Source organism: Bidens hawaiensis, unplaced genomic scaffold (genome assembly GCF_021521415.1).
Source record: "Bidens hawaiensis isolate Kalapana, Puna unplaced genomic scaffold, B.hawaiensis_p1.1 tig00011192_1, whole genome shotgun sequence".
Taxonomy (NCBI): Eukaryota; Viridiplantae; Streptophyta; class Magnoliopsida; order Asterales; family Asteraceae; genus Bidens; species Bidens hawaiensis.
In genome coordinates this window covers 225090-369268 of record NW_027491870.1, presented here as the reverse complement: position 1 = coordinate 369268, position 144179 = coordinate 225090, and the positions used below count along the sequence as shown (strand labels likewise).

The 144179-nt window shown below is 36.1% G+C and overlaps 7 protein-coding genes, 2 non-coding genes and 2 pseudogenes across 12 annotated transcripts; 3 read left to right on the top strand and 8 right to left on the bottom strand.

The window, feature by feature from the left end:
• Positions 1–7046: 7046 nt before the first annotated feature.
• Positions 7047–9272, bottom strand: LOC143537499 (U-box domain-containing protein 9-like). Its single transcript, XM_077031257.1, has 2 exons — positions 8848–9272; positions 7047–8312 (listed from the first exon to the last, which is right to left on the bottom strand). Exons 1-2 carry the CDS (start codon positions 9184–9186, stop codon positions 7227–7229), a joined length of 1425 nt encoding a protein of 474 aa, XP_076887372.1. The 5' UTR covers positions 9187–9272; the 3' UTR covers positions 7047–7226.
• Positions 9273–64899: 55627 nt separating this feature from the next.
• On the top strand, positions 64900–67639 carry LOC143537476 (transcription factor bHLH62-like; annotated as a pseudogene). The gene is made up of 7 exons (XR_013136060.1): positions 64900–65932; positions 66135–66299; positions 66394–66459; positions 66702–66770; positions 66860–66931; positions 67036–67179; positions 67310–67639. The product of XR_013136060.1 is annotated as a transcription factor bHLH62-like (transcript).
• Positions 67640–84154: 16515 nt separating this feature from the next.
• LOC143537507 (small nucleolar RNA U3) lies at positions 84155–84366 on the bottom strand. The gene has a single exon (XR_013136065.1). It is a non-coding gene; the product is annotated as a small nucleolar RNA U3 (small nucleolar RNA).
• Positions 84367–85420: 1054 nt separating this feature from the next.
• On the bottom strand, positions 85421–85632 carry LOC143537508 (small nucleolar RNA U3). Its single transcript, XR_013136066.1, has one exon. It is a non-coding gene; the product is annotated as a small nucleolar RNA U3 (small nucleolar RNA).
• A 1940-nt stretch (positions 85633–87572) lies between these two features.
• Positions 87573–91844, bottom strand: LOC143537498 (peptidyl-prolyl cis-trans isomerase FKBP62-like). Its single transcript, XM_077031256.1, has 12 exons — positions 91616–91844; positions 91259–91345; positions 89740–90000; positions 89499–89654; positions 89229–89411; positions 89046–89135; positions 88776–88951; positions 88559–88684; positions 88307–88453; positions 88099–88226; positions 87892–88003; positions 87573–87813 (listed from the first exon to the last, which is right to left on the bottom strand). Exons 1-12 carry the CDS (start codon positions 91800–91802, stop codon positions 87769–87771), a joined length of 1698 nt encoding a protein of 565 aa, XP_076887371.1. The 5' UTR covers positions 91803–91844; the 3' UTR covers positions 87573–87768.
• A 5308-nt stretch (positions 91845–97152) lies between these two features.
• Positions 97153–97665, bottom strand: LOC143537452 (uncharacterized). Its single transcript, XM_077031225.1, has one exon. The coding sequence runs from the start codon at positions 97663–97665 to the stop codon at positions 97153–97155; it is 513 nt and encodes a 170-aa protein (XP_076887340.1).
• Positions 97666–98192: 527 nt separating this feature from the next.
• On the bottom strand, positions 98193–99191 carry LOC143537451 (protein FAR-RED IMPAIRED RESPONSE 1-like). Its single transcript, XM_077031224.1, has 2 exons — positions 98786–99191; positions 98193–98704 (listed from the first exon to the last, which is right to left on the bottom strand). Exons 1-2 carry the CDS (start codon positions 99189–99191, stop codon positions 98193–98195), a joined length of 918 nt encoding a protein of 305 aa, XP_076887339.1.
• A 7176-nt stretch (positions 99192–106367) lies between these two features.
• Positions 106368–108245, bottom strand: LOC143537475 (FK506-binding protein 2-like). The gene is made up of 6 exons (XM_077031238.1): positions 108179–108245; positions 108010–108059; positions 107232–107294; positions 106881–106971; positions 106672–106776; positions 106368–106582 (listed from the first exon to the last, which is right to left on the bottom strand). Exons 1-6 carry the CDS (start codon positions 108243–108245, stop codon positions 106494–106496), a joined length of 465 nt encoding a protein of 154 aa, XP_076887353.1. The 3' UTR covers positions 106368–106493.
• Positions 108246–112310: 4065 nt separating this feature from the next.
• LOC143537474 (uncharacterized) lies at positions 112311–115008 on the top strand (annotated as a pseudogene).
• A 1022-nt stretch (positions 115009–116030) lies between these two features.
• Positions 116031–124040, top strand: LOC143537497 (NEDD8-activating enzyme E1 regulatory subunit AXR1-like). Of its 3 annotated transcripts, none has more exons than XM_077031253.1 (15): positions 116031–116194; positions 116260–116432; positions 117264–117427; positions 117556–117666; positions 118094–118173; positions 118263–118413; positions 118487–118580; positions 119012–119100; positions 119195–119268; positions 119876–120038; positions 120143–120228; positions 121410–121493; positions 121572–121752; positions 122331–122415; positions 123855–124040. In XM_077031253.1, exons 1-14 carry the CDS (start codon positions 116154–116156, stop codon positions 122412–122414), a joined length of 1575 nt encoding a protein of 524 aa, XP_076887368.1. In that variant the 5' UTR covers positions 116031–116153; the 3' UTR covers position 122415; positions 123855–124040. The 3 variants fall into 3 exon arrangements, with proteins under 3 accessions (XP_076887368.1, XP_076887370.1, XP_076887369.1); XM_077031255.1 differs by having other exon boundaries at positions 119012–119103; positions 119198–119268; XM_077031254.1 differs by lacking the exon at positions 123855–124040 and having other exon boundaries at positions 122331–122557.
• Positions 124041–134735: 10695 nt separating this feature from the next.
• LOC143537450 (uncharacterized) lies at positions 134736–135518 on the bottom strand. Its single transcript, XM_077031223.1, has one exon. The coding sequence runs from the start codon at positions 135516–135518 to the stop codon at positions 134736–134738; it is 783 nt and encodes a 260-aa protein (XP_076887338.1).
• Between the last annotated feature and the right edge of the window lie 8661 nt (positions 135519–144179).

Below are 144179 nucleotides of genomic sequence, written 5' to 3'. Positions count from 1 at the left end.
CCCTGGATGCACCTCCAAGAATAGAAGGTCATCAACCGGTCAACATGGGGCTCCACGCCCAGAACGAGGCACACCCACTCAAAGTGGCGGATCTTTGCGATCGCCATCGGGTGTACCTCCGTCAGATGCACCCCGTGCCTCTCCAAGACACGGTATACAAACTTCGTCAATGGGAACCTGAGATTCCCATAAACGAAGAATGCAGCGTACACCCCTATCTTGCCCTTGGGGGCATCGTACACCGTCTGGTGTGGCTCCGGAAACTCAGGCTCGAACGGCTCGAGCATGAACTTCCGGACGATGTACTGAAAAAGCTCGGCAGGAAGAGCGCACTAGCACTCGCCAGCAGTGCTCTTGTCGTCCTTATCAGAAGTGGACGACGGATTCTCGACGAACACGTCAGACTCCTCGGCAAAAGAAGACATGTTTGGATGTACAGAAAAACGATTTCAGAAGAATGCTCGACGGAATAGTGAGTATTCGCCGGAAATCGTTTAGAAGATGAAGAGAAGTGAAAGTGTGGATTGCAAAGGACCCTCTCCCCTTTATATACTCATCGCAATTAATGCGATGAATTTAATGCGGAAGAGAGAGAAATCGCAGGTGCAATGAAACTATGACACGTGGCAATGAGCAAGCTGGCAACAGCTGTTGAAAGGACGCGTGCCATTAATTTCGCGGCCACGCGCCCGAAAAATCGCGCCCACGCGCCTGAAAAAGCGCCTGGAATGACCATATACTGTCACGTCGCCATAACTTCCTGCACGTCCTGACACTGTCAGAAGAAACCGTCGGACGACGTTTCAACAGTTTGGACTGTTCTTATCCTTTCACCAACTCTTCGAATTTCAAAATTTCAAAAAGATTAAAAAGTAAGCGGGAAAATACCCCTTACCTTGGCAACCAAGTAACTATAAGACAGGTGCGAGTACAGTGTTAAGGCAAAACCCTTCACATACTTAGCACCTGCAGGGAATTGAAGCCAAGAATACCTCGGCGACCAAGTAACTATAAGACGGGTGCGGGTACAGTGTTAAGGCAAAACCCTTCACATACTTAGCACCCGCAGGGAATTGACGCCAGGAATACCTTGGAAGTAAAGTAACCGTAAGACGAGTGCGGGTACAGTGTCAAGGCAAAACCCTTCACATACCTAGCGCCCCGCAGGAAATTGAAACCAAGAAGGATCTTCTGGGCCATGCTTACGGAAACGGGAATAACATCCCCGCATAGCGGGAACGTCGAGAACTATATTGTTTGAAACTCCAAAATGGAATTGGTGGTTTTAACATAATTGATCACTATATTCAAAACTACCAAAACCTCATGGAGAATCCACACAAGTGGGACTCAACGCTCCCGACTTGCGAGGAGGTTACAGACCTACCCGCATCATACCCAAATATCAAGCAGGAAAGTCGGGAATTTCTGCAAGTGACATTAGGACTTCCGCGGGAAGAATCCCCATGGAAAACCTTAAAACTAAACCCTTTTCAAAAACCCTTTGCTTAAGTCCAAAAGTTCACCTCACTTATTAAACATTCATGAGAAGAACATTGGACTGGGGGGACTTGAAGAGGTAGGTCCCAGCAGAGCCCAATTGGACCCGCATGACTCACCTTGAAGAGAGACGTCTGCGCAGAAACCAACTGGATCCGCAGGACCCACCATGCTCAGAGACGTGACGTCCTTACGCGCAGTACGCAAGCTGTTCCCGCAGGAAATGCCTCCCAATGGCGAAGTACTCCGCCTGTTTCCGCAGCTGCGGATACAAGCCATCAGGGAAGGCCACCCGCGCAGCAAGGCTACATGCACAAGGCACTTAGCTCTCAAAATAATTCAGTAGTCACCTGAAGGAATGAGCAAAGTCGGGAACAATCCCGCACAAAGGCGGGAGGGGGAATACTCCCGCCCAAATGAGCCAGTCCGTACTATACTGGAGGATCTTTTGTACTGTACCTGACGAGGTATGGGCAAAAGATCTGACCAGAGATACGACAGCTCATTGACAACAGTATGGCGAGCAGCATGCTCTTGTACTGTATGTCACTATTAGCCGCTGCCTATTCACCAACTCCTGTCATACCACGTGCATAGCCTGCAGTTGGTGGAAAAGGAATAGTACACAGCAGGCCTGGTCACTGTCAGCCGCTGCCTACCCACCAACTACCAGCATGGCACGTGCGTAGGCCACAGTTGGTAGAACAGGAATACTATTCAGCCGGCTATACCCTCTTGGAAACCTACCTTCGGCTATAAATACCCCAAATGGTATGATCATCTCATCTTATCTTGTATCTTACATCTTATACCTGATATCTGCTCTAGCAATCTCTTAATATACACTTATATTCAAGAGCAATCTAGTCTGATTCTCACGCCGGAGAGTGGTCACAAGGAGGTACCCCCCCCCCCTTCTCAGTGACGAGCTCACGGTGTCTGTTTTGCAGGTTATCAGAAGAACCATCTTTGCCGGATCTAACCCCTCGTGGGAAACATCTATTTAACCCCTAGATTATCCGTAATCTGCCCGGGGTCCATTAGTGTTTCTTCAACATCTAACTTGAAATGTGTAGCTCAATGTAAACAAGTCAAAAGAGTCGATGGTTGTAATAAATGGGTTAAACATGTAAGCTCTATAACATATATTCTTTTATCTTTTGTTTTAAATAAAAAACTAAAAAGTTGTGTGATATGTTTTATTATATTATACTAATGTACAAATACTTGATTATCTTATTTTCTTGATATTTATCTATTTTTCAATCTAACTTTATTTTACTAAAAAGTAATGTTTATATCGATACAGAAGACAAACATGCAAGAATATGCACCGTTAGCCCCCATTTTATATAGCAAACTAAGTTACTTAAAAATAACATTTACAAAACGTGAGATCATAGCATTACTGTTTATGATCTATTGAACCGTCTAAACAAAATACGAATAATTTATTACAAGGGTAAGAGAAAATAACCAAAAGTGGAACTACACCCTAGTTATGTGTAAATAGACCAAATTATCATGTAAGTTGTATCGGTTCTAAAAAATAAGATAAGTTGTAAATATTTGACTTACAAGGATAATGCACTAACAAAGAGGATGAGATTAAGATATATTGGTTAAAGTACAAAGTGGACGGATTATTTAAGTTATTTTACCGGTCAGGAGTTTGGTTTAAATAATGACAACTCTCCTCCAATGGAGATAAATCCACCCACAAATATCCAACTAGAATCTTCACCTTTGAGATATAGCCTCGCCATCAAATCAAAACAAATATTAAACTTCTATGAGATTATATTTTAACATAAACCACCATTCAACATTTTAAATGCCTAATATAAGTTAATAATAGACGGTAATTATTATAATTGTTTTAACTTAGTAAGATAATGACAATGCTAGTGATTGTCGTTGAGTAAAGAGTATTAGGCTATGTCGTATACACCACTAGTGATGTAGATGTGGCTAGTGACCAATCACAAAAACACCGCGATGCCCATCAAATGGTCATGGGTGATGCGACGCGTCTAGGTTAGACCACACGGTTCATGGAGGAAATGGACCAATCTTTATTTTTTTGTTTTTTTTTCTTTTTGATTTTTTGGAGAGCAAATGGTCTCAAAAGGTGAAGGGTGGATATAACATAGGTTGAATGTGCATGGTTGAAGGGTGAAGTAAAAACTGAGGTGACGCTGATACACCAAATTGTTCATCATGACGGACAGTGAAGTATAACACATAGCCTTGCCTCCTAGATGACTAACAAATCCTTGTCATCTCTAGTGTTTTTTATAAAAGAATCAATAGCATGCATTATTTGGTTTTTTTATATGGAATAGTGGATGGTGTAGAAAAGAGAGGGCATGATGGCGTTTTTTTTTTTTTTTTGCAAAACGCCTAAATACATGTTTGTTGAGTGAAGGGAGGAGAAAGAAAGTAAGTTTTTAAGGCATTTTTAAATTGGTATTTTTATGGGTCCTACTATGGACATCCATAACCCCCCCCCCTCTCCCCCAATCCCATACGCCTCGTATAGTGTTATACGGGACGTATTGGGTCCCCGTATATACATGGGTTTTATAGCAAAAAAAAGGATTGTGTCCTTTGAAAACCCTATTTTTTTTCACCATAAGAATGAAAACCCAACAGATTGTTCATAACTTCATATACATTAAAGGATTTTAAAATCTTCTATTTGGATGGTTTAATAATTAATAGTATAACAAACATAACACAAACCATAAATTTTATTATATATTTCAACTAAAAATATGAATAATTAATTGGTAAAAGGTAAAAGGAGTTGGACCAATAAATATGGGTGTTATGCTTTAAGTAAGCAAAAACTTTTTCTTTGGTTAAAAGCTTATTTCATAATTTGGTCCGTCAATTATGATTCATTAGATTTTGGACCACAATATTTTAATTTCTAAAAGATTCCCTTCTACTTCTATTTTCATTCTTTTAACTTATACTGTATCCACATATTTTGTTGTCTTTTATGCACATTCAAGCTAAGAATTGCTATTTTCCAGTGTCCAAATCAAGCAAAACCTCTTCTTCTTTGATCATGATGGTGGGGATGTCAAAATAGTGACAAAATTACATAGTACCTACATGGAATATCGTCCTTTAAAATGCTATGACATGTCTAATATCGTCCTTTAAAAATACAATGAAATGTCAATGTTATCCTGCGGTAATCATCAACTCCTATAGCCAATATAGTAATTTCACCGGCTTTTTATCTGAAAATTTTAAGTACGTCTGCATGGGACATGACTGTACAACATAAAAATATTTAAGTATTTGGGTTGTTAACATGACTCATTTGTTAAACTGGTTTACCTTAAAACATGTTAGCTTGTTTTGTAAAAATCTTTATTTGTTAACATTTAAATGTTAATATTTTAATTTTTAATTTTCAGTATGACTATAAATTCCAAACGTCAAATTAAATCTCTCTTAAATTACCACTTGGGCTAGCTCAAGTGGCCAGTCAAATGATGGGTAAGAACTTGATGGCGACACGAGTTTTCTATTAGAGTGTCCCTTCCCAGAGAGCTTGCTCTTGTGGGCGGACAACTCCTGTCAAGTGGCAGGGGGCTCGAAATTTTCTCGTGGAACGCCTAGCCAAACTCGGATGCCAAGCGTGGGCCCGGTTAAGACAACATAGTCTTGGCCCGAGTGGGGCGGTTGGGACTCTCTCCGAAAGCTGTGGCTGATTATTCAACCACTATGAAAGTCACCGTTCAAAAAAAAATCTCTCTTAAATCTTTTACAATTATTCATTTTCAAAAATTTTATTTAATACTCCCAACTACTCATTCTTCTTTTCCCATGCTCCAATAATTTTCATTTAGTTCCTCGAATTAAGTTAAAGTATTTTAAGTAAACTCAGTTTCTCAAATGAACATTTAACACAATTTTGAATGTGTTTAAGTTAATTTTACGTCTTTAATACGAATGAATATATGAACAATGTTCAAGTTCACTTATTTAGTGCATGTTTGGGATTGTTTCTTAAAAATGTTTTTTGTTTTTTGGAGAGACAAAATGTTCAAAATGCCCTGCCAGCCGACACCCCTAAAGAATTATTTTTTATAACTTTCAACATCTAGTTATTCTCCTAAAAAAGCGCTTATAATAATCACCAAACATAAAAAAAAGTGAGAGAAAAGGATATTAGAGAGAAATAAATACCAATACATGTCATTATCTTCATCTTGTTAGAACAAAAAGATGAATTAGACATAATAACTAAAGAACATATAAAATCAATTTCAAAAAAAATAATAAAAAAATAAAATAACTAAAACATATCAGGAAAGTAATTACAAGAGCTCTTGACCAAATATGAAGTTAATTAAAAATATAAATAATGAATGCATAATATACCCAAAAACAAGAACAAGGTAATGTGATGGTGGCAGAATAAAGGGTCATGGGGTTCCCAACTGTTTTCAAATAAGACTTTACATAAAAAGAAATGGGTGGCATCTTAGATTGATGGATAGACATTGCCCCCATTGATTATTGGCATATACTCTTCCTATTATTATTCTCATCCATTCACTTCACTTTTACCCATCAATAATTCTTCAAGAATTATATTCCATGTAGTTGTGACCAACAAGTTTGGGTTGGCTTCTTATTCCATGGACCCAAACATAATCCAAAGTAATTCCCATCTTGTGTGGAGGGGTGTAAACATGCGGATTACTCGATTAGGCCCTCGTAAGCTACTCGAGATTGCTAGCTAAAAGGTCGAATTAAGTCGAGTTTAAACAAGTTTGGGCCCGAGCCTAAAAATAGCATCGCTTAAAAACAAGCCCAAGCTTCATACACCGAGTCCATAAACAATAAATTTTTGAATAAATTACAGCATTCGTTCCTTACGTGTGTGTATATAATATATACACACACACACACAAACTTGTAGCTCTACATTGATATTTATTAATTACACTGAACATCCTTAAATAAAAAATTTATAACAATTTACATCCATTTGATGAATGGCCGCTAGATTTGTCCGTTAAGTCAATGGTAATTTGGTCCTTTAACCCTAGAAGAAAATACACTTATGTAACTTAATTGACAATAAAACAAAAATAACAAAATCATATATTAAAGTGTGCCAGACTTAGCCAAACTCGAGCTTTAAATAAACCAATTGAAACGAGCTAAGCTCAAGCTCAAATCCGCCATGTTAAATGAGCCGTCTAGTTACACCATTTAAACTTTAAAATTTATCAAATCTTTATCAATTGGGTGCTTAAAATAAAAAATATAAAAAAAAACATTTTTTTGAAATTAGACAGAGCATGTGATTCCTCAAGTGAAGGTCAAGTAATCTAACACTCAACCATGTGCATACTTAGTGGACAAAAAACTAATACAGCAAATATGAACTTGGTTTGACTTGATTGTTAGTGAATTAATTAAAACCACAGACAATCCATTTCATATCATCTTGTGCATCATTTCATAGTATAAGATAAGATAAGATAATCATATAAATAGATATATTATATATATAACAATATGGTAATTATTCGCAATGGCTACAATAAGCTCAAACTTAGGGACAAGAATTTACAAAATTGAGTTTGAAAAAGAAACCAAACAAACCTATAACTATAACTCAAACCTGAAATGAGATAAAAAGATGATGAATTTACAATCCTTTTCAACCTTTTTCGACAGCCCGTTTAAGATCACGCGGTGTGAGTCAAATTGATGGCTCGATTAAGTCTATCGAGTATCCCATTAGCTTTCCTTTTGGCTCTTGAAGTACCATTTTGCGCAACTTGAGACAAAGTTCCGTACTGGCTCTCGTCTTCCCTCATTTCCTTCCACTTTGTTCTGTCATAATAACAAATGGTGTACAAAACCGTGATACAATTCTCCTTATTTCGTGCACAGTTCGTTTCCTTTATTAACGAAAGTAAACAAGAAACCGCACCAAGATCTCCCATTTCCTCAACCGCCTTTTGGTTACTAGAAAGCATCGCAAGAGTTGCTAAAAACTCATCAACATGAACTCGGTTTTTAATCTTGTTCAGAAGAGCTCCCACTGCACCGTCTCTAACAGCTCGAGCTTTATTCTCGTGTTCGATGCATAAGTTAAAGATTGCAGAAGCAACGTCTTTCATCGCCAACGGATGCCCTTCTTCCAAAAGATCAATCAACGGTTTTAACGCACCCGATTTCCCGATTAACAATTTATTCGAATCAAGAGCTGATAAAGTGAAAAGAGTTGCAGCTGCATTCGCTTTAGTTGCAATGGTCCCGAATCTTAACGCGTCCAGCAACAACGGGATCACCATCGGTGTTTCCGCAACGAGTTTCTTATTATTATCATGAATCGAAAGATTCAACAGGGTCGTGATCAAATCTTCTTGAAGATCCGGATGAATCTCAGTTTGCGACTTGGTTTGACACAATGGCGTCAACAACTGAGGTATAGATTCCAAAGATTCACCAAACAACGCACGAAACGAAGGCATTCGTTTGGTTAACGATCTCAAAGTTCTCGCAGCTTCTTTTTGCTCAGACTGTGTAGACTGCATTTTCTTGAGAAGCGATAAGAACAGATCACGGTCAGCTTCCGTCAGCCCGTCTTGGTCTGTGTACTGAACCGGACCGGGAAACTGGACCCCACGAGCCTTGCACCATTGTGTTATCATGTCTCTAACCAAGTTGTTTGGTGTTAAAATGGTGTGTGATAGAACTTGTTGAGTTTTCGGACATATTCGGTTTCCGGCTTTTAACCATTTCTGGATAAATGGTCTATCATAAGTCTGCAAAATTAATAATCATCATTAAATAAACAAAAAAAACAGTAAATCATTGTAGTAAACATCAATCCATATGCAAATCTTAATATTCTAAAATCTAAACTAACTTATTGAATTAGATTAATCTAAACTAATTATAGGAGTGTGCAAACCGGTCAGACCCGACCCGGACCCGTTTAGTAGTCTTCTCAAGACCCGCAACCCGATTTTCTGACCAATTCAAGTCTCGCGAGTCTTACCCAGTTTATATAAATAAAAAACGGTCAGACCCACAAGACCCGGGAACCAACCCGATTATAAACAACCGTCTGATCCGGGTCGGGTCTCACCGGTTTGGTTTAAATTAAACAAACCCTTAACTAAATTTTAATTCTTTCCACAATAGATCACAAAACTCCCATCAAATTAATTGCAATTAATATTATAATCACCGTAAATAAACATCAATTAAAAATTTAACAAACACAAATTAATAATAACAATAATAATAATAATAATAATAATAATAATAAAATTAATACAAATTAATAAAAATTACCTGACCAGTAGCGAGAATAACTGGATCTCTCATAAGCTCTTTCGAAATCGGACACCTAAATTCTTGAGGACACGTTGCCCAAATCGAAGTCGAACTATTATTATTATTATCAATCAATTGTTGTTTCTTATTATTAGAAGATGAAATTGATCGTTGATTTCTTGCTTTTAAATCCTTTAAAGCTTGAAGAGTGTGAATACTTTTATCAATCAATTCAATTTCATCATCTGGGTCTTGGGTAATTGACTTGACGAGTCTCTGTAACTCCTTCTTCAACTCCATGGCAGCTTTTGCGGCGGTTAGTGAGGGATCGGGTTCGAATACGCCGGTTTTGGCCATGGGGTTAGATGGGCATTAGATGGATAGGTTGGTTACACACAGTGTTTGTGTGTGTGGGTTTGTGAAGCGTATGAGTGTAGAGAGAGAAAGTGAGGAGAGAGAGAGAGAGAGAGAAGAATGATGATGGAGGAGTGTAAGAGATGTTGGAGTTTACAGGTTTATAGAATAAGATGTCTAAGATTTACAAATTGCAAATATGCACCCTATGTTTTACATATTGCAAACTTTGATTTTTCGAGTTTTTTTTAATGAACGAGGACAACGTAAAAAACATTTTTGTTTTTTTTATATTTTGTATATTATTTATATTTTAAGCTTTAATTTTTTATTGTTTTTTATTAATTTTTTTCAGAGGTTTTTATTTTAATATGTGACTTGTTCTCTTAACCCAACCCAACCCATTTGTCACTCTTAATAGAAACTAATGGAAAATTTACTCATGTGTTTAAGAAAGCAGGGTTCTCGACAACGAGTTTGTTGTTAGACAGACCATGTTAAATGCATAATCAGGGAAACAAGCTTGTGTGGACGAAGTGTTCTTCATTGCCGGGCTCAGGGGCAACGGATTTATTGCTAGGAGGGTTGTATTGAATGCATAATCGAGGAAAGTTGGTAAGCATGAGAAAATTTGTGCTAAGTATCATATCATGTTTTCATTCTCTTTGCTTTTAATACATTTGGGTCATTTGTCACCGAAGATGTGGCGTTTCTTAAAAGAGTTTGCTGGGTTATGAACGGTAACTTATCGACTTCGAAGAATCATAGTTATGTTTTTTTATAGTAGATCCGGTTTTGTCATTTATTATGGGATTGTGGCGCAACTTGTTGTTCGCTTACCTGTATCATGTTGTAATTTGATCATTTATGAAATTGTATTTAAGAATTGGTGTATTAATTAAAAAAAATCTAATTAATACATATGTTTCTTTTAAACTTTAACAACCTAAAAACTTGATTTGAGGTATGGGTGAGAGCTTGAGTTTGAGCTTGACTTATTTCGAACTGTGTTTCTAAATCTATGCTCGTGAGCCGTTTTCTTAAGCTCGGGCTCGACTAGATTTTATACGTTTTTAGTTATTTTGAGAAATACTTTAAACAAGTCTTTGCTCAGTTGTGTCGTGTATACATAGAAGTTCTCAAAGTATAAACGAGTTAAAATCTAAAAATACACAAGGAACATTAACACTCAACAATCGAACGAGCTTTATTGAAAGCTCAGGCTCAAATTAACTTGTTTCGAGCTTTTAATATATTCGATCCCAAGTAGCTCGTGAATAGGTATGCTTATTTGCACCTCTTAACTTTAAGTTAGTGAAAGTTAGGTTTTGATATATCGAAATACTTTTTTAGTTGTATATAATTGATCTTTAAAAATATATAGTGTTATTGAACACCAACTCTCAATCCTAGCTCGATTGCAAGCCACTATATTGCTTGGTGTCGGTTAGTTAACTCGTCAAAACTTTGATTCGATGCTGACACGAGACTGTAAGGCTTAACAAACCTTATGCATTGAATAATGTATCATAAACACTCCAATAGGGTTCATTTTGAAATTATATAGTATATTGTCACATTGACAATTATGATTTATGTGGTAGCTACTAGCATGTCAAATATATAAAAATAGTTGGTTATTTAAATTTTAATAGCTCGGTCTATGTAACAAAACAACTTAATTAAAAAATTATATATATGGGTTGAGTTATAATAAGAAGATTAGTTTTATAGAAATGATAGGAAATAATCTTGTCCATTCATTTGAGAATTGAATGGTTGAGATTAGATTAGAGAGATCATCAAGTGTAAAACAAGGGTAAGGGCATAATAGGGATAACACATTTGTTGACTTTTTCTCTCCACATGCAAGACACATGTCAAATTCCCCCATCATTTTAAAACGTCCATAGCTTTTTTATACGACATTTTTTTTTCAAAACAATTTCACCATAAAAACGAGTGTTTTTTTATCTTTTATATGAGTACCATATTGCTTTATAAAAATAAAAAAAATTCATGGGTTTTTACAAGGTGTGTTTTATCATAATTGTGTTTTACAAAATTGTGTTATATAAGTGTGTTTTATTTTTTCATAGTGTTTTTTTGCATTGTATTTTTTATATTGTTACTTAATTGTGTTTTTATTTTCATCGTGTTTTTTCCATTGTGTTTTTTACATTGTGTCTTTTTCATTGTGTTTTTCATAGTGTTTTATTTTCCGGCGAAATTTCCGAAGACTTTTCCGGCAAGGTGGTGGTGGTGGGCGGTGATAGTTGTAGGAGATGAGTGAAAATTTAAGTGGGTTTTAGTTAAGTGGGTTTTAACTAAGTGAGTTTTTGAAATTAAATTAAGTTGGTTTCAATATTAAGGTAGTAGACTAAAATACCCTCCTTCCTAGCCTTATTAGGAAAACCAAACTTCTTATTTGATTCTTTCTTTTACATATATTATTAATATAAAAGAATTTTTATTCACTACACATAACTATACTACATGTCAAATTACTATATTTTTAAACCCTGCCTAACAATTCATTTTCATTTGAACCTTTTCTTATCATTTTTTAGTTTATTAAAGTTATAAAAAGACAAGTTTCTATTAAATAAAAAACTACAAATGCAAATATTTTTACATTAAAGTGTTCTATAAATATCCATCAACTAGTCAACATTTGGTAGTGAGATTCTTCAATTCATGAGGGGTGAAAACTAAAGTTTAGTAAATATATGTGGGCCAGTATATGCATGTGGGGCCAAAAGGCTGGCCCACTGTACACAAGATCAAATCCATGACCTTACAGCTGGCATGTGGTTACGCGGACTGAACGTGCTTGCGTCACCCTCACTTCTAATATGCCATTTTAGATTCTTTTTTTATTTTTTTTAAAAGAATGTGATATCGATATATTTTCGTGTCAATATTTTACACGTAAATTAAAATAAAAATATAAAAAATAGAATTTTAGTCCTTGAGAGACAAGTTTAATTCAAAAGCTACTCATACAGTACTTTTGTATGAACTAGGTGTGGCTTAATGGTAGAGCATTCACTTTACTAGTGAGAGATACGGGGTTCAAATTTTACTATCACCAATTTATATGGGAGATACGAGGGATGACCCTGGCTTGCTAGGGTTCGAGTCCTGATCTCACCCGGTTTTTTCGGCTCCTCGCCGTCGTGCCATTTGGCGGGCGTGAGGGTCGGGTTTTATCCGGTGAATCCCTCAATAGGTGGACCGCTAGGGGCTCCGCCCGTCCGGACTAGTTGCCGGCTCAGGCTACCTTTAACCAATGGGCCGCGTACAGAATACACGGTGGTACTTGGTTGGCCGTTCAAAAAAAAAATAGTACTTTTCTACTTTCTTTCCTATGGTTCCTCCAAACAAACAACCTTTTTTGCATTGAGTGGTAGGCAAAATGTTGAATGTACTATCTTTGATGTATTTTTCAGTTTTCATATTTACAAATTTATGAAAACGACTTTGAGTAAGAGGTTGTGAAATGTAGTTAAAAGTATATTAATTTATACATAACTATAAGTGGATCAAACTGGACAAGACCTTGTCTGTGTTTGTTCGTTAAGTTTTGTCGGACAAACAGAGGTTCACGAACACCCTATATAATGAAAATTTGTGTCTTTGTCCATTTGATTAAGGAATTGAGTTTGTCCGCGTCCATTTATGTTCGTTCGTTAGTATTGTAAACGGACGATAGCGAACATTAACGAACACTAATGGATAAACAAAAATAAACATATCAAAATACTTAACATAAACACTAAAAACATTACATCACATGATATCAATATATACTTAACATTTAACAAAGTAACCAAACACATTATCATATCAAAATAATGTTTTGGTGTTCAAAATCCACAAACTTGTAATGTTTCACGAGAAATAAGCTTCAAATTCTTTATTATTCGAGGAATTTCAACATGCACAAACTATTAAACGAACGTTACCGGACGGACGTTACCAGGCGTTCATGAACACTGTTGAATGAATGCGCCTTTGTTCGTGCCAGCCTATTAAGTTTACCGAACAATTTTTTTTTGTCTGTGTCCGGTTCGTTTATTTTACGGACGAACATAAACGAACTCCAAATCAAACGAACAACCAAGCTGATTATTTAATCTTATAAAAAACTGTTCAATAAGAATAATAAAGGTTTGCTACAAGCTCTAATATTCATGTTTTATTAATTTAAGGTTATATAATAGACTTCCAAACGACAACCTCTTGTAGGTATAATGGGTTGAGGGAGTAGTTTCATATATTTTCTAAAAACATGTATTAATATCATACTTACTTAATCTTAAATACTTAAAATTTCATTATGTAAGTTAGATAAAAGTTTTAACGTAAAGTTTGAACCCATTAGATTGACTGATCGAGTGAATAATGTATTTAACTATTTATATCATAGTTTGCTATAAAAGTAAGACCACTCTTCAATTCAAAGAAATTGTGTGGGTTATCTCAAAAGAAATAGATTTAAGGGTGTAGAGTGTCATATTTATAAATTTTAGAGGAGCCAAATCGGCCTATGGGAAAAATCAAAGTGGGTGGTTGTAACATAAGATGACATGTGCGTTAATTGAAAACGAGACACCTGTAACGGTGGTTGCCAAATTCAATCCATGTTGTCTTTTATTATTATGAGTTATGACCTGCCTTTAACAATAAAAATAATAAATAATATAGAGATTATTATTAATTGGTATATTATGTACGCATTCTAGTTTCTTCGTCCAGAAGAACAACATTCTTTTAGTTAATTTCTCTTTTATATTTACCTCCAACATAATTTACTATAATTTTGCAATTTCATAAAAACAAGTACTCTTATCTACGTATTGTGACAGAGTGAGTTAATGCATTTTAAAATTTACAGCGTGTTGCAGACTTGCATCGTAAATTTGATTGGTATATGTTTGATTTCTGATGGTAAAAGCTTTTTAACAAACGTTTTATTACTAAAGTTAAAAGACCATAAATTATATATGAAACTTTTATGGCAAAAATATAATAACTAAAAGTATGTAAATAAAGTTGAGCGACTAAAAGTAAATACTCTAAAGTTGTGTGAAAATTTAAAGAAAGACAATTTATAACTAATTATTTATCTATTGCTTGTTACAAAAGATCTATTTGTGGGCCAAGATTATACATAATTTTTTTCATCAGGGTCAAAGTTTTCGGTAGTATATATATATATATATATATATATATATATATATATATATATATATAAAGAACTATTTTCGACTACGGTCATCAAAAATTTTTCTCAGGTTGAATCATGTTATGAGATTGTACAACATTGAAGATATTTGATTTAAGATGATGGGTCAAATAATGGAAGAACTAGCTTATGTGGGATGTCCAAAAATGTATTAGTATTGAATGAAATATAACTGAAATATCATATGATTTAGAGTAAAGTGACATTTCCGTCCTTGTGGTTTGGCCACTAATGCGAATTTAGTTCAAAAAGTTTATTTTTTGCATATGGACCCTCCACGTTTTCCAGTTCCTGTCAATTACGTCCAAATCACTAACCCCGTTAATTTTTTCGTTAAGTCAGGGGTAGACATGAATTTTCACTCTTTATTTATTATAATATTTATCTAAGTGAACTGCGGTTTTTGTCCCTCTAGTTTGTCCAAATCTGCAGTTTTAGTCCAGTAGTTTCAAATTTGCAATTTTCTTTCCTACGGTTTTATTTCACTTGCAATTAAACCCGAATGTATTAATCTCGTTAAGTCTGGTCGTTAAACAATTTGTGTGCCCCTCATGTGATGATCAGTTTTGTCGTTTTTCTCCCAAAATAAACCTTAGTCCTAATTCGCAACCCCCCTCACGTAAGGGGCTGGGGTGTGTTTGGGGAAAAAGGAAAAAAATAAGGAACAAAACTGCCCCCCACATGAAGGGCACGCTGATAAGTTTAACGATCAGACTTAACGAGATTAGAGAATTCATGTTTAATTGCAAGTGAAATGAAACCATAGGGAAAAAATTGCAAATTTGAAACTACTGGACTAAAACTGCAGATTTGGACAAACCATAGGGACGAAAGTCGCAGTTCACTTAGATAAGTATTATAATAAAGAAATAGTGAAAAGACATGCTTACCCATGACTTGACGATAAAATTTAACGGGGTTAGTGATTTGGATGTAATTGACAGAAACAGGGAAACGTGGAAGGTCCATATGCAAAAAATAAACTTTTTGGACCAAATTCGCATTACTGGCCTTACCACAAGAACGAAAATGACACTTTACTCTATAATTTACGACTTTTTTTGTCTTTTTTATTACACCATAAAAATTAAAATATTAATATTCCATTTGCCACTTTTACAACATTTTAAAAGTTTGTATACATTTTTTTTTATCATTTTATTGCGTCAACAGTTAATTACATGTCATATGCTCAAATATTACCCGTATTTCCAGATAGTTGTGCCGATTGTAACTACAATCATTTTTAAAAGGATTTACACCACAAATTTTAATCATTATTAGACCATCCTATATGGTGAGGTAGGGGTGAGCAACTTAACCATTGTAACCGTTAAACCGAACCATAACCGACCTAATCGAACCGATTTTATCCGATAACCGACATAACCGGTGGGTCGGTTTAATGAATTTTTAAAAACCGCCAAACACGGGTCGGTTTTGGTTAAAGATAAATCCAAAACCGCTATAACCGAACCGACCCATTTATTTAACCAACAATATGTTTAATATGTTTGGGATTAACTTCCACCAAACATGTTGTTGGATTATATCATTTTGATGTTTTTGGTTTAACGTTTGTTATCAAATTCAGTTGAATTTCAATGTTGGATTATATAATGTCATTCTTTTTTAAATATTTGGTATTAATATTAGGAATTATATAATTTATTAGATTATGTCATGCCATTTTTTGTAATAATTGGTACCAAATTTTTGGGCCCAATTACATTGTTTTGGTTACGGTTAACTGACCCATAACCGACTCACTATAACTTACAAAACCGATTAACCAAAACCGCCATAATGGGTCGGTTATGGTTATGATTATCCATTAACCGCCATATCGGTTATGGTTATGGGTTCGACTCAAAACCGCCCCAAACCGCCCCATGCACACCCCTATGGTGAGGGGCTTCAAAGCCCCTCCACCGTGACACGTCAGTGCCATGTAAGCACCGGGGGTATCAAAGCCCCAACCAAAGGCGCTCCGCTATTGTTTAATGCCCTAAAGGCGCCCCTATATATATATATATATATATATATATAATATGCATATGTATGTATGTAAATGTGTGTGAGAGGAGGGCTTCAACCGCCCGTCGTCCGTTTGCGCCCCACGGCGGTGTTCGTCGCCCACGTCGTCCAAAAAGCCCCCAAGGGCGCCCATAGCACATGGTCTTAAGTAAATTAAATAAAAAAATTGGATTTTGGCTGAAGGGCCCCCACCCCTGCTAAGTAATCACTAATCACGAGAATTAAGAAATTATATACAAATATCTGAATTATGTTTGGTAGGATTTCATAATTAAGGTATAAGTTTATCTTTTGTCATTATGAGCCAAGTTGACTTATTTAAAGCCAAACTTTTAAGGGATAGGTGAGCTCCACGATAATAACGCGTAAACCATATAATTTGAGGTTTTCTAGTCATAATATTATTTTTGTACTCACTATCAAATAGTGGTGCAATTGTACAATCTCAAGTGATGTTCACACAAGTTAATTTGGAAAGCATGCAACGGTATTTTTGACAACATAGTCACTTTTGGTATAACCTTGCTTTGTAAGTTGTAGAAGGTTGTTTCGGGTGTTTATTTATGTTTTACGAGTCTCTGTATGTTTCTGTTTCTAGCATCTTGATAGTTTGTTCTCTTTTGTATGTATAATATTGTTCAATGTTTGAAGAAAAACATGCAATCAAGTTATATTTATTTAATTATTTTATATTTTTATTATAATTGACAAATATTGTTAGTTTCACACTTTCACACATTTGATTAACTGTTTATTGCTCATTGCTATGTATATGAGAAGTGATAAGGTTATACGCATTACTTATAAAAAAACTCGTTTTGATTTATTCCTTTTAGCATTAGGATCGAAAGAGTAATTAATTCAACTTGTATGAGAAATACTGATATGACTCTAGAAGCAAAGAGCAAGGGATATGAAAACTTAGAAACTCTCATATGTTTTATTATTGACAAAAGAATACAACATTGCATATGTATGGGAAAATGAAGCAGTGTCAACATAAAAAAGTGACAATTAATTAATTATAAATAAGACACTCGTTTATCAATTATCATCACATAATAGGTTGAGAACATAACATACAAATCATCACACTTATAAGACACGTAGAAGGAGTTAACATGCTTATATTCGCTAAATTACAACATGTATACAAACTTTAACTATGCCTCACAGGCTAACTGGCTTGGGTTGACGCAAATACTTGGCCAGGAGAGCAACGAGTTGATCTGTTAGAGTTAATTGGATCGAGCAACTCGATGAATATCGATATGTTTGTGGTAACTAAGCACAACTAATTTTAAATGTTATTAAGAACAAAAACCACATGACCCTACTCTTCTATTTATATTGACCTTAACTTGTCTCAAACTTCAACTTTAATTAATAAGAATACTTGGATGTGCAATCTATCTTTATCTCTTCTCTTTTTTGATATCTTGATCACCCACTTTTAATCCTTAACCTTTCACTTTGTTAATTCACTATTCTAGCCCCATAATCAAGATTAACTCTAAAAACATAACAACGCAAAGAATTTGTGATAAGCAATGTAGTACATAAATGGAACATTAATATCAGGGTGTTTCAACGTTGTTGCAAAATATGTGATCCAAGTATTGTCACACCATAAGTAGGTGGATACTGGATACGGTGTTTGTATTTGCAACTTTTGTTAAAACGACAATATAAGGGATCTCTCCTACAATGCAGCTAAAGCTCCCCGCACAACCTCAGAACTTGTACGCTTGCTATAAACCTAGAAATTGTACGCTTGCTATAACTACAACTAATAAAGTCGGGTCCAAGAAAATTACAACATCGAGTTGTAAAGCAACGATCATCTATGTTGCCAACCGGCCAAGTCAACGTCTAACGTTTTAGTAAGCTTAGCTCGCAACGTCATTTGACTTTCTAGTCTATAAATCACATGAAACCATGCCGCGAAGATATATATATAGCATTGTATTTGTCTAACAACAAACATGTGGTTGTGTGTATGTGTTTATTGAAACTGGAACACATTACTGATAACATATTAACATGTGTTATCTATCTCTGAACGTGTCAAGACCAAATATTGCAAGGCTTAGACAATACTTTTAACAAGCAAAAAGATACGCATTTTAAATTTTGATGCGATAATAACAGTGAATAGAAGATATCATGAAGTAGGCATGAGTATTGAGTTGTGCAATGCAAGTGGGTCATTGGTACACGTGTATTATGTAGTGGGCTTGAATTGTATGCTGAACCCGGGAACATGGCAAACCTTGTCGGCTTTCATCTAGTCATAAATCAAGTTAACTAGAAAACTCTAAAATAATACACCAATCATTTCAGTTTAAATTAAGCTGACTCAGATGGCCACATATGTCAAAAGTGTTTTATATATATATATATATATATATATATATATATATATATATATATATATATGGGAGGGTTATCCTAAAAACAAATAGTTTCCTATGAATAAATCGTATCCATTGGATCATGTTAATCAATGGTTAAGATTTAAAATTTTCAATAACCGACATAGTTTCCTAGAATTACTTTTTCACCATTATAACCGACAAAGTTTCCTAAAATTGTTCTTTCACCATAATTTGTATTGCCAAATGTCAAAAATCTATTGGTTCTTACCATTCTTAAGAAACTCCTTATTCTTATTTGAACCATTTTCTATCTATCATATATATATATATATATATATATATATATATATATATATGGGTGAGATCAAGAGAGAACTCCCACTAATGAGAGAACTAGAGAACTCACTTAAAACCATTGATTTTAGATGATTAATGACTAAAAATAAAAGAAAAGGAAAAAAACAAAAGGGGATGGGATTTATAACAAGGAAGGGTAACATTGGAAGTGCAGAAAAGTATAATCAATCGTTATCTTTCACACCCAACCATACCTCTCTCTGACTTTAATCTAGGGTTTTCAAATCTTCGGTTCGATCATCTAATTTCAAATCGACTACAAAATCAGGTTATAATCCAAAGAAAACCAGCAGGTAAGCAATCGTATCGTTAATTTCGCATATTGACAGTGCCGATTGGGTGTATTAAACAACAATCGAGCACAAACAGAGGTTGTACAGTTTAATATGCTATGTTTTTTGCTATTTATTTAATTGAATAACAATATACAATTGCTGAACATTAATTTGTACACCGATTACAATGAAGGTTTTGAAGGACACACATTCAGATTAGTTCATGTAATTTACGTGATTTGCCAAGGTATTACATATATGTATTACTGATGTACTATGTGTAGAAGTTATTATCACGCATCAGGTAATCGTTTGTAGAAGTTATTATCACGCATTTCATTTTAATATTGTTCGTATTATAATGAATCGACCAAAATAGTAGTCGATTATCTATTTTTTGTGTTTTATATTTGTAATTTGAGTAACAATATGACGATGTCATCCCGTATTTGTTTGATTGTACATATGTAGTACACGATTCATAGGTGTATTATAGATAATCAGCTCAATATACAGTGTTATTGTTTATTTTGTTTGTAAATCGAATATTATTGCGTTTATATCAGTTCACATATGCAATATGCTCTGTTTTTGTGTGTTTTTTTAAATCCAATAATAATGTGTTGATATAAGTTGATATTTTTTTGAACGCATATACGTAGTGCACGATTCATGTGTTTGATTGAATATTTTTTAGACATGTTTGTTAAAACACAACAATGTTACCTTATACGAGCATATCTGTATACAATGCATAGGTATATTACATTATAATCTGGTTATCTTGATGCAAAAAATATGTTTTGTGTTTATTGCGGTATGTAGTGCTTGTTTGTTTTTAATTGAATAATAATACAATGATATCAGATCGCATTTCGAATGTCCAGTTAAACATCGCACATGCGTAGTACACGAATCACATGTTCAAATATATATTTCCATTTTAGGTTTCTCGAACATATAATTGTTTATGTTATGGAGCATATCTCATCGATTAGGAGTACATAATCGAGCAAACAGAGGCTAGCACGATAGACTCTGTTTCTGTCTAATCGAATAAGAATACAAGGTCGATTAACATTAATTTGTACAAAATAAAATATATAAAGGATGATCTGTTCTTGTAATTTACATGATTTTCCAAGGGTCAAATACATGCAGTGATGTCGTAATACATTTTTATGTAGCGTTGTTAAATTGCATGTATGTGATACTGCATATTTTTAGTTATATTGCATATATGTAGTGTTAATCATGGTAATGTTAATGAAAGTTTATATGTTTAGCTATAATGCATACGCGTAAATGAACTTGTTTTAATTATTTTGCATAGTTGATTGTTCAGCTTTAGTGCTTAATTGATCAATATAGGCTTTAATTAGCGTTTGATTCGTTATGCCCTCCAACTGTTTGATGAAATGTCCAAAAGAACTCATTTTGGTAATTACATGCTTACTCGATTATTGTTGCAAAATAATTAAGATACTTATAATTCATGGTAAAAACATCTTGAATAAATATGACTATTGTTATATTTGTACATTTCATTTGTTGGTATTTAAATCATAACCCACTGCCATGTTAATTTTTGTTCGTGATTGTTACAACTACGTTATGTTAAATCTTTGTATATTGTTTTATATTATGACATTTCATATATGATATAGACACAAAAACAAGGGGGCAAAAAAGAAGCAAAGGTGAAACAGGGGATGTTATTGAACAATGAAAACGAGGTGAACAGTGAAAATAACAGTTTTAATGGTATGATTTAAATATATTTTTACAACTAATGCATATAGTATTGTGATTATATATGTTTGTATCCATGGCTTTACATATATTTCACATACACGAATATCATGAGCAGGTCAAAAAGGTCACGAAAAAGCAAAACAAAGGACACTGGTGAATGAGGAATGCATGCATGAGGAACTTGAGGAGGAAAATGACTTATTTTATTACAATGCCCATGTATTACATATACACTGCACATATATGCGGGCTGATTTATTACAATTAATGTAGTACATAAAAGACATATTTTAATGTATAGTTTAGTTATATTGTGTATATGTAGCGCCGAAAGTAGTAATATTAGTGGATATATGTAGTGTATCTTAAAGTTGTTATGATAGTGTATTTTTAGTGCATTTGTGTCTGTTTAAATCACTTTCAGTTGTTTCTATTGACATGTATTTATTAGTAATGCGTATATGTATTGTATTTGGAAGTTCTGATGATGATGTTAATGTGACATTTGTATAGGTATATGTATGTATATAATATTTCCACTATATATTTTAAAAAACACTATTATATGTTTGTACTAATTGTATTATGTATATGTGGTACTATTGTTTTACATATATGCAGCACTATTGTATTACATATATGTAGTACTATAGTATTTCATATATGCATCACATTCATATTACATGAAAACACGATTGTTTTACTTTATTTTATAAACAAGTTATGAAGATTTGAATATAAGAGGGATGGTGGCTTTTTCTTACTCAAATCATAGCCTCAATTCAACCTTATATATATGTTCAAAACTGAATACGTTAAGAATACCATAAGGACGAACGCGTTCATAACCCAATGTACTTTTCTAATACAAATACTTAAAAAGAAAAATAGTCATCATCAACAATCAAACACGTCTATTTCTTGTTTTTTTCATCATGTTAATATGTTTTCATTAACACCTGGTTTATGTGTACGTTCGTTACTCGATGGTGTAGAGTTTGCACCATTGTGTAGTAGTTCACCTAAAGGGATGATGGTAATGATTAGTTTGTGTATCCGAGGACAAATTGATACCGGTATAAAGCTCAAACAACAACCGGCATACCACATATCGATAGTATTAAATGTCATCTCCAAAACTGCACAATATAATGTTAGAATAGTCAACAAACTGCATACCGGTATTGCCTTTTAGTATTACATATACGTATTAGTAACAACATTACAAAATTTTAATATTCGGTATTACACATATTATTTCATTTTATTATTACAAATATGTAATACCAGCACTATTACGTATATGTAATGCTGTAAACATATATGTAATGCTGAAATATTACACATGTGCCATACTCAGTATTAGTTCGACAAATCTTGTCCATGTAACTAATCCACTTATCTAATACGAGTATTAATGCACATATGTAATAAATGTATTACACATACGTAATACATGTATTGTATGTTGTAAAACCCAAATCCAATTATTAGGTCAAACTGAACACTTTGCCTTCCTTATTTCCATACTAACTTATAATTAACAGTGGATTGTCTCCTAATAATGCCATAACATACAATTAATCAATCAAACAATTCAATCATTACAAGAAACAAACAGATTATCAATCAATTTGTTGATTAAAACACAAAAAAAAACAGAGAATGCAGATCTGAATTGAAATACACCTTATAAAACTTGCAATTTAGAGAATTAGAAGTAGAAAGAGGAACTCTAATGCTTATTGCGTATTGTTAGGAAGGATCAATCTTCGATTTTCATTCTATTTCAAGGGAATCGATCTTCAGAATCATCGTCTTTTTTTCTTGCAGGTGTATCTATGGCAGCAAACATGAATCGATCTTCAATATACTTAACAATTAGGGTTCTAAATCATTGATACGTCTCGATTTGTAAGTGTTGTTTTGATAATTAGGGTTCATAAACCAACACAGTGGCTTATGGTGATTCAATTGCAGAATGGGAAAGCGTGGGTACGTTTGAGACATATTGGGTAGCAGTTTTACAATTATATCCCTCTACTTAAGAGTTTTCTAGTTCTCTCCCTAACAATGAGTTCTCTCTTGATCCTTCCCCTATATATATATATATATAGAGTGCAGTTACTGTACGCTAATGCTTAACGTACGCGAGACCTCAAAGGCAAAAACCTAAAACGCTCAGCCAAACGCTCAAAAAACGGTATTCGTGAAAAAAGTGAAAAGTTGATCAATTAACCATCCAAAACTGTTTTTTTTAGAACAAATGATTGATTGGATATGTATTGACGATTCCGAGATATTTGAATGTGATTTCATGGAGCAATTCGTGAAAAAATGGATTCGTGTACGTTAATGATTAGTTTATTGGATCTTTTCACTATATATATATATATATATGATCAAGATCATGTGATAACTATTTGAAAATTAAGAAACATGAGAACCATTTTGAAAAAAAAAAAAAGAAAAGTCATAATACAAAAAAAAAAAAAACAATTTGTATGCTAAAGTTAATTCTTGTAATTATTGGTTTAAAATGCATTCCTATGATCCTATCAAAGTTAATTGTTTTACGTTAAAGCTTTTATTAAATATGGTAGCTATAAAGGTAGCACTTATGGTAAGAGGTATTTATGTGGGGATAATAGATGTGTGTTGTGCGAAGGGGTATCGGAATTCTCTATGCATTTGATGATTCGGTGTAGGGTGGTTATATGTTCGTAAGGGATATAATATCTAAGCTCAAGAGGAACAAGATGGAATGCGAGGTGATTTAAGCTATTGTGTCGGTAAATGTTGGATGATTTGGTCAATGAGTAACGATAGTCTCGATGATGAAAGTAATAAATAACATTAAGGTCATATCTTATTATATCTGGGCGTGTAATCGAAGTAAGAGCCTGGATATAGTACTGGAGTAATGGTATCGTTTTAATTTTGTGAATTTTCTGTTATAGCTTGATTCATGGTAGATCATTGTGTTTGTTGTTGTTCTTGTATTTTTGAGTTCCCTTCTGTATTCCTTTATGTTTTCTTATATAAATTGGTTTAAAAAAAACACTAAATTTTTTATATTGAATAATAATAATAATAATAATAATAATAATAATAATAATAATAATAATAATAATAATAATAATAATGAGAGAAATGACAGATGTGGAATGGGTGTGCTGTGTATCACACATTATTAAGACACTTCCTTTTCTATCCATGCTGGCCATCCATGTCGGTAGGAGTCCCACGTGGAACCACATCTCCCTATGACGTGGCTTTCTTTAAATAGGCGTGCTATGTAACTATTAAACTATCAACCCTACTCCCTTTTGTCTTCTTCAAACACGTACAAACTCTCGCCAACCGTTCTAATAATACCTAGACTAGACTAGCTCGTTCTCACGTTGGGTGTACGTACAGTAAAAACAAATTATCAGTTTGCTTCAAATGTAACAATAAAAAACATGGGTTTTTTTTCCTTAAATAAACAATGTTACTTTGGTTCTTTGTTGACTTCTTTATTATTCATTGAAGTTTTTGTAAAATATCTATATTTATATCTTAGGTTGATAGATAGTGTAACCGTTAGTTATAACTTATGTAAGTGAGTGGGGATGTTAAAAAAATTAAACAGATATAACTGAACGGTAGTACGGTACCAATAACTGATGAGTCGGTTTATTGATTTTTTAAAAATGCAATTGTGGGTCGGTTATAGTTAACAAGGATTCCGTATCCACCAAACCGAACTATATAAATGTGTAACAACAATTTTTTCCATTGCTAAAAAAAATTCAACCCAGATTTTCAGGTTTGAATAATGGCCGGTTATATTTTTTGAGTAAATTTTAGCTAGACCGAAATTCATATTTTGCCGACCCATAACTTACCGTATATCATTCAAAACTGATTAACCGAAACGGTCATAACAGATCTGGTTAAGGTTATGGTTATCCATTAACTAAAATCGACCTACTCGATTGTTGGATCGGTGTTCGTGGTGACATCAATAGTTATTCTGTTTTGATTTCATATCAACGTAATTTATTACATCCATAGGCAAGGTCACATAGTAAAATGTTGAACTATAGATTACAATCAAATAATTAGGTTAATAATTAATATTGTTGAGTGTGCGTGTGGGATTAATATTGTTAATGATCAAATAAAGCCTAATTTTAAGCTTAATGCAACATAATGATCGTTACTTTTATGTTTGTTAAATGCAATAATTGTGTACGTTAAAGCATCATTTTAACCGTTAAGTTTATCATACCAATTTCTACTTTACGATTTGATGAAAAGATATCTTAAAAACATTCACTTGGGTAAAGACTGTTATGGGCCTACTAGCTACTGATATAATATATATGGGCCTTTTGATATTTGGCCCAGTACTAGCATATGATTAATCCTTAGTTCAATTTTAACGAAGCAAAAATTTATTTGCATATTTTGTAATTAGCTCAAAACTTATATGAAGGTTGATTTTTTTATTTTTATTTCTCTTTATTGACTTTAAAGGCATTACCAAATTGAGAAAAACAAATAGTGGTTACTTCTATATTATCAAATATAGAAGGTAAACGGGCTACAAGTTGCGCTGCAACCCAGTTTTAATTTGCAAAACTCAACCTTTTAAAAACTATATTGGCTGATCTTGGAGTCATAACATAAATATGCATGACTCGTTGAACTCGGCTAAGTAACTCAAAAGTTTCAAGCGCGAGGAAACCAAAAGTGTCAAAAGAAAAGGGCATAAATACATGTTGGTTGTTAAGACACGCCTTCTTATATTCTGTCAACTTGCATGAAGCAGCTTGACCGACTGTGAAACCAATAGTCCCTAAGCCTATCAAATAAATTTGATTTTTAAACATAAATGCTATTATATTTAGAGTATTCTCGGCTGCTCCTCTATAATTATGTGATGGGATTTTCTAATTTTTTTAGACAATGTTAAGTGTTTGTGAGTGCAGTACAAAGAAAATGTAAATAGATGATTAAATTTTTGAGTAAATTTAAAAGAACACTGTTCATCCGTTATTTATTTTTTAATATATTTGGAAGTGATTGTGAGTGCAAAAGAGAGAAAAGATAATGATAAAGTTATAAAAAATATTATTTAATTGTATATGTGAGAAAAAATATTATTATTTTAATTTAATAATAGTAATAGATGCCGTGAATGCTTTTATAGCCAAATTGCAATACTTATATGATTGTAAAACTTGAAATAAAAGTTTAAAAAAATGTGAAAATAAAGAATTTTTTATAGTAGTAAAGGGGTCGTTTTGGTTATTTTGAAAATTGTTTTGTTTTTTAGCTATTGAAATTTAGAAAAGGAAACATAAAATAAAGTGGCAAAAGTTTGGCTAAAAAGTCTCCACAACGCACCACTTAATTTGCCGGCACTCAACCAATAAACCATTTTATATACTTTTAACATTCGAAAAGGCCATTTCTTTTAGTTATTATTTAACACAAGGGATACAACAAGTAAAGACAAAAATTAGTAAAACTTGCCCCCTTTTAAACCAACATATAGGGATATAACACCTATTAGCTGCTTTTTAACTTGGATGGCCATTAAGCTAAATGAATAGACTCTAATTAAATTTTGTTTGTATATTTGTTTATTTTTTTTAAACGGCAAACAAAAGCCATTATATTAAGCATCAACAACCAAACAACATACACCCAAGCTGGCACAGTAAGGTTGTGTTTGTTTTTGCTTATAAGGTCTTCAAGGAGCATATAAGCTCTTGAAGACTGTTTGTTTTTAAATTAAAAAAAGATCTGAAAACTACTTTTATGGTATTAAAAAATAAGTTTTTTTCACCATCTTCACACATCTTCACACTTCTTAACATCATACCAAGTACCAACACCCAATGTCCAACACCACCACCATCCACCGTCCGCCGCCGCCGCCACCGTCCGCCGCCACCACCACCACCACCCACCGTCTGCCGCCACCACCACCACCACCCAACACCACTGTCAACCACTTACCACCACCACCGTTAACCACCCACCATCACCACCGTCCATCACCACCACCACCCCCGTCGGCCACAGCCACCGTCCACTACACCACCACCCACCGTCCGTCGCCACCACCACCCGCCACTGCCACCACCCACCGTTCGCCGCCACCACCACCTGCCACAACCATCCACCACCCACCACCACCGTTCATCACCACCACCACCACCCATTGTCGGCCACCATCGCGTTCCACCACCCACCACCACTACCGTCCATCACCACCACCCACCGTTCACCGCCTACCACAATTGTCTACCACCACCCACTTCCATAGTTCGTACACCACTACCAATTATTTTAGCAGTCTACAAACATTAAATAACTTTTATCTACTGTAATATATATGATATCTAACTACTTTTCAGCTTATGCAGACGATATCTAGTTTATAAAACAAACAGTATTATATTTTCAGATTGCAGATCTTCATACCACATCTTCAATTGCAAACATTAAATCAGATGAAATCACATTGCAGACATTTTTTGTCTTCAAAAACAAACAACACCTAAGTCACTGGTCCTAGCCCAAAATACACCAACAGGGAATCACCCCAACCCGTTACAATACAAAACATTCCCAGTCCTCCCACGATAAATACGACCCTCCCGACCTGGTTTTAACCCAAAGAAAACTTAAAGTTTTTACATTCTCCACTACGCTCCCACTAGTCACCACTGCACCGGTATGCACCATGTCATTTCTGACCCTCCATAAACACCATAGCGTGATGAGACAAATTGCGTGAAATGCTTTCGCCTTTCTGTTGGTGAATTTTGTGAACTTTATATTGAGAACATCCCGAACACAGAATGCGAACCAAGGAGGTGCCTTACACCAAGTGGATATGGCATGCCAAACCAACTGGGCTAGTTCGCACGAAAAGAAAACATGCTCGGTCGTCTCATCTAACAAACCACACGCCAGACATACCAATGATTCAACCCCAATGTTCCTTTTCGCCAACAAGGTTAAGACCGGGACTCTATCCAACTCCGCTCTCCAAGCCTAAATTCCGACTTTGCCGGGGACCCAATTGTTCCACTCAATTTATAGTCAACCGGGGTCAAAGTTAACTCATTTATTTTTTCTTTAATACTTGAAACGGAGAACATTCCGGCCGACCCCAAGCCCCGTTCAACATTATCATCTTCAACCCCAAGTGGCACATTCTGACAAAGAGATAACAGAGACCTGAGTTCCTCCATTTCCTGCACCGACGCCGGCTGTCTCCGCCAATCCCATGTACTGCAAATATCCCCATTAATCATTACCAGCCTATTCATCACAAGACAACCCTTGTTTCTATCCAGGTCAAATAATCGGGGAAATTTGACCCGCAAAATGTCATCCCCAATCCAAAAATCTAGCCAAAAAAGTGTCTTATTCCCACTTTTCACCACCTGCTTCACCAAGTCCACTCTAAGTGTAAGGCCCCATTACCGGTGCCTCACATTTGGACGTTGGATTTACTCATAAACACAGTTCATAATATCAGAGTTAATAAAAACATTCACGGAATCTTAAAACATTCAACCCATCATATTACAAAACCATACTTTGTTGTCTTAACGGGCATTCAAATCATTTAAAACATAAAACATTGTCTTTAGAATAACATAACATTTCTTGAGATGTCAGCTTCTTCAAGTCCATGTCATGTGCTTCCTCTTATGCAAGCTGCCTCAATCTACTCACCTGCGTGCATACTAAAAGTAGCTACGCTGAGTGAGTTCTAGTTAATCATACAACATACAATCTGTTCTCATACTTGCACACGTGCCCGAAGGGGTGTACATTATTCATACTTACTTTTCATACATAACTATCCGTCTTATTTAAAGAGCCTTCCGCTCTATAACCTCACAGATATTATAAGGGTCTGGTCCCTAACATCACAGATATTATAAAAGGTCTAGTCCCCAACATCACAGATATTATTAAGGTCTGGTCTCTACCATCACAGATATTATTAGGGTCTGGTCCCTACCATCACATATATTATTAGGGTCTGGTCCCTACCATCACAGATATTATTAGGGTCTGGTCCCTACCATCACAGATATTATTAGGGTTTGGTCCCTTTGTTTCATGCTACTGTACCATACCTGCTCTTACATAATTTCCTTGACAATACGTGCACTACCATCTAAAGACCTTAGCTTTATTATTCTACTCTTACATACTATCTGAGCTTCAAACTCAGACAACCAATCCATTCCCAAGACTACATCGAACCCTCCTAAGGTCATAACATACAAAGTAACAGGGAACTCATGTCCCTCTAACTCTATCTTACAATCCTTAACCATTTTTGTTATTTTAACCGAAGTGTCACTGGCGGTTTCTACTATAAAAGTTTCAGACACTCGGCAGCCTTTCATTTTAGCTAGTTTACTAAATGTCGTAGCTACAAAGCTTCTATTCGCACCAGAATCAAATAATACGGAAGCAGAAATGCCGTTTACTAAGAACGTACCGGTCACAACATCAGGAATCTGTCTAGCTTGTTCCTGGGTCAGCATATAGGCTTTAGTCCTCGGCCTTGCTTGATCAGAATCTTTCTTCCCACTACCTCCAGCCTCACCTTCAGTGCACTCTCTTGCCATATGGCCTGTCTTGCTACATTTGTAACATGCTGGCTTCGCACTGCACTCATTGGCATAATGCCCTACCTTCCCGCACTTATAACAGGCATTCGACCCCATTCTGCATTCTCCACCATGAGTCTTTCCACATTTGAGGCAAACATCAGAACTTCTACCCCACTTGCACTCACCACCATGCATCTTTCCGCGGGTTTTACACGACCTCTTTTCCCAAACTCTGGGTTGCTTGTTCTTGGGGTTCCATAACTGAGTACCAGGTCGCTTGGCAGGAGCGATCCACTTCTTCTCTTTCTTCTCTTCCATAACCGCTTCATCTATCAAGTCCTCAGAAACCGTTTCTGCGAGTCCCACAGCAGAGTCAAAGGTGCCCGGTCTACCAGTCTTGACCAAGACGCGAACATTCTGCGGCAGTCCCCTAAGGTAACATTTGATCCGCTTGGCCTCGGTGTCCACCATATCTGGCACCAACCTTGACAGGCGGTTGAATTCAGTGAGGTATTCGCGGTGTGTCATCTTACCCGCCTTCAGACTCAAGAACTTCATTTCAACCTTCTCTACCTCAGCATCAGCACAAAATCGTTACATCACTAACTCTTTCAGATCGTCCCACCTCAAGGCCTTGATCTCTTCTCGACTCTTCCTCTGCTCAACTGACTCCCCAATACATTGCCTCCTCACCGAATGATTGGGTGGCATATCCCACAGCTTGGTCGGGACGGCATTCGCTAATTCGGATAATTTTATCCATGGCTGTTATCCATTGGAGAGTAGCGATTGCGTCTCCCAAGCCAGTTAGCTGTGGTGGATCACAACCTTTGAAAGACTTATAGTTGCATCCACCTCGGGCCCTTTTTCTACCATCCACCTTCACCGATTTCACAACGCTCGATTCTACCCTCTCCCCTTCATCATCCTTCCTACATTCGCCTTCTGCCCTAACGGCGGTTCCTTCTGGGCCTCCAGCAGGCTTATCGGGATTCATGTTCTTCATAGCAGTTGCTATCGCTTGGGCAATAACAGCATGTACAGCGGGATCCAGCTGAACTCCCTCGTTGTTACTCGGGTTTCCTCCAGCGGCACTCCCTTCTCCCTCAGCATTGGTAACTGGTGCTACCGACGGCTCTCTGACAACGCGTGGCCTGCCACGGCGTCCCGTGCGTCCTTTCTTTCAAGCAACTTTCTTAACTCCAGCCATCGTATTCTATAAGGAAACACAAACGTCATCACTTAAGGAACCATTTAGTACAAGGATAGTAAGGCTAACAGGTAATAATAGTGGCCAATTGTGATTAGCTGATCACGTTACTTTCCGTGTCCTATACACTTCCCTTATGAGTCTATTTGTGCTGGTTATATCCTAAACAGTTAATCAATCAAGTAATCCTATCCCTAACATTCACATATCCTTTCTTTAGCAATCAAGCTAACATTAACACACATATTTAATCATACACTTTACCATTACTGAGCTTGCTTGAGTGACACATGGCATTCTTGAACTGGCATCTTCTTTCTTTTCTTACTTTAATCCCATTATCTGTTCGAGTCTAAGCATATAAGATGCTTAAATCTCTCGAACTTTGCTCTGATACCAACTTGTAAGGCCCCGTTACCGGTGCCTCACATTTGGACGTTGGATTTACTCATAAACACAGTTCATAATATCAGAGTTAATAAAAACATTCGCGGAATCTTAAAACATTCAAACCATCATATTACAAAACCATACTTTGTTGTCTTAACGGGCATTCAAATCATTTAAAACATAAAACATTGTCTTTAGAATAACATAACATTTATTGAGATGTCAGCTTCTTCAAGTCCATGCCATGTGCTTCCTCTTATGCAAGCTGCCTCAATCTACTCACCTGCGTGCATACTAAAAGTCAGCTACGCTGAGTGAGTTCTAGTTAATCATACAACATACAATCTGTTCTCATACCTGCACACGTGCCCGAAAGGGTGTACATTATTCATACTTACTTTTCATACATAACTATCCGTCTTATTTAAAGAGCCTTCCGCTTTATAACCTTACAAATATTATAAGGGTCTGGTCCCTAACATCACAGATATTATAAAGGGTCTGGTCCCCAACATCACATATATTATTAGGGTCTGGTCCCTACCATCACAGATATTATTAGGGTCTGGTCCCTACAATCACATATATTATTAGGGTCTGGTCCCTACCATCACAGATATTATTAGGGTCTGGTCCCTACCATCACAGATATTATTAGGGTCTGGTCCCTTTGTTTCGTGTAACTGTACCGTACCTGTTCATACATATTTTCCTTGACAATACGTGCAATCTCCGAAGAGCATTCACGTACCATCATCATAACATACATACATTATGCATACATCATATATTCATACATACATCAGATCTTTCATCATACTTATCAATCATATCTTAACTACAACCTGACGGTACATGCAATATCCGAAGATCATTCACGCACCGTCAAACAATCATCATACATAAATCATACAGGGCATACACTTACCACTTAAGATAAGTGTATTAACTATCACATCGAGTATGCATACAGCCCCGAAAACATAACAAGGAAGTGGGGCTAGAAACTCACCTCAAGGCGGTTGCGTTCACCGTTTATAGTTAATCATTTCCTGAGCTGAGCACGACTAACTGTATAATCATACATATATTAAATACGGCTCTAACTCTTCCTATCGTATACTTAATTAATCTTACGTATCTAAGCCGGTTTTACTTCATTGGATTATTACCGGTTAGTTAATCGCTACACTTTAACCCTTGAAGGCATCTTTCATAAATCATCAAAGTCCAAGGGTCACTTTGTAATTATATCATTCTTTTCTAAGTCCAGGGACTGTTCTGTCATTCTTTCAAAGTTCTAATTCGTCACTCAGTTATTAACGAATGGGAATTCATAACGAATTAGCCATTATAGCGAATTTGCCTTTGTAACGAATCAGGCATTTTAACGAACTGGTCCTTATAGCGAATTGGACCTTAACGAACTGATCGGGTCAACGAATGAACCCTATAACGAAGGGGGTTCATTCGTCCCTCTCTTAGCGAATGGCTTTAGCGAATGGGCTAGTTCGCCCTTATTTCCTTAACGAATAACATGCTAGTTCGCTAATCTTTCCTTAGCGAATCGGCTGGCGAATCACACCTACTTCGCTAGTTACCCTTAGCGAATTAGGGTTAGGTCAAGGAATGTCAGAACATTCCCTGACATCGCTAACCTCGTACCAACCTTTAAAGGCGGCGCCGCCTTTCCGGCGCCACCGCCGGAAAACCGCGGATTCGCCGGAAAAACGTGTTTTAACTCGTTTTTCACCGTTTTTCGTCCCGTTCGATCTAGATCTGAGCTAGGGTGACCCCTAAGCTCATCATAGGTTCGGTTTATACCCGAATCCACCCGGATCTCCTGACTTAAACGGTTTAACGGTGTCGGCTCCTCGTTTCGTGTTCATAACTAACGGTTTTAAGCTCAAACAATAAAATACTATAATTACCTCGGGTCGGTTCTCGGTTTCCTTCTTGATATCGGTTTAGAGAGAACTAGAGAGAGAATCTTAAGTGTGTGTTTTGGATGGTGTAAGGGATATGTGTAAATGAATTAAAAGGAGGATTAAGGGTATATATATTTTTGATCATGGGCTTAAGCCCATGGTCTTTTCTTCATTCCTCCATAACCCAAGTCCATAACCCATATCCATTTACCCAACACAAGTCCATCTCGTATTCTATTCAACTAAACCGATAACGACCCGCTATAAAATATACGAACTTTATTTTATTAATATAACCGAAAGTAGGATGTTACACTAAGCCCCCAATAAATTAAGTTCGTTCGAAATACGACTGACTTGTTTCCATGGGCCCGGTACCGAAATCTTTGCGGGGATACTATGCCAATCCCTCGACGAGTGATGGATAGCCCAAATTATCCTTCTCCATAATCTATCTTGTTCCCCTTTAAAATGCCACCACCATTTTGCTAACAAAGCCCGATTCATATCACGCAAAGACCCCAGCCCGAGGCCGCCGTATTCTTTCGGAGCCGTGACCCGATGCCATGAAACCCAATTAACTTTTGCCTTATCATATGAACTACCCCAGAAAAATGCCTTTCGCAACCTGTTCAGCTTATCCAATACCCCATCGGGAGCCCGATATAGAGAAAAGAAATAAGTCGGGAGGGCGTTTAACACCGATTTAATCACCGTAACCTGACCCCCAAATGACAAGGTCTTCGCTTTCCATCTTGACAATCTCTTTTCAAACAACTCTACCACTGGGTCCCATGCTTTAATGAGGTTCATGTTAGCCCCGACTTGGAGGCCAAGGTGCTTAAACGGGAAGTCCCCCGCTCGACATCCTAGACAGTTCGCCAACTGTTGTTTTTCACTATGGGTCACACACACTCCGAACAATCTGCACTTGGCAAGATTCACCCTAAGCCCCGACACCATGTAAAATTATCCGAGAATCCTCCGCAAATTCAACACATTTTGTCTCCCCCATTCACCGATATAAATCACGTCATCGGCGTAAATAAGATGTGATAATAAAGGTCCGTTGTTACCACAATTCAGCCCTCGAAAGAGACCCCTTTCAATCGCACGCTTCATAGAACCCGACAACGCCTCCATAGCTATAATGAATAAAAAAGGTGATAACGGGTCCCCTTGTCTAAGACCCCGGTAACATGTAAATTCCCGAGTAGGAGATCCGTTAACTAGCACCGACGCCCGACCCCCTTTCAAAATTGCTGACACCCAGTTTCTCCAACGAACTGGAAAATTCATTTGACTAAGTACCGAGTCAAGGAAACCCCAACTCAAAGAATCGTATGCCTTTTCAATGTCTACCTTAAAAAACATTCCGCGTTTTTTCGATTTTAGAAGCCAGGCCTCTAACCCGTTTAAAATTAGAGGCCCATCCAATATGCTTCTGTTTGAAAGAAAAGCTGACTGGTGCTCCGAAATCAACTCCCCAATTACCCCTTTGAGCCTATTCACCAACACTTTAGAAACAATTTTGTTAATACACCCAATGAGACTAATCGGCCGAAAATCCCCAAGGCTCGAGGGATCCTTAACCTTTGGGATAAGAGCGATAAACGAAGACAGACAACCACTACTAAACGATCCCGCCTCATAAAACTCAAGACAAAGCTTCACAATGTCTCCTTCAAAACAACCCCAGAACCGCTTTAAAAAAGTGAAGTTAAACCCATCCGGTCCCGGCGAACGATCCCCATCACAATCCCAAACAACCTTTTTTACCTCAAGACGGGTGAACGGAACAACCAAAGTTTCCACCTCAGCCTCTTGCAAAGCCCGCAAATCAGGACATACGAAGTTAGGCCTTGACGACTCAGGCTCCTTAAACCGTTCAGCAAAAAAGTCAAAAACCATATCTTTAAGACCCATGGGTTTATCAACCCAAGTCTCACCCACGAAAAGCCCATGAAGTCTATTATTAGACAAGTTCGCGTTTAGCATCCCATGGAAATAACCCGAATTTTCATCCTCATCCTTAGCCCACCTAACTCTAGATTTTTGTTGTAAATCTTTACGCTTTTGGAGTTCTACCTCTTCCACAAATAATTTGCACTTAATTCTTTCATCAACTTCCCATTGGTCTAGATTACGAGACTCTGATAACCTTTCAATTTCATCAATTTTCTTTTTCTTTAATTCCAACTCCCCATCTCGAGCGCTACTAAATTCCTTCAGCCAACCTTTGATTCTTGACTTAATCCATCGGAGTTTTGTTATTAAAGCTAAATCAGACGGACCCTGGAATACGAACTTACCACACTCAGACACAACAAAATCCTCAAAGCCGGGGAGTCAAAGCCAAGAGTTAAAGAACCGGAAAGGTATATGACCAAAATTAGTTGGAACCGCCGAAAGTAACACCGGCCGATGATCCGAACAGTCCTTTGCAAGGACCGTTAAGGACGCTGTCGGCCAGCCATTCATGAAATCTCGACACAACCAAAATGCGGTCTAATTTACTTAACTTATCCCCCCGATCAGAGACGTAAGTGAATAGACCTCTCCCCATTTGATATTCCACCAAATCGACATCTTCAATGAATCTGTTAAACGCAGCCGCATTCGAAGCAACAAACTTCGAATTCCGTCGTTCCGACGGCACTCGAACCTCGTTAAAATCTCCCGCAACCATCCACAGACCCGGAAGAACCCCGATAACACTCCTGAGGGTATTCCAAAGTGCCCTTCGTTCCAATGGATCATTCGGAGCATAAACATTTACTACATTCAAAACCTCCCCCAATGCACGAATTTCGCCACTCACCACCAAAAACCTTCTGTTCTTGATCACCCCTACCCGAGCAAAAAAAGATGGCTCCCAAATACTCAGTAAACCACCTGATCTACCCACCGCATCAACCGACTCAAACTCAAAAATAGACCTGCCCCAAAAGTGACTCACCCTAGCCCTCTGGACTGATCCAAATTTGGTTTCTTGCAATGCAATAAAGTGAACTCCATTGCTAGTTTTCAATCCCCGAACCCACCTTTCTTTCCTCGACTCCCCAGCCCCCCTACAATTTAACGATAACACATTCATTGTAAAACTACTTTTTCGCCCTCACCCATTACTACCTTGCAAAGATGGTCTTGATGATTCCGAAGATCCACACCAATTTCCAAACCGACTTTGGTCGTTTCTGCCATTTCAACCGTGTCCGGAATAACCTCCTGAATTCGGTCAACCGATGTACTTCCAGAATTATTACACTCCTGTTGGTTCTCAACGCCACCCACCGGATCAAGCGTCGCCACCGGTATTACTGTTTCGCTGCCCCTCACCACCTCCCCCAAACCGTCACTAGTTGCGGCTCCCAACGACTCCAGCAAGTCAGTGTGTTCACCCATCTGTGGCTCTCCTTCACTCACTGATATATTTAGATCAGGGAAACGATAATTGAAGCCATCTGGATATTTGTCAGCTCCTCTTTTAATATTTACTTGATCCCCAGATCGTGGGCTACAAAACTTCCTTGGCCTCTTTCTTGACCTTGGCCCAAGTAAATTTTGACGGCCACAGAAGTTTCCCATACATTTCTGGCCATAACTGGGACCCCCACTACCTTTACTGCCGCGACCCGATCTACACTTGGATCTTGGCCATCCCAAACTGTGATCGAATTAAACAATGGTTTCCAAAGCGATGAGCCACTGTTTTGTGTTTGAAGCAAATTAAAACTGACATACCACCCACATAAGAAATAGACGCGTTTTCCAGACCGGCCTCCTTCAACATTACTCTAGTATTGCATAACGCTTGCATGTCTTTCGCCACTGCAAGACCTGCCCTTTTCCGGCAATGATTAACAAATGCCACCTTTGGGTCTTCCACCACCGCCCTATACGATCGATCCATCGTACAAGCTTAGCAATCTTGGCATTCAACACCTTTATCTTGTTAAGCTTTTCCACGAGACTTTTAACATCCTCAACCCGTTTGAACCTTACAAAGCCGAACCAGTTTCCCCATCTATCCTTCTTCCTTGCGATATACACGTCCGACACCATCCCCAATGTTCGACATTCTTGTCGAAGGTCTGAACTCGTTATACCTTCCGGCAAGTTTGTCACAAAGAACGTTGTCTCCAAAGGCTTGCGCCGCCTCACCTCTCGATATTCTTCACCTTCACCCATCGAAACGTATTAAAAATAAAAGTAGTGTTGATATATTTGTTTGTTTTTAAGTAGAGACTATAATAGTTATTTTACCAGTAACAAACTATTTGGATCAAAGTTGTCATTTAAAAGAACTGAGGAGCAACAATACGTTATAAGTAAACCTTTGGAAGCATCCGTGTAATTAACTTATAATAACTATCACCACTAATTAAAACTAGAAAAGCCAAGATGATGGTCATGATACAATTTCTCTTCTTCATCCTGCTTTACTGTTGTAATCTACATATAGGCAATCAAGAAGACAATAACCATATATGAAATTCTCATATTAAAAAAAAATAACATATGAGGGAATTGAAACCGGTTTTAATTCTACAACTGAAACCGGCTTGAGTAAGACCAATTCAGACACACCAAGTTGTTCGGTTGTAGTCGGTTTTAGAACTCCTATTTTGCAATCGGTTTGGAACCGAACCGATCATTTTTCCCTTAAAAACCAGTTTCAGCCAAAAATCGATGTTGGCGGTTTTTGACCGAGCCCGAATGGGTATGAGCTCAGAACCCAACACCTATGATAGAGAGATCTATGAGGATTGTATAGGCTCTAGTATCTATAGTTCTATACATGGGCTTCATGGTTTGGGCCTTGTTTATAATTTTATATGGACTTGCAATAACAATCATTTCACATTTAAGTTTGTGGGCTTGCGCCGCTTTTATGGATGCAAAAGGTTTTTAAAATTTTTCAGTATATACAAACTTTTAAATTTCATAAATCCAATGAAATAGTAACCGAGTTTCAAAAATGTTTCAATCAGGTTGCTCATATAGTTTTTTCTTCAAATCGAGACACTAATCTTCGAATCGAGCATCATCGGATATTTTGTGCGTCTAGAAAAAAACAATGGAGAACATGCGAGGGTCGAGATTTGCAATATATGTAGTTATATATTATAAAAAAATTAAAATATTTATAAAAAAATTAAAATATATGTAGTTTTTGAAGACAAAGCACATTCGGTTTCAAAGTTGTTGGAGGACATCAAATCCTTGTCATTTTTATGGATTAAAAATAGATCATCGTTCCGTAGCTTAAATTGGAGTGAATGGTGTAATTTTTCTTTTTAATTTTTGTGTTGTTCTTTGCCTCTAGCTTCTTGCTTGGGTTCTTTTAATGAAAGTTGCCGTTCGAAAAAAAAATTAAAAATGTTAATTATATTAAAATAAAAAATAAATAACAAAATCCACGTTACCACTCGATATCAACATAAAAAATTAGATAAAAAAAATTCATCATTGAAAATAAAACAAACATGATAAAAAAAACATATTAAAACCTTTAATTTAATAAAATATAAAAACTGAGTGACTTAATTAGAACACTTTTTAGACTTGAGTGAGTTAACTGAAACACCTTTTAAACTTGTTTACTATTTTACAAAGTCACCCCTAAACCAAAAAAATCTATAAAGTTCTTAGATTAAATAGGGTTTTTTTAAACAATAAGAATTGTATTTAAAATAAAACTGCTAGTAAGAAACTAGAGAGGACGAAACAAGACTCGTTACAGGAGACACACAAAAGCAGGAACAGAACCACAAGTTAGTAAACACACGAAATTGAATCGGTTCGTAAAGTTATTCGGATATCCAAACAAAAACCACTAAATATGATCTAAATATCCAAATTTCTGAACACAAAAAATATTGGTTGGGCAAAATTTGTGATTAGTCAACATAGTCATATAAGAGATATTCTCACAGCATAACGCAACTAAACCAACATATGGTGTTTTCAAAATTAGACCTAAAACTGATTGAACTAAAGCTGTATATATATAACTGCAGGGCCGGCTTAGACCCCATCCTGGGCTCGGCGACCGTTTAGGGCACAGTTTTAGTAGAGAGCACAAAGTTTTTAAAAGGTTTTATATATGTATATCCATATATAAGTCTTTTTAAACATTAACAAGTGAAAGTGTCAATGAAAAAAGGAGAAAGAAGAAGGATATAACAAAGATAAAAGATAAAGAAATATTGCCGGAAATTTTTTCGACATGTATAAGTTATAGCGAGAAGTGGCTTTTGTTGGTTTGGGAAATTGAAGGAGATGATAAAAGAAATTAATATTTTATTATGTGTTTTATACTTTTTTTCTGTCCACTTTTTCAATGTGCTTGTTGACTTTTCTTTTTTCTTTTCTTTTTTGATAAGTAATACAAACTTTTGTAGGTGATAACATGCAAGTAATCAAAGTGGGTTTATATTTCCATAAGCAATTTAGCAATCAACCCATTTATAACTGTGTTAAGGTCCATTTTTTATATTTGTCTCGGGCACTCGAATCTCGGAGACGGCCCTGTATAACTGGTCCGTTTAACTATTTTTTAATAGCCTTTACTTAGCTTTGGTTTATATAGTATCGACCAGTTGAACTAGCGAATCAGACTTATAAAGATTTTAAAACCTTATTTACGGAAAAATTATAGTGTGTTGCATACTTATAATTTACTAAAGTTGAAAAGTTATACAAAAAGAAACAAAAAATTGTATTTTCTTTTAAACTTTGTGTTTCCCATGCAATCAGCCGTATATTACAAAATAAAAATGATATGTACATTTGTACTAAGTTTAGTTACACAAAATATGCCGCCATAAAACCAAATTATAAAGCCCAAAATATAAATAACGATAGGTACGCGTGTTTTACACATATTTTAACCAATAATGTCAAGTTGGCGTTTAAAAAATTATTAAGCTATATATTTAATAATTTATTTATAAAGTTATATCTCTTTGAAAACCATATTGAAAAGTGGAACTATATCCAAAAATCAATTTATTATGATGATTGAGGTGTATAAATAATATAAAATGTTTTATAAATCACCAAATGGGCCCTTATAATAAGCTTAACGAAAGGCTGTGAGTCTCTAGGCTTAAAAAAAAACCCAATTTGTGATTGTGTGATCATCAAAAATGATTACATTCTGAATCATTCTCCATATACGAGTATACTACCATGCATGCAGCCCACTGATTTCTACATGCATGCATGATGCATCTTTTCAAACCTGTCAAAATCCACATTAAAATAACTCCATTAAACTACCACCATCTTCTTCTTGTTTAATTACCAATAAATGTCCCTCGCTTAACGGAACACAACTAGCGGTATTAATGTGTTGGATTAAACTCGCTATAAAATGTAACCAGAGTGTACCCAACGGGAAAAATGAAATTGAACGAAAATGATCAAGACACACTACGAAAATAAAAAAACTACTAAAAGTTATTTATTATCCATAGGAGCATCACTAAATATGGGGAGTTACGTCCGATCAAAATCAGTCAACTCCACATAAGTATCACATCACATCACATCACATAGTTTACCCCATTTCACTCCACTTCACCCTTAACAACCCCCCCCCCCCCAACCCCCCAATTTAACTATTGCCAATTTAACTTTAAACCCTGTGGGTTAGAGTATACTCTAGGCCTTATAAAAGATTTTAAAAGAAATTTTCTTAATTATTTATTCAAAACCAGTTACAAGATTCAAGTCTAGTTTAATTACTTTCCATAATTAACTATTGATGTGTGAGCCATGACTCATTCCGTCATTCGACTTTACAATTGGGCTAAGTATGTGGCCGTTTGCCATTAACTCACAAAAACTGTTGAAAATCAGACAAAGAACATGAACATAAAATTTGATTTCAACTTAGGTCGACTCTTATATTTATTAAAATTTTTGGCATACACACAAAAAATATATATATTTAACCATCTACTTATACTAAATAACTTTCTAAACATATTGACTCAAACTCCTAAAGTTTAGATTAGATAAACTTGCAAATAAATCAAATAAACTAAAGAGAAAAATCTAAATGTATTAACTTTTAACTAAAACACTTTCACCTAGCCTTTTCAACTTTCTTTTTTAGTTAATTTCATGATTAACTTTCTAACAAGATACAATGAGTAAATCCAATTTGATAATCCTTTTTTCTTTCGAAAGACTTATTTTGGCACGATTTCATTTTGGTTAGAACATGTTTTACTCGGACACAACTAACGCTTTCCAAATGTTTCGTTTTAACCCGAACATAATTTGATCATAACGTAAACGAACACAAATTTACGCAATCCCGTTACAACGTCGATGTGTGGTATGACTGTAAACGACAAAAGTGGACATCAACTTCATGATGCATCAACAGTTTTTAACATTTGGTAGTTATCATTTTCTTGTATAATAAATAGTTGATATTCTGATTCTGAAAATCTTTTCATCTTTCTTTCTTAATTTAGCAACTGGCCTATCTTTTCTTATCTTGTCTTTATATTCCACGTCACCACCAACTTGTTACAGTGATAGTAGGTTGCAGACGATTAATTTATTTTATTTAAATAATCATTACTCTTAAAAGTTATTCCACGTCACCACCAATTTGCTAATATTCGATTTTTTTAATTCTCATAATAATTACTTAAAATTTATTTAACTTTATGTCATGTTTATTCATGATTATATAAGAGCATAAGAAAATAATAGTAGACCAGGGTAGAGGTGCACAAAAAACCTGTACCCGGAACCGGACCCGAAAAAATTCCCGGAACCGATTTTTTTTATACCCGGGTATTCTATACCCGAAACCGGAACCGACCCTACCCGTAGGGTATGGATAGGGTATGCATTTTGAGGTCAATACCCGTACCCGGAACCGTACCCAATTTATACATGTAAAAACCCGGACTCGGCCATACCCTATACCCGATACCCAGTTATACCCGATACCAATTTTCTAATACCCGAATTAATGCATTGAGTTTTTATAGTAAATTTTTATGTTTACTTCAAAACTTTTATGTTTAAGTTTTGGTAAAATACATATAACTAAGTAAATAATTTGTAATTAAGTGGATTTATTGTTTTTGTAATATAGTTTAATTATTTTTACAAATTACAAAGCAAATTTAAATTTTAAACAAATTAAAAAATGTATAAAAAAGTTACAAATTCAAAAACGGGTATTAATACCCGGTCGTACCCGGTTTCAATACCCGAACCCGATCATATCCTACCCGGATACATAGGGTTGAGTTTTTCTCCTCAATACCCTACCCGAACCCTACCCGATTTCTCTCAATACCCGATCATACCCGAAACCGGTTCCATACCCGAATCCGGGTATTAGAAAAAACCCGATTTGTGCACCTCTAGACCAGGGTGTGTGTGGTGCAGTTTTGGCTAAAACCAATACTTCGGTTTTTGGTGTTTTTTCAGTTTCAGTTTTTTGATTTTAATTAGGTTTCGGTTCGGTTTTACTATTTGAGCTTGAATTAGGCTGAAAAAGAAATTGGCAAAAAATAATAATTTATGTATAAATAGTCTTGTTAATTGTAAAATAATAGATTGTTATACATTTGATCAAAAATGTTGAAGTTACATAATTATTAAATTCTTATAAATTACTTAATATAAAATATAAAAAAATAAAAATTTAGGAATTCGGTTCGGTTAGTTTTCTTTACATGTAAAACCAAAATCAAACCGTTAGCGCTGTTTTTACAAAAACATAAAACCAAACCGTCGGTTTTGTTTCGGTTCGGTTTTTCGGTTTGGATTTTTCGATTTTTTTTGTTTCGGATCGGTTTTTTCGGTTACTTACACACCCCCTAATGTAGACATAACCTGTTTAAATACACAGGTTATGCAGTCAAATATGTTTTTGTTTGTTTATATTCAATTAAGTTTGCTTGTGCTCGTTTAACAAACTTAACGAACAATATTCAATTTTTAAACAACAAACACAAAAACAAAATGTTGTTTGGTTATATGTTCTTGAACCAATTGTTTGTCCAATAAAAGTTTAACGAACAAACACAAACAATGTCTCACTCTAGTTTGCGCGAGTTCTTTTATGGCCCTAGATGGGCCTCACCTAACCTATAAAAATCTTTAAAACAAATCTCTCGTCAGAATAACAAGATCGGTTCTTTACACATTCCTAGCTGTTTGGGAGATAAAATACTAATTATTTGTAAGCCACCAACCACTCATGAATCATGATAGTTATTAAAAACAACTACAATTATTATTATATTAATCATAACTCTAAAAACTTTCGTTAAGGCTGAGGGGTGTGGGGGCTCTAATGGGGGCGCGAGTGGGGGCTCCAGCCAATAATATTGTGACGTGTGGCATAGAGAGAAACTGGATAAGGGGGGTGTTGGAGCCCCCGTTGGAGCCCCTGGCCCTCGTGTGGAAGGGCTCCAGCAGAGGCTCCAACGGATTTTTTTTTTATTTTTTTATAAATATATTCAAAAAACGTATTATTAAAAAAACTCATAAATTATTAAAAAAAACACACATTAAAAAAAACAAACATGTTGGATGGTTGAAAGCCGGATGATTGTTGCGGCTCCGAATAAAACATCGGTTGGTCCGGTGACGACCATAAATCGTCGTCAATATAATCTGAATCTATGTTTGGGTACCAATTTACAGCCATGTTTTTAAAAAAAAGTTTGGAAGATGGGTTGATTTTGGGTTTTTTTTTTGAAGTTGTGATAATTGTTTTAGATGAAATGGGTTATATATAGGAAGAAAAAACTTTTTTTTTTATTAAATAAGAGCCCAACGGCTCATTTTTAAACTCCAACGGCTCTTTCACGTTTTCCCATGCCCCTTTACGCCATATTCGTCCCGCGAAGGTGCTTGCGCCTGCTTTGTTTTTCGTGCTCGCGCCCCTCTCGCGCCCCGGGGGTGTGGTGCTAGCGCCTGGGGGCGCAAGCGGAGGGGCTCTAGCGCCCCCGTTGAAGCCCCACACCCCTCAGCCTAAGAAAAGTTTGTGTAATAATCATTACAACAATTATAATAATTACAAACAGTTTTTCTCCAATGTTAATTATCTATTTTTAATATATATTACTAATGGTTTATTGGACCAAATCTTTGTGAAATTGATCACCCGGGTCCTGGAGCACCGATGATATTTGTAAGGATGCGGATATTATTATATACATGCCATGATTCATGAAGAGGTTGAATCAATGGGTAGATTAATTCAGTATACTCTTGCAAATTGGACCAAGAAAAACATGGCACTATCTCACATTCCAACATTATAATGTTTTCTTTCTAGACAATTTGGTAAAGTGTAATTAATATATACTTTCTTATTATTGATTATTTATAGAATTTATAACAATTGGTTATATTTCAATTTTAATTAATTTTTGTTGAAAGAGAAGTGTTTATTTTTGTCTTTAAACAATTAATTAGTAAATTGAAACTCTTTTTGATCTACCTTACCTTGTGTATTGCTAGCTTAGAAACTTGTGAATTACATAGTTAGCTAAGTAAAATACTAAATTAAGGAATTTTATAATTTTGCAAGTTACAAACTTACATATTACAAAATAGGTGAATGGTAACTAGAAAACCGATAAAAACATGGTTGCGCTTAGGGATGAAATCGACCGGTACGGGATCGAAAATCAGAAAACTTTGGTACCGATACAAGTATCGAAGTGTTCGGTTCGGTACCTTTACGGTACCGATATTTCATGCAAAATTTGGAAAATTAATACTGGTACCGAAAACTCAAAACTTGATACCGATTCAAGGGTACCAAATTCGATACTCGAACCAACAACGCTCATAGCTAGTTGAGCTTACATAATTTGTTCATTAATTGTCATTTGTTGTTAATCATTGTTTTATTAGGTCTAAGAAACTATTATTGATGCTATAACAAGATCAAGAAATAGTAGTAAATAAAGTAATTGCTAATGATTAAAAAAAAATGTCATATCAAGACCGCAAATAATGTTTGATAGTTTGGGTGAATGTTAAACATACTCGCCTTAAGTTCACTTGGTGAATTTATCTTTTTACAACATACAACAATTACAAATTTATACTGAAGTTGACTCCTCTCACTCAAGAATATTTTAAAAGTGGTCATGGTTTTTACTTTTTATTTTTTATGTCGGCAAAAGGTAAATTCACGTGTTGAAATATATATGATACAAAATTGAGAGAATATATAAAATACATCAAGACCGCTATTGTCAATCCCACAGTTGTATCATACTATCATTGAAGAAACACTAAGTGACCCCGGGCAGATTATGGGTAATCTGGGGGCTAAGTAATGTTTCCCACGAAGGTTAGGTCCAGCAGAGTAAGTTGTACTTCAAGGAACCTGCAAAACAGACACCGTAAGCTCGTCACTGAGAAGGGGGGGGGGGGTTCCTCCTTGTGACCACCCTCCGGCGTGAGAATCAGTCTATATTGCTCTTTAAATATAAAAGTATATGAATACTATTAGAGCAATTATCAAGTAAGTTATACGAGATAGTAGATGATGAAATGATAATACCATTTGCTGTCTTTTATAGCCGAAGGTGGGTTTCCAAGGGGTTTAGCCGGCCCAACACGCTACCAACTGTAACCTATGCACGTGCCCTACCTGTGAGTGGTGGATAGGTAGCGGCTGACACAGAGCAGGCGTGCCGTGCACTCTTCGTCTTCTACCAACTGCAGGCTAGGCACGTGGTCTGGCAGGAGTTGGTGGGCAGGCGGCGGCTATTGGTCACAGTGCTGTGGCGTGCTGTCTGCCACGCTGCTGTCAGTGAGCTGTCGCATTCTTGGTCAGATCTTTTGTCTTTACCTCGTCAGGTATCACGCAAAAGATCCTCCATCATACAGACTGGCCCATTTTGGCGGGAGTTTTCCCCCTCCCGCCTCTGCTCATTCTTTCAGGTGACACTGAATATTTGTAAGTGTTAAGCCTTATGCGTGTAGCTATGCTGTGCGGGTAGCCTTCCCTGATGGCTTGTATCCGCAACTGCGGGAACAGGCGGGTTACTTTACCATTGGGAGGCTTTTCCCTGCGTATGCAGCTTGCATACTGCGCGTAGGCTTCTCTGAGCATGGTGGGTCCTGCGGGAGTAGATGGTCTTTGCGCAGACATCCCTGTTCAAGGTGAGTCATGCGGGACCAACTGAGCCCTGCTGGGACCTACCTCTTCAAGTCCCCCCAGTCCAATGTTCTTTTCACGAATGTCTAATAAAGTGAGGTGAACTTTTGGACTTAAGCAAAGGGTTTTGAAAAGGGGTTTTTGTAAGGTTTTCCATGGGTGTTCTTCCCGCGGAAGTCCTTGTCACTTGCAGAAATTCCCGAGTTTCCTGCTTGGTCTTTGGGTATGATGCGGGTAGGTCTGTAACCTCCTCGCAAGTCAGGAGCATTGAGTCTTAGTTGTGCGGATTCTCCCTGTGGTTCTGGTAGTTTTTTGAACATAGTGATCAATTATGTTTAAACCACCAATTCCATCTTGGAGCCTCAAACAACGTAGTACTCGATGTTCCCGCTATGCGGGGATATTATTTCCGTTTTCACAAGCATTGCCCAGAAGATCCTTCCTGGTTTCAATTCTCAGCGGGTGCTAGGTATGTGAAGGGTTTTGCCTTTACACTGTACCTGCATCCGTCTTATGGTTACTTTACTTCCAAGGTATTCCTGGCGTCCATTCCCTGCGGGTGCTAGGTATGTGAAGGGTTTTGCCTTTACACTGTACCCGCACCCGTCTTATGGTTACTTGGTTGCCAAATATTTTGGCTTCAATTCCCTGCGGGTGTTAGGTATGTGAAGGGTTTTGCCTTTACACTGTACCCACACCCGGCTTATGGTTACTTGTTTGCCAAGGTAAGGGGTATTTTCCCGCTTACTTTTTTGAACCTTAGTCTTCAAATTTTTTAAATTTTGAAATTTGAAGAGTTGGTGGATGGATAACAACCCAATACCTCAAACGTCGTGCGACGGTTTCTTCTGACTGTGTCAGGACGTGCCAGAAGTTATGGCGACATGACATTATGTGGTCATTCCAGTTGCTTTTTCAGGCGCGTGGGCACGGGATTCCGGGCGCGTAGCCGCGAAATCTCTGGCACACGTCCTTTTGACAGCTGTTGCCAGCTTGCCTTTGCCACGTGTCATAGTTTCATTGCACCTTTGACTTCTCTCTCTTCCGTATTAATTTCATCGCATTAATTGCGATTACTATATAAAGGGGGAGAGGGTTATTTGCAATTCACACTTTCCACTTTCATCTCTTCTTCTCCAGTAATTTCCGGCGAATTTCTCTTTTCAGTAAAGCATTACTCTGAAATCTCTTCTTTCTTCCACCATGTCTTCTCACGATGCTGATGATCAGAAGACTGCTGGCGAATGCCAGTGTTCTCTTCCTGTCGAGCTGTACCAGTATATCGTCAGGAAGTTCATGCTCGAGTCTCTCGAGCCTGAGTTTCCTGAGCCCCACCATACTGTGTATGATGCCCCTAGTGGCAAGATCGGGGTTTATGCTGCATTCTTTGTCTACGGGAACCTTAGGTTTCCGTTGACAAAGTTTGTGTACCGTGTCCTAGAGAGGCACGGTGTGCACCTGACAGAGGTGCACCCCATGGCCATTGCCAAGGTCCGGCACTTTGAGTGGGTGTGCCGGATACTGGGCCTTGAGCCCCTCGTTGACCGCCTGATGACCTTCTATACATGGAGGTGCATCCAAGGGTGGTACACTCTTACAACCCGTATCAAGGGTTTAAAGATTTGTACCACCGAGCGGAGTCTTCGCTCATGGAGGAGAGAGTTCTTCTTCATATCCGCTCGCGCCATCCCCATCGCTATGAAGTTCAAGAATGGCCAGGCGCTTCCGAACCTTCCCGCCCTCAATTATGAGGAGGCGGAATGGTTCTCGAAGATATCCCGGGTCCAGTCCCCGGTTTTCCGTTTTCCGGAGTCGGCGATGGTGATGCTGGGGATGAGCCGGGTGTGGAAGGCGGCGAATGCGGATAAGGTTCCGATCGTCCTCGAATATGGTTCGAACTCTGTCCCTTATGGTATGTCTTGTTTCTTTTTGCTGACTATGATTTTTTCTAACTTTCTTGTTGATTTCAGAGGGTAACGATCTTCAGTCGCTCCTGAATCCGCGGGAGGAAGATGGTCCTGCGCGGATGGGTACTCGTGCTCTGGACGAGAACGAGTTGCCCATCTTAGAGCAGACCGCGGGTCGGTTCGTGGAGGTTTACCCGCCAGGCCAAGAGATCCTGAGCCACCGACGGCCAGGTAAGCCTATCTTCTATCCTGAACCTCTCAATGCTGTGCCTGCTGCTGGAGTTGACATTTCTTCTTCTGAGGAATCCGCAGAAGGTCCTCCACTGGTGCGGAAGAAAAAGGCTGCCGTCGGGAAAGGCAAGGAGAAGGTGGCCTCTACGGCCGACCCGGTAGTCCTATCTGACTCGGAGTCAGATAATGCAGAGGTGGCGGGGAAGCCCGGTGGTGAGGAGACCACCGCTCCGGAGGCTGTAGGTGATACCTCCGGGGAGGCAGCGACGACGACGGTTACCGGTGTCAAGAGGCCGGCTCCATCGGGTTCGCCCCCACTCGTTCGTATGTTCAAGCTCAAGAAACCCCGTAAGTACCCCCATAATTCTTGTCTAGATTTGTTGTTTCAAATAAATTCAACACATTTGCTTGTGCAGGTGCGGATGTTGACGCATTCCAGGGTGGAGTTGGGGCAAGTATTCCCCCGCCAATGACGGTAGGCTCGGTCAGCCTTCCCGAGGCGTCGACCCAGGCGTCTGCGCCTGCCTCCGCTGGTTCCAGCCTTCCTGAGGCTGTTCCAGCTGAGAAGGTGTCTCCGCCGGCCGTGAGTGCAATTTTTACAGCATCTTTCACGGAGCCGGCGGTTACTGTTGCTGAGGAGGTGGCGCCAACGATGGCTACCACAGCGGCTGCCACTATACCTGCGCCACCGGCACCGACGGCCGGACCATCAGGTACGCGCCGGGCTTCCCGCCGATCTATGCCACCTTCCCGTCTGCCTGACCTGTTGGATGGATTTCCTTTAGGTTCAGGTGATGGGTTTGGCGGCTATCGGCCTGTTATTGACCCTACAGGTACGTAGGGTTCTTTTTCCTTTGTATATTTTTGTCATCTTTCCCTAACTGTCTTTGTTTCTTTTGCAGTATCGGATTCCAATGAAGTGTATGTTCCAAGATGGAACATACGCCGAGGAACAACCCTTCGCACCCCTGTGGAGTGCGTGGATTGGGCTCGCCATGCTGCTCCTCATGGTGCGTTGGGGGAAGCCATGGCTAGCTACCAGGAGGGTAGGCTAACCAATGAGCTTCGGGTTCTCCAAGCCCGGATGCAGCCCCGCGTCGAGCTGCTTTGTCGTGAAAACGACAAGTTAAAAGCAGCTCGCGCCAAAGAAATATCTGAGACGCGGGCTCTGCGGGAGGAGAACCGGCAGTTGGCCGCTGCTGCCGCCGAGAAGGAGAGAGCATTCAAGGCCCTCGAGGTTGAAGTCCAGGCGCGACTCGAGGCCCGCTCCAAGGCTGCCCAAGCTGTGAATGAACAGCTTCGGCTGGCTAAGGAGACTGCGCGAAACTCAACTGAGAGGGCTGCCAAGGCTGAAGCTGTTGCTGAGCCGCTTCGCGAAGAGAATGAGCAGCTTAAATGCAAATTAAAGGCTCTTCAGCATGCTCATGACGCCTTGGCAATGGAAGATGCCAAGAAGCTGCAGGAGATCCTTGACCAGAGGGGGGTGCTTGACCGTACTGAAAGGAAACTTAAAAGCGTCGAAGAGGCTGCCGCCAAGGAAGTTCAACTTGCCAACCTTGATAAAAGCGGAGCCGAACGTGCTTACAAAGAAAGTCAAGCTACCCTCCAATGGCTGCTTCGAGAAGCGTTGCCTCAGGTATCTTTATCTTTTTCTTTACGCTTTCCGCTCGTAATTAGAAAATGTTCTAATTTGTATTCTTTTGTAGGTTGTGCGTCGGGTCCTTTCAGAGACCTCTTATGACGATGCGATGAGCACAGCCCTCAACGCTTCTCATGAGGATGGGGAGAAGACTGGCTTCCTGCTTGGTCTAGGGTTTGCTGAGAGAGGCTTTCCGCCCTCCAACTTCCCTTTATTCAATGTTAATACTGAAGCTGCTTATGACCAAGCTGTGAACCAGTACGCTTCCTTCCCGCATCCAGTGGTGGAGAAGGTGAATGAAGCTGCTGCTGCTGATGATGGGCTAAACATCCTTAAGGCTTTCCTTGGGCAGCCGCGCTCTGACGGTGCTGGTTCAAGCGGAGGTGGCCCTGAAGCCTGATCCTGAAGATCTTTTCCCACTGCTAGGATAGACTTGGCTTTGTATAGATTTCTTTTAGGCGGGTAGTTACCCAGCCATTCTTGTAATAGATTGTGAAATATTAATCTTTTTGCGTATAAGATTGTTATTTCCTTCCTTGGGTTCCTTGCTTTATAAACTTATGACTTGCATACTTAGTTTGAATTAGCAATTTTCCAAGTGTTTAGAATAAGGACCTTTGAACGTGGTTGATGATGGGTTAAAGTTTCGCCTCCTCCTTCGTGATTGTGCGGGTAAAACCGTCACTTGCACTTGGTAGGATGGCTAATCTTTACCCTCTATCTGACCTGCGTGTAGGTTTTCCTTTTCGAAATTTCTAAGGCATTAAGTTAAACCTTTGAACGTGGTTGATAATGGACTAAAGTTTTCGCTTCCTCTTTCGTGATTGTGCGGGTGCAACCGTCACTTGCACTTAGTAGGATGGCTTTAACTTTAGACCTATATCTGACCTGCGTGTAGGTTTTTCTTATCCTTTTTTAAGTGTTCATAAGTTAACCTTTTAACGTGGTAGATGGTAAGTTAAGTTTGGCTTCCTTGTTTGTGATTGTGCGGGTAAGACCGTCACTTGCACTTACAAGGATGGCTAAACTTTACCTACATCTGACCTGCGTGTAGGTTTTCCTTAGAACTTTTTAACATTTTGGCGTTGTGTTTATGCGGGTATTGCCGCCTTCCACACGCAACTACTTCTTCCCGTAAGGGAAGTTCATAGGTTACAAGCTATCAATACATCATGAAAGGAGAATCATTTCCATTAGAAGTGGCTCTAGGCCTTTTCTTTACAAGTTGGAATTGATCTACATATAACATTTGCGTAATTGAGCTCCATTCCATGTTCTAGGGATGGGAGTGCCATCGAGCCTTTCGAGCCGGTATGCGCCCTTTCCCAGAACTTCTTTGATAACGTATGGCCCTTCCCAAATCGGGGCCAACTTTCCTGGGCGTTGTTGGTTCGAAGCCTCGTTGTTACGCAGTATGTAGTCTCCTTCATTGAAATTGCAGAGTTTTACCCGCGTGTTGTAGTATTTTTGCATTTGTCGTTTGTAGTTTTCTTCACGCACGGCGGCTAAGTCTCTGCGCTCTTCGGTTAGCATAAGGTCTAACCGTCTTTCCGCATCATTGTCTCCTGGTTGGATTAAGACCCTTGGTGAGGGTAAACCGATTTCGACTGGGATCATGGCTTCAGTGCCATAAGTGAGACTGAACGGGGTTTCTCCCGTACTGGTCTTCTTCAGCGTTCTGTTTGCCCAAAGGACGTGTGGAAGCTCGTCCACCCAACCGGATCTATGTTCCAAGAGTCTTCTCTTTATGCCTTCGACGATGCTCTTATTTGCTCTTTCCACCTCACCGTTACCTTGCGGGTGTGCCACTGAGGTAAAGGTGTGGGTGATTTGAAGTTCTTTCAGCCACTGCTGTAGCTTCTTGTCAGCAAAGTTGGTGCCATTATCGCTTACCAAATTCTGTGGAAGTCCAAAACGACAAATAATAAATTTCCAAATAAATTTTTTGATATGCTTTGCGGTTGTTTGGGCTAAAGGTTTCGCTTCTATCCATTTGGTGAAGTAGTCAATGGCTACCACTAGGAACTGAACATTCCCAGCTGCTGTAGGAAATGGGCCTGTCACGTCAATGGCCCACTTCTGAAATGGCCACGAGGAAGTGACAGGAACAAGTTCATTTTTCGGGCGATGCGTGTTGGGTGCGTAAAGCTGGCAAGATCTGCATTTTCTGATGTATGCCAACGCGTCCATATGCATCCCCGGCCAGAAGTATCCCGCGTTGTTTAGCTTGGCTACCACAGCGCGGGGGCCTGCGTGTACTCCACAGATGCCTTCGTGAACCTCCCTTAGGAGGTAGTCGGCATCTTGGTTGTCCACGCATCTTAACAATGGGCCAAGAAAGTTACGTCTGTAAAGGATGTCATTGACCAGCTGATAATTCAGTGCTTTACAGCGTAGTTTTCTTGCCTGTGACTTCGACTCTGGTAACGTTCCTGCTTCAAGGTATTTTATTATTGGGGTCATCCATGTTTCTGTACCGGTTTGGATGACACAAATTTCCTTGTGCGGGACTGATGGTGTTTCGAGGAGTTCCACGCGGATGTCCTTTCCCAAGTGGGTGAAGGCCAGTGACGCAAGCTTGCTTAACGCATCCGCAGATTTGTTTTCGCTGCGCTTGACGTGTATCACTTTACAATCATTAAAATCGCGCATGATGGCTTTGGCCTGGGCAAGGTACAGGGCCATTGTGTCGTTCACAGCCGTGTACGTCCCGTTTATTTGGTTTGCCACTAGCATGGAATCTACATGGGCTTCCAAATTTTTTACACCCATTTTACGCGCAATCCTCAATCCGGCCAGGAATGCTTCATATTCAGCCTCGTTATTCGTACTTGGAAAATCCAGCCGAATAGCATAAGTATATTCCTGGCCTGCTGGATTTGTTAATTTTAACCCTGCGCCTGAACCCTCGTTACTAGCTGCTCCATCAGTGTAGAGTCGCCAGACCTCATTGATTTCGTGTGCTGGGGAGGGTTGAACCTCCTCCTGGCACTCTTTCTCCCGTGAAGCGGGGACTTCTGCAATAAAATCAGCCAGGACCTGGCCTTTAATGGCTGGTCTCGGCTTGTATTGAATCGCATATTCTCCCAATTCAATTGCCCACTTGGCTAGACGTCCCGATAACTCGGGTTTGCTTAGAACATTTGAGAGTTTGAAGTTGGTGAGAATAGTGATTGGGTGACCCTGGAAATATCGTCTCAACCTGCGTGAAGCGTGAATAAGTGCCAAGACCAGTTTTTCCAGGGTAGAGTACCGGGTTTCCGCGTCTGCCAGCACGCGGCTAACATAATAGATTGGCATCTGGATGCCTTTTTCGTTCTACAAGCAGGACTGCCCCGGTTGCTCTATCTGTTGCGGAGAGGTATAGGATTAACTCCTCCCCCGCTTGTGGTGCTGTGAGCGTTGGGAGTTCGATCAGGCGTGATCGAATCTCCTGAAAAGCTGCTTCCGCTTCTGGTGTCCAGCGGAAGTGCGTTTTCTTTAAACAATTTCTTAGCGTTGACACAAATGGGAACGACCTATCCGCATGGTTTGCCAAAAAGCGGTTAAGCGCGACTAGTCGCCCATTCAGTGTTTGAGCCTGTTTTATGGTGGTAGGTGATTCCATTTTGACAATGGCTTCGACTTTTTCAGGGTTCGCTCTGAAGCCATCTTTAGTAATAATGACTCCCAAGAACTTCCCTTCTTCCACCCCAAATGAACACTTGCTCGGGTTGAGCTTCATGTTTATCTTTCTGAGTGTGTTGAAAGTTTCCTCAATGTCTTTCAACATCGCCTCTGGCTCGGGGCTTTTGATGACCAAATCATCCATATAGACTTCCAAGTTTCTCCCAATTTGGGCGTGAAACTCTTTGTCCATTAGTCGTTGGTACGTGGATCCCGCGTTCTTAAGTCCGAATGGCATCATTTTATAACAAAATGTGCCATCGGGCGTCCGAAAGGCGGTTTTGTCCTGGTCATCTACAGCCATGTGGATTTGATGGTACCCCTTATACGCATCCAAGAAGCATTTAAGGCGAAATGGTGCCACCGAATCCACCTTGAGATCAATTTCTGGCAACGGATAACAATCTTTGGGGCATGCTTTATTCAAATCTTTGAAATCTATGCACATGCGCCATTGTTTGTTATTCTTCGGTACCATTACGGGATTTGCAACCCACGTTTGATATTTGCTAACGCGCACGATGCCCGCATCAAGGAGTTCCTTGACTTGGGTTCTGCACGCGTTGGTTTGCTCGGGCCCCATTACTCTGCGCTTTTGTACGATCGGCGTAACGGCCGGATCGCATTTGAGCTTGTGCTCTGCCTTACCCCGGGGTACACCAGTCATGTCGGCTGGTGTCCACGCGAAGATGTCTGCGTTTCGCTGCAGTAAGCGCTTGAGTAAGGTGCGTGTTGGATCAACAATTGTCGGGCCAATGGTAACGGCCTGATCGGGATATTTTCCATTGAATGCCCACTGTTCAGGTTCAGTGATGGTTTGTTTGGCCATCTTCGGTTTGGGTTTAGAGGAGACAGATGCGATGCATACCTGGGGAATGCCCGTGATCATCGCTACGCCTTCAGTTGTTGGCCATCCCATCATGCCGTGGACTGAGGATACCACGGCGTTGAATCTTGCCATCCCGTCTCTCCCGAATAGGATGTCATACGTATGATGTGGTTTTTTCATTACAACAAAATCCACATCCTCCGTGCGTGAATAATTCCCATCGGTGAGAGTGACGGGGAAAGATAGGATGCCTAAGGGAGTGTTCATGCTGCCGTCAAACCCTTCCATTGAAGCGTAGACCGTCTCCAGGCGTTCCTTGTCTTCATCGTCGAGCTTGTCGAAGAACTGCCTGTACATCACTGTCGACGATGCGCCATTGTCAACGAGGGTGCGGGAGGTGATGTAGTGCCCCAGCTGGCTTTTAATGACAATGGGGCCTTCTTTGTTTGGGCCTCCCGGCACTCGCGGGAAGCGCACTTCTGCTTCCTTCCATGCGCATGGTTCGGTTATCGGTCTCTTTCTTCCTCTGACCTTACCATGGACCATGTTGATGCTAATGTCGACGGGCTTTCGTCCGTTACCCCTGTACCTGTTGTCGTTCCTTCCTCCCTTCTTGATAGATGCCACGAGGTGTGCGAGCCTCCCATCCTTGACGAATGTCTCGACTATGTCCCTCAAGGATGTGCACTCCTCAGTGCTATGGCCCTTTGTCCCATGGAAGTCACAAGACTTGCTTTGATCCGCATTGGGTTTCTGTCGGATCGCTGGGGCTTTTGGCCATGGCAGTTTTTCCGTGGCAAATATCTCCGTGACGCTCTTGGTGAGTGGCGTCCAACGGTTTTTCCGGTTCGAAGGGTGCGTGTTGTCCCTTCCGCCAACCAGAGGGCGAGAGCTTGAGGGGGTGTCAAAGTTTATCCTTGACTGCCAAATACCTTGCCGCCTCTTTTTGTTTAGCCGGGCGATTCTCACATTGTTCTCCCTTGTCCTCTGCGTGTAGAGGTTTGTATTCTGGGGGAGATCTCTTCCCAGCTGTTTCTCCGTTTCGGCAAAGCGCTTGGCTGCCGTCATTATGGCATCCCACGTGGATGGCATGCCGTCTTTACCCGTCAGAGTGCGGATGAGTTCTGGGTATTCAGCGCCCTGAATGAAAGCGGCGCGAACGAGGTCTTCACTGATGTTGCCCAGACTCAGCTTCTTGGAGTTGAAGCGGGTGATGAAGTCCAGTAAGGATTCATCCTCTTCTCTCACACAGTTGAGGATCGTCCACTGCTCCTCAGTGTGCTTCCTCTGTTGACTAAACTGTTGACTGAACTTGTTCTGGAAGTCTGCCCAGTCATAAATGTGGTGGACCGGTAAACGGTCGAACCATGCTCTGGCTGCTCCTACCAGAGTCATCTGGAACATGTAGCACCACGTGGGTTCCGTCCAGTTACTGACGGTTGCCCCCGCAATGAACCTGTTCAGATGGTCATCTGGGTCGGATATACCATCGTATGTGCCAATGTTGGACATTTGTTTGGCACTCCTCGGGGCGATTGCTTCTGCAATGCCCCTTGCAAATTTTGACCTTCCTGCGTTTGTGGCAGTAGGTCTAAAGGCCTTGGAGAAGTCACGCGAGCTTTTTTCCGTGACTGGTTGGAATGCTTCCCCAAAATTCCTTTTTGGCTGGGGATCCGTTTCCTTACGCTTCCCTTTTGCCCTATGGCGAGGGTTCGCGTCGGTGTCGGAGTCTTCCCTCTCGGCGTCTGAGTACTCGTACTCACTACTCATGTTGAGGTGCTGGCGAGTACTACCGAATTCCTCAGCTTGTTGGACTGAACGCAAGCGTTCGTCCAACTCAGCCTGAAATTCTCTTTGACGTGCCTCGGCCCATGCCTTCACTTGATCAAGTGTTTGGCGAGGGGCTCGAGTTCGTTTTTCCAGCTGGGCATCAGTGAATCCCAGTGGAATATTTACTCCACTTGCCCCTACATGAGTGACTGGGGTAGTGTTCGTAAAATGTACTTCACTTGCCCCAGCTTGGGTGGCTGGGGTAGTGTTTGTAAACATTGTGTTGCCGGTGTTTACCCCAGTGGCTGGGGTTGTGGTTACCGGAATTTCTCTAGTCATCTTGGAAGTTTTGAAAAACTGGAGAAAGATGTAGTTCTAGCTTTATGCACGGATGGCGCCAATGAAGAAACACTAAGTGACCCCGGGCAGATTATGGGTAATCTGGGGGCTAAGTAATGTTTCCCACGAAGGTTAGGTCCAGCAGAGTAAGTTGTACTTCAAGGAACCTGCAAAACAGACACCGTAAGCTCGTCACTGAGAAGGGGGGGGGGGTTCCTCCTTGTGACCACCCTCCGGCGTGAGAATCAGTCTATATTGCTCTTTAAATATAAAAGTATATGAATACTATTAGAGCAATTATCAAGTAAGTTATACGAGATAGTAGATGATGAAATGATAATACCATTTGCTGTCTTTTATAGCCGAAGGTGGGTTTCCAAGGGGTTTAGCCGGCCCAACACGCTACCAACTGTAACCTATGCACGTGCCCTACCTGTGAGTGGTGGATAGGTAGCGGCTGACACAGAGCAGGCGTGCCGTGCACTCTTCGTCTTCTACCAACTGCAGGCTAGGCACGTGGTCTGGCAGGAGTTGGTGGGCAGGCGGCGGCTATTGGTCACAGTGCTGTGGCGTGCTGTCTGCCACGCTGCTGTCAGTGAGCTGTCGCATTCTTGGTCAGATCTTTTGTCTTTACCTCGTCAGGTATCACGCAAAAGATCCTCCATCATACAGACTGGCCCATTTTGGCGGGAGTTTTCCCCCTCCCGCCTCTGCTCATTCTTTCAGGTGACACTGAATATTTGTAAGTGTTAAGCCTTATGCGTGTAGCTATGCTGTGCGGGTAGCCTTCCCTGATGGCTTGTATCCGCAACTGCGGGAACAGGCGGGTTACTTTACCATTGGGAGGCTTTTCCCTGCGTATGCAGCTTGCATACTGCGCGTAGGCTTCTCTGAGCATGGTGGGTCCTGCGGGAGTAGATGGTCTTTGCGCAGACATCCCTGTTCAAGGTGAGTCATGCGGGACCAACTGAGCCCTGCTGGGACCTACCTCTTCAATCATGTATCGTCCTAGGCTCCTAGCTAGTAGGTCAATATAATATTTCTCTTTATATTATATCAGCTATGATATGGATGTGAATATATTCTTCTTACATGCAAGCTACCTTCAATTGGAACTCAACTTGGAAGTTTATACAAGTCAACTAACTAAAGTTGCATTCAAACGATTTTTACCTAGCTAAACTCGAACTAGTTGCAAGTGACAAGCTTAAAGTATGCAAAAATATTTTTCATTAATCATCTATTTATAGGGAAGCAAATACGCTGAATTAAACTAAACTGAACCGAGCCTAAGCTCGTCTAAGCTTGAGCTTGCGTTTTAGTCGGCTCAATTTATTATTTATTAGTTAGTTTTAATGCATTTACAGTTATTTTTATAGATATTTATATCTATGATTTTTATAAATTACAGAATATATGTTGTTAAGTTATTTTTTATAATAACTTTATATACATGTATCTATTAATTATGTAAGTAGTAGACTTGTTTAGGTTTGAAACAAGTTATAGTTCGGTATATAATACATTACATCAAAAAGTCTTCGGCCTAAATGGCGGGTGTTCAAACCCGACAAATATTAGAAAAAAATGCATTTAGCCAGAAAAACAAAAAAATACCTCTCAAATGGACATCATTTTTTTAACAGCGTTTGGAAATATCCCCAATGATCGAGTAAACATTTTTAAAACGATATGTCAACCATTTATACTGATTTTGATACCTAATGTCCAACTCATCCACTTACCCTTAAAAAATAACTCACCTTTGTGAATAAAACCCTACCTCTCAAGTCTCAAGTCAGCATCTTCTTGAATTAAATCTATTTTTGTCATTTTACCTTTTTTTTTGTCTTTATTTTTTCTCTCCCATCAGTTTGTCCTTTATTACACTATCTCAGGCGGCCCATTGTTTGCTTCCAAAGCCCATGAATTACCCATCACCACATTCATATTAACCCGTTTATTGATAGGCTAATCGGGTACAAACCGTAATTGGTCGCAGGCTGAAATGAACTTGACCCACTTTGATGCCTCGAAAAACTAATATTTTCAAAATATTCTTTTTTTTAACCACCAACTAGGTAACGCCGGGTACTCCGTATGCGGCCCCATTGGCAAAAGGTAGCCCGAGCCGGCCACTAGTCTGGACAGACGGAGCCCCTAGCGGTCCATCTACTGAAGGGATTCACCAGATAAAACCCGGCCCCCACGCTCGCCAAATGGCACGACAACGAGGAGCCGGTAAAACCGGGTGAGATCATGACTCGAACCCTGGCAGGGTCATCCCTCATATCTCTCATATAAATTGATGACAGTGAGATTTTCTTAACTAGGCACCTTATAAACACCTTTTTTTTTACAGTTATATCAAAACCAAAAACAAAACACTGCACATAAGCTAGAAACACGGGAACAATAAGAAAGAAGATATTTTTTTTTTTAAAAAAAGTGATTAATAAAAAACACATAATAAAACAACAAATACGAAAAATTAAACAAAAATAAAATCACATCAACTCTCACAATCCATATCCGACATTTTGCTTCTATGCTTCACCTAAAGGTAGGAAATAGCCTTTATATCACTAACTATTTTTGTAATCAAGCTTTGCTTGTTATTAAAAATCTTACCATTCCTCGAGCTCCTTATCATCCAACATGTTACAGTCGTGACTGATTGAGTTGCTTCACTCATTTCGTTGGTTGTTAAACGTGTAATCTAAAAATCCGTTGATTAGTTCGATCAGATCAGTTGATAATACGAGATTACGGGATAACTGTTAGTATACTTCACATATATTGAACAAATTTATAATTAAAAAAATGAACATTTTTTAAATTGTATTTACGAGATTAACGAAGCATAACTACGAAATATCAAATGCGATTTTTAAATTTATTATTTTTTAAAAATTTGGTCCACTCACTGTAGTCTAGTTCTTCGGTTCACATGGTTATACTAGATTACGATTCAAAAATCAGGAGTACCTAACCAAACCCGTTGAATGAACACTTTCCGGTCTGCTGGCCCAATTCTTTATTCGCTATACAAAACCCTAAAAAAGAACTTAAAAACTTGTTATGTGGATTATAATTGATAGTTTTAATCACTTAAATTAACCCCTTTTATTTGAAAAAAAAATAAATTGTTAATAACGTAGAATGCATGTTTTGAAATTACTCCTTTTCTTGTTGGAGGTTTATGGTCAAAGATTGAAAATATTTAATTCTAGTCAACTTGGGAAGATGTGGTTTTCTATGTGAGTACGACCGGTCCCGGTTTAGCCGCAATGATTCCGAGTTTAGTGCAATGATTGACCCGGCCTTAACACGTTAATCTGTAATCTATAATCTATATTATTTATTATCACTTCAGTTTTCAGTTGAGCAAATTTTAGGGATTTTGATTTATTTGCACCATATTAATATTTAACTTGCCAAAGAGTGGTTTGGAAAAATACACATGTATACAATATGTTTAATCATTTATATACATTCTTGTAACATACGTAACATATGAAATTCTGTTGAAAAGAGTTTGAATAGATGGACAAAGAAGAAATTCAGGAGATGTGGGTTCTACATGTAAACAAATAAGCTATGATTATTTAGTTTTCATTGTGTCAATTTCATTACCCGTCTTGTGTTTTAGCGAGTACTCTAAGATTTCTTGGACTGAGTTAAAACAACTCATACTCAGTATGTTTACACATGTAAAAATAATAGATTTAAGTAACTTCGTGTAGCAGCAAATTACTAAGAGATGTGCGGTCGTGTCAATAAAATTTATGCATAACCTGCATTTGATACCAGCCACATTCATGTTTCTCAATGCTAGTACACTATGTGTAGAAATTCGATCCAATAAGTCCTTCTAATTTCCAAATAAAACAATTTACCATAACATATAATTTTTTTAGATATAGAATAATAGTTTTTGGTTGTCTTGCTAAAATTAAAGTGATCCATTTTCGTTAAAAATAAATAGATATTTAGCTCCTTTATATAATTTATGTAAAATATAAAAATAAGATATATTTTTCTTAAAAGACTAAACAATAAATGTATCAATATTATTAGGGTTATACCATAAAATACTATCATAGTGGAATAGCTTCACCTGTAATGCAATTTGACAATTCGACTTATTACTTTGTGTTACGTTATGTTCATATTAAACGTGTTGGGGTTGAATTGAAATTTAAATATCACATTTTGAGTTTTAAAATGTTTTCTTAACGGCTACAAACCACCTCATCTATTAATATCCCAACGTCTAAACTACTCAAAGAGATAACCTAATTTCAAATAGTTGCATTGGTTACTAGATTTTAGGTAGACTAATTGGTATGTGGGCCTCGACTAGTTGCATCAACTTCGATGTATAATTGACATGAATATAAATGTATGTAAAAGTTCTTAAAGATGATTCAAAATAAAATCTAAAAGAAAACAATGAAATTTAAATGAAATCTTAACATCAAATGATAAAATGGTTATTGTGTTGTGGAGGCGGCATGGGAGGCGCCAACCTTCACATCACCAATTCAACGTTCGTAATACCACAACACCCAAACTATGTTGATGGAGCCATAGCTTCTTCACCCCCCCCCCCTCCATTTATCTTGATGCCTTAAAAGGTGGGGTCCAATCACACTAACAACCAATCATTTTTTTAATCGAGTCACGTAGTTAGCCCACAACGCATTTATTAAAGCTCATTATCTATGCAGCAGTGACATGGGATTGATGTTGACGCTTTAGCTAGACTTTGCTAGTTAAATCATAGCACACAACCTTATAAGTTTCGCTATAGAAAAATGTTGCATGATAACAAAGAAAAATAGTAGCAACATTGTAGGTAGACTGCTATGGGGCTATATAGCTACTTTGAAAGTCACAAACCTAGGATTTTGAGTGCTTCTTAAAAGAGAAATGGTCCATACGTCCATACTTGATATCTCACCAAAAAGCTTATAGTCTGGTTGTACCAATATGTGTACATAGTGGTATACATCTTCATTATATTGAGGTTTCAAATTTTGCAATAAACAATGGTGTAGACTTAGAATTATAAGAGTTAGCCATAAAAAACTACACCTTATATCTTGATTTTAAGATTCTAGTCCACACACCTAAAATCCTGCCCTGGTTTACCTACAAAAAGCTCCATGACTGAGTGGGTGTTTAGATGAGCTTCTAAAACTTGCTTGTTTGCTATTTGTTTGTTGAAAAACAAAAAATGTTCGGTAAAGCAACTCCTAAAGCTTCAAAATGGAGATTTTTAAAAGTTTATTTTGCTTTTCAAAAAGTAAATAAGCAAAAAAAAACAATTTTAAAAGTTCCTCAAAACACCCCTTGAATAAACGGCTTGTGAACCAAAATTATATTTTGATTGTTTTCTATATTCATTGATTTGATTGCATTTTTCTAGACATGTTACATTGAATGTTGAATTGTTATTGATTTGAATGGCATCTCATCATCCATTCTTTGTGTTGTATAATTATCAAATTCAAGTATTATTATTATTATTATTATTATTATTATTATTATCATTGTGAATTTCCTTATTGTACCGAATCCACCCTTCTATTGTAGGGTATAACCTGGCCCAATTTTTGATTAATTTAAAAAAAACACTAAAAGTTGCATATTAAACATGGGCCCGAATTGTATTTGGATATTAATCTAGTTTACGGAGCATTATCAACTTCACTAAAACTTATCTTAAAATAAGAATGAAACAAAATACTATAAGACAAATTCATTATCAACAACTTCAAGTTTACCAAAAGTGCTTGTATATATTAAATTAAATTGAAAATGAATAAAAGAAACCTTTTTTTCCGTTTTATAACAGAACAAAATAATGAAAATATAGTTGTTAGCACGAAGTAAGTGTATTTATGACTTGGTTTGAAACCACGCCGTCAAAACTGGTTTAAATTTGCTTTTACAATCCATTTTTTAAAACTTCTCGGTCAATCGATCTAGAAACTTTGAAGTTGAAGTTGTATTAAATGGTTTGATTACAGTTTATATTCGAAATTGGTTGAAAAAAATCAAATAGGGTAATCGGATTTTAAGTTAAGTAACTTGCTACTCGTATATTTTAGTAGGATATTTAATTATTTTAAGTTAAATTGCATATATGATTAAGTTTTGCTTAACAATACTATAGAGGGAGTTGGTCTTTTTAAGTTTTTATTGTTTAAATCTTATTGCTACGTTAAACACGTTTGCTATACGGTAAAACCCATATTTTTTATCTCAAAAACTTGTAGTGTATACTTAAGACCCCAAATTGGTAAATGAAACAACCATATCCCTTCAATAAAACTTCAATTCTTTTCTAAAGTTGTGAAATTGCATATTTATTCGAAACACAAGTTTTCAATTAATAGTTTAAAATGCTTTTTATAGAGTATTTAAGAAAATGTTTAGTTCTGTATGTTTAATAAAGTATAAATTAATTACATTAAAATTTATTTAAAAAAGTACTGCAAAAGGTCAAAACTACCAACATGACCCATAAAATAGAATTATATAATTAATAACCGAGTTAAAAAATTACAACATTCTTTTAGAACATTTATTTTTACTATACAAATTGTGAAGCTATATATGAAAATAGTGTACTTTAGTATTAAATTTTATTTTGGGAAGCAAACAAATGTTTTTACCCTAAAGAAAATAAAACCTTTTAAAAAGTTTTAGACTGGGCAATCATATAGGTGCTTTCAATGTCATATCAACACCGTACAATAAAGAAAAATCAATATGGTGAAAATTATGGACATATCAAGAAATCCTCAATTTAGTCGTATAATCGTTTAAAGGCTTTGAACTTTGAAGGTTCGTAAAAGTATTTTAAATATTTCTAAAAGAAATTATTATAATATTTAAAAAGCCATGTTTCATCACTTTCATATAATGAATAAGGATTAAGGATGAGCAATATTACCCTTTTTTAAGGTAAATAACACTAATGAATATGTCATAGAATAATAATCAAGTTTTAAAAGTGTTTTAATTAGGTTAGTCATACATATTTTTTTCAAATCAAGTCACTAAAATTTTAATCGAGTCTTATTGATTTTTTGTTTGCGTCAATATAGAAATGGAGAATAAGATGTGGGGCCGTAATTTCCAATATCTGTAGTTAAATTATAAAATAAACAATAAAATTCACATAACCACTTAACGTAAACATAAAAAAAACAAGATAAAAAGATTTTCCAATGTGAAACAATAAAAAAAGGCTAAAAAAACATATCAAACTTTTAATTTAATAAAATATAAAAGTTAAGTGACTTAATTTGAATACTTTTTAAAGTAGAATGACTTAATTGAAACATTTTTAATACTTTGTTACTATTCTATTAAACTACCCCTTTCTAAACTCAACCTGACCAGTTATAAAAACATTGTATTTGATAAGTTACTCTACTTTAAAACGTGTATGTGACATCCCACATCGGTTAAAGAGAGAACAAAACATTCTTTATAAGGACGGAATATCTTTCCAATCATAACGCGTTTCAGACGCTTAATTGTAGTGGGTGAGATGTTGAGTCTCTTTTGGAAAGTCTCCACCTGGAAAAGCAAAAGCAGATCCATGAGGCGATAATGATATGCTCCGGCTAAAGCAGACAATATTATTGTGTGACGGTAGCTGAACTGTTACACAACGCATGTATCAATCCAAAAACGAAGAAGTTCGGCTCAATCGTCTCCGACCGATCAAACCGATCCGGTTTCCAAAATCACTACCCAAAAAAAGATTAGACTAAAACAAGTCCCTTCTTTTTCTTTATTTTTTTTTAATTTTAATTATATTTGTATATCACTAAAACTTTATTAAAAACAAAAACAAAAACAAAAACAAATATGATACTTTTATAATTTAAAAAGTTCAATTGGTGTTTATGCTATATAACTTCATCACCTTCCCACTTTCTCTCTCTCATCTCTTTCCTTTTTCTGCACTTCATCCTCACAAGTCTCATCACCTCCCAATTACCTTAATCCCATTATCCTATGTTCTTCACCTCAAACCATCAATCCAACTAAAACCCAATCATTTCCACACAATCCAATGCTGTATTAACAATCTTTTCCATCTGGGTATCCTTAATTTCCTCGAGAAAATTCATAAAGCTTCAATCTTTACACTTCCCCTGTTTTCACCATGAACAGAGACTTCTTTATTAACCAGTTTGAACCCACCTGGAAGCTGACGTCACCTGTACCAGAGATGAATTACTCTCCAGAACAATCACATGTTGGCAGATTCAACACTTTTGAACCCAATTTGACCTCAATTGTCACATCCCCTGTTTCAATTGCAACTTCCCCTGTTTCAATTTCAAATAGTAATTATGCAATTCGTGAATTAATTGGAAAATTGGGGAGTAATGTCACCACTGATGCTTCTCTGGCGACTTTATCTCCGGTGGGTCCGGTGAATTGGTCACCCAATTTGCGTAATTCGGTCAATTCGGTCCCGTTGGGACCGAATTTGTCGAACTTGCCGTCCTTGGCGGCGGATCCTGGATTTGCCGAACGGGCGGCAAAGTTTTCGTGTTTCGGTAGCCGGAGTTTCAATGGTAGAATTAGTCAATTGGGTTTGAATTCAAACAGTTCAAACAATTCAAATTCAAATAACCCGGATTTGCAATTTAGATCTAGTGTTTCAACATTAATGGGAAAGTCAAAAATGCCGCGTGTTTCGAGTAGTCCTTTGCTTAAGATTGATGGATCTGTAATGGGTATTCAAGAAAACAATAATTCGGTTAAGACCCATATGGCAAACGGGTTGGGTGAGGCGGGTTTTGATCGAAAAACCGATTCGAATGACGAGTCTTCTGTTTCGGAGCACAAGGAAGTTGGGTCGGGTTGGAGAAAGCGAAAAACGGCTTCTTTAAAAGGAAAAGCTAAAGAAGTTGCATCAGCAGTTGTAAAGGTAAAAATAATAATAATAATAATAATAATAACAGTTAATAACTTACATCAGAAATTGCTCGTTTACCTTCTGTCTTGATATAAACATTATATTTTATGTCTAGTTTACTAAACTTACTGTCAAAAAAATAGTAATAGTGACTTGCTTTATTTATTATGTTATAAGTTAACAAGATTTTAATAATTTATTATTGTTGGATCAGGAAGAAGGAATTGATGATTTGGATGCAAAAAAGGTAAAGAAAACAGAAGAGGGTACAAATGGTGAAACAGAAAAGAAAGCAAAGGTTGTTGAACCACCAAAAGATTATATTCATGTTAGAGCAAGAAGGGGTCAAGCTACTGATAGTCATAGTCTAGCTGAAAGAGTGAGTTTCTAATAATAATAATAATAATGACATTTTTATACTTTGAATCAAATTCAAGATCTTGAATTTTACTATGATCATGTCATATTTTCAGGTTAGGAGAGAGAAAATAAGTGAAAGAATGAAACTTCTTCAAGATCTTGTTCCGGGTTGCAATAAGGTACCATCATCTAAATTTGAAACAAAAATTTGATAAAAGTTATGTTAATTGTTCGGTTTTTAGTAAATGTATTCCTGCTAAATTTGCCGCTCCGACTGTCTACTTATACTAATAAGGGTTGCGTTAACCGTATATGAAAGGAGTTGCGTAAAAGTAACCCTGTATGCTAAACTAATCGTATCCCTTAAATATTGCGGAAATGTGTAATTCAGGTGATGACTAAAATGTGTGATTTTTTTTAGGTTACAGGAAAAGCACTTATGCTTGATGAAATAATCAATTATGTTCAATCATTGCAGCATCAAGTTGAGGTAAAACTATTAAAAACATGTAAAAGTAAAAAAATCCAAAATTTTATAAAAATAATGGATTAATTTGGTAATTTCTTCTTGTTTTTCAGTTTCTTTCTATGAAATTAGCAACGGTAAATCCACATCAAGATCTGGATATGAACAGTCACATCTCCAAAGCTGTAAGTCAACCCCTCTCTCTAAAACACTCTAATTATTAAATATTTAAATACCTAGGAATAATAATATTTCATTGACCTTTTTGGATACGTTATCAATGTTACAGATAAATCAGCCCAATACGAATATGTCACAACAGTTATATCCAATTGATTCATGTACGTCAGATTATTATCAGCAAAACCCACAAGTACTATTTCCAGTGGACCCATTGCCTCCTGTTCATGGATTCACCGAAGCTTTTTCACATGTAAATAATTAATTAATTTACGAAAAAAACTTATATTATTATAGTATTTAGGTTTTACTAGTATAGACTCTCGCGGGTCTGGTTTTTCTCTATACGTTGTAATAATCTATGATCGAATTTATTATTTCAGTTTGTCGGATTTGAAGGGGATGATCTTAATAGTATTGTGAAGATGGGTTTTGGGGAAATCGAGATCAGACGGCGGACATGAAAATTGAGCTTTGATTCGACGGTAGATTAATGCTGTAAATATAAATATAGAGTAATTTTAATTAATATTTGGGTAATTATGAAGTATTATTTTGCTAATTCATCCACTTGTAGGTCTAATTCTTTTTGTCATTTGGTTAATTTCTTGTAATATGTGTTGTATTATAGGGAGATTGTGTGCTGTGGAAGGTTGAAATTTAATAATATTAGATTTGTATTATATATGTTTTTAAATACAGAGGAATTAAATGCCGAAATTTCTTTTCATTTGTTTATGTATATGTATTTACGAAAAGATATCATAAAATATAATATATATTTAATAATTTAAATCACTACAAGAAATGTTTATTTGTGGTTTAAATAAACATAAAACTGATTTCTTTCATGGTGTTAACTTTTCTTATCCACTTTTACAATCTTTTGTGAGTAAACAGAGTAAAAGTGTATCATTTAATTCAATAAAAATATATGTGAGGTATTTTTTAGAAGTAAACAATATTTATGGTTAAAGTTGATTTTAGTTAAATAATACGAATAAAAATCAAGACAGAGATGTTATGTTAGCCTTTACTCAGAGTATTTTGGTATCCTTATATAGAAAGTAACTTTTTTTTAACAACTAATTTTTATCTCCACCTTTTACATTACGTGAGTCTTGAACCGTCGTCTTTACTATGTAATACCAACACCTTATGTTTAGAAATGTATCCATTTATAGTGTCTATAAATATTGTATGTTGTGTTAATAGGAATCTCATGATTTTTTTTTATTTGTATGAGATTTCTCAATGATCATGTCACTTTATATTTCTTTTATCGAGGGAACGTTAACTATTGAGTTCTCTTTTCATCCCGAGATAAAGTGACTAAATCATGTTGGTTGGATTTGTAGTGGATGTCAAACCATCCTTGTAACTCGACATCTCTCATATCCATAATTGATGTAAGTGACTACTCATTAGGGATTTCTCAACCCCCGATGAGGTTTACCACACTCTCTAAAATTGAATTTGAGTGCCTTTCGTACCATTTGTTCATCTCACATCTTATTCCAACCAATTCTATCTGCTTTTCTTAGCTAAAGTTTATGACTTTATTTTTGGTACTAGAGTAAAGACTCCCCACGATGTCACATTTTCTAACGTTTCTCCGTCAAAGTATACTTGGTTTTGGTATTTGAGGTCAAAAAACATTTCAATATTTTCACAGTTTACTATAATATCAATTAACCATTTTCTTCATATTGTACAGAATACAAGAGGTTTTCTTTGAACGTTTATCTCAGTATGAGGTCTTAAAGTGGTCGGAAGTATGAAACCGATCCTTTTGCCAACCCTACAATTCTAGCAATGAAAAATGTAACATCAAGTCACTAATACTAATCACTATTGTTCACTTGTAAAATTCATTTAACAATGGATGTCCTATTAACCACGACCAATGCATCCAAATATAGATATTTGAGGCAAAGTATATATTTATTGTGAACCAAGATTTCTTTGGGATTTGCTTAGAGTGTCACAATCACTCGTTTTATGGGTTTTTCATCTAGATAAGATATGGCTCCACCATCATAATCAATGATGTAGGATTCACCTAAGTTATCCTGTAAAGGCAACAATTGTTGGATGTAATTTCAGACTCCTAGTCATAAGTTGGTGACCTTGAGGGATCAATACTGACAAGTAGATCATAGTTGGTAATGCTTCAAAATTGTATTGTAATTATATTTGATAATGTCTTGGCTAGCAAGTTATGTTAGTCTATATAAACCAAGTCATGGTCAGGCATTATAGAATGTGTGAAATGCAACCGAGTTAACGTCATCATGAACACATAAGATGCAACTGAGTTATGGTTCATCGAGAGTAAAACCGAGTCAGGGTTTGAGATTGATTGTAATTAGTTTTTGAGTTAGATTTCTGATTAATATAAATGAGTATTATTCGTATAGTTCATGTTTGATATCGATCGGGGGCTTGACGAATGTCTCATTATCCTCAATTAGATTTGTCTCACAATTGACCCTCCTACCGATCATTTATGTCATTTTGTTGACGAGAACCACATGCATTAGTTTTGTTTATCTGGTGGTAGATTTATCACGCTGTCACTTATCATAAGAATTTCTCTAATCATCTCTTACTATCACTAGTCGTCTCATACTAAGAACTCTTCCGGACTATTCTTTGCATTCACGCTTAACACCAATTAAGCCTACAATATAACAAATTCCAGTTATAGATATCATAAAGAAGTTATACGCCTATATTCGTTACACTGAAAAAAAAAGGCAATTTGGAAATAAACAATCTCACATTTTGTGTATTGCCCGATAATAATATCACCTTTAAAGATCATTACCAACGGTCCGACCTTTTAACTATTTTTGTCTCAATAAACATCCGTTAAAAAACACTTAACGTCGTTAATTTTTTTTTCGAGTTTCAAACTGATATTTTATGGCTTTTGATCGGAAGAAAGATACCAGTCGACTGATGCAAAACTTATCTCGAAACGGTGATCCAAACGACGAAACAATGTTTCAATTCGGGTGTTTAAATTTCCAATAAACAAAAATTACGTCATTCGAATCACCGTTCGAGATAAGTTTTACATTAGTCGACTCGTATCTTTTCTTCCTATCAAAAACCCTAAACCATCGGTTTGAAACTCGGAAAAACACTTAACGACGTTAAGTGTTTATTAACGGAGGTCCATTGAGACAAACATAGTTGGACCGTTAGTAGTTATTTTTAAATATGAGATCATTATCAGCTCAAAGCCTAATACACAAAATGCAAGATTATTATCGATCAATACATGAAAGATGAGATTAGTTATTTCCAATTACCAAAAGTAAAAAAAAAAAGTACAATAATTTTAGAGAATAGAAAACATTACTAGATCCGGTGCTAACAATGAGCATATCTACTTTTATGTACATTGATATTATAAACATCTAGATAAAGAAAGCTTATTATCAAAATTAATGATTATATCAACGCAACTAAATGATTATGTACTTTGAAAGTAATTAACTAAAAAGGAAAAATGAATAAGTTTGGAGTTAATATTTAATTGGAAAATTAAGAATCCCAGGTTGGCATCGGTGGATTATTATTCGAACCACTCCATACAAGAATACGACTAAAAAATATGGATGTGATTAGAGAAAAGACGACTCAATAGTAGTGGATTTACAGGTATGAAAAAGATTCCCTTCATATTCGATCATTCTTTTATTAAGTACAATTAGTTTTTTTTGTACCTAGAGTGTTTATATCTTCTTTAAATTATAATACAGGTAAATTCACATAATATATCTACATAAACTACATTCTAAAATGGAATTTTATTAGAATTTGTCATCTTTACATTATCCCCAAAAAAATAACCTAGTTTAGAAATTTATTTGGATTTCTATTCAATTTCATACGGGGAGGGAAAATTCAAACTATTACAATGCCACATCACCACATGTATGCACCGGGGGTTTCGAAATCTATAACGTTCCGCATTAGTTTAAAACCCTTTTACTTCTCCATTATACATATACATGTTTATGTATGTGTGTGTATGAGAGGTTCCCCTCCTTTACCGACCCTAAACCGCCCTGGACCAGGCCCATAGCGTGCAATCTTAGGGTGTGTGATAACCATAGTCCAATTGGTCCAATGGTTGCCCAATGATTTTTCATGTAGGAGGTCGTGAGTTCGAGTCTCGTTAGTGACAAAATTTCATGCATGAGCCAGGTTTTTTTTTTATAGTAGGCCTTCATGCGATATCCCTTAGAATGATGGTGGGTCAGGTCACCAACGTTCTTTGCGCTTGCCGCGTGGGTGGCCTTTTACCAATAATATACTCGAGTGACCATGGATATCCCATCACCCACCATTATGCTAGAGGTACCTGTATCACATGACCGTGACCTTCGAATTTGACATACATATTTTAGTGTAGCGTGTACTAAAAATAACATCATGCGCGTTAAATCAATCCCCACTATCCTATCAAGTTGTTGAGGGTTATGTGTCTACTCTCAATTTATAGTGAAAGAGACACAATACATGAATGCTACAATGTTGCAAAGAATTTATCCTGAGTAAGTTACACTAGTAAAAGCATTTATGTATTAACAAAACCTGAAGATGGTGGAATTTAAGTATCGTCCTAAGTACCCAAGTGAGGAAGCCTATAGAGTATTCGGTATCCATGAAGCTTAATGTAGAATTGTATGAAGTTTAACAAAAGTTTGAGTATGAAAATAAAACAATGTAGTGAATGCATCAATTACATCGTATAATACGAGTGTATATGATGAATACCATGACAATTCATTAGCCTGATGATGATGAGCTGGCTACCAATTTACGCAATTGGAGTCAGACATGTATAGTGATAATCCCCTTATAGGCATCATGCTCATCCCCATAACTCCTATGGGGGGCAGTGTTGGGACTTGGAAGCGTTATAAAGTGTATTATAGCGCCTCATGAAACATGTCCTCAAAACAAATCTCATTAGACTGAAAAAGGTTCAAAAGTTTATGTGATAAGAAAGCTCACTAGATTGAAACTTCAAAATGATTTGTGGAACATATTTGGTCTCTTAAACAATAATTATATTGATGTTTTGTAATAATTAAATTTATGTTAATTTTCATTATGCTTGTTATTTAGGTAATGCTTTCTTCATGTTATTTTTTATTTTAATTTAAAATATATTATATTATTTTAAATTATATGAAGTTAAAAGTATTAGTTATGTAATATAAAAATCAAAAGTTATGATAGTGTACAATTATAAAGAATTTTTGAAAATACTAGAATTTTGGAAAAAAAAATTAGAATTTTAAAGGATGAGTTTTCAATTATGGTAACTGAGTGTCACACTTTAAACATTTTTTAGACTATTGTTGATGATGTTATAGTCTATAACTTGGGATCTAAACCAAAACTACACAAACTAGTATTTGATTTTAACAAAATTTCAAATAAAATTTATTTTATGCGGCAAAACGTTTCACATGTCTCTTACACTTCATACATAACATGAAAGTTAAATTCAAGTTTGACAAGTAATACTTAATGCTTATCATTATGTCAACTCTAGAAGACATACGTTGACCAGCTTGTATAGCTTAGACTAGATCTAGATCTTAATTAGGATATAAATCTAAAATAAAATTTCACTAGCTACAACCATACGTCTAAAAGAAATTTTATATAACATATAACGGTGTGCACAACCATATTTAAATTAATAAACCCGTCATCAAATTAAAATACACAACACATTTTGGATACTTTGGACGACATGCTAAAATTACTATTGTGCATTAAGCGATCTATATGGGCATATATGTGTACATATATGTATAAATGTTTTTTTTAATTAAAAAGACAAAGTTTCCATTTTGTAGGCCGGATTCAGTGCATGAAAATTAAAAGAATGAATAATTTTGAAAAGGTCTTAATATTTATTTGGGTGATAGGCAATAGTCACATGGTAAGTGACAAGCATTTGGCCTTTAATATAAGAATAATAATTATCAACAATAACATGATACGTGCCAACAAGTATTTGACATTAACGCTACGTTCTTTCGGTTTTTTATTATGTGGAAAACTAATATATATAAAAATCAAAGAATTAAAATAAAGTCTTGTTTACATTAACTTCTTTTAATAGTGATATTTGGGGTGTTCACCATTTGACTTTCCTCGCATACTTAGACTAAGAAATGAAAACTAATAAATTATAATAAAATAACTTTGTTACTTTATCTTAAAAATATATAAACGAAACCTTCCTATATATTATCAAGTCACCATATTACTTTATTTGTAAATGAAGACTTCTCACAAATTTGACCTGAATTCATGGGTATGAGTCTCACCAAACCCATATACTTTTAAACGGGTTATAACATCTCATTAAATTAAAAATTAATCTCACCAAATATTTGATATAAAAATCCATTGAACGGTAGTACCGATGAGTACCTCTACCCGTCTAATAATCAAACATATGATTTGTTTCCATTCATTTGCATATTTGCCTATTTGTGTCGGGTTGATTTCTAACTTGACTTTTTGGGACTTTTTTGGTTAAGATTTTAGTAGTTCACATCACATCTACCTACATTCCCAAACTCCTAATTAATTTTTTAATAGTCATTAAATGAAATTAAAAGCAGGCATTAAGCATATTTATTAGCCTTTTAAACCCTCTTCATGTTTTTATGGTCACATTTTAACTATATATTTGGACTACAAACTACGAAGGTGGGTTTGCATATAAATCCATATAAATTTCGAAAGAAGTTTACAAATTGGAAGAAAAAAAATACTTTGCTTAACAAACGGAGGTGTTTGTTAGTTGTTTTGAATGTTAAAATGTTAATAAAAAGCATTACATAATAAATATACCGAAAATCTCAAAAATGAAATGAACTTGGTATCAATAACAAAAATACCAATACTGAATTAAAAGTGTATAATACTAAAAGGCCTACATTTAAAATTTTAAAATAAATTGAAAAAGTTTTTGTTTGAATCCATGTGGTTTGTTGGTTTGATCTATTTGTATCCAATTCTCAAACCTTTAACGATTTAACACTTTGAATCCTTTTAGTTTCCAGTTTTAAATATATACATACAATTGACTAACACCATCAATTTATTCTGTTAACCTTTTGTGAAAATGGAAGGTGTTTAACCTTTTGTCAAAATGGAAGGTCTTAGTCAATTATATACAAAAAGCTAAAATTGCAGGGACTCATATAGTTAAAGGTTTGTAAATTATATACAAATAGATCGAGCCACCAAACCACAAGGATTCAAACAAAATTTGTTTTCAAATAAATTTGTTAATTATTTTTTCTTTCTAATAGGTAATTAAGGTATAACAAATTAATCTATACATACTTGTAGGTGTAGATAAGTTATATATTTATACATATTTCTACAGCTAAAAGCAAAGAACTTATCTTATTTTATATTTTTAGGTAGTTGTACGTAAATGCAATATTTGACATAGACATAAAAGACATGAACACGTAGGTTTAAACAGTTGGGATGTGCAATGAGGGTATTCATTTCAATGCTAATTATGGTATGAATAGAAGCAACAATAACTAAGGTGGTTGGTTTCAAGTAGCTTACATTTCACTTGTTCAAATAAATTGAAGCTAGCTCATTCACAAAAAAAAAAAAAAGACTTAGATAAATAGCTGAAAATCATGCTTGACTCGGATTCTGAGTTCTAGCCGGACCTTACCTGTACTTGATTCGACCTAAACACCACTATGTTGATCAAATTATTTACAATTTAATAAATAGTTATTTTAAATTTTATTAAGAAAAAGAGTACCATTTTTCACTTTTAATGTGACTTTTGGGTGAGGGTTTGGTGAGTGTTTTTTCATTGCTTGGTACTAATAGTAAAGGACAATTATTTGTTTCAACTAACCCAAAAGTTACTCACTTTTGTGGTGTCCAACTGGAAGTGTGTTTCTTGTAAATCCAAGTTGGTAGGTTTTTTGTTTGGGAAGCAACTTTGCATAATGTTTTTATCCTTTTTAGCAAAAAATAAAATATAGTTGAATTAATAATCAACCTTTTGTCTCTGGAATGTGGGTTAGCATGTTCCATTCTTTGGGGGTGGGGGGCATGGAAGAAGGGGCATTAATATATAAGGTGAAATGTCCTTTTTGTTCTATTTTGTGACGTATGAAACAAAAATACACACTAGTTTTTTCAAACAAAGAGGTTTTCTAAATACGGAAAATTTTTTTGTTAAAGTGAGAATGATGTTTCAAGAAGGAGGTTGTTCAGTACAAAATAAGAATACATTTATACCATTACAATTTCAACTAAACTTGGTATCATGGTTTTATACTTTTTAGAGCTAGAGTGGTAGTCTCTTTATGTATTATTATTTGGCTAGCATATAATTCTCCCAAGTTTTGTAATCATGTATGTTTAAACCTTAAACTTTTGTAACAATTGTATAATTCAAGATATGTTCTTAGACAACCTACATATACGTAAAAACCTTAATATTTTGTAACAGAGTTTGTGACTCTACACCTGAACTGACTTTTTATTGCATTTCCAAAACATTCAAAAAGACCCCTCCCCCCTCAAAGCAACGCGAGGGGTGAAAATGCTAGTGTTTATATAATTATAAATCAAAATAGCAAGATTACTAACTCAATGTTAAATTTATTTTTCCACCCCCTTTTTTAAAATAATTTTAACAATTTTATTTTATCAACCTATCATTCCGCTTTAAGCATCGACCGATGGTTAAAATAAAATTTCTATAAACATCAACAGTATGTCATACATTAATGTCATAATTGTATCTTATTCCATCCATCTACATGATATTATCTTCAGTTTAATTAGTTACAAATGTTCTTTTTTTATATTAAGCACAAACACTCACGAAACGATGGTTTCTGTTATATTAACCTCCTCGTTGTAAGTGAAAATCCTTATCGTATAGCATGTGAAATTCAAGTTGGGTCAAGTACAACTATAATTGTGTGTGGATGGATTTCTATCAATTGTTAAAAATGTTCTTAGGTCTCGGTAATTTTATTAGCCGGTACAACTTTTTTGGTGTTGATGGAAGTATATTTTGTCATCATAATTTCTAACAATAATAAGTGATAATTGCTTTATCAATCAATCAATCAATCATACCCAGTGAAGTCTTACCAATAGCAAAGCTATAAGTAGGGTCTGGGAAGGGTGGGATGTAAGCACACCGTACCTCTATCCAATGAGATAGAGATGTGACTTTCAGAGAGACCCTTAGCTCTTGGCTACATGTATATGCGGCAATATAAAAGGAAATCAAAGTTTAGCTATAGTATCATTGATAGCTTTATGTATAACTAAAATTATATTATGTATGATAACGTTTAGGAGGCTTCTCTTTTAAGGGGATCTACGTACAAATTGAGTTATGGACATTGAAAACGGGTCTTGATTTCAAAGCTTCTTAACAATATATGGTATTTTTAATCTAATTACACGTGTGTAAAAATTATCAACAAAATTAGTATTATTTACAAAATTTTTTATAGTAAAAACTAATCAACATATAGTGTTATGTAATAGTCTTAAACCTAACAAGATGACAACAAATGAATTGACATGCAAACATCTTTTATGGGTACTGTTTGATACGCAAAAATGATATGTGAAAAGAAATTAGCTATGGTGAGAGAATGAAAGAAGAATGTGTTTTGTTAGTCAACGGAATGTGATCACCGATTATATAAGGAATCTCATTCTCTAAACGCATTAAAATCATTTCTGCCATATGTTTTTTTCCATTCAATCCCTTTTTCGCCATATTTTCTCAACACCATCACCGCCTCTACCATCATTATTGTTGTAACTTGACCACCACCACACCTCCGTTGATGCCACCACCGCCACAATAGCCACCATCCCTAACACTGCTGCTATCGTCGCCACCATCGCACAACCACCACTACCACTTGACCATCACTGCCGCCGCCATTACCATTTTTTTGTATTGATATATTACAAATTTTCTTTATATTGAGAACGGTATTTTTGTTATATGTACTTCATTAATGCCTCTTTTTATTTCTACCGGACATAATAAAATAAGATTCATTTTATTTATTTTATTTCCTTATATTAACCAAACATAATAATATAATGATAACTATATTTTATTTCTTCATCCATTATATTCTTTTGTTAAATTTATTTCATTAAGGCCGTTCTATTATCCAATACTTCTCATGTAACATGACAAAGTACGTTATCTTTAAATGATTACCACCAATTATAACTTGGAAAAAATGTTGATTTTCCTTTTTGAGATAAATCTCCTAGAGATCACATTGAAAAGCATAAATCCTACCAACACGAATTTAAATAATTATTATCAAATCTCTAACCAACTTTTAAATTTCATCGTTATTCCTAATTATTTGACACCCACGACTAAAGTACACATACTGCCATAAATATATATGTTTAATTGTGAACTACAAAATTCATATTTAATTTAATTTATGACAATTAAATAAGTTATCTCTGACTTTATGATTCATAAAACTTATTAATCTACTCTCACCTAAAAATTTACGAGTGCATTAAATCATACAAGTATTTAAAGTATTAAGATGAAATGAATATTGGTTAAACTTCAATAAGAAATTGGAAGTCTTTTATAAATTTTGAACGTCGATGTGATTTATAACCATAAATGGAAGCTTATAATAATTTATTAAAGTGTAAATGGATTTAACTTCTCTTTTTTCTTTTTTACAAAAGTTTATAATACACTCACATGTATGTATATAATTTAAGTGATATGACCCATTTGAATGTTTCATCAAAGCATTAATTTAAGTGTGTATAACATGTATATGCCTAACATATGAAGTACTATAGAAAATCAATTCACAATTTTAAGCATGAAACGTATAAAACTAGTTTGCGTTTCTAAACGTGTTATATATTAATTTTATTCATACTTTTTATTGTAACTACATATAAAATTTTCCCATGTAGCATCCCTACTTTTATTAACATAGATATTATGTAACTTTATTGATATCCTTAAGTTTAAGAAGTTTATTGGATGATGGGTTATCTGCTACAAACGAACGAACAAAACAAAAATCACAGAGAGAGAGGAATCTAATTGCACAATGTCGACATGGACAAGCCCGACCTTTCCAGCTAGAGACGTTCTAAGAAACTTCATGTACAAATTCCGGCACTTGTATACATTGAAATGATATCGAGTTATACACATGTAGTTAAAGACTTCTCATGTGTTAGATCAGATGTTAATGATCAATATCAAATTTTGTTATTTGTTTTTTGGTGTTTAATCACTCATCCGTTTGTTTCACAACCCATACTGACTTGGGCCTGGTTTGTTGGGCTTTGTCCAATTATGGGTTTATTATGAATATGATGAATTATTACTATTATTTTTCTCATTGTGATAATCTTTTAATGTACACTCAAAGCTTTGTAATTTGTAAGATGCATGATATAACATCATTCATGTGTGACCACGGTCAACCCATTTCGAAACAACTTAATCAGTCGCGGAGCGGTTTCACTCACCCCAAGTAGAAGTGTAGAATAAACATCTGGCCATGAGTCTAAACCCTAAATATCGGTTAAACATCAATAAGAAATTAGAAGGCGTTTATAAATTTCTTTTACAATTTACAAGGATTGTATATTTGTATTTCAATGTGTTCCAATTCTAAACTTGATTTTAGGTTAGATACTATATTGTTTCTCACATAGGGGTTGCATTTCATTTGTTTCTGACATGTTATTATGTATTGCAGCTCCATCTCAAACCCAAAACACGCTTAATCCGGTTCACACAACTAGATATGTGTAACATCCCGAAATTTCAAAGGTAATATTAATTACATTACTTATTAATAGATGGGAAGTTTACTCGGGTTATCAGGGAATAAATAAAAGAATAGGAGTTGGTATGGGTCGGGCTAATGTCGGGTAATGGAAGTGGGTTATGGACTTGGGTTAATTGAGATAGGTTAAATGAGAATGGGATTTCAGGGATATAAATACCCCCAAAATCCCAAAATATCTCATTTTCTCACCAAACTCCCTAACACACACTCCTTACACCCTCAAAACACACACATTCTAACCGATCAAGATTCGGAGCCGAGACCCGAGGTTTTGTTGATAGATTTGCGTTGGTAAGGTAAGAACATATCCTCCAAAGCTAATATTACTGAAAATGGTTAGGATTGGATGGGTTAACCGGACCCGAAACCCAAACTGCCCAAATCGGACCCCTAAAACGTCGATTTTAGGCCGATTTGATGGTTGGGATTTGTAGGCGCCGACCATACGATTCCGTGGGTACCAAAATCGAGTTATTTGGCTAAGAAACGAAGGAGTTATGGGCAAACAGATCTGCAGCGCGACAACTTCGCCTTCATCTGGGCAACTTCGCCTTCAAGCGATGAACTTCGCCTGCAAGCTAAGTTCGCCTGATGAACTTCGCCTGCAAGCCAAGTTCGCCTGATAAGTTCGCCTGAAGCCAAGTTCGCCTGATGGCAACTTCGCCTAAATGGTAACTTCGCCTAAAAGCCAAGTTCGCCTAAGGTTTAACTTCGCCTGAAGCCAAGTTCGCCTAAGGTTTAACTTCGCCTGAAGCCAAGTTCGCCTGAGGTTTAACTTCGCCTAAAAGCCAAGTTCGCCTGAGGTTTAACTTCGCCTGAAGCCAAGTTCGCCTAAGGTTTAACTTCGCCTGAAGCCAAGTTCGCCTAAGGTTTAACTTCGCCTGAAGCTAAGTTCGCCCGAAGGGTTAACTTCGCCTAAAGCCAAGTTTGATTAGAAAATAAATTATAAAGCGATTAGTTAAAGTAAGCTAATACTAGGCCACCAGATTAGGTCAGGCGAGTATTGATACGTGTAACTTGTACAGTTAGCCGAGCTCAGTTAAAGAAGGGATTTACAGCTACCAGAGAAAGAAGCAGAATTCAGGTGAGTTTCTAGCCCCATTCCTTGTTATGTTTTCGGGGCTGTGTGCATACTCGATGTGTTGTTAATACATTTATCCTAAGTGATAAGTGTATGTCATATGTGAAATGTGTGATAGATATGAATGATTGTTTGTCGGTACGCGAACGATCTTCGGATAATGCGCGTACTGTCAGGTTAAAAATAAAGGTACGAATATTATATATCGTAGATGTATGAATGTTCAAATGAATACTTGTCGGGGCGTGAACGATCTTCGGATATTGCACGTAACGACAAGGGGTATGGTTGTTAATGAATGAGGTAAAGAATGCCTAGAGTGTTCTTATGTTATAATGTAAGTATGTGTGTATAGGTACACGAATGGTATGTGATATGTGTGATATGTATGAATGATTGCTTGATGGTACGTGAACGATCTTCGGATATTGTACGTACTGTCAGGTTGTAACGTTATAAATATGGTAAGTATGATATGTATGTTTATGTATATGAACGTAATAAAGTTAATAAAAGAAGGAAATGACGGTTGTATGGTTGTATGGTTACGAAAAGGGTACCGAGCCCTAATAATACTCGAGGTAGGATGTATGGTTGTATGGTAATGAAGAGGGAATCGAACCCTACTAATATTCGAAAACCAAGGGACCAGACCCTTATAATATCTGTGATGTTAAGGACCAGACCCTTATAATATCTGTGATGTTAGGGACCAGACCCTTATAATATCTGTGATGTTAGGGACCAGACCCTTATAATATCTGTGATGTTAGGGACCAGACCCTTATAATATCTGTGATGTTAGGGACCAGACCCTTATAATATCTGTGATGATAGGGACCAGACCCTTATAATATCTGTGATGTTAGGGACCAGACCCTTATAATATCTGTGATGATAGGGACCAGACCCTTATAATATCTGTGATGTTAGGGAATCGAACCCTTCTAATATTCGAAAACTAGGGACCAGACCCTTATAATATCTGTGAGGTTATAGGGCGAAAGGCTCTTTAAAACGTATGATTATGAATGTAAAGAAAGTATGTAAGTAAGAAAGAAAGTATGTAAGTAAGAATGATGGTATGAGTACTTATGTGTGTATGAAAGAAAGTTATGAGGTTAAGTACGTATGTATGTAAGAAGGTATTGCATGATATTGTATGATTAACTAGAACTCACTCAGCGTAGCTGACTTTTAGTATGCACGCAGGTGAGCTGTTTATAGAGTTAGCATGAGGATGACACACGGCATGGATTGAACGGCTGGCATCTGAAGAAAGAAGTAAAGATGTTTTAAATATAAAGTTTTGTGTTATGGTATCAAAGAAAAGATTTAATGTTTGGTAACAAATGATTGATGTTTTATATTCCGCGAAAAGTTTTAATAAACTCTGATTTGAAGAACTGTGTTTATGAGTAAATCCGACGCTAAAGTAGGGTCACCGGGTTCGGGGCCTTACAATATGAGCTCACTACAACGCGATGCTCCTTGGACGACCCCAGCCAGGGTCGTTGCTCTTTGGACCCAACTAGAGACGAGCTCACTACAATGTGATGCCTTCTTCGTACCCCATAACTATTTAGTGTTAGATATTGTAATGTAATTAGATTGACTTCTCGACCAGTGTGAATCATAATATACATTAAACAAGTCACGGGGTACGGACTGCGGAGTGCACACTTATTTGAGTTTATTTACATCTAGCCCCTAGCAGGGTCCAAGAGGAAGAACTTGTGGAGTTGTGGATTGGGTCAAGCTACCAGGTCAGCTTAGAATTTTTTTGTTTATACAATTATTGTTGTATTAAAAGTTCATAATAAATGAATTTTCGGATTTTGTCACACATTAAATCCTAATTCCTAAGTCAAATTAAACGTATTTTAATGAATAATTACTCTAGTTGTTTGTACGATTCTCACGTTAAAAGTCGTTTGTATTTTATTGAAAAAACAAAAACAAAAAGCTAACTACTAGAAATAATACTATTTAAATTTAAAAAGAAACATATAAAAACATCCCGCGTTTGAATAATATATGGCTTTATTCATTGAACCTAAAGTGTTCAAACAGAATCTGTTACCTGCTCGAAGCTTCATAGAACATGTCACACGACAATAATCCCGCGGGAATCTCTTTAGTTATTTTTTAAATACATTCTTATGAAAATGTATTCGATATTAACCAATATATTTATACTTAAGTACATCATTTGTTCCTCAAAAATCAAAATTCATACACAACATTTGAATATTTTGCCCGATTGGTTCAGGTAACACTTGCTTCTTTTAATTTGATATGAATAAGTTGTTAATATTGTAATTTTTGTAACATGTATTTATGAAATTTGTTATATGTTATTTGAGAAAATGAAACTATGTGTAACAATTAATTAACATGATGTGATCATATGTTCATGTAGAAATTAGAGAATTGGGTGATTGTTACAAGATTTGAAGATTTTTAGATAATATTAGAAGTTTAATAACATGATGAAAGACAGCGAACCCGTTGTAGACATCGAGAGTAACCGAAATGAATGCGAGCAGGTGACATGTGGCAAAAGAGTCAAGAACATGCTTAGATCACTAGGTTTAACTTTGAGTTTCCAAGGATTGGATGGTGGTGAAAACATCGATGATGCTAAAGCGAATCGTGACATTGAATCGTTGATTAAGGATAAATTTGAAGGCGAAAAGAGGGAACATAATAATAATAATAGCATGCCAGTTACAGGGAAAACAAATTCAAAAGAGAAACAAAAGGGTAAAAACTCAAAGAAGGCTTGCAAACCACCGCGGCCTCGTAGAGGACCGACATTGAGTTCAAGTGATATGCGGTTGGTTAAGGAGATTTCCGAGCTGGTTATGAAGAAACGTGCAAGGATTGAACGATTGAAGTCTTTGAAGAAGTTGAGATCGGCTCGACAAAGATCATCATCAGCAGAAGTTGCATCATCAAGCATTAGTGTTTGTGCTATGATAATTACTGTTCTTTTTCTCTTTGTGATAATTTTTCAAGCTACAATTAGAGGTTTGTAAGATTAATGTTATTAAACTATGAACAATGTACAACTTTTGAGCATTATGGTTAATGAAAAAAGCATAAAAATGATAGTGTGATAAAACAAAAAAATGTGGTGTCTGTGGTTCATCAACAAGACACGGGTTTCTATCTTCTTAGGAATCAAGTAAACAGTGGTACAAGCCTATAAAACAGATCCTGTTCAAATAAGGTCATGCTACTACATAGCCCGGTGCTGGATATATAATGCCTGCAGTTTTCATTGGCAACCGATGTGGGACAAAACCGTTTGTAGACTTGGTCAACAATACAAGTACAAGTCTTAGGTGGCAAATCATCCACCCGTTCGCTTGGTGAACCCGTTCGCTTGGCAAATCATCCACACTGGGATGACCTGGCAAAGTATCTTTCTAAATATAATGGTAAAGGAAAGATAGTATACTTGACCGCAGCTCCCTAGTGTCCATTGCCATGCATATATTGAAACCGCGCTTAAAACAGGTTTGTTTGACTATGTTTGGGTTCAGTGTTATAACATCCCGCCGTGTCAGTACTCTGGAGGTATCATAAGCCTTTAAGATGTTTGGAAGCAGTGGACTATGCAGATACCGCCTTCTTCCTCCTTAGCGCCCCATAGCGAGTCATCTAAGAGAATCACCAAGTTACTTTAGTAACCATCAAGTTTTAAAAGTTAAAATTTTAAGATAATTATAAAGATACAATGCCATTATTTTTATTGTTCGTGGTTCACGTCTTTTCCAACCGTGGTGCACGGGCCACGATGCACCAATGTCCCAGGCACGATAGGTTCACGGACCTAAATGAGCAAGCTCACAAGAGATCCAACATTAAACAGGTTCATTGCAGTTCTAGAAAGTTATTTAAAGCCTTCAATAGATTCAGTAGTTGTTTTTTCCGTTTTACTGAGCCATCGTTTACTTTGAGATCCCGCAAATAGAACTTATAATCATTAGTTGGAAAAACACTCATGTATTAAAATCACCCTTTATATTAAACATAGTAATGATCATATCGATTCTGTATGTGATACATAATCTGATCACATGCTCAAGAAATAATAAAAGGTAAATACCAACTTGATCATCTAGTGCAGCCTTGCAGGACTGCAGGCATATGGTCGAACCGGTGGTCTGCGTTTTTGCAAAATGAAAAGAAACAAAAATTAGTGTTGTCTGTCAGGCAACCATGTAACCATGCCAAGACTCAAGATATGAGCTGACAACGATCCTCTACTGAGCCATGGTCGAGACCATGAGTTCCGTTAATCACGCTCTGGTTAAATGGTCTCGGTTCATCAACCAGACATGGGTTTCTGTCTTCTTAGAAATCAAGAATACAGAGGTACGAGCCTATAGAACAGATCCTGTTCAAGTAAGGTCGTGCTTCTCAACCACCCGGTGCTGCTTATATCATGCCTTCTATTTTCATACACTACCGATGTGGGACAAAACCGTTTGTCGATTTGGTCAGCTATCCCAGATTATCACATTTGGCCTTCAAAAGACTTCCCGTGTGCTGTTTTTTAACCATGTTTTTTTGTCTTTGATCTTTGAAGATCGGTATGCATATGCATACATGTCTAACTGGTTTTGGATTGAAACGCGTTTCAGTTAGCTAACCAATTTGTAATTGGACTGACACTTGCTTCCATAGAGTGACTCATGTCCTCATCGCATAACTTATACTTCAAACCAAAACTTCATACATGTGTATTCTTTTGACAATTTAACTTGTAGTTTAAACCAAAACTTCATACACTCATTCTAAGTTATCGGATTCATATCAACCCATGATTTTCGGTTTTGTAAGTTTTTATATTAGTATCCCTAGTTTAGATATTGTTTAGAGGATTCTTGGATCTTCATTGAACAAACTTATTTTTACTGCCAATAATCATCAATTTTAAATGTTCTAATTTTAAGATAACTATAAAGATACAGCGCCATTCTTTGATTGTTTTGGACTCATGTCTTTTTCAATCGGGGTGCACGGGCCACTATGCACCACTGTCCCTAGACTCCGTAGCTTGACGGATCTAAATGGAGCAACTAGAGGATTGTCTAGAGCAAGCTCACAAGAGATTCAATATTCAACAGTAGCTTTATTCTAGACGAGGCGACGAGTTACTATGAGAAGTGTCGTGTTGGGTTGACCGTTGACCAACTCTGTCTTTTTTTCTCTATTTATAATAATTAAAATATTATTGCAATTAGCAAATATGAAAATTGTTGGAAAAACACACTTATGTTTCAAAATCACATTTTATATTACAACATAGCAATGATCATATCGATTCTGTATGTGATACATAGTCTGATAACATGCTCAAGAAATAAAAGGAAAATACAAAATTGATCATCTAGTGCAGCCGTGCAGGACTGCAGGCATATGGTTGAACTGGTTTGCGCCTGCGAGGCAAAATAAAAATATTCTGTTGTCTGTCAGACAACCATGTAACCATGCCAGGACTCAAGGTATGAGCTGACAACGATCATCTACTGAGCCATGGTCAAGACCATAAGCTCTGTTAATCACGCTCTAGTTACACGGTCTTGGCTCATCAACCAGACACGAGTTTCTGTCTTCTTAAGAATCAAGAATACAGAGGTACGAGCCTATAGAACAGATCCAGTTCAAGTAAGGTCGTGCTTTATCAACTCCGGTGCTGGTTATATGATGCCTACTATTTTCATACATAACCGATGTGGGACAAGACAGAGAACCATTTGCATACTTGTTCAACATTAAAAATGACCAAAGAGATTAGAAATATTAATAAATATGAGAAATTATTATTGGTGAAACAAGAAAATAGCACATTTATGTTAAGATCTTGTTTTTTCTCATGAATCATTATTAAACCTTCACATTTGTAGGCGCAGAAAGATCTAGCTCATATTATAAGCAGTGTACGGAAACTGTCACTCGAGAGCTTGCTAGTTTATTATTTTAGCTAAAAGAATTTCAACTAGACAAAAATCTGTTAATGTGTATGCTTTGAGAAATGGGTGAAAATCTGAGTTCATCGATGTGCTTTCGAGTTTTGACCTTTTACTTGTATGGTTCGGTCCTCAAAAGACATCCCACGTGTTGTTTTTGACCTTGTTTTTTTTAGTTATTGATCATTAGGATGAAACGTAAACGCATTCAGCTAACTGGGTTGTAATCGGATTGACACATCCTTTCATAGACTGATCCGTGGTGTTATTAACTCGTAACTTAAACAGACTTATACTTTAAACAAAAACTTGAGGGACCTAAATGAGCAACAAGAGCAAGCTCACAAGACATTCAGTATTCAATAGTATCTTTTTTTCTAGACGAGGTGACGAGTTATGTTGGTTTGACCGTTGACCAACTTTGTCGTTGTTTCTCTATTTTAAAAAATATTGCAATTTGCAATATTGAACATATGGTTATATGTGAATACTGAGCTTAAGCTGCCCCTCACTTAAAGTCGCCAGAAATGACCACTGTCTTCATGTCGTAGTATGAATACGTGATTGGTAACCACCATTGCCGCCATACCAAGGCTGCAAATAGAACTTATAATTAATTGTCGGAAATACACATTTGTGTATTAAAATCCCTGTTTATATTAAAACATAGTAATGATCATATTGATTGTCTGTATGTGATACATAATCTGATAACATGCTCAAGAAATAAAAGGAAAATACCAACTTGATCATCTAGTGCAACCGTACAGGACTGCAGGCATATGGTCGAACTGGTATGCGCCTGCGAGGCAAAATAAAAAGTAACAAAAAATTTGTGATGTCAGTCAGACAACCATGTATCAATGCCAACATGGGTTTCTGTCCTCTTAGGAAAAGAGAATACGAGCCTATAGAACAGATCCTATTCACGTAAGGTCATTTTTTCCATCACCCTGTGCTTCTTATATGATGCCTTCTGTTTTCAATGCCAACCGATGTGGGACAAGAAAATAGCACAACTCATTCTTCACCTAATGCTACTGTTGTTTATAGAACAGATCCAGTTCAAGTAAGGTCTTGTTTTTTGTCATGAATCATTGTTTTGAACCTTCACATTTGTAGGCGAAGCAGTGCACAATCGTTACAGCATATGGGTACAATCGTACAAGTTATAGTAACGTTATTGCCTTTGTAAGCTTGTTACAGAAACCTTGACCAGAGAGCTTGCTAGCTTTGTTATATCAGCTATAGGAATTTCAACAACTGAGCCATCGTCTTTTATGTTTTGTTTTGGTCCACAAAAGACTTGCCGCATGCTATTTTAACCCTGCTTTTCATTAGCCTTTGATCGTTGAAGATCATCAGTATTCTTATGCATACAAGCCGCTGGATTTGGATTGAAACACAACACATATAACTAACTGGGTTGTAACCAGATTGACCCTTGCTTTACTCACGCTTGTTCCTATCACGAACCTAGACTGATTTTTAAACCAGAACTTCATACACTCGTTTTGGGTGTTCGATTTCTATATTTGAGTACAACTCAACTGGTAAGTGACATGATTTCAGTTCCAGTGTATCAATGACAATTGCAAGATCGAAGCACGCGCATGTATAATAAAACACATTGCAAGAACAGCGAAAATGAAAACAAAGTAAAAGGCCTCAACACAATCTTTTGCATCTTGATTATGGTTGCACCAAATACAATTCAGTTAACAGTATCACTTCTAACATAAACGAAAAAAAAAAATCACCATCGTCAACACACACCACAACTTGATAAGAGAATACCAGACCATAAAAATCCCAGAAAACTCTTATGCACTACAATCACACTCTTATGCCTTGCTGTCAATGCTCATTGGCTCTGCTTCCTTTGCTTTCTGCACAAAACAAACAAAATATATATCAATAATCACACCTTTAAAAATACAAATATTGAATTTAATAAGAAGACTTACATTGGAAGATGACTTAGTCATCTTGGCAAACATATTTCCATAAAACTTGGCATCTTTTTTATTATATTCCTTTATCTTCTCCTTCAGCACTTTGTATTCAAGTTTCACATCCCTAATTGTCCAATAACAAACACCAAAACAAATTAATAACTTCCATATTCAACAAATTGATTAAAAATAATCAAGACTATATATAAAGGTTCCTACTTGTTATTCGGGTCGATCTCGAGAGCTTTCTTGATATCAACCTCTGCAAGATCCAAATCAGCCACGTTTATGTACGCTTGAGCCCTCCGGTACAAGGCCTTCACATTCGTAATCTCAAGTTCCAGTACCTGTGTAAATTACATGACTTCGTTAGTACACATTAATATAATTAATTAAAAAAAAAAAGAACATATCTATCTAATCTAACCTTGGTGCAAAGCTTTTCAGCCTGTTTGTACTCCTTAAGTTTCAGCTGGCAGGCCGCATTATTAAGATTGCAAGTAATCTTCAACGCTTTTGCTTGTTTCTTCTCATCTTCTTCAAAATTGGTATCGTACTCAATGTACTTAGCAGCCTGAGATTCAAAAGATAGAAAGTTAAATTAGCATTATTTAACCGACATACACGCAGCATTAATAATTAAAAAGTTTGTCTTAAAAGTTATAACACTGAATATTACCTTCTCGTACCGCTTTATTGCTTTCTTATATTTACCGGCTTTAAAGAACGCATTTCCTTCTTCCTTCTTTTTGCCAGCTGCCTCGATCTTCTCTTGGGTTGTGTTCATGTCCCAAGATTCCTTGTCCTGAAAAATAAAGAATGTTGAGATAAGATACAAACAATAAAAACCAAATTTAAAATATATGAATGTGGATTTAGCCAGAATGTAAACATACCTTAACAAAGGAAACAAGCTCAACTTCATAAACAACAGTAGCATTAGGTGGGACCACTGCTAATTCTTGCTCAGAACCGGTAGAACCGAAGGCATATTCTGGTGCGACTGTCACAAGAGCTAATTCACCTTTCTTCATTGTCATCACAGCTCGGTCCAACCCATCAATCACTTGCTCTGTTTATGCGAACACCAATATAATCATTTTTGAACTATTTGAAAACAAACATGCTAAATAAACAAACTTTAGAAGATGTATATACATGCATACCTTCATCTGTCTTGAACTCCAAAGGCTCCGAATCAACGTGGCCTTTTTTGATGAATACGGTTGCATCTTCTAGCTTACCAATCAGCTTAACTGTTCATCATAACCAATTTTAGACATAATATGCAAAATAGATAGTGCAGCAAAACGGTAAAAAAACATAAAAAAATATTAAATTTTGCTTACCCAGCACAACGGCTCCTTCATTCGGGCGTTCATATCCCTCTCCATCTTTCAAGATTTTCTTGATAACTTTCTTGTCATCTGTAACAGTTGACACCACTTTCCATGATAGAAGTTCCAGTGTGATCAGTAGTGTAGCATTTGCTGGAATTGAAGCCTCAGGTTTCCCCTTCTCCCCAAATCCATCTGCAACCCATGAAATCACAAATGTATCATCCTTCTTTTGCCACTCAATTCAAGATTTTTTTATAAAATACATAACGAAAAACTTACATTCTGGTTTGACTGTAAGGATGACCTTTTCCCCTTTCTTCATTGTCTTTAGAGCCTTAGACAGAGCAGGGCAAAAATGACCATCTTGTACCGTAAACTCAACTCCATCTGATTTAGCAACTTGAGTCCCATCCTCAAGTTGAACCTCATAATTCACTGCATTTATAAAGCTTTGATATGTAAATAACATGAACATGATGTCAAGAACCAGAAGTATGAAAAGTGGATACGAGAAAAGTACCTAAAACCTCATCAAGGTCCTTAGGGTTCTCCCACTTCTCTCCTTCCTTAACAATCTTCTTGAAGATACCACCATCCTTGCAGATGTCTTTAACACTAACCCAAGAAATCAATTCTACATCAAACTGGAGGGTGGCTTTAGAAGGGATTTTTGGGGGTGAACCGGCTTCACCGTATGCTAGGTCAGCAGGTATGGTGAAGAGTGCATTTTCACCCTTCTTCATGGTCTTTATACCCAAATCCCATCCCTTGATCACTTGTCCTGAGTCGTCAAAGAAAAAAAAAATTCATATTAATCAGCATCTCAAAGTAAAGGTGTAAATGAGTCAGTTCAATTCGATTTTGATATCCCAGGAGGCTCTACTTGAGTTACCAGAACCAAATCCATGAGTTCTTGCAGCAAAGCAAACAATATTGGTTGGTAGTTCGAACAGGCCGGATAATGCATATAAGTTGTGAATGATTGTCATTCTTATATTCCATTAATAAGTTGTTTCTAAGATGAACATGATAGCTTTAGTGTTGTCGTTGATCTTTCTTTCAATTATATACAAATCGCAGTAGCAACTGATAGCGGTTTGCCAAAAAAGCAATAATCTCGATTATCTGGAATGCAATGGATGCAAGCATAAAGCAAAACCGTGTCCAACTTAAGTAAGCCAAACAATTAATCTCTGGTCTGGTTAAGTGATAACCGACATAAACAAGTTCGGTTAATTCAGTTATGCCACACAGTAAAAACCATAACCAAACCACAAATTTTGATCATTCAGTTACGACTTAACCAAACCAAAAATTTTGATAATTCGGTTACCACTTAACCAAATCAAAACCATCGATTAAATAATGTTTGGTTACATTAATTTAGTTCCAGTTTAGCTACATGCTAACCCTTATCAAGATAATCAAAAGCATTAGTTAGTTTATCAACAGACCACTTAACAATTGCTTTAACAGTTTGTGTATCGCATAAAGCAGCATCGTCAACAACACTAGAGCTATATTTCGTTCAATCTTACAAACAAGACATCAATAAAAACACGAATGCATACGATCATTCATAGCTATGCATATATATAGCAAACATGGCATCCTGCCTCACATATAAACTAGCTTACCTTATCGGTACCGATAATATCGACGATATTGACCAATATTTGGCCGATATTGGACTAATATTTGACCGATATATCACTGATATTCCCGATATCAGTGTTTTAAGTCTTAATTATCAACTTTTAGTGTTCAATGTTAGTGTTTTAAGTCTTAATCAATTCTTAATTGCTACGATTGTTAGTGTTTTTCAATTTGCAACAGATTAATTTGTTAATGGTAGGAGACTATACTGAATTATTAGTATAATTGCTATATATATGAATTTTACATGATATTCAAATTTACCAATATCCCACCGATATCTCACTATCTCAGACATCGGTCCTTGACCGTTATCGATATTTTTCCGCATTAACTGCTTAGATTAATAATCAGAAGCAGCAATAAACAGAAAGTAGACTCACCTTGACCTAGAGTGAACTTAAACGTTTCTCCTCTATCCCGACTCGAATCAAACTGCGTTCCATCAAGCAACGTTCCAGTATAATGAACTGCCAAAACAATAATTATATATTTAAACAATATATATTTAGTGTATGAATCATATACAAATGAAGAGTGAGAATTGTACAATAACACTAGCTTAATTATTATTACTCTAATGGAGCATTACACATTTTGATATTTTATAACATAATTACTCTAGTTCAAAACTGTACCCTAGTTATAACTAGTTAATTTTATTTGTACAGGATCCGCAGGCTGTATATTTAAACCTAGATCGTAAAAACCGTAGAAATATATAAACCTAATTATACTACCTTCAACTTCATCACCAGCTTCAGGTGTATCCCAGCCTTGACCTTCCTTAAGTAGCTTCTTCTTCAAGCCTTGATTACCGATCTCCTTCTCTTCTCCGACCTTCAACGTCACCGGAGCATCATCAACTTCATCCATAAACTCATCGTTCATCTCATCGGCTGCTGGAATATCGAAGTCCTCATCCATTGTAGCTTGAATTGGATTATTATTAGATTAAGCTTGAACTAATCGTTGCTGATTAATGGTGGATGTGAGTGGAGTGGTGATGAATGAGGGGTTTTATATGTGTGAGTGCGCAGGTAGATGAGAGTTGGAGATGTGTTCGGAAGGGTTTGAAGAATAATAATAATAATAATAATGAAGGGTCAGGATTGTTCGAGAGAGAGAGGTCACGTTGACGTTAGTCTCGAGATTTCGTGAGGGTGCGTCGTGATTTGATGATCTGACGGTCACTGATTGTTGACGGGATGGGTTTTTGGAACGGGTGTTTTGTAAATTTTAGGATAAAAGTTTTATATAAATATGATTTTTGTAGGGGTCAGAAAACCGCACCAAATGCCACGGTAAGTGTTAACCGTGGCGGTGAGTGCTCAATCAATCAAATCATGGTCAATATCATCTCACCACATCAAATCATCTTATTATTATCATTAATATTAATATTACTAAGTATAAGATTTTGATATAAATATGTATTTGTTTTAATTAAGGGATTTTGATTTTTATGATAAAAAATGATATATATTTTAATAAATATTTATTTTAATTATAAGATTTTGATTTTTATGTTTTTGTTAATTATTATAATATATTTATATTTCTGTCGAAAAAATATGTGTATGAATTATTAAGTTTTTTGAGAAATTTTGTAGTTCTTACTTTTTTATAGGTTGTAATGTGATTTTAGTTTATAATATGAGGTGTTGGCTATTTGTTTAAAAAAATATTAAATGAAATATACATCTTCATATTGGTTTGATTTATGGTGTTTTGGAATCCAAGCTCTCGTTGTTTTCTTTTGGTTTGGAAAATACATCTTTTTCATAAGTTTATTATGTAGTTAAACTAATATTATGATCTTGTTTATGTTACTAGTTGGTTGGATTTTAATAATTGTAACCTTACAACATTAAAAAGCATAAAACCATGTAATACAAAATATAAAAGTTCATAAGTAGTTCATAACATACATCATATAAAAGTTCAAAACAAGTTCATAATATAACAAAGTAGTGTAAATCAATATTTACACTACCGTGTCCCCGTCTTCGTCCCCGTCGGTTGAGGCGCCGGCCCTTTATGTGCTAGCCTCGTGATCAAAGCGTGGGGGAGGTAATGTGTAATCCTCACCGCGTTGTCGGCTAGCCTCCTTCTCCATCATCCAATCCATTTGGCGTTGCATCCGTAGCACCGCGTCCTCTACTCTCCGTAAGCGTGCATCCGTGGCATGGTCTAAACGCACAGCGCGATAGGTGCGCGGTGCGTGCTGCGGCACCTGTGGCTGACATTAAAATGAGAATTAAACGTTAATATTTAGACATAAACAAATAAATGTAAACGAGTTATAAAAGTAACCTGAACCTGCTCCGTTCCATCCGCCGCCTCATCCTCCCCCTCCCCTCCGTCTCGTCCCCCGATTGCTCTTCGTGGTTGTCGTCGACGTGCACCTCCGGGGCAATCAATGATGGAGGCTCGACTAATGGCACCGGTATGTACGGTGGCATACCGAAGTCCGTGACGAGACGGTCAAATCTTCTCCCGTCGGGGTCCTTAAACTTGAGAACAATACGCATGCCTTGGGCGCTACCACGGGCGAGCTCGCGGGGGGATACTGTCGGGATCGTAAGGGTAGCTAGCTGTGTTTCAAGTCCCAAATAATGCGCGATGCGCGTCACGTAGAGGCCACCGAGCAACGATCCTCTTCCCTGCGTGTGTGGGTATGTGGCGATGTAGTAGGCGAAGCCATGGGCGAGGTTGCAATCGATCCCCGTCAGAAGGCACCGCAAAAAAAACAAGTCTGAGAGTTTGCAGTGGTCTAATGTAATCGTTTAGAAATTTATAACAAATGTTTTTGCCGACCCCGTTCTATTCAATATTGGAGTAACCATTATACGTCGCGTTAATTCCATACCGTTGCCCATAACACGCTCCTGCTGCAGCCTTTTCAGACTTTGTCGCTTTCGAGTTACCCTCATACGTCCCGTCAAAGCCTGAACGTGGCGGATAAGGGACTCAGAGACCAGCTATATAACAACCGATAATCTAGGGCTCAATACCACAATAAATCGTTAGTCCTCAACACCACTCCACCCATTCAACAATATATTACCCTGCAAAATAATAACAATGTAGCCCGAAAAGAGCTTCTACGCAGCCACAGAATTTTAGGCGTGAAATAAAAGATAAAATTGTGGATGTGTGGATGCTATTTTGGAGTACATTATTATTAATATATAATACGGTCTCGTCGGTCAACTTTACGGCGGGTGTCCAGCAGATATCGGTAGCTGTGTAGATGCTATTTTGGAGTCTTTATTAATATTAATATAAAACTAGGGGATGAAGATGCCTAGATGGCCCTCTTTATAATTCACAAAAGTGCCCCCAAAAACTCAAAAAGGAAATCAAATGAGGGTATCTAACATCCAAGGCTAGCTATGAGTAAAGATTGGTGTCTGATATTACTATTACCTGTTGACTAGAAATTTGCAGGCGGATTTCGAAATTTAAGCAATTGTTGTTTGTCTCCGTCATGTGTAGATGCTATTTTGTTACTGCAATGTCTATCTCAATGTTTAATTTGTTTGAAAACTAGTTTGCACCACTTACCCGTTTGCTTCAATTTCTTTGTTTTGTTTTTTGTTTTTTTTAATTCAAATAGTAAACAAACTACTCAAAGTTTGCTAATGGGAGTAGTCTAAAGATTACAATATCGTTATATACTACGTAAACGTGGCATCTTGAAACGAGGTCATGTTTATCGGCATTTATTATTGGAACACAATGTATATATATATCGCATTAACAATGAACGATATCGATAAAAATAGGGTTAAAAATACCCAACAAATATCATATTCGAAATAATATGTTGTCATACATATTTTTAAAGACAGAACTCGACAACCTTTATCGTCTCCACTGTCATCAAATCTGAACTACAAATTTAGAGGAATATCTTTCTTTGCAACTTTTTTAGGGGTCAAAAATTTTATTATCATTTCACCACACGTTTAGGTCTAAACGTGGCGGTTAAGACCTACATTATTTTCCACATGCAAACACAGGGTTTCTCTTCAAAGTGAATAGTTGACTTACAGGCTTTTCAGAGTTTGTAGATTTGCCCCTTACCTAAATACGCGACGTTAAGTAGTTAATGCAACGGTTAAAGATATTTAGGCAATCAATATACGTAAAGGTAAGAGCTTTACGCAGAGGTAAAGGCCGACAATATTTTTTTTGAATATAGTATGTATATAATATAATAAGTTATACCAGGTACATCGGGTATATAATCGGGTAAATGGTTTATGTTATCCGGTAATCGGGTCGGGTAATCGGGTATATGTTACCAGGTACTCAAATTTTCATACTCATTTACAAACCAACCAAACTAATTGTTTTTATTATACCTATATGTAATATGATTAGTTTTTATCTCTTATAAGAAATATAAAACAAAACTGTATATTCATATTTTTTAGAAAGGTTAAATATTATAAATTATTGACAAAATATCAATTTATAGGTGAAATATAATAAATTATTACCAAACATTAATTTTGATTTTTATTTAATTACAGGTGCCAACCAAACTAGTAAAAGGTTCACGAACGAGAATGGTCTTATAAATGACCTCCGTAGCAACAACATCCATCCTTATTTTCATCAACGCAATAGATTCAACATAGAGATGATTACACAATAACATTCGTCACGTGGATTAAAAGACAAAAAATCATTATTAATTAAAAATTAGAAATTCATTTTTTCTCACGGCCACTTCGTTTCACTATACCCTGTTTGCAAACGGTTGATGATTATTTTAATATAAATACGATACTTAGAAAATCATACAAACATTACAACCCATTTAAACATGCCAAATTTAAGTAACACATTACAGTACATAAAGCATCACAAACCAAGTACAATACTACTTCCAATGACAATCATCGTTTGACCAGTCAGAATCCCACACCGGATCATTTTCATATGGATCATGATAGTAATCTTCCTCCGGCTGACTGGTGTAGTCGAAAGCTGCTTTCAAAACCTCAGGGTCATAATCATCACCCGGATCTATTTCATGCTCTTCACTTGGTCTAAATAATTCATCATCTTGCACCAAATAAGCAATCAACTCATCTTCTCCCAATTGACATTCTTTGTCTTCCATTTGACTTGCTTCATTGTCAAACTGAACTACATTCACAACATTCTCGACATTCTCAATTTGATCCTTCTCATTTTCATCATGGCTGCAATATGACTTATTGCTAGCAACATCTTCAAGCTTGTTACTTCTTTGGTAAGAGCTTTAATTACCTTTTCACAACTAGGGCATGTGGGATCATCGGCCCATTTTAGCCATCCACAACTCCCCTTCTGTAATGGACTTAATATATCAACAAACAAAAACCCCTAATTCGATTAACAGACTAAGAACACTAACACCTAAATTTGACCTAAGCCAAATTAAAGGAATCAGCGTCGATTAACAGACATAAACCCTAATTCGTTAGTAATTAAAGACTTACACAGCACAGGAATCGACGACCAGGGTTTGCATCGGTCCTGGATATCCGGTAACATGTGGCGGCTCCACATGGGCATCTCACACAAAGGTCATCTACACGGGAAGGCTTGGAAGATGACCCAGAGGAGTTTTGACTAGACTTGGATTGATACATCCGTCAAACAGTCGCCGGAAGATGGAATAATACGGGGAAGAGGGGAATCGGTCGCCTGAACAAGAAATATAGATTGAAAGAGGGGGAAACAATATTTGGCATGCTAAAAATAGGGGAACACTAACGCCACGTCAAGGACTATACGTGGGGTTATTGGTACTGCAAGATTCAAGACATGTCGGAAAATAATGGGATAAAACGTCGCGTATACCTCTTAACGTGGCGGTTATAGATTTTTTTTTCCAGTTTACAAAGCCAATACATTTAAAGCATCTGAACAACCTCTCCCCCCACCCCCACCACCTTATAAACCATATATCACCAAAAACAACAGCGTATGACACCTCCATCCCAAAAGTTTCACCAAAACAATACCAAACGTTTTCAAATAAACTAGGTGTGAATGTCACAAGAATATTTCACCCGTCGAACATTCTAAAACGGGTGCGAAGAATACTAACGGTGGACGTGTGGATGCTATTTTGGACAATTGTGTCATCGTGTTCGATTGTTCTTTATATTTAATGATATTCGATTAGTACATAAAATTACATGTTTTTATGTTAACTTAATCGCACAGTGCGTATAATATGTGGTTGTGATACATCGATTTAAATATTCAATCAAGCGGTTAAATCAACTGGATCACATTCGACTCGCCAACTTGACATGATTCTAACGTAGTCGTTTATACGATTTTCATACAAGGCCCTCCAGCCGTAAGCCTCTTCTTTTGCAAATCTCGGCCAAGTACTAACCGGCAAAGGCACCGGGAAATCCCCTTCAAGTTGTATATATAGCCAATGAGTATCTGTAACATTAGCAACGGCCAGTACCGGATGACCACGAAACAGATCTGGTCCCTCTCTCATCGGGAAAAAGGTCTGGCTGCTATGCGGCTCCATAAGAATCAGAACGCAATTAAATGCTTGAGCAACGACGTATCCATGGGCGGGTAACTGAAACCAACGATTGCGGGGCGCATCTTGAACCGTTTCCAAAAAATCTAACCGGCTACGGGTCGTCTCAAAAAACTCTGGGTGCTCCGTATTTAATCTTGCCCTCCACCAATCTGGGTTCCTATCCATCTCATTCTTCATGGCAACCCTAACCTCCCTCCAACTATTTTGACCCATTCCTAAACCCTCCGCAATTGCCCGAAAACCGCAGTTACCGTCAGGCTTTACGTCTATGATCCTTGAGATGTAAGGGTAACTCCAGCTTGGAACAAGGCCCTTATACCGATTTACCGCTGCAACATCTTCCGACAAACAACTAAAGGAAAACCTATGGCAGCTCCAGTCTGCTTTTTCTTAAACGACCGTTTTGAAGGTTTAAGAGGGGGCATCTTAAGCTGTGAATGGGACTGCGACCGCGAACGCTCCAAGAATGAGGGGGTTTGGTCAGTGTTCTGTGAGGACGAAGTGGGGTACGAGGAAGGGATATACGAGCTGTGCCTGGCGGCCTCGACCTTTTTTGCTTACTGGTTTAGGTTTGGGCGCCCGCGAGGGTCCTCCCGTTTCTCTGGCTCTTTTTTATTTGAGTTGCCGGGAAGAACGGACCAAATCTTCGATAAAAGTCTTCTTTTCTGTTTTCGATCTTTACATATCAAAACCGTCTGTTTAAGCTCTTCCATTTATGTCTCGAAGTCTTCTTCTTATACCTATGGGACCACTGGATCGAAGTCAAGCTTCCTCCAGAACGGGTCTATCGATTTTAGTGGAATAGGTACCAAAGTATCAAGGTGACGCTCCACCTCACAAGCACACGGCAACCCCATAGACGTTCGCAACTGGTGTCGGCACGTATGTCCCGACTGGATCATCTTGTCAAGCTTTCCGTACTCCTTTTCTAGTAGTGTAAGAGCCTTAATCGACACTTTATAATGTAGCTTGTAAAAAACCTGAAGGTTATGGTCTCTCTTCAACGTAATCCGGGATTTTTCAAATGTTGCTCCGATTTCAATCTTCTGGGCTTCTATAAGCTCAATGGTATAAGCCACAAGTGCATGGAGGGTGTTGTTGGCCCCGTTAAGGTGCCTTTTCAAGTTCGCGTGCTGACTCTCAACTCGGTTTGTTGTACTCTCGCCGAAGTTTAACCGATCGGCCATCAAGCAAGATACAAAATTTTCCTTGTCTCGTAACAGCCAGCTATCATGGATATAGTCCCATACCTCTGAAAACGAAACAATAATAAAGTTATGAAATGTACTACTAGATTAACACTTATTGTATATTAATAATCAGAACAACTTACTTTCTTTCCCAATTTTGAATAACATTTCTTGCAACTTTAAGCAGTTATATTCGTATTCATCGAACGTGGGAGACTCACACAAGACAGTCCATAATAGAGCGAAATCTTCTCTTGCCTCGCTGTCATAGATACCCTTCCACTTTTTCTTTATATTCTCACGTATGTGCCACCGGCATAGGTTTCTGGTAGCATTCGGGAATACTTGTTTACAAGAATTCATCAGGGCCGAGTCTCTGTCGGTGACTATGATGCGCGGCTCAATAGAATCCTCGAGCATACCTTTAAGGTGCTCGAGGGCACATGTGAAATCCGTCTGGCGTTCCCTAAGTAGAACCGCGTGCGCGATACAGAACGACTTCGACGTCGACGTCATGCCAATATACTGAACAAATGGCCACTTGTACATGTTTGTGTTGTACGTGGTGTCAATTAGCAGCAAATGGGGGAACGCACACCACATTTTATGTGACGTGTTATGACAAAAGAATACGTCCTCTACGCGGTTTGTGGCAGGGTTCTCCCTTGTGTGATAAACGAACCCGTTATTAATCAGGAAACTTTCAAATACATGCAACCGGTTTTATTTGACGTTAATATATTTTTTTGAACATCCATTGCAACAATTCAAATTCAAAAATGTGAACCTGCATTGGGGTATCCAATTGTATTTTCTCTTCTCCAGCTCTCTATAAGATTGTGTATGTCCTTGTCAATAACGCAGGCTTCGGGAAACTGTCTGCGTAACAGTGGACCTATTTTTGATGTCTTCAAGCCATCCACGTGTAACCTCGCAACCATATCAACCATCTCGTCGGTCATTCTCCTTAGATACGCGTGACCCCCCTTAAAGACGAACGGGTCGTGGTTGTGCGTCTCGTTTACAACCTCAAGCTTCCAAAAATTACCAACACGGTTGTGCCTTCCTTTTAGCTTAAACGGACAACCCTTCTTTATACTGCCTGTACGCCTGATTGTGGCGGCGAGTTTTGGTTCGCCGCCGCGATTGCATCCAAGATCCACGGCTCTTGGCCTAGACCGTTGGACAAAAACAACACACTCATGCTCCCGACCTCTTTTCTTCGCCCACTCCTCCAACTCCTCACGGGAAGAAAATAACTGGAACAGTATTAACGTCAAATTTAAAACAAGTTCGAGCCAACTACTAATTACAAAATATTTTTATTAAACAAAACAAATTGGCTCGTACGATATCCGTTTTATATGACACCCTAGCCTCGCGAATGTAATTATCACCATTGTCGTCAGAATTATGTCTACCGTAATCTTCATCAACATTCTCGTGGGGGTTTCAAGAATATGGTATGGTTCTGGTTGTGACCGATACGCATCACCTACTGGTGATGGGTACGAACGTTGACTACATGAATACGGCTCCTCGGTATTAAAATGGTACGAAGGCTGGGCAACGTAATGCGGGTCTCCTGATAAATGGTATGACGGATGACCGTAATCATGTTCAGGCCGTGACAAGTACGAACTGCTGCTAGGCGCCAAATACCAGTCCGGTTGGTCGTGCACAAAATATTCTTAACAAAATATATTGTTAACAAATCTAATTTCAGAAATTAATGACGACGTGTAACCCAAATAAACATGTGACGATACCTGGTTCAAATTTGGTAACCCCCCCCCCCCCGGTCATAATCTACAAACCCCGGCTGCGCCAGATTCAAATCCGGAATACTTGCCTCGTCGTTTGTCCTCGGCGGGCTCGGAAAATAACCGTCTAACATCCACGACATTTTCTTGAGTTGGGAATCTGGACACTTTGTATGTAATGTATCCAAAATTTTATGTTTGCATGCTGATGTATACCACCACAAGTCTGGGAATCAACCTAAATAATTGAGGGGTGTAAACGCACCGTTAAGGTCTAAACGGGGCGTATTTGTGGACAACGACAGACTTCGCCAATCAAATCATCCGTCGACGTCGTCATATCAGTCACATCGAATAAACCGCCACGGTAAGGTCTAAACGCGGTGTCTTGTGGGGTGTGAGGTGTGGTTAGGAGGACCCTGTTTGTATACATAACTTTTTTTTACAGTCAACAAATAGAATTGCCTAGGTATAATGTACGACGTAACCCAATGAGAAAAGATCACTGTCAGCTGGTCCAAACAAGCCGCACAAAGCTCTTAAACGTCTTCAAGTTATCTCTAGTTTTGGAGAAAACTCATCCGCCCGAAGGTTACTGGTGGTAAAACTCAGACGCCCTCAGGATCGAACCGGAAATCACAAAGATTTCAATCTTCCTTGTAACATCCCGAAATTTCTAAGAATATTATAATTAAATAAATTAATATCAGTGGGAAAGTTTACTCGGGTTAGTCGGGAAATAATTAATAGAGTAGAGCTAGTATGGGTCGGGCTAGTGTTGGGTAATGGATATGGGTTATGGACTTGGGAAGGAAGGAAGAGGCCATGGGCCTAAGCCCATGATCCATAATTATATAAACCTTAATCCCCATTTTCCATTCATTTCACACATAATCCATACACCACCAAAACACACACTTAGCTCTCTCTCATCCTACTCTCTCTCTCTCTAGCCGAAATCAAGAGGAAGAAAAAGGATAATCGATTTCCGACCCGAGGTAATGATAGTTTAATATTGTACGAGCCTAAAACGTTAGTTATAGTCGCGTAACGACGAGCCGACACCGTTAAACCGTTTAAATCACAAGATCCGGGTGGAATCGGGTATAAACCGGACCTAAGATGAGTTTAGGGATCACCCTAGCTCAAATCTGGATCAAACGGGACGAAAAACGATGAAAACGGTGGAAGAACGAGTGAGATCTCGTTTTTCCGGCGAAAACGCGGTTTTCCGGCGATGACGGCGCCAGAAAGGTGGCGCCGGAAAAGATAAGGTGTCAGGGAATGTTCCCTGACCTAACCCTAGTTCGCTAAGGAAACTTAGAGAACTAGAGGGTGATTCTTTAGCTAGTTCGCTAAGGAAACTTAGAGAACTAGAGGGTGATTCGTTAGCTAGTTCGCTAAGGAAACTTAGAGAACTAGAGGGTGATTCGTTAGCTAGTTCGCTAAGGAAACTTAGAGAACTAGAGGGTGATTCGTTAGCTAGTTCGCTAAGAAAACTTAGAGAACTAGAGGGTGATTCGTTAGCTAGTTCGCTAAGGAAACTTAGAGAACTAGAGGGTGATTCTTTAGCTAGTTCGCTAAGGAAACTTAGAGAACCAGAGGGTGATTCTTTAGCTGATTCGCATAAGGAAGCCTAACGTACTAGGCTTGATTCTTTATCCGATTCGTTAAGGAAAAGGGTAACGAATTACCCTTGATTCTTTAAGACCATTCGTTAACAAAGATAACGAATTAGAAGGTCTAATTCGCTAAGACCAAAGTAACGAACTAGAGGTTTAGCATAATGACATAATGGTCCTTGAACTTAGAAAGGAGTGAGATAATTACATAGTAGCCCTTGGACTTTGATAATTTATGAAAGATGCCCTTAAAGGATTAACACGTAAGACTAATTAAGTAGTAATGAGGATGGCTAGAGTAGTATTTGATATTCAATTATTAAACAGTTAGACGCGCACAGCTCGAGAAGGAATAATCAGTAGCCGAAGAAGTAACCAAGTTCAGGTGAGTTTCTAGCCCCATTCCTTGTTATGTTTTCGGGGCTGTGTGCATACCGATGTGTTGTTAATACATTTATCCTAAGTGATAAGTGTATGCCATATGTGATATATTTGATAGATATGAATGATTGCTTGTCGGTACGCGAACGATCTTCGGATATTGCGCGTACTGTCAGGTTAAAAATAAAGGTACGAATATTATATATCGAAGATGTATGAACATTACAAATGAACACTTGTCGGGGCGTGAAAGATCTTCGGATATTGCACGTATCGACAAGGGGTATGGTTGTTAAATGAATGATGTAAAGAACGCCTAGAGTGTTCTTATGTTATAATGTAATTATTGTATATGTGAAGTATGTGTATACAGGTACACTAATGGTATGTGAGTCCTACGTTCGACATAGTAAATTAGATGGCGAATCCCTCTGACTTCTGTTGGACATAGACTTGGCAGGTGATGGCGTAGTTAAGGACTGCGGGCCTTATACATGATGTAGATGATAGATGTAAACGTAGATAGGGACGGCGGGCCTTATATGTGTTATAGGAGATAGACGCCAACGTAGATAAGGACTGCCGACCTTATACGTAATGTAGATAAGCGTCAGCACATGAAAGGACTGTGGACCTTATACGTGATATATTTGTGTTGTGGTAGCATAGAGGAAGACTGCGGACTTCGTACGTGCTATGGTTATAGGTGATAGACGCCAACGTAGATAAGGACTGCAGACCTTATACGTATTGTAGATAGGCGTCAGCATAGGAATGGACTGTGGACCTTATACGTGCTATATTTGTGCTGCATAGGGGAGGACTGCGGACTTCGTACGTGCTATGTTTTAGGTTGCAACATAGGGAAGGACTGAGGACCTTGTACGTGTTGTCAATATAGGATGGTACAGGGAAGGACTGCGGACCTTGCACGTACCATAACTGGTGAACATAGGTAAGGACTGCGGACCTTTTACGTGTTCACGATCTTGAGTACAGGTATAGACGGCGGACTATGAACGTACTCTCGGTAGACTGTGGTTAGTGATTGTAGATATGTATGTATGTATGGTAGTAGGGTAACGGATTAAGTATAGATATGTATCTTCGGATATGTATGTATGTGTATGTATTGTATGGCGTCCGATTAGCTAGAACTCACTCAGCGTAGCTGACTTTTAGTATGCACGCAGGTGAGTAGAATGAGACACTAGCTTGAGCGGGCACATGGTGGGCGAATAGGAGACTGGCATCTGAAGACTCAAGATGTTTTAATGTTAACTGACGTTTATTTTGAAAGACAAGAATGTTTAATTAAGGCAAGTTTTGGATTGCTGTAATGTTTTATGAAAGTTTTTAATGTTCCGCGAAAGTTTTAATTACTCTGATTTGTAAGAACTGTGTTTATGAGTAAATCCGACGCTAAAGTAGGGCTACCGGTAACGGGGCCTTACATTCCTTCATTGAGCCACCTATATACATCTCCTCCAAAGTGTTGTAAGTGAGGATTAAATTTGTATACTTTACTAACTTATTTAGCAATCTTTATTCTTGAATTAAAATAAGAGTTAAATGTCATTTTAATACATGTGGTTTGCCCAACTACGCAACTTTAGTACATATTCTTTATTTTGTGCAAATTACTACCTTAGTTTTAAAAAACTTGCAATTTTAGTATTTTTTTTTCTAACCCCGTCTATTTTTCCGTTAAGTTAGGGATAATTTGATAACTTCATTATTTTCTTTGTTTTTATCTTTTCTTTTTAACGCTTATATCTTGTCCCAAATCATAACATCAAAACCAAATCCTAAATCCTCAAATATCATAAAAATTCAAACCCTATGATGATATGGAGAAAAAGTTTGGGGATTTAGGATTTGGATTTTGATGTTATGATTTGTGAATTTCGGGTTTACAAGATATAAACGTTTAGAAGAAAAGAAAAAAATAAAGAAAATAACAAAGTTATCAAATTATCCCTAACTTAACGGGAAAAATATACGGGGTTAGAAAAAAAGTACTAAAAATGCAAATTTTTTAAAACTGAGGTAGCCATTTGCACAAAATAAAGAATATGTACTAAAATTACGTAGTTGGCCAAACCACATATACTAAAATGGCACTTAACTCTTAAAATAGTGAAGTATATACTTGAACTTAGAATCAAGTTTTCTGGCAATCGCACATTTGGTCACCTTATGTTCATATGTTTATTAATAAAAGAAGTTATAGCTATTTCTTATTTCCATTTTCTTGTCGCTATGTCATGTACATGGACCATGGTGCATAGCCGCATAGGTATGATGAAGTTTGGTTAAAAAATACATGTTAGATTGAAATACAACAATTAAATACAAGTTATGCACATGAGAAACCGGAGATTAAGAATAGTTCTTGAGATAGCAAGCTCACACAAATTATGCACTTGGGAACCAGAGTTTTAGAATAGTTTTTGAGATGGCTTGTACACAGTAACACAATTTAAAGAGAGAACCATGGATGAAGGGATAGGGTTATAAACTTGTATAAAAGATATCATCCGTAACACATTCACACATAAATTTCGTAACCAAAGCGCAATCCATTTATATAAACGACTAAAATGGGTTACCAAATGGAGGGTCTTGGTTGTAAACATGCTAACCGAGTTGTAGGATTGTAACAGTCTGTACGTGTTACAAAACGTGTTGGCAGTTTAAAACTAAGTTATTATAAATTTATAATGATGTGTATTGAATCATGTTAGGAATTGTCACCCTTAACCGGTAGAGAACTGAGAACCTAAACCTTTGACAAACTTAAAACACAATACTAGATGCCTAGATCAATGTATCCATGTTTTGTATGACTTAAAACTGTTTGTCTTGTACGCAATTAATGCCATGTATTTAATGTGCTTGTATAGTTGTATGAATGTATAAAACTCCACAAACAATCTTACCCATTCACATAATTCCGGAAGATTAAATTGATAGCATACACAAGATTGATAAACAAACAATATACGAATAACCGACTTTTATTATAACCACAAAATGTAACTCAAAACCGATTACAATATATCTAACACTAACTCGGTAGATATATTTATACTAGTAAGCCAACTTGCTAACTATAATTTGTGTCCAATTCATTTTTTCCATCTACCTTATAGCCTCTTAACTATGTGCATCATAATGAAATACTTAGGTCTGACTAACTTAATTACCAACATACATGAGCTTTTAGCATTGATGGTTTCAAACTAGATATGAAATACGAAGTCACACTCACATACGCACGTATAAATGAAATGAAGGAAGTTGACAAAAACATCAAGACATGAAATCACATGTGTAAACTAAACTAGCCCTCGATGTCAAGAAGCATATAGGATCGGATATTCGGATCCTTAACCATGTAGGGCTCAACTCTCAAGCATAAGATAATTAATTATACATTAGCTCCTTAATATTTTAAGTTCAATATATTATATTAATTTGTTGTACAAAGAAAAGTATTTCAAAAAATTAAAATACTAAAATACCATAATTCATGAATAAGTAATTATTCATTCATTTCTATTATATTTTTTCCCCAAAAGAAAAAAATATCGTACTTTTGGATGTTAAAATTCTCATGACCTAACTTTTTATGTTCATTTTAATCATGTTATTAACTGAATTGGAGAAACAATCACTCATTTGGTGGTATTATTAGAGATACTTAATCACACGGTTGGGGTGGATTAACTCTCAGACCCAACCTAAGAAAACCAACGAACCGACCCGGACCAACCCAAAACCAACCAGATATACCAACAATCGGTCCTTGGTCCTTTGGATTTTTATGGAATTTGTTTTCGGGCCGTGCCATCCCAAACCAAGCAGTTACCCATCCAAACCCGTAAAACTCATCTAAGCTCTCATGAAGGGAGATAACATGTTAAGATACTCTAATCTTTTTAAAAAAAGACATTTAGTCCCAGAAGATATTAGGTAAGAGTTCAAGATACAAAAATGAAACATTTAAAACCTATATAATTCTCTCCTAACACCGATTATCGGTTAACCAACATGATATGTAATGATCAGGTTTCTACACATCACAGCTCGCTGTTATCAGTCTCTTCTGCACCTGTTCCTTTCCCATTAACCGCAACTAGCTCGGTATCAAAGATAAGTGTGGCCCCACCTATTTAATCAAAGATAGCATAGTACCAAACATTAAATAATATTCGCATAACAAAAACATGAAAAATACAAAAAAGAAGCAAACATTACCTGGGATAGTAGGCGGTGATCCCTGCTCTCCATAACCCATCTTTGCAGGTATCTTCAATTTACGCTTCTCACCGACACACATTCCCAGTAGCCCCTGATCCCATCCTGAAACGTTAATTTCATCAAAACCACAATAATTAATCAATATGCTATTACTTATAAACAACTGTATAACACAAAGTGTGAATTAAAGGCGGTTGGTTTCATACCTTTAATCACCTGACCAGTACCAAGCTCGAACTCAATAGGGTCGCCCCTTTCAAAGCTGGAATCGAAAACAGTTCCATCGGTAAGTTTTCCCTGCAAAACGAGTGACCACAAAAGTGTTTTCAGCGAAAAACATATCACATCAAGAAAATGTTTACTATGAATCACTGTAAACCATATAACATGAGCATACTATTGACCCTGTTGTTTTAATGTTCAATCAAAGTATCAATCTTTAAGCAACTTCATTGCATATAAAGTTCATTATTATTGATACAATTGAGATGGTTTAACATCAAATATATATCTAATCAGTAAACTGAGAAAGGGAAATGAGATGTGTATGTTCTCACCCGGTAATGAACTTTAACCCTATCACCTTTGTTTGCTTGAATTTCACAAGATGCTGGTTTGTGCTGCAACAACAAAAGCTCGTTAAAGCCATATATATAATACAACAAGCAGGAACAAATTAACACCAATAGTTTGTAACATACTATTCCAACAACGGATCAAATCAAACCCTACCTAACAAAAAACATTACACGTGCCAAAACACAGATCCTCATAAGTTATAAACAAGAAGTAGGTTACACAACAAACATGTACAGTCACAATAAGCACCAACGCTTACTTAACGTCTTAACCAACACCAATCTCTAAACGGCGTCAAATCCAAATCCAAAATCGAAAAATGACAAAAATCAGACCTCTTATATCAAAAAATCGGGAAAACAGAAGCTCACGTGAGGACAAATTATACGTAATTGTTAACGGGCTTGCTAACGAACTACAGTGATACTAATAAGGCAATAAGCCATAAACAGCCGGAATTTTACCTTAACAAATTTATACAACTAGTTTTCGACATACTAGTCCAACAACAGATCAAATCAAACCCTAACTAAAAGAAAACAGCAGCGCACGAGCCAAAAACACATATCAAAATAAGCACTAATGCTAACCTAAGTGACACCAATCTCTAAACAGCATCGAATCCGGAGTCTAAAGTCTAAATATTATAAAAAAATATGACCTCTGATATCAAAATATTTTAACAAATTATGCGCAATTATTAACTAACCTGCTTATGAACTACAGTAATAATAATAATAATAATAATAATAATACCTTAACGCCGATCTGTAACTCCGTAACATCACTAGCTTTCTTCGCCGAAACTGTTTAATAATTACACAAATAAGATCAAATCGTTATATAATATTTACAAAATCGAACGATAGCAAGCGTTTCTAGTGATTTAAAACTTGGAAATAGATAAACTATGAGTTCATGTTACCAAATGTGGCGGCAATTAGAAGAATCAATAGAGAGAATCCTTTCATTGCTGCAGAGAAATTCGCCATTTTTGCACGCTTCAAGCTTCTGATATCACTGGCCTGCACTAGGTTTTGTAACACCAGTGACGAGGCTTGGCCAATAATATACCGCCACGTCATAGAAAATGAACGTAAAAAATAACAACATGAGTCCTTGATTTTATATAACTTTCACAAATAAGTGAATGACATTTTTTTTAAACGGCTACAGTCTAGGCCCGGCTCCGAGAAAGCAAAAAAAACTTTTGAACCGAAGGCGAAATTTTTTTTGGATCTTAATTAAAAAGAAGTATTTTATTGGTTTAAACAATTAAATTTTATATAGGTTTACTTGGTTATAATTTCGGTTGTATAAAATAAGGATTAAACACGTCTCAAATGAGACTTGAACCCAAAACCTTTTGATCGAGAGTAATACCCCTTTACCACTAGAACAAACTACTTGGTCATGTAATTAGATTTAAACATTAAATATACATATTGTTTTTAATAAAAATAAATATAATTTAAAAAAAAAAGTTTTGGGCCTAACGGGGTGTCGGGCCTGTGGTCGTCGACCACCCCGCCATCCCTATGGGCCGGCCATGCTACAGTCCACGGCATGATTGGGTGATCGTAAGTCGGTTTATGGCCGACCCTGGTTTGAAACCCACTAAGAGTATCTTCCGAAATGCAAAACCTCTAGTTTCCCGGTCCTCCTCTGATGCCACTTGACACCAGTGGCGAAGCTTGGACGAAAATGTCGAGGGGACCGGACGAAAATACACATTAAAAAAACCGTAAACGGTGGGGGCCGGAACCAAATTTTCGGTGGAAAAATGGTAAATTTACACTACGTATAAAAAGTGTCGGACGAAAACGGGTAAATTTACACTACTGCGCAAAAAACCGGAGGGGGTCGGGGCCACCCCCAGCCCCAACTATACAATACACCATATGCATCCGCCACAAGAGTCGAAATCATCTTGTGTTATGCATGTAGGATAAAACCTCTGTTTTATCTTCATTATCGTAACCAAAAAATTAGATTTTTATTATTCCTTCATTGAAGTAACAGCTCTGTAAACACTTTTTTAAAAGTCCACTTTTGAATAAATTTTGATAGTTTTAGGATAGAGTAAACTGCGGATTTCGTCCATGTGGTTTGTCTAAAATTGCGGTTTTAGTCCAATAGTTTTAAATTTGTGATTTTCGTCCATGTGGTTTCACTTTACTTGCAATTAAACCCGAATTCACTAACCCCGTTAAGTTTGATCATTAAATCCATCAGCGTTCCCTTACGTGGGGGCAATTTTGTCCTTTTTCTTCCCTAATACAATCCAAACCCTCACGTGAGCGGGCTTGCGAATTAGGATTGGGGTTTATTTTGGGAGAAAAGGGACAAAACTTCCCCTCACGTGAGGGGAACGCTGATGAGTTTAACGACCAAACTTAATGGGGTTAGTGAATTCGGGTTTAGTTGCAAGTAAATTGAAACAACAGGGACGGAAATCGCAAATTTAAAACTATTGGACTAAAACCGCAGATTTGGACAAACCACGGGGACGAAAACCGCAATTTACTCTCTAGGATATGAAAACTTAGTATTTTATTTCTTGAAATAGTTTTTCAAAAAAATTCTCAAACAGAACTTGTGAACAAACAGAATTTCTTATTGTTTTCCTTCCTTTTCCTTGTACCAAAACTGGTAAAACAAACTATGAATCATATAGATATTTATTTAAAGTATAGTTTATCTTTACTCTATTAGTTAACAACGTTTTAGATTTATTAGTTTTTGTCAGCTTATTAAAGTATACTTTATTCTCATCGCAAAATAAAAAATAAAGCTTAAATTTCACTAGAACAAAAATCTTGTAGGTAACTTAGCATGTTGCCTGTGTATGTTTGGTCTTCAAAAACCACACTTTAATTGCTCTCATTATTTTATTCGCTACATACGTAACACCAAATATCACTTACCATCTCATGTCATTTTCAGACGCCGTATAGAAGGCTTTCGTGATAATCACCAATTTGAGTATAATCATTGTGTGCTTTTTAGATAACTCGTTATATTGGATTAAGTTGCAGAACTTGAACATTGACATTGGGTGGACCAAAAATCTTTAAAATAAATATTTATAAGTTAAAACCTGAGAGTTTTTTCATCAAATAACGACAAAAAATCTCAAAAACAGATAGCCAAATTTTGTTCCCTGATATGCTCTATTGTGTGTATCGATTGGAAATGATAGTAGCCTAAGAGAGAATTACGATTTTCGTTCTTGTTGCCTGTTCAAATTTGCTATTTCAGTACAAAAGATTAAAATTTGTTATTTATGTCTATAAAGTTTCATGTTCGTTGCAATTTTCATCATTCTCGTTAACATATTTTGGATTGAATTAGCATATTTGAACAAAACATACGGACGCAAATTGCAACGAAAATAAAACTCTAGAGACGAAAATAGCATATTTTAAACTTTTGTTTTGAATTAGCAATATTGAACAATTCACAAAGACGAAAATGTAGTTCTCTCTAGCCTTCTTTAAAAAAAATAAAAATAAGAAGCTAGATGACTTGGTCTCACCCCTCACGACCAAGCTTTCTTTCAAAGAGGAGACTTTAGTTTGTAACTTTGAAATAACATCATTGAGGTCTCCTTGCTTAATTTTCATTGCAGCCTGTGTAGACATATACAATTGATTATTAACTTAAAATAAGTACTTGTATATTATGTAGCATTCTTTAGCATCCAGTAAAACAATACAAACCTATTTCCATGCTTTTTGTTCCCTAAAAATCAAGCATTTCAGTCGAGTCATTTTTCTCCTAGCTAAGCGATGTCTTGTAATTGAAACCATTTTATACAAACTTTTGTCTTTTTAAACCGCACTTGGCGATGGCATGTAAAACTGTGAAAGAGCATTGACAAATCGAAATGTGTCGCCTTCTGACAAAGCAACACAACCTGTTAACATCTAAATATGCTAACACCAGTGAAAACACAAATGCTAAAAAGAAATATATAACAAAATTTTGAAAAAAAAAAAATAGAAATGCATGTATTTACAAATTAAAGACGCTCAAATACACAATTCATCATTGACATTACTAACAAAGCACGACTTAGTCCGTCTCGCCACGGCTTTAATCGAGGTTGCCATGCCATGTAGAGGGCCATCATCATCGCCGGGTAAAACCGTCATAAAGAGAGAAACAAAACTACTGCCAACAACCGCCATAAGGTGCAAACGATCCAAGTCGCTCACGAGCTACTCAAGCTTGAATCGATAAAAACTAAACAAGTCAAACTTTTTCAAGCTCGAGCATAGCCCGAGCCTTAAATTAAACTCGTTTAGTTATCGAGCCCGAGCTTGATCCTAGTATGAGAAGCTTAAATAGGATCAACGAGCCTTAACAAGCCTTGTGTATTTTAAGTTTTACCTCTTTTTGACCGCTATGTATTAATTTCACATTACAAAGCCTAACTTTGCCTCGTTTAAGGTACCACACAAGCTCAATACGAGCTTAGACTCATTTAAAGTCATTCTCAATATATAAAAAAACGAGTATAAATTAATTAACAAGTAATAAATAAGTTGAGCTCGAGTTTGGATAAACAACCCACGAGCTAAGCTCAAGCTTTAGAAAAAGAGCTCAAAACAAGCAAAGCTCGTTTACACCCCTAACTTGGAAGATAAAGATGCACAAAATATCCGGTTCTAGACCTGACCCAAAACCGGTTCCTACCCGTACCCAACCCGCGTGTATGACTTAATATTGGGTTTCTCCCCAGACCTGTACCCGATCCGGACCTACCAGATTCGGTTCCACATTTTCCGGTCAAAACCCGACCTGAAGCCTGAAAAAACCCTAGAAAACACCGTAAAATACCTGACCATACCCGGAACCAATTCCTACTCGACCCGGTTTTTCGGTTCTTAAAATACCCGGTTTGTGCAACCTCTTTCTTATGGCCCAATTATCCCGACGAAGCCCAATCTGATTCACGTTCAATAATATCATATTCCGCCTCTGCAGTTGGCGCCAATTTCCTCCACCTTCTCGTCTCCTATGAATCATCCCCACCGCCTTCAACCAGATGCATGTTGATATTCACCACCACCACCACACTCCGTACACTACCCATCAAACTCCACCACTTACTCCCACTCATCTCACACTTCACCACCCACAAACCCTCAAACCATCACACCACCACCATTAACCAAATCTCAACCCTTTTAAACACAAACCCATATTGGCACCTAAACCCACACCTCAAATCACTCACTTCCCACCTAAGCCCAGTATCCGCCTGCAAAATCATATCTTTTAATCACACCGACACCGAACTCTACTTCCGGTTTTTCAATTGGGTATCAAAACACTCCACTTATTGCTACAGTTTAGATAGCAGGATTCAGTTTTTAAAATTATTATTGCATTGTAATCTTTTTGGGGTTTTACATAAGGCGATCGTTGTCGTTGTTAAAGACTGGTGTTCTTCGGTTAACGACGCTTTGCGGGTGGTTAATTTGGTAAATGAGATGAGGGGTTACGGGTTCGGGATTGGTTACCCGTGTTATAGTGTTCTTTTGAGTGTTTAAGTAAGCTGCAAATGGGTTTATCGGCTTTTACGGTTTATAAGCGAATGGTGGACGATGGGTTCGAATTGGGGGTGATTGATTACGCGACGATGGTGAATGCTTTGTGTAAGAACGGGTTTGTGCGAGCTGCGGAGACGTTTGTTTCACGCGTTGTGAAGGTTGGGTTTGATGTTGATGTTCGGATTTTGACGTCTTTGGTTTTGGGTTATTGTAGGATTGGGGATGTTGGACGTGCCTGCCAGGTGTTTGACGAAATGTCTAGACTGGACGGGTGTGGTGCGAATGAGGTGACTTTCACGGTTTTGATTCACGGGCTATGTGAAGTTGGTAAGGTGACGGAAGCGTTTGATTTAAAGGAGCAAATGGGTGTTAACGGATGCAGACCAACTACACGAACGTACACGGTTCTTATTAAAGCGGTTTGTGACATGGGATTGACCGATAAGGCTATGTGTTTACTTGATGAAATGGTCGAGAATGGAAGTGAGCCTAATACTCATACTTTTACAATATTAATCGATGCGTTATGTCGGGAAGGTAAAATAAACGAGGCGAATGGGATGTTTAGGAAATTGATTAAAGATGGATTGACTCCAAACACGGTTACTTTCAATGCGCTTATTAACGGTTACTGTAAACAAGAAATGGTTGTTTGCGCATTTGAGCTTCTTGCCATGATGGAAAAGAGTAACAGTAAGCCGAATATACGCACCTATAACGAACTTATTGAAGGATTATGCAGAATTGGTAAGCCTTACAAAGCTATGATATTATTAAGAAAGATGATTGACAACGACTTGTGGCCCGAGAGATTAACTTATAACATATTGATTGATGGGTTTTGTAAAGAAGGCCAGATTAATATTGGTTTTAGGCTACTAAAGTTAGTTGATTTAATGCACTTTATTTCTGATCAATTTGCTTACACAACGGTTATCGATCGGCTTTGTAAAGAAGGAGAGCTAAATCAAGCAAATGGGCTTTTAGGGTTAATGTTTAAGAAGGGAATACATCCCGATGACGTGACGATTACTTCTCTTATCGATGGGTATTGCAAGAATGGTAGAATAGAAGATGCAGTTACGGTTCTTGATACAATCATCGGGTCAAAGACTCTTACTTTGACCGGTCCTCACATCTTCAACTCACTGATTGATGCTTTCATAAAAGATATGAAATTTGGTCTAGCAAATGCAATGATAGGAAAGATGTTAAAATGTTGTGTACCACCTTCTGTGGTGACTTACACAATTTTAATCGAAGGGTTTTGCGAAACGGGTGATATTAATCAATCTTTAGAAGTTTTTGAGTTAATGAAGCATTGTAATTGCGCTCCAAATGTGTACACTTTCACAGTTTTGGTTAATGGGTTTTGCCAGACGGGTAGATTAGAGGAATCTTTGAAGCTTTTTAATATAATGCACGATTCGGGTGTGCCTCCAAATGTTGTTACTTACACCATATTAATTAAGGGGTATGTTAAATCCGGTGATTTGGAACGCGGGTTTGAAATCTTGAATGATATGACGAAAAACAAGTGTCGACCTAACTTTGAAGGGATAGTTGTCTCTAAAAGTGTTAAAGATGGTTCGTTAACCGTGTTTGAAGAAATGGGTTCTAGTCATATTGTTGAGTTTCTTCAAAAAGCCAAGAAATTTGGTGTTGCGGATTCGGATCTTTATAGTTTCTTGATTATGGGTTTGTATAAAGTGGGAAGAATAGTTGAAGGTGATAAATTGGTTCAAGAAATGGTGAAAAATGGTTACTTTCCTGATATTATTGTGTGTTCTTACATCATGGAATATTTGTGTAAACAAGGGAAGTATGATGATTGTGTAGTGTGGTTGAAACTTATGTTTGATCATGGGTTGATGCCATCTTTTAGGTTATATTGTTGTTTAGTTCAAGGCTTTCAAAAGGAAGGAAGGAGTATTGAATTGCAAGATTTGATATCTGATTATTTGAGTGAAGTTGGTGTTGAGGATAGAGATGGAATGTCAACAACATACATGGATTTTTTGGTGAATTGTGATGAACATGATGAATGTTTTGAGGTTTTGAAAGATATTGAGAAACTTAGTGATCAAGAGAGACCAGTAATCTAGCTTGATTTAAAGATTGTAATTAGTGTTTGATATCTCCATCCTGATCATACTGGTCTATGTTCTTGTGAATTAATGTAGTTTAATTATTAATGGTCATCTTACATATTTTTTTATTAGTCTGAAACTCTAAATAGTATGTTATGTGATAGTTGGTTTTCTAGTTCAATAACATGGAAGGGATAGTTAAGGCTTGGGATCTTATAATCTCATGTTTGAAACCTGATTTAAAACGGTTTTATTTACAGTAATGAGTTTCATTTTTAATGATGTTCTTGAGTTATTCAGATGAAAAGACTAGTTCCAAAAATTATTATAAAAAGAAGTATTTATGTGTATGTCTAGTTCCAAATTTTATTATAAAAAAAAGTATTTATGTGTATATCGTATCAGATTTTAAATATCATCTAAACTATATATACCAAACCATGAATAATTAAGTCTTTTGAGTATGTATAGCCTATAGGTATACATGCACTTTTCAATATTTAATTACTTTATTTTACCTTTATAATTAATTTTGAGCATATTTTGTTGTTTTACTAACTTTTAATATACAAAGTTTTATAAAATTCCAAGTACACTATTGCGACGTGTCTACTTTTCATTTACATCTTCATATATACATTTTTTTCTTAAAACCGGGTTATATCATTTTTTTTCTTTCTTAAAACTTTAAAACTGATTTGTAAATAGTAATGTGCTAGCTAGTCTAATATTTTTTTCACATAACATATTTTTGAGTCAGCTGACCATCGCCATATATTTATTTTTTCAGTATGATTCAGATCGGGTCAGTTTTGGTTACTGCAATCAATGACATTTAGTCTTCTTCCTCGTTTCCAAATTGAATTGCTGCTAGTTATTTTCTCTAATTGTTTTAGGTTTAAACAATTGTAACTGGGCTAACGACCCTATGCCCAACACCCCCGCAAGACCCGATTTTTTATAAAAAAGAACTTATATGTATTTTTATGAAACACAATATATATAGACCGTCCCAAATTTTAATAAGTTGTGGGCTTATATTTTTTACTTTTTACATCAAAATAGGCTTAAAGGCGGGTCCTAGAGAATTAGGTCAAAATACGCACCATCTCAGAAATCAAAATTCATTCATTCATTCGTTTAATCCGCATTGAGCCAGTAATCTAATCCAATCCAATAGCTATTTATTTATTCAGTTAGTTAGTATTATAATTATACAACTACAACTACAACTACAACTGAGCTAGCAATGGCCGTGGAAGCAAAAACCAAATACGATCGTCAACTCAGGTATTATTATTATTATTATTATTATTATTATTATTAACATGATAAATACACATTTCAATATACAGGATCTGGGGTGAGCAAGGCCAAGCTGCACTTGAGAAAGCCAGCATATGTTTGCTTAATTGTGGACCCACTGGTTCCGAAACACTCAAAAACCTTGTTCTTGCTGGTATTGGAAGTATTACTGTTGTCGATGCTTCTAAAGTCGAATTCGCTGACCTTGGAAATAATTTTATGGGTATGTTTTTCTTTATTCAACTTTATTATTATTATTATTATTATTATTATTATTATTATTATTATTATTATTGTTATTAGGTGTATCAGTTTTTATTAATCCCAACTATTGGTCGCTGCCGGTCCCAACTATAGCGATATTTAGAGTAAAAACGGTCCCAACGGTCCGTGACTAACAGAATCCTTCTCATAGTTGTCAATTGTGGTGATATGCTATATACTAAAATATTGGTCATTTAACGTGATTATAGATTATAGCGATATTTAGAGTAAAATTTTTTTTTACTTCTTTATTGCTAATTATGAAATAGCGGTCGTTATTTACCGCTAATCGCTACGTAGCATATAGGTGACCCGTCGCTGTTTACCACTATTCGCTATTGACAACTATGATTCTTCTAACGACGTTAGTTGTAGGTCGCTGGAAAACTCACATTTTTTTCTAGAATACTCAACATTTGACCTTTAGGAAACTTTTTCTAGTAAAAGCCTGGATCAACCATTGAGGTTGTTGGAACTCTAGAACCATTGTCGGAATCGGTTGGTGGTGCTCAAGTGGTGGTTTTTGGTTGGTTGGTGGTGGTGTTCAAGTTGAGTTTTTCGGTAAAAAATGTGACTTTTCCGGTCAAAAGCGTTTTTCTGGTGACCTGCAAGTAACGGCGTTAGGGTTCTGTTAGTTGCGGAACAAGTACGTTAATAAGATGGGACTGTCAGCAGCCAATTTGTTATTTGGGACCGACAACGACTAAAAGATGATAGTTGGGATTAATAAAAACCAATATACCTTATTATTATTATGATTATTATTATTGATGTATTCTTATGTTCACAGTCAATGAGTCAAGTCTTGGACACCCAAAGGCAAAATGTGTTTGTGCTTTTCTTCAGGAACTAAATGATGCCGTTAAAGCCAAATTTATTGAAGAACATCCAGTCACTTTAATTGAGACAAATCCTTCATTTTTTTCTCAGTTCACATTGGTTGTAGCCACTCAGGTAGATCACTTTAGCTTAACATTCTATGATTATCAACAACAGATGCTGTATAAAGTTTTTTGATTTATCTTTATCATCCATCTATGGTTTGTCATAGTAAGTTTTTCTAACTGTTGTTTTAAATTCAGCTGGTTGAAGATTCTATGGTGAAGTTGGACCACATTTGTCGTGATGCAAATGTTATGTTAATATTTGCACGCTCATATGGCCTCAGTGGGTTTGTTCGAATCAGTGTCAAGGTACATGTGAATTTTTTTTGGAATATTTTCCATTAGTATGCGTGTATGCCCTTCTGAATTTAATCTAAATATTTTATATTTACCTATTTCATAGTAAATAAGATTTGAATAAGATCATTTTACAATTTGTTTCTCAAATAAACGAACAGAACATTATATGCTGAGACGAAACCAAGTAATAATGTTAAATTTTTATTTGTTTGTTCAATTATACATGTTGATTTTGATATAAGTGATTGGTCTTATTTTTACCATGGGATGAGTAGATATGGTATTTTTTTTGTTTTGAAACAGTAAATATGAGATTACAGTTAGTATATATGAAATTCAAGGATGTTCATGTAGTTTCATTATCAATACAGGTCAAATGTTGACTTTTTTATACAACAAGTCAATGACCGTAATCTTGTTTTTCATTATGTGACAGGAACATGCGGTGATTGAGTCAAAGCCTGATCATTTTTTGGATGATCTTCGGTTAAACAATCCATGGCCTGAACTTAAAAAGTTGGTATTTTTATGAGTTTGTGCTGCATTTGACTGGAAGTAGTTTTATACTTCTGTATACCAGCTATTAATTTCGTACATTGTTTTAGGTTTACCGAGAACATCGACTTAGATACATCTGATCCTGTAGTCCATAAACATGTGCCATACATTTTAATTCTTGTGAAGATGGCAGAGGAGTGGGCTAAAAGTCATGGTGGAAAGCTGCCATCAACTAGGGAAGAGAAAAAGGAATTCAAGGTTTTTACTTAATTACCCAATTTTTTCTTCTTATGTCTCAGTATTTTTAAAACTGTTACTTTGGAACTTGTAGGATTTAGTAAAAGCGAAAATGGTTGCAACGGATGAGGACAATTATAAAGAGGCTATTGAGGCCTCGTTCAAAGTTTTTGCCTCAAAAGGAATCAGTAAGTACATAAAATAACTGTAACATAATCTTCTACTGAAGGGGTCTAGCTGTATGTTCTGGAATTATCATTTTGAATCAATTATTTTTTTGTTGTATATACTATGGGAAAATGCTGATAAAACCCTGATGCACTCTGCATTTTTTTTGTGCGTGTGCGTGTGTGGCATTATTAAGTCTTTAAACTTTATGAAAATGAGCTTTTTGTTAGGTTTTAAGCGCACAAGGGTTTAGTTGTGCACAAATAAAGTCTAGGCACTTATGTGCGAATTAAGGAGAAGTCTATCGTATTTTTGACAGTTGCTCTGTTTGCATGAATTACACTTTATGCTATGTTAATGGATTATAACTTTAAGTTAATGAAAAAGTGTAGATGAAGTAATGAGGACTAGCACAGATAATATTAACAAAAGACATTCGTTTAAACTCCAGGTTCAGATTTGAAACGTATACTTGATGATCCACATGCTGACGTCGAATCTGGTTCATCAGATTTTTGGGTGATGGTGGCAGCATTAAAGGTAGTGATTCACGTATTACTCTTATTTTGCGTTTATCAATTTTAGTTTTGTAAAAAATTTCTTCTAGGTCAGTGATTATAATTCTTGATTGCAGGAGTTCATTGCTAATGAAGGTGGTGGGGAGGCACCACTTGAGGGATCAATACCGGATATGACATCTTCTACCGAGTGAGTCACTATTGATCATTGCTTCTTTCACCAAAAGTAGGATAATTAAACAACTTTACAGGCCAGCTAAGTAGTATAGAGTTTTGTTTATTCCTAGATAGTCAAAGTCACAAGGCTAGCCAACTGGTTTAAAATCAATTAATTTTTTTTATATCACCCTACGAGTGCCTTGCTTGTGCCTAGCTAAAGGCAAGTGCCCAGGTTGTGCTTTTGAAAGCTTCTTGCTTGAGCGCCTTTTGACTACTATAGCTTATACGCTTAAAAACATGCTGGAAGTTGATCAAAACAACCTCTTCAAATATATATTGTTCTTATTAGTAGACATGTTTTTGGCTTAATTTGTTATGAATGAAAGCAGATACATACTATAAAGTAATGTTTTTCATATCAAATTGTTCCTTTTTGATGGATCATTACAAGGGTATATTTGTTTTCCCTAAAAGTTTGATGGATTTTCTTTATTAGGCATGAATGGCCTGTATAGTAATTTCAATATATTTGTAACCTTATGAAGAAAGTTAATAGTGTGGCCCCGCATACAATTTTCTTTCTTTTTACCACATGATGTTTTTTCATTAAACAAGACGTGCTGGCAATTCATTTCTAGGTTATATGTAAACCTGCAAAAGCTCTATCAGGCCAAAGCTGAAGCTGGTTTTCTTGTGGTAGAGCAACATGTTAGAAATATATTGAAAAGAATTGGCAGAGATCCATATAGCATTTCCAAAGCAGTCATAAAAAGCTTCTGTAAGAATGCAAGAAAATTCACTGTACGTATTTATTTACAGTTAGTAAGATATCTCATATACCACCTCTCACGTCTCTATGCATGATTTTTGACCTCGTCTATGTAAATTGTTGTTTCATTTTCCAGGTATGCAGATATAAACTCATTGAGGAAGAGTTCAACTCTCCAGTTTTACCTGAGTTGCAAAAGTACCTGACTGACGAGGAGTACAGGTATTCTAAATTTCTAATCACTTTTATCTTATAGTATTTCATTAGGGAAAATATAGAAGAAAGGAAAAGGAAACTGCTTATTGATGGTTATGCTTGATTATTATTATTAGAGTAAATTATATTTTGTCCTTATGGTCTGCGAAACGATACAAAAATCATCTCTAATGTAGCCTAAAATCTAAATAATTCCTGAATAGGCTGTTGTGGTTTTGGTCCCGGGTGTGAGTAAAATGAATAAATGCCCCCATCTTCAACTTATAATTTGGTCTTAAAATTTTATTTAATTTTAAACCCAAATTCATAACTTTTAACAACACTAAGAACCATAGTTGTCAATAGCGAATAGTGACGAGTCGGTAAATAACGACTACTATTTCATATTTAGCGAGACGCCTGCTTGCGGTGCGCGCATATAATGTATATATGTGTGAACCCACGGGTGGGCAAAAGTGAAATTGCACTAATTTTGACGTTATTTTACTAATCTCGTGAAAATAACGTTAAAAGTGACGGAAGGTTAATCAGGCATCATGTGGTGGCGTTGATAGCCGAAAGACAAGGGTACATGCACCAATCAGCCGGTGTCCCGATGATTGAGTGTTATGTGCCTTATATCCAAGGCTTGATGCAAAACTACTATCGAGCCGGGGGTCTCACCGGAAGCAGCCTCTCTATCCCTATGGGGTAGAGGTAAGGCTGTCTACATCTTACCCTCCTCAGACCCTACCATAGCTTTGTTATTGGCGGGATATACTGAGTACGATGATGATGATGATGATTTCATATTTAGCGATAAAGGAGTAGAAAATTTTTAAGCAAATAATTAGGGTTTATATCCACAAAATAAGCTTTTACGGTGGAACTTGTGGAAGGTGCAGCTGTTTGGTCGATAAACAAGCCTAAAAGATAGGTTTCTACAATTTTTTATATTAAAAAAAAAAAAAAAAAAAAAAACCTAAATACCGCTATAAGCACGCTAAATGACCGATATTTAGTATATAGCGGCCTATAGTCGCATCGCTACGTAGTGCGCTATAGCGCCCGCTATCACCGCTATTGACAACTATGCTGAGAACACAAACATAAATTCATAACCTCGAAAAATGTAATTGTTATTGTTATTTGTTGTTGTTATTATTATTATTATTTATTAGTTTGTTATTGACATTTGTTAATGGCAGTGTTGCTGTGGGATTCTATATTTTGCTTCGAGCTGTTGATCGATTTTCAGCTAACTATAATGCTTTCCCTGGGCAGTTTGATGGGTAACATCCATCATCATCATTCCATTACTACCTACCAATGTCACAAACATATTAATTATACTATTTGTATTTGTACAGGGCAATGGATGAGGATATATCAAGATTAAAAACTACAGCAGTTGGTCTTCTTAGTGACTTGGGGTGCAACGGGTCCACTTTGACGGAAGACCTTATTAATGAAATGTGTCGTTATGGTGCTGCTGAGTTACACACAGTTGCAGCTTATATTGGTGGAGTTGCATCACAGGAAGTTATCAAGGTTATTTCACTTGCTGTTTTTTTATTTATAAATTATAATAGAATAGAGATGTCAATATTCACTCACTCACTCACGCAACAAGATGCATACTTGGGTGACCTTAATGAAAAACTTGAATAATATTGCTGAAAAGGAAATCGGTAGTCTCTTAAAGTTTATATTATAAAAATAAATCTTAATTTTATTCAGAAATTATAGCATCGTTGTGCACTATGAGGTTTTGTTTTCATAGTTGACATTGACAATCATATGGCACAAACTATTCATAAAAATTTGGTCAAAAAATGTTGGTTGTCAACCTGACACGTCCCGTTTTGACTTGATTTTGGCATAGAGTTTTGTGGGTTCATGATGCTTTGTATTAAATTGAAAGGCATTTTAGATATCTAGTCAAACATTGGGTTTTATGGGATGGTCATTCTTGGTCTCGTTGAATTATGAGTTGTAATGTTTGGGATTGCTTAGTTTGGATTGGAATAAGCAACTTCTGAATAATTAGATAAAACAGTTTTAATAAGCAAAACAGCTTATTATTAGATTAAACAAGTGAATGTAATTTAAGTTTTAATTGCGTGCAGCTTATTACACGACAATTTGTGCCTATGAGTGGAACTTTCATCTTCAATGGCATTGATCACAAATCTCAATTGTTGTCCTTATAAGGTAATTCTTTTGTATTCTATCCTCACCACAGTCTAAATTACTTGTTTGCCCTTGCCATCATTACAAGCAACGGCAATCGTTATTTAAGGGTATTTGGTTAACGGATGGACACTTGTTTTAAGCTGTGTATCTGGTCAAACAATGTAAACTAGGCCTGGCAAAATAGGCCATTCTAAAAAATATTAATTGATGAAAATCATAACAAGAAACCGCCTATAAAACTAATGAACACAATTAAGCATAAAGTTTGGCAGTAAATGTAAACAATTTTGAATCTATGTGACTATCCGTAGTGGGCGACAATTTGGGGAGTTTTGGGGCGACAAATTTGTGAAACACCGCCCCCCCTAGGCGATATTGGGATAATTTTTTTTTTTTTTTTTTTTGGGGGGGGGTTGTTGGGGGTGGGCAAGGACTGTTTGTGAGTTTGTGTTTATTATTATTATTATTATTATTATTATTATTATTATTATATATAATATAGGAGTGAGGGACCTCTTAAATTTTAAGAGGTACCACTCTTGTTGCATATAGTACAAGTGGTAATGCATATAATTTTAAAAATTTAGAGGTAAAATAGTCTTTGTTTATTCTAAAATTAATATATAATAATAGTCCTTCAACTTCAATAAAGGTTTGTTTATATTTTATATAGTTACACATATCCCCCCTAATTATAAACCACCTACCCCACGGTTTTTAACGGCCGTAACTTTTTCACACGTTAATATTTTTTCTAAAAAATTACATCATAAAAATGAGCATTTTGTTCTCTTTAATTTGAGTATAGTATTGCTATAGTTTATTAATTTTTAAAAAACTAACATGTTACCGACAATGAGTCGAGTATGTTCGGCTAATGGTGTCGGAACGGGTTAAGATTGGAACAGGCTAATACAAAGAGGGTTACTTAGTTCATGTCAGGATGAGTTTAGACTTTAGATCGAAAGGGTTCGTGTCAAGTCGGGCTTCGGGTTAAAACATTTTCGAGTCGGAACATGTCCGTCAAAACGGACTGGGTTTTGAAATTACTGTATATTTCATCTTTGCTTCTTGCTTGTCGCCACCAGTTACGCGCGTTCAGACATCAGTTACGTGGATGATATTGTTTATCACCGTTGCGAGGTTATAAACGTACTACCACCGGTTGCGTTTACGCATACACCGCTGCATCGCGCGGGCAACTGACTAGTTATTATTATATATGTGTGTGTGATATATATATATATATATGGGGATTGGGGATACAGCACCATTATACCCATAAAACAAAAACCCACTCTTTGCTGACTGGGCGCCATGTAGCGCAATTCGGCCCATTTTGTAACTTCTTCACTACACATAGCCTAACTTAATTGTCTCAGAGTTTAGTGTTATAAAATGACAAACCATATCTTTCTGAATAATAATAAAGTATTGACTTTTCTTTTGATATTTAGATGGTTGCAGGGTTGAAGGACAAGTGTGATTTGGAATTGTATACTTTTGACATGAGAGTTTGATTTAGGAAGAGAGACGATGTTGAACTTCAAATTATGGGCATGGATATTATATTGGAAGTAATGTTGAAGTTGTATTTTGTGGAGAAAAGGTTGGACATTACTTTAAACTCTTTTAACATTTTTTTGGTGATCCATATGGCGTCGGTTATCGAAAACGCCTGGCGAGAATACAACCAAGTTATAACCATGTCAGCTTCGGTCGTCTTTGGTTGTAATGTTAAAAGAGCTTTATTTCGCAAGAGTGGAATGATATGGCATCTATATAGAGCTTCGATGAACTTGACCTCAACATATAGTACACCAAACTTCTTGAAATTATATATTTGTTCACCAAACATTTCAAATTAATAATTCAAACACTTAAAAGAAGGTCATTAGATGTTGAACCATTTAGTTATTATAATAGGCTAATTATGGGTGCGGTTGTTGTACGCTAATGCCTTAACGTAGGGTAGGTACGCGAGACGCTCAAAGGCAAAAACCAAAGGCAAAAACCTAAAACGCTCAGAAAACGCTCACAAACGGTCTCTGTGAAAAAAAGTGAAAAATTGATCGATTAACCATTCAAAACTGTTTTTTTTCGGTAAATAAATGATTGATTGGATATGTACTGATGGTTCCGAGATGTTTGGATGTGATTTCATGGATCGATTCGTGAAAAAATGGATTCGCGTACGTAATGTACGTTAAGGCATTATTGTATTGAATCTTTTCAAGGCTAATTATAATGTAAAAGTTTTATCCAATTTAACGTCTTGAGAATTTAGGCTTATTGTTATAGTAAAACGACCAACGTTTAGTGTTCTTTCTCATTCCCAAATTGAATTGCTGCTAGTTATTTTTTTTCCTTATTGTTATAGGTTAAAAAATTAATTTTAATTAGTTGTGGGTTAAGCTTTTTACATCAAAATAGGCTTAAAGCCATATCCAATTTAACGTCTTGAGAATTTAGGCTTAAATATTTTAATTTTAACATCATTACTTATGGGCTTAACTAGATATATTAGATGTTTATATAACTATATGTCTATATACGTATTAACTGGACTTCATTTGTAAAAGCAGAAATTTCTAATTTTGTTTTTTTTGTGGCAAATGGGTATTACTCCCAACCAAAGTTTGCCGGTTCTACTCTCATTTGAGGCATGTTTAATTCCATTTTTATACAAATTATAACAAAAAAACCCATATAAAAAATAAATTGTTTAAACCCAACAAAATACTTTTTTTACTTAAGACCCAAAAATTTTTTCGCATTCGGCACAAATTTTTTTTAGCTTTCTCAGAGCCGGCCCTGCCGGTGAATGCACATGCTAACAAAAGTTATCTCAAAATGCATTGCTATCATAATCATCTCACATTTAGCTTCTCTAAAAAAATGACGCAAAATTAACCTTTTTTAGAATAGTCTCGATATAATTTTTCTCCAGAGGTTGCGAGTAGTAATATCCAAATAATCGAAACATAAACGTACGGGTTATCAAAGCCAAGTCACATTTAGTTTTTGTTTTTTTTTGTTTTTTTTTTAAATTGACGCCGTTACTATTTTCCTTATTCTAATAATATAATGTATTGATTTATAGAATTCGGAATATAACATTGCGACGTGCTTTCTTTTTTATTTACGCATAAATTGATTTAAAAACAAAGTTGTATTCGCAATAAAGTTTATATATATATATAGATAAAGGATTCGATACATTAATTTCTTATCATACATTATGTACACGAGCACATGGAACGTTGATTTCAGAAACCCTAAATCACACAATACACTCATTTGCCCCGTCGCCCTCCCTCAATCCATCTCCACACCACCGATCCACCACTCGCCGGCAACAACACACTTTCACCATCGCCAGAGTCGACAACGATGGTCCTGCAATTCGCTGGAAAAACACGAACGCCGCTCCCATTGTTTCATAGGTTTTTGTTTAGCTTTTGATAAGAACTGAAATTGAAATTGAAGCCAATTAATTAGTTACTCTTTGAAATCGATTCAATAATTATCAATTTGAAGCTTCAATCGATCAAATTTGAGTTTTGAATGATGGGTTCTAACCTTGAATGTATCAGGATTTAAGCCTGAACGTTTAAGTTTTTTTGTCTGAACGTTTTTACAGATTTTAAACCTGAACGTTTAAATGTTTAACCTTGAACGTTTTAGGGTTGAGAATTTGGCTTGAACGTTTTAGTGTTTTAAACCTTGAACGTATTTCGTATACGTAATGTACGTTAAGCGATTTTGTACGTTAACTCATTCATATATATATATATATATATATATATATATGTATACACACATATATTTGTATTGTAAGCTACAAACAGAGGCGGATCTACATCTTGCATACAGGGTTCGGCCGACTCCTGTGATAAAAAAAGAATTAGTGTTATATATACGAAAAAACTCTTATCGACCCCTGTAAAATTTTGACACTGACCCATGTGAAACATTGAGAAAAGAAGGAGAAAAGAAATAACAAAAAAAGAAGAAATATTATCGGAAAGTTTTCCGGCGAGCTTAAGGTTGCAGCGGGAAGGTAGAGTGGGTATGGAGGAAGAGAAGTTAATTGTATTTTATATTTTATTGGTCGTATGCCATAACACTTTTCATTCTTAGGTAGCATTTGGTATGAGATAATGGTAGGCGTAATGAAATAAATCATTCCAAAGGAATAAAATAAAACATGTTTGGTTGTCTTCATCAATGGAATGAATTATTACTAAGGAATGAAAATCCTTTCATATATAACATTTTTCATTCCTTAGTAATAGGTGTTTTTTTCATTATTTCAAGGAGTGAAATGAAATAATCAACAATTATTATTATTATTATTATTAATTTCTTATAGTATAACTATTATTTAATTATAATAATTATTATATTTTTTATTATTATATCGGATTATGTTATTATCGTCCCATTAACTAATAAAAAAATATGTGTGTATAGTTTACTATTTAATAATAAAATAATAGTAAAGTGATTGTTCATTTCATTCCTTTGTGGTAATCAAACAATATAATGAAATGGTAATGATTCATTTAATTCATTTGTTCATTCCATTCCATTCTCTATTCCATTCCTTCGTTAATTCCATTACATCATACCAACAATTTCTTTTTTCCTATTATTAGTACATAAATAATAAATTATTTATTAAATTATTCTTTAGTTTAACCCAAGTTACCACATATTGTTTTTAGTTTTTCTATTCCTGATCGAACTAACTAGTTTCTTTTATTTTGTTTTGTTATTTTTTTTACTTTATCTTTTTATTTTTTATTAAGATATTTTATATATATAGTTTTGGCTTTGTCGTTGTCTTTATATAAAAACATATAAAGTTTATTCATACTTTTAGTTCATACGTAAATAGGTGCGTGTTTGCTCACTGACTCAAGGCTTTGTTGCCGTCAATGCGTCTCGTGATTGACGTAATTTTATTTTTGTATATATAATTTAATTTATCCTTTTTTTATGTGACCCGACCGGAAGATACAGTAAAAATTCAATATTTAGTGATTGACAAATTATCCCTAAAATTTCCGATCCCTGTGAAAAAATTTTCTGGGTCCGTCACTGACTACAAAGAGTGTTAGCACGGTGGCGTGACAAACCGAAATGATACCGTACTCCAACAGTATTGGTACCATGATGTTTCCAACATAACATCAGTATAAATATCGTACCGTATTCGTCTTATGCTCGGCCTTCAACTCCGTGGACCACGCTACACTTAACACGTTTCACAATGCCAAATCAACCTCATTCGATGAGATCGTGATAAATGATATTCAAGGGCCTAGCAAATGCACATAAAACGTGGGTGGTGGGTCAATATCATGTCAATAATCAATGTTCAAGCCAATTTTATGGCTGAGAACGAGAGTGGGTATGAAACTTAAGTTTATGGCTGAGAACGAGAGTGGGTATAGTACGTAGAAAGAGGAGCAACATCAAAATTAATATTTCAGTTTGTCAAGGGATCCTTTATATTTATTATTACTAACCAGTTACCCGCGCGATGCAGCGGTGTACGTGCAAACGTAATTGGTGTTAGTATATTTATAACCTCGCAACGGTACGTACGTGACCCGACGATGGTATGCATTTAACGTGGCATCGGACGTGTAGCCGGTGCCACTAAGCGCGTCACATAACGTCTATACGTGAGCAACTCGGTATGTTATCCACATAACCGATGCTTAAACGCACGTAATTGGTGGCGACAAGCAAGAAGCAAAGATGAAATGTATAGTAATTTCAAATAAACTATTTTTCAACCCAATCCGTATTGACGGACCAGTTCCGACCCGAATTCCGTTTTGACATGAACCCTTTCGATCTAAACTCTTCCCAACATGAACTAAATTAACCCTTTTTGTATTAACATGTTCCAATCTAACCCGTTCCAACACCATTAGCCGAACATGTCCGACCAGTTGTCGATAATAAATGGTAATCGCGTAACATGTTAGTTTTTTAAAACTCAATAAACTATAGCAATATCATACTCAAATTAAAGAGAATAAAATGCTCGTTTTTATGGTGTTTTTTAGAAAAAATATTAAAAAGTTAAAAAGTTACGGTCGTTAAAGAGTCGTGTGGGTAGTTGGTTTAGAATTAGGGGGAAATGTGTAACTATTTTAATAAATTAACAAAACTTGATTGAAGTTTAAAAACCATTATTGTAACTTATTTTTGAATGAGCAAAGACTAATTTGCCCCTACATTTTTAATATTTTATGCATCATTATTTGTATAACATGTAATAAAAGTGGTACATCTTAAAATTTAAAAGGTCCCTAACTCCAAATATAATGTTTAATAAATAATCGATATATAATAAATTATAAACTTGTCAAACAATGTTAACACATAATCGTTGTATCATAGTTTTTATAATTTTTTAAATAAACAATACACTTCTAATTTTTGAAGGGCTTTTAGTTTTTAACATAAATTTAATGAAATGACAAAAACAAAACGAAATGTCTTTAAAATTTTTATCAATGCACTTCTTAGAAAAGTTATAAATAACCAATGTTTTATTTCGTAGCAATATAATTTATTATTTAAAGCTATCATAAGAAAACTTAAACCGTAAATCGTACTTGTTGGCCATTGATTTAATTAGCCATTTAAAAACCTGGCTATGTAGACTGCTAGCTGTGAAAGTTATACAGAATTTATATATGACACCATATATGTATACGACTTATAGAGTAAAGATGTGTTCAATTTGAATTATTGATAAGAGCTAGGTTGAAATAATAATTTGTGTTTTCGTAAGAAGCCCGAGAAGATTTCTTGCCATTGGATTAAAATTTTGATGGTTATATTTAAGTGGGGCAATTTCATATATACCATTACAAATATTGAAAATATCATATATACCCATGCAAAACTAAAAATATCATATATGCCATTCCAAAATTAATAATATATCATATGCACCCAATTCAATAAAAAAAAATTTAAACAATGACCATATTACTCTAGTTTAATTAGATGCGATATATAATGTATACCATTTGATGCGATAAATCTTCGAATAGTTTGTAAATTTTGAAGAAGTGACGATAGAAGATTTGATTGCCGTTAAAGATTAGATATGTCGATTACAGTTAAAATAATAACATAGGGTATAACACATTATGTAATGGGAAGTGGTAGAATGGTGTATTCGTTAAAAATGAGCATATATGAAAGCTAATTTTTTTGGAAAATAACGATAGAATGATCATTTATTTATTTATTTATTTATTTAATCAATGTTATTGTAATCATTTAAAAACATTCAAACGATTTACAATGTTGTGGCAGGTAAGCGGGAAACAAGCTAATCCGCAACCCCCTTTTGGATAGCAAACTCAATCTTTCTTGGGGTATATATGATACTTTAACTGTTTTATAAAAGCATATATGATATTTTAGTTACTTTGTAAGGGCATATATGATATTTTAAAATTTGTTTGGGTATATATGATATTTATAATTTTTATAAGGGTATATATATATATATATATATATATATATATGTAATTTATCCTATTTAAGTAGATGACAAAAGTGAAAGAGAAGTGAAGGAAGGCACTGTGGTTAATTCAAGCGAATCTTTATTACTTCCCCTAATTTTTTTTAAATGCTTATAACTTTTTTCTACGCTGTTATTATTTTTTTTAAAATATATCTTAAAAATAAATGTTTTATTATATAATCTATAATATATATAAATAAAAACATAAAAATCCTATGTGTCGCGATGTGGTCGCTCCCCCTTTTTTTGGAGTTACCAGATTTGCTTGATTTTTAAATGGAGGCTTCTCATGCATTTGACCCGAATTTACGGGTATGGGTCTTATCAAACACATATATTTCTTAAACGAGTTATAACATCTTATTAAATTTAAAACTAATCTCACCAAATATTTTATACAAAAATCCAAGTAGGATTATACTAAAAATTAATATCTGATTTATTTAAAAAAAGATATATGTTATTTATAATTAAAAAACCAATTTTATAGGAAAAAAAATAAACGGGTCTTTGGTCCAATCAAACTCATATAGCTTTTAAACCGGATTGTAACATCTCATTTATTTATGAAACAATTTAATATCAAACCATAAGTATATTGTTAACTTTCATACAATAAAAATAAATCAAAATATAGATAAATATTAAAAACAAATAATATAAAACGACACCCGTTATACAGGGGATAAAAACTAGTATCAATATATAAAAGAACAAAGAAAAAAGCTACAATGAACTGGGTTAGAATTTCATAGTGTTTTAACATAGTTTTATTATTATTATTATTATTATTGTGTTTTTATAGCATTTTTTTTTCATTGTGTGTTATCATAGTGTTTTTTTAATGTATTTTCCAAATTACAGGTTCATATTTATGCAAGAAATTTGTAAAACACAATCGTACGTGATGAAAACACAAAGATGAAAAAACACAATTCTTATCAATAAATAATAAAATAAAAATCTGAATTAGTTTTAAAATTAGTGGTTGGTCATAACCGCTACTTAAAACCCCAGTCGCTAACAACATTGTAGTTATGTTCGGATTTGCATAGTACAATATTGAAATTACAAGACATGACGTGCTGAGTTCAGCTCCACAACTTCATAAAAACTCAATATTACAAAATCTTTTTTTTCCATGTTCATTTTTTAAATATCATTATTTTCCAACAAATTAATCTTTGCAATACATTTCTCGCAACATTATTTGCAATACTTTTTTGAAACTAATAAACTTAATAAAAACTTTTTTTTTTGTTATTTTTCTAAAAGTATAGTAACCTGGGTTGGTACTCCTTTCATCTTGTCTTCGAAAAAAGCTACAATGAACTGGGTTAGAAAAAAGCTAAAAAAGCTCATATAGCTTTTAAATCGGGTTGTAACATCTCATTTATTTATGAAACAATTTAATATCAAAACATAAGTATATTATTGAAAGATGTAAATTCTCTCTTGATTCATTCAGTAATTAGTTTACAATACATAGACAATCAAATCCCTTTATTTCGGGATAGAATCAAACTAACAATATACAAGATAACAATCAAACTTATTCTATAATTATCTCTTTATCTATTACACCCCCGCAGTCGAAGCCGGAGGAGGCCGAATGCTTAGACTGGACCTGAAATCATCGAACAATACTTTCGGGAAACTTTTTGTGAAGATGTCTGCTATCTGGAAGCGAGTGGGAACATGAACTATTCGGACACTACCCTTGCGGACTTGCTCGCGGAAAAAGTGTATATCAAGTTCAATGTGCTTGGTTCGTTGGTGTTGAACTGGATTACCCGACATGTATGTTGCGCTAATGTTGTCGCAATAAACCAGTGTAGCCATCGAAAGCGGTCTGTGCAGCTCGAGTAATAGGTTACGTAGCCAGCAAATTTCTGCTACAACATTAGCAACTCCTCTGTATTACACTTCTGCACTAGAACGCGAGACTGTTGATTGTCTTTTAGAAGAACATGATAGTAAGTTTTCCCCAAAGTAAACACAATAACCAGATGTCTATCGGCGAGTGTCGGGGCAGCCTGCCCAGTCAGCATCGGTGTAAGCCCTCAATTTCGTTTCCCGAGATGGTCCGAGAGTGAGACCGTAGGAGTCGGTTCCTCAAAGATACCTTAACACCCGGAGTAGAGCATTCCAATGAGAAAGTTTTGGAGCATGCATGTGGATGCATAGTTGCTGAACCGCGTACGAAATATATGGCCGAGTAAATGTGAGATACTGAAGAGCACCTGCCAAGCTGCGGAAAAGAGTGGAGTCATGAAAATCATCACCGTCGTTGTTGCTGAGTTTTGGTTTCGTGTCGACCGGAGTTGGAACTGATTTGCACGTGCTCATGCCCGCGCGTTCCAGTATGTCACCCACATAATTTTGTTGAGACAAGAATAAGTGATTTCCGGTTCGTTTAACAGAAATGCCCAAGAAGAAGCTAAGTGGGCCAAGATCTTTCATTGCAAACTCAGCTGCCAATGTAGCCATAAGATTGATTCGGAGAGTGTCCGAGGATGTGGTGAGGATAATATCATAGACATAGATAAGAAGATATGCCGTGTCATCGCCCCGGTGAAAAACAAACAGTGAGTTCACTTGCTTTGAACAAAACCCATAGTTGTGACGAAATCCGTAAACCGTTGGTACCACGCTCGTGGTGCCTGTTTCAAACCGTATAGTGATTTCTTTAGTCGACAAACGTAATCCGGATACTTGCGGTTGCGGAACCCCATCGGCTGATGCATATAGACCGTTTCATTCAAGTGTCCAATGCATGGCGTCATTCCGGTATGGACAAGGCAATAGTAGGATTTCGGCGAATAGGGACGAAGGAGGTAGTGTTGAGGTTTAAAGGCTGCCTCGGTTTGGATATGCCGTCCATCGAGCGGGTTCTGATGGTGCGGACAGAAGTGGTCTGGCCCGAGGAGGGGGGTAGGGGTGGTATGTTTTGCGGTTGAGAAGTGGGAGTGGGCTGTGTTGGGGGTTGAGAAGGAGCCAATGGGGGTTTAGGTCTTCTCGAGTAGGTTATAGGATTGGGTTGATGACCTGAAGTAGACAATGGAGGGGTTACAGTATGTGAAGGGGCTGGGGTTGGGTTGGTTGTGGGTGGGGAATGGGGTTGATGGTCTACGTGAGACCAATGTGAGGGGTGAATGGGGTCGGTAAGGAATGTGTATGTTTGAAGTTTAGGTTCATTAATGGTGCGGAATGGAAAAATGGATTCGTCAAATATGACATGTCGGCTAAGGATTATTGTACTAGTAGAGAGATCGAGGCACTTGTACCCACGATGTTGAGTAGGGTACCCGAGGAAAACACATGGTTTGGATCGGTATTGTAGTTTATGAATGGTAGTATGGGGAAGTAATGTGTAACACAAACATCCGAACACTCTGAGATGTTCATATGCCGGGGTTCGATTATATAGAAGTTGAGTGGGGGGTTTTGTTTTGGATTGTTTTTTAGGGAAGAATATTAAGTAAGTATGTGGCAATCTCTAGCGCGTGATTCCAAAGGTTGTTGGGTAGGTTAGCCTGAGCGAGAAGGACACGGATTATGTTGTTAATGGAGCGAATTTTTCGTTCTGCTTTCCCATTTTGTGAGGAGGTGTAGGGACATGAAAAACGAAAGAGCATTCCGTGTTGTTGGCAAAATGCTTGAAAGGAATTATTAGAGTATTCCTTTCCGTTATCGCATTGTATCTGTTTTATTGTTCGTTCAAATTGGGTGTGAATTAACTGATAAAGTTGTTTAAAAATACCAAGAACTTGAGATTTATGAGAAATTAGGAAGGTCCATAAGAAGTTGGTGAAATCATCAAGAAATAAGATATAATATCTATGACCACCTGTACTGATAATTGGGGATATCCACAAGTCACTATGCAATAAATCAAAAGGCATATAAGTAGAAGTACTAGAATTAGCAAAGGGAAGTCTAACACTTTTACCAAAAACACACGATTGACAAAGTTTAACGTTTGATTTATGACATGAAATAAAATTAGAATTTCTAAGTGACTTTAATGACTCAGGACCCGGATGACCCAATCGTTGATGCCACACGTCTTGTGAGATTGCAGCAAACGAAGATGGTGAGCGAATCTTGGATAGGATCTCCGGCGTGAGAGGATAGAGGTCCCCGGTGCTATTGCTGCGGAGGATACGCGCCTTGGTCTTGAGATCCTTCACAAGAAAACCATAAGGGTCAAATTTAATTGAAACTTGGTTGTCGGTTGTAAGGCGACGAACATACAATAAGTTTTTAATTATGTGGGGGGCGAGCAAAACGTTATTTAGTTTTAGTGGCGGATAGGGTGGTGGTAAGGTTTGGTTGCCATGTCCAGTTACCGGAATAGTATTACCGTCACCTACAATTATGTTTCGTAAGATACCCGTATTAGAAAAAGACGAAAAGTTACCTGGGTTGTTTGTCATATGATTTGAAGTGCCGGTGTCCATAAACCAAGGCTGTTCTGGAGGGTGGAGTGACATTGTGTAAAGAGCCTGGTCAATGTCTGTAGGTGTGTAACCCATTGGGTACGCTTGAGCCGGCCTCGGACCGAGAATCCCCTGTCCCGTGTTTTGTGAAGCTTGCTTAGATGAGGTTGGGTAAGGGCAGGGGGGTTGGCCTCCCAATTCTGCCAATTTGTTTGAGCTTGAGTGGCATTGGGCCAATAACCTAGAAACGGGGCCCAAGGAGTAAAGGAACCAGGTTGTGGCAGACCTTGTTGTCCACGACTTCTACCGGAGTAACTGCGGTCGCGACCTCATCCACGAGCTTGGCCACGTCCACGTTCGGTGTTGTAATTTGTACTGCCAGCAGATGATGAACCAGTAGGAATAGGGTCCGTTTTGGAGGATGCTGCAAGGGCTTGGCCAGCTTGGTTTGCGGACTGAAGAGCAATGGCTTCCCGTTCCGTCTCCTCTTGACAAAGTTTCGATCGAACCGTGTTAAAATCCGGGAGCGGCTCCGTGTTCCGGATGATGGCTGCTATGGTTTGGTATTGTTCAGTTAACCCCCCAAGAAGTTTTAACACCAATTGAGTATGAGAGAGAGGGACGTCGACATTGGCGAGGCGGTCGGCGAGTACCTTAACCTCCTGGCAGTAAGAGGCCATATCTTTGAAAGATTCCAAACGTGTGTTGGTAAGTTTGGATTGGAGATGGAGAGCCCGAGAGCTTTTGTTGTCTTGAAAAAGGTTCTCAAGGGCAACCCATGCGTCATGGGCTGTTGAGTTCTTTTTCATGATGGTTTGGGTGAGGTCGGGTGAGATCGTCCCGTAAATCCATTGTAAAACAATGGCATCCATTCTTCTCCATTGATCCGGTTCCGTCGGTTTTTCCGCTGCCTCCTTCTGTTTGTCCTTATCCGAAGAGGTTGAGGAGGCAGTGGTTAAACGTGGGGCTAGGTGGTCCTCGACCAGGTAGGCCGTACAATGGATCCGAAAGAGTTCGGACCAGGTGTTGTATTGGGCGTCTTCGTTGTTGAGGATAATGGGGACGAAGTTTTTGATGTTGGTCACGGTTAGGGATGGATGGATCTTGTCCATGATAACGATTGGTGGAAGATAGGGGGGAGTTTGTAGGTGATCGAAGGAGAGGGAGCAGACAGGCCAGAGATCGGCTAGGGTTTAGGATGACTCTGATACCATGAAAGATGTAAATTCTCTCTTGATTCATTCAATAATTAGTTTACAATATATAGACAATCAAATCCCTTTATTTCGGGATAGAATCAAACTAACAATATACAAGATAACAATCAAACTTATTCTATAATTATCTCTTTATCTATTAATTATTAACTTTCATACAATAAAAAAAATCAAAATATAGATAAATATTAAAAACAAATAATATAAAACTACCCCCCGTTATACGGGGGATAAAAACTAGTATCGATATATAAAAGAACAAAGAAAAAAGCTACAATGAACTGGATTAGAATTTCATAGTGTTTTAACGTAGTTTAATTATTATTATTATTATTGTGTTTTTATAGCAATTTTTTTTTCATTGTGTGTTATCATAGTGTTTTTTTTAATGTATTTTTCAAATTACAAGTTCATATTTATGCAAGAAATTTGTAAAACACAATCGTACGTGGTGAAAACACAAAGATGAAAAAACACAATTCTTATCAATAAATAATAAAATAAAAATCTGAATTAGTTTTAAAATTAGTGGTTGGTCATTAAACCCCAGTCGCTAACAACATTGTAGTAATGTTCGGATTTGCATAGTACAATATTGAAATTACAAGACATGACGTGCTGAGTTCAGCTCCACAACTTCATAAAAACTCAATATTACAAGATCTTTTTTTTCCAAGTTCATTTTTTAAATATCATTATTTTCCAACAAATTAATCTTTGCCATACATTTCTCGCAACATTATTTGCAATACTTTTTTGAAACTAATAAACTTAATAAAAACTTTTGTTTTTGTTATTTTTCTGAAAGTATAGTAACCTGGGTTGGTACTCCTTTTATCTTGTCTTCGAAATAATATATTTGTGGTTCAAAACTTTAAGATTAAATGAAACCTGGTTAGATATTCTTCTATATATCACCTATCAAGTATCATGATAATGTAAAATGGCTCGTATTGTTAATAACTTAATATCATATTCATAACTTTTAGAATAATTCAGTTTGGTGGGGCTGCTTCTATAAATATAACATCCTTTTCTTTTCGACTATTAAGTTGTAAAGATAAATAAATTTGTTTAGGACTGAGAGTTTGAGACTTTGTTCATATTGTAAGATAACTATTACAGTATTGGTAAATATAACGTGAGCATTAATATAAACCATTAATTTAAAAGTTGATACCAATAAACACAATTGGAAAATAAAAGAAATAAATTAAGAAAAAGATGCTATAAATATAAAGGGTCCCTTGACAAACTGATGATTTTTGATATTGGCCCTATTTCAACGTACTATATATACCCACTTTCTTTCTCAGCCACAAATAATATATAAACTTGAAGGCAACAATAAATATGTGATTAATAACATTGGCTGCTAACTTGCTATAATTAAAATTAAAAAAAAACTAGATATTTTAGGAGTTATAAATGGGTTAGGCTAAATGTACCCCCTGGTTGCTTGTCATACCCTCCCCCCCCCTTTGAAAAATCAACTTTCATCTTAACCCTTGAAATCATATAATTACCAAATTAGCACAAAAGTAAGGATTTAATATTATTTTTTTACAAGTTGCGTTTTCTTTTTATAATTTCGAGTTTAGGGTTTTGGTTTTAGGGTTTAAGGTTCGGGTTTAGGGTTTAGGGTTCGGTTTCGGGTTTAGGGTTTAGGGTTCGTTTCGGGTTTCGGGTTTAGGGTTTCGGTTTTAGGGTTTAGGGTTCGGTTTCGGGTTTAGGGTTCGGTTTCGGGTTTTTGGTTTATTTTGTAAAAGATAAAGTGGTAAAATAAGGATATTATAAATATATATGCTATTAAAATTATAAAAAAATATTATAAATATTTATAATATTAATATTAAAAATATTAATATTAAAAAAATAAATTAATAGTAATACTTGATAGTTTTTAATTTAATATATGTAGTGGAGGTTATCAAATGAAAGTAATGTTGTAGGGACTAATATGTATATAAATATTGTCAAGAGTTAATTGTAATTTATGTAATAAGTTCAAAAGGAGAGTATATTTAGTAAAAATAGAGTAAGAAGGGGGTATGTTTAGCAACACCCTTATAAATTTGAGGGTGACTCGCACCACACCTGACACACTCTCTAGTGTGAATGGTGTTACGTTCGGTTAACAAACACTCTATTCATTGGAAGACTCCTTTCATGTGCTTGTAATCAAAGATACCCTAGGAGACATCAGTTGGTTTGAACTTTGAATATTAATCTGATGTTGGCCCACCACCCACGTTATAAGTGAATTTAGACCAGGGAAAATTGCTGTTAATATAATATTGACCCACCACCCACGTTATAAGGCTATGTGTAGTGGACAAGAAAATGGGCGAAAAGTGGGGGATTTGGGGCGCGAACACCGCCTCCCCTAGGCGAATTGTGGGGCGAAATTTGGGAGGGCGACATTAACTTGTCCGGAGAATTGTTCTTCTTGGTGGGGCCAGCATGAATGGATTGTGTGTGTGCATATATGTATGTGTGTATATATACATGTATATGTATATATGTTGTGTGTATGTATATGTATATGTATATGTATATGTATATGTAGGGGATGGTTCAAGAGAGAAATTATATTATTGCAAGAAATAAATATGGACCACTAGTTTTGTTTTTAAATTTTAAATGCTTAAAGTTAAATAAAGAAAATATTAATTATTCTCTTTCTTCAATTAATATAACTAACAAACTATAATACTTATCTATTTAATTAATATAACTAATTAAGATATTATAATTAGAAAATATTAAGAACTCATTTATAACTTACTTTTTGTTTCTTGAAATTTTATCCTACATAAGTATAATTTTTTCTTACATTAAAATTTCTTTTTATCCAAAACTAATTTCTTCCAACTCAATATATTAATATCCATCAACACATACTTACATTATGATGAATAATACCAAAAAACTATTTTTACATGTGTTTGCATTAGATATCGACAAAAAACATACAACCTACACAAAAACGTATAATCTACACTTGTTCTAAGAATAAGACAACATATAACCTACACACGAAAAAAATTAACCTACACACAAAATTCATCATCAATAAAATACACACGCACACGAAAACATTTTACCTACACACAAAAAACATATAACCTACATAAGAAAATTTTATCTTACACAAATACAATTTATTCCTACATTAATTTCTTTTCAAAACCAATTTCTTCAAACTCAACATATCAATATCCATCAACACGTAGTTACATTGTGATAAATAATACAAAAAACTATCTTACACATATTTGTATTAAATGTCAATAAAAAATATACAACATACACAAAAACATATAACCCACACTTGTTCTAAGAATAAGAAAACATATAGCTTACATGCGAAAAACATATGACCTACGCATGTGTAGGGTATGTGTATCTTTGTGTAGTTTATATAATTGTTGATGTCAAATTACATATGTAAGTTATATGTTTTTTGTATGTTGTACGTTTTTATTGCTCAAAACAAGTGTAGGTTATGTAACTTTCTGTAGGTTCTATATTAATTGTTTACATTTAATGGACACATTTGTATGATATTTTTTTATTATTATTTATGACAATAATTTTTATAGACATACCAATTGAAAAAAATATATATTATGTTTTGATATTTAATGTTAAAAAACAAGTTGATATATGCTAATATATTGAATGAAAATTATATTTTTAATATAAAGAAATAGTATTATATGAATAAATTGTATTTATTTTGAATAAAATGAAGAATTTGTAAATAAAAAATAAAACTAAAGTAGTTAAATTAGTTTAATATATTAATTAGAGAGAGATTTATTATGGTTATATTAGTTGTATTAATTGGAGAGAGAGAGTGCATTTATTGTTGTATTTACATATTTTTTATTTATTTTTAAACATTTAAAACTTAAAAAAACTAGTGGTCCATATTCATTTCTCACATTTCTTGTAATAATATCATTTCTTTCTTGAACTTAAACCTTTATATATGTATATGTATATGTATATGTATATGTATATATGTTGTGTGTGTATGTATATGTATATATGTTGTGTGTGTGTATATATATGTATATGCAAAATGAATCCTAGAAACAACCCGAACCAACCGAACCACCCATTCCCTCCTTTCGGTCAACACCATGGTTTGCAAAACTAACCGAACGTGAACTTACAATGGAACCCGATGAACCTAAACCAACAGAGCCAACTGTTTCAATTTCCCGACCCGAACCTAAACATGTACGCCAACCGAGCTATATGTTTTTTTTTATATTTTTAGTTATGTATTTTTTTAGTTATTTTTTTGGGTATTTCTTTTTAATTTAATGCATTTTTATTTAATTATTTAAATAAATTGGTTTTTATTTGATTAGTTTAATTATAAAAAGAAAATATTAAAAAAAGATACTGTGGGCCCAAATTGTAGCCCCTACACCATTACAACCCAAAACAAATTCGCCCCATTTGCTGACTGGGCGCTACGTGTCACAATTCGCCCCCAATTGTAGACTCTCCACTACACATAGCCTAAGTGAATTTAGACTAAAAATCAGCACAACAGTCTTGTTGACAAATAATATTGTTAAATTTTTTTAACGTTTTTTTTTTATTTTTTAAATGTGGATTCATAAATATTGTTATATAATAGCTATTTTTCTGTAAGTAAAATAAAAGAAATATGTTTAATTTAATTAAACATATTTAATTAAATTAAATATTTAATTTATTTTTAACTATATTTGTAGTTTATAATTTATTTTTAGTTAAAAAGATATTTAGCTAAATGTATAATTTAATTTTGTTTAAATTTAGTTTATTAGTTTTTATTTATTTATGTTTAATTTTGTTTAGTTATTTTGTACTTTGGGTACCCTCAGACCACCCGTAATGGCATGTTATGGGAGGCATTATGGGCTAAAACGCGAGGGGCACACCGCCCCCCACCCCCCGGCATTATGACTTATTTTTTTGGGCGTTTTGTATATAACGCGGTTGGAAGGCAAAAAATAATAATAATAATAATAATAAAGTTATGGCTTTATGGAGGCTTTATAACTACACCCTATTTTTGTATAAATCATAACTCTGACTGGCCGTCACGTGTCGCATAATGCCTGGGGGTGAGGCTTTATGACTACTCATGGTCTTAGGGTTGTGCCTCTCCACCTGAATCTTTAGTTATTCTCATTCTAATCTCTATCTCTAAATATAAAACTACACTAAAAATTACTATATTTTTATCTCACTTTTAATTAAATATTATTTTTTAATACATTTATCATTAAATTTTTCTGGCTCTTTCACTAACAACCATTTTTTAAAAAATATTAAAAAAATTTGCATGGTGTCACAGGAACTTCTCAAATATACATAATGTCAATCATTCACTACTAGAAAAAGAGATGTTTTTCTACAATTGAATTCGTAGGAAATTTATTGGAAAATCCAGTTTCTAACAATTTCCAACAAAAAGTTACGTTGGAAAAACACATGCTTGAAAACCATTTTCAACCGTTTTTCAACAACTTTTTTTTACAAAATTGCTACAAAAACATGTGGTTGTAAACTTTCTACAACTTTCATACAAAAATTATTTTGACTTAACATAATGTTTATTAAATAATGTTGTAGCAAAGTTGGAACTTATTTTTTTTGTTGGAAATCTGTTGGAACTACTTGTCATAGGAAATTTATAGAAAAATTTTGTAAAAAACTGACTTGTTTTTTAATAGTGATTATATTTTCGCTTTCTTTCATCCATAACACCATAAACTACTCTTTAAATTATAATAACTTCACTAATAACATATGATTGATAGGATGAGAACGGTACGTGAAAATTGATATACTTAGTTATTTAATTTTCAGGAGCATTTTCTACTGATGCTTCGTTGTCTATGATTGGACATTTCTGAGTACTCCACACCACGTGTTATATTTGAATATTTGATTGGTCTATATATATTGCTTTGTCATATCAACCAACAAGAAAATAGAAGTTTCCCTTGTTCATCTAATTATTCAATACCATTTGGTTTGTTCTAAGTAGGTTTATAAACAAACTAAACATTCAGCGAAGAGTTTATGACAATAAGATTGGTTAATTTTTATTTGTTCATCATATTATTGAATTGCATTCGGTTTGTTCTAATTTGTTCATCATATTATTAAATTGTATTCGGTTTGTTCTAAGGGTTCTTTTTATCTTTTAGTAAACTATTTGTTAGTAAAATATAAATAAGATTGTTCTAATTTTATATAATTTTAAAAAGTCCTATATACAAAATTCATCATCTAGTGTTTTTAATATCCGGGGTTCGACCCAAGCTAAGCGTGAACTTAGGGTTGTCCAAAATGCCCGCCGTTCGTCAGTCGTTCGTCGTTCGCTCGAAAATTGCTCGAAAAATGCTCGTTCGATTTCGGTTCGGTATGGAAGTGAGCCGTTCGGCTCGGTTCGATTTAAAAACAATCCAAGCACGAGCAAAGCCTCGATCGGTTTGGTTCGGTTCGTTTTTCTCGAATTATTTTTTATTTATTAGTTTTATATATAAACTTTATGAATATATATAAAACTATACTATTTTTTTAAGTTTTTAAAATTTCAATCTTTTATGTTGAATTCAAAGTCCAAATTTAAACCATAGCCGCTCGTTTTATATATGGTTTGTTGTTAACTTTGAGTTTTATACATTTTAAAGGTAAAACTTTAGACAATTTAGAGTTGAAAGTCTTGAATTAACGATATTTTGGACTTTTAGAAATTTAAAATTGGAAACTTTGTACGAAATCAAGCAAAAACCAAGCCGAACCAAGCCGCTCGGTTTCAAACCAAACCAAGTTCAAGCATAAAGATATCGTTCGTTTTTTTAAATTCAATCCGCTCGGTTCGGAACACTTTCAAACCAAACCAAGTATGAGCATGTCCGCGTTCGGTTCGGTTCGTGAACAGCCCTAACGTGAACCGATGATAAAATCAATTTCTTTTTGCATTACATGTCACTTTAATGTAATTCCTAACTTCTTATGACTTATATTTCAAATATTGTGAGTTTTACGTATAAAATGTCTATATTTGTTTACGAAAGAAAATTCAAATTGTTAATTCTGGTCCAACTGAAATGCACTTTGGTTGGCTTGGTTTGGAATTTTATGGTAGCTTAGATGGGTCAGATATATATTTTAGTAACTACAATTCATTCGAGTTTAAGAAACTAGATGGATCAAGTAACACCCGCCGAAGGGTTCTAGCCCTATGATAAACCAATGGCGAATCCAATTTTTTTTCTATTGATTCATCTTTTTTCATTGTTTAAATTTCTCACAATCAAACATTAAATTTTCTCACAATCAAACATTATATTTTCGGGTTAGTCGGGTCAAAGAATATGATACAATACAATATCATAACAAAACAATATGTTAATTTAAAAAACCACTTAATAAAACTACAAGACCACCAGAGATGAGAAAAAAAATTATAATCAATGGTTGTGGAGCCGTGATATGTGAATAGGTTTGGAAGTAGCTGGAAACTAAAACGTTATTTTTAACTATTTAAAACCCCAGCTAATAAAATAGTGATGCTTTACTAAAATGTGTATTAGTTTTATTAATCTTAATTATCATCTTTTGGTTGTTGTTGGTCCTAACTAACGAATTGATTGATAAATATCTCATCTTTTATCATATTTGTTCCCAAGGGTCTACGACTAACAGAATTATAACACCGTTAGTTGCATGTCACCTGAAAAGGTTTTTGGCCGGAAAACTCACATTTTTTCCGAAAAACTCAACAAGTTCATCACAAACATCTTTGTAACCTTAAATCGGACCTTTAGGAATCTTTTTCTATTAAAAGTCTCCAACTATTGAGGTCGCCGGAACCCTAGAACCATCATAAAAGTGTTGGTGGTTGGTTGGTGGTGAGTGAGTTGGTGGCGGTGGTGACATTCATATGAGTTTTCCGGTAAAAACATATGACTTTTTCGGTCAAAAACGTTTTTCGGCGACCTGCACGTAACGGCGTTAGGATTATGTTAGTCGCGAACCGTTGGGAACAAATACGTTTAAAGATGAGACCGTTAGCAGCCAACTCGTTAGTTGAGACCGATAACGACCAAAAGATGATAGTTAGAATTAATAAAAACCAATACATCTTACTAAAAAAGAGTTAACAAAACTAATCTAAGAAAGACTTAAACTTGTGACGTTTATAGACCTTGTGAGTTTGTTTAGAGGGGTTTTAGGGAGAACAAATTTATTATTGCACCATCTTAAATCTTTTATTATGAATTCATTTTTAAAAATCTTATGGATTTATTAAAAAATTTTATGCATAATTTTGAAGTGAAATTTTAGAATCAATAGGTTCTCATAAATCTGATTTTTCATAAGCATCTTTATCTTTTAATAACTGTTAAGTTGTTTGTTAGTAAAATATAAATAAGATTGTTCTACTTGTATATAATTTTAAAAGGTCCTTCACACGAATTCATCATCTAGCGTTTTCAATAAAATCATTTCATTTTTGCATTCCATGTCACT

Excerpts from the sequence above, each read along its gene's own strand:
- LOC143537499 (XM_077031257.1), bottom strand. The coding sequence starts at position 9,186 with ATGGCCAAAACCGGCGTATTCGAACCCGATCCCTCACTAACCGCCGCA. Across the intron at positions 8,313-8,847 it reads TTATTCTCGCTACTGGTCAG|ACTTATGATAGACCATTTAT; the intron begins GTAATTTTTATT and ends TTAATTTTGCAG.
- LOC143537498 (XM_077031256.1), bottom strand. The coding sequence starts at position 91,802 with ATGGATGAGGACTTCGATATTCCAGCAGCCGATGAGATGAACGATGAG. Across the intron at positions 91,346-91,615 it reads AGCTGGTGATGAAGTTGAAG|TTCATTATACTGGAACGTTG; the intron begins GTAGTATAATTA and ends TTGTTTTGGCAG. Across the intron at positions 87,814-87,891 it reads TGACTAAGTCATCTTCCAAT|AAAGCAAAGGAAGCAGAGCC; the intron begins GTAAGTCTTCTT and ends TGTTTTGTGCAG.
- LOC143537452 (XM_077031225.1), bottom strand. The coding sequence starts at position 97,665 with ATGGGTCAAAATAGTTGGAGGGAGGTTAGGGTTGCCATGAAGAATGAG.
- LOC143537451 (XM_077031224.1), bottom strand. The coding sequence starts at position 99,191 with ATGTACAAGTGGCCATTTGTTCAGTATATTGGCATGACGTCGACGTCG. Across the intron at positions 98,705-98,785 it reads ATTCAAAATTGGGAAAGAAA|AGGTATGGGACTATATCCAT; the intron begins GTAAGTTGTTCT and ends TTTCGTTTTCAG.
- LOC143537475 (XM_077031238.1), bottom strand. The coding sequence starts at position 108,245 with ATGGCGAATTTCTCTGCAGCAATGAAAGGATTCTCTCTATTGATTCTT. Across the intron at positions 108,060-108,178 it reads TCTAATTGCCGCCACATTTG|TTTCGGCGAAGAAAGCTAGT; the intron begins GTAACATGAACT and ends ATTATTAAACAG. Across the intron at positions 106,777-106,880 it reads TACTGGTCAGGTGATTAAAG|GATGGGATCAGGGGCTACTG; the intron begins GTATGAAACCAA and ends TTAACGTTTCAG.
- LOC143537497 (XM_077031253.1), top strand. The coding sequence starts at position 116,154 with ATGGCCGTGGAAGCAAAAACCAAATACGATCGTCAACTCAG. Across the intron at positions 118,414-118,486 it reads AAGAGAAAAAGGAATTCAAG|GATTTAGTAAAAGCGAAAAT; the intron begins GTTTTTACTTAA and ends TGGAACTTGTAG. Across the intron at positions 121,494-121,571 it reads TTCCCTGGGCAGTTTGATGG|GGCAATGGATGAGGATATAT; the intron begins GTAACATCCATC and ends GTATTTGTACAG.
- LOC143537450 (XM_077031223.1), bottom strand. The coding sequence starts at position 135,518 with ATGGACAAGATCCATCCATCCCTAACCGTGACCAACATCAAAAACTTC.